This window comes from Myotis myotis, unplaced genomic scaffold (genome assembly GCF_014108235.1).
Source record: "Myotis myotis isolate mMyoMyo1 unplaced genomic scaffold, mMyoMyo1.p scaffold_m19_p_5, whole genome shotgun sequence".
Taxonomy (NCBI): domain Eukaryota; kingdom Metazoa; phylum Chordata; class Mammalia; order Chiroptera; family Vespertilionidae; genus Myotis; species Myotis myotis.
In genome coordinates, this window is record NW_023416357.1 from 12,961,464 (window position 1) to 13,105,642 (window position 144,179).

General features: G+C 43.8%; 2 protein-coding genes across 10 annotated transcripts; both read left to right on the top strand.

Moving 5' to 3' along the window:
• The first annotated feature begins 12,534 nt into the window (after positions 1–12,534).
• MARCHF6 (membrane associated ring-CH-type finger 6) lies at positions 12,535–81,818 on the top strand. 7 transcript variants are annotated; one of them, XM_036309143.1, is made up of 26 exons: positions 12,536–12,767; positions 27,883–27,979; positions 28,776–28,849; positions 32,855–32,998; positions 35,665–35,737; positions 37,030–37,198; positions 37,944–38,133; positions 40,051–40,112; positions 40,899–40,931; positions 42,762–42,813; positions 50,704–50,762; positions 52,292–52,372; positions 52,621–52,689; positions 52,769–52,843; positions 54,393–54,527; positions 56,283–56,402; positions 57,140–57,240; positions 58,733–58,870; positions 59,877–60,081; positions 62,193–62,262; positions 66,050–66,246; positions 68,372–68,506; positions 70,788–70,877; positions 74,443–74,575; positions 75,826–75,961; positions 78,081–81,818. In XM_036309143.1, exons 1-26 carry the CDS (start codon positions 12,749–12,751, stop codon positions 78,169–78,171), a joined length of 2,748 nt encoding a protein of 915 aa, XP_036165036.1. In that variant the 5' UTR covers positions 12,536–12,748; the 3' UTR covers positions 78,172–81,818. The 7 variants fall into 7 exon arrangements, with proteins under 7 accessions (XP_036165042.1, XP_036165040.1, XP_036165036.1 ...); XM_036309144.1 differs by having other exon boundaries at positions 12,537–12,767; positions 66,065–66,246; XM_036309150.1 differs by lacking the exon at positions 12,536–12,767 and adding an exon at positions 13,299–13,592.
• On the top strand, positions 78,562–102,886 carry ROPN1L (rhophilin associated tail protein 1 like). Of its 3 annotated transcripts, none has more exons than XM_036309151.1 (6): positions 78,562–78,695; positions 86,878–87,051; positions 90,596–90,719; positions 92,010–92,171; positions 98,008–98,183; positions 100,096–102,886. In XM_036309151.1, the coding sequence occupies exons 2-6, from the start codon at positions 86,921–86,923 to the stop codon at positions 100,157–100,159; spliced, it is 657 nt and encodes a 218-aa protein (XP_036165044.1). In that variant the 5' UTR covers positions 78,562–78,695; positions 86,878–86,920; the 3' UTR covers positions 100,160–102,886. The 3 variants fall into 3 exon arrangements, with proteins under 3 accessions (XP_036165044.1, XP_036165045.1, XP_036165046.1); XM_036309152.1 differs by lacking the exon at positions 100,096–102,886 and adding an exon at positions 95,470–95,596 and having other exon boundaries at positions 98,008–98,119; XM_036309153.1 differs by lacking the exons at positions 98,008–98,183; positions 100,096–102,886 and adding an exon at positions 95,470–96,750.
• Positions 102,887–144,179: the final 41,293 nt, after the last annotated feature.

Consider the following 144,179-nt stretch of genomic DNA (forward strand, 5'->3'; position numbering starts at 1 on the left):
GCTTGTGCCCTGACCAGGAATTGAACTGGTGACCTTTTGATTCATGGGACGATGTTCGACCAACAGAGCCACTCCCGCTGGGCTCACAGACGTTCTTGAACAACTCCACTTTCTTTATTTCAAAGGTGAAAACACTACCTTACTGTTCTGAAAAGTGTGAAAATACCTGTTTTTAGAGATGAGGTCAGTTTTTATAGTAAAAACTGTTACCATTTAGGATACCATTTGTATTTGTTATCTATTGTAGCATCAAAAATGACCCTAAAATTTAGTGGCTTAAAGCAACATCATATTGTTTCTCAAGTTTCTGTGGGTCTCCCCTGGCTCTGAGAGCTGGTGGGAATGCTGAGGCTGGAAGTCTTAGATGGCTTCATTCACTTGTCTGGAGCCTTGGTCTGGCTGTCCACTGGGCTTCTCTTCCACCTGGTCTCTGGGTGCTCCAGGAGATTAAAAATGGAATTCATAATACCACTTAAGGCCTCGTCTTGGAGGTTGCACAATGTCACTTCTGCTGCATTCCATTGGCCAAATCAAGCCCAGAGTCAGGAGTGGAGAAATAGCTGGACCTCTTGATTTAGGGAGGAGCAGCAAAGTCACCTTGCAAGGGAGTGAGGACTCGGGGACACCATTCGCTGGCGGGCCACAACTTCAACAATGCACCGCGCTATTATTAGTGATGTTTACTGCTCATATAAACATTAATTAAATTAGCGCTTGGCTCTGAAACTGCAAACAATAAAATGAGGCTAAAGATACATTTTGGTTCAGAAGCTCATAATCCTTCCAGCTTTGATATAATTAATCCTTGTTTTAAAACTATCGGAATCCACTTGTAGATGAATCAGAGCAATCTGACCCTGTGGACTTTATGGGGAGTTTAACCATCAGTGAAGAGAAAAGTAATATGGAATCCATTAGCTATTTTAAAATGCTCTATTGTTATCTAACTCTATGTCAACTCCCTCTGGTTTCCTGATGTCTAAACATTTCACAAGGTTGTACAATTATGAAAGGATCCAATTCCCAAGAAGATGTGGGCAAACCTGAACATAAATTTGAACTGGAGCTGGAAGCCTGGCAGGTCCCTGGAGCAGAAGGTACAAAGGCCAGGCTAACAACCCTTGTGCACACAGCTCAGACTTGGCCCTCTGCCACCGCAGGATGCCAAACCTGCCACACCGCGGCAGTGCAGAGGGCGCTCAGGCAATGCCGATGGGGACCAGGGCCATGCAGACATCTGACCATATCTGTCATCTGGGCTCATTCCAAGAACTCCCTGGGAAGAATGTAGCTACAGGTTCAATCCAAACTCCCTGGCATGGAAGCCAGGCCTCCGTTTACCCTCCTGGGCCCGTCTCCCTCACTCCCATCCCCCTCTTTTCACCGCAGCCATCCCCCTCAGTTCACCAAGCACTTTCCCAGGGCTGGGCTTTACCCCATGCTGTTCTCTGCTCCTTGCTGCAGAGTCTCTCAGATGTGGAGGTAAATATTATTTCAGCTGTAAAGCCGTGCTCCCCCGACACTCTCACCAGAGCCCCCACTCCCCAGCGGTGTTCCTGTGGACTTCTCTCTGTGTACAGCCTCTGGAATGGTGATAGCTGGGAGTTGGGATGTCCGTCTCCCTTCTCCCTGGGAGGAGAACGTCCTCCCTGGATCCAGCCCTCCCTGAGCCCTATCTACTCCTCTCAATACAGTGAGCAATTGCTCCCAGAAGTCTCCAGAGAATAGGCTGTCTGTAGAGAAGGTTCTTCGTCAACACCTGGGTTGCAGATCCATTCCATTGCTTTTTGAATGGCCCCACCCCTCTCTTTCCAAAATACCTAAAATTAGGTCTTTGATGGTTCCTTAAAATGTTAGGCTTAGCGTTACTATAAAACTTAGTGATTCCACTCCCAAGTATATAGCCAAGAGAATTGAAAACATATGTCCACACAAATATTTACACATGAATATTCATGGCTGCATTATTCAAAATATCCAAAAAAGTGGATACAACCCAAATGTCCATCAACTAACGAGTGGAGAAACAAAATGTGTTATATCCGAACAATGGAATATTATTAGTGATAAAAAAAGAAAGAAAGAAATGAAGTACTGATACATGCTACAGCATAGATAAACTGGGGAGGCATTTTTCGAAGTGAAAGAAGGCAGCCACAGAATATCACATTATGTGATTTCCTTTAGGGGTGGTGGGTGAGGAGGAAGTGGGCAATGGCTTGATTTTACAGAGAGGCAAACGGCCCAAAATTCCCTGTGGTGATGACTGCACAGCCTCGTGAATATACTAAACCATTGAATTACACACTAAGTGGACGAATGCTATGATATGCGAGTTACAGCTCAATAAAGCGGTTAAAAAATAAATGTCCTTTGAGCACTGTCAATGGGTATCTAGAGGCCCATACATTGTATATCATTTCTGTTCTAGGTGCAAGAAAAAAACGCCTAGGAAACCGCTTCCAGCGCTTGGCCTTGCCTTCTCTTCAAGCCTCCATTTCCCTCTCCTCTCCTTCCCCTTGCGAACCGGGTGGGTGGAGTTTTGGGGGTCACAGGAGGTGGTAGGGAGCCCCTGGCCCCACGTGCCAGGGAAGGCTGCCCTGAGATCGTGCCACCTGCGGTCAGGGCGAGTCCCCCGGCGACCCCGAGAGATGCACCCCAGAGGCCCCAGAAGATCCTGAAACCAACCCTAAGGGAACCCCCAGACCAGAGAGGGCTTTTCAGAGGCAGAGGGTGGCGGCCACCGGCCTGCTCAGCCACCGGGCACGCGGCACCTTGATCCCGTCCCTCCGGAATCGCTGGGGGGAGGGGGGAGGCGGGAGGGGACAGGGGGGAGGGGCCAAGACGGGGGTGTCCTTGAGTGGGCGCGATGCCCCTCAGGGGCCGCTGCGGTTGGGGGTGAAGGAGGGCGGGAAGGGAAACGGGGAGCGCCAACACGCGGTGCCGAGTCAGCGGAATCCGTCCGACTCTCCCGGCGAGGCCTGGCTCGGAACCAAAGGGGTGGCGGGGGGCAGGAGGCTTGAGAAACGGCAGTGTTGTTGTTTGGGAGAAAAGCAAATACGAGTGTCCGACCAGCAGGGGTTCGGGGGTCGCGGAGAAAGCAGAAACGGGGCGGCCAAGAGCTAGTGTGAGAGGCGGGGGCGCGGCGGGATCACGAGGGACCCCGCCCCACGGGGTGGGCGAGGTGGACAGGGCAGGCTGGGGGTGCACCGAGCAGCGGGTGGGTGCGAAGGGAGACAGCGGTGTAGATGTGTAGACGCTGCGTGCATGAGATGCTCCGAGAGTGGTTCAATACCAACAGCACCCAGTGCCTGCAATCCTTCTACTCGAATGGAAACCGTGCCCGGCGCCCCACGGTGTCCTGGTTTTGCCTCTAAAAATCGTGCCAGCTGCAGGAATCGCAGGGACAGGCAAATAGGGGACATCTTGCCCCTTCCCAGACCCGAGCCATTCTCTCCCCTGCCCCTCCCCCGTTCCCCGCCCCCCCCCCCCCCCACACACACACACCCTCACGACTTGCCTTTGGGGCTGTCTTGGGCCACCTGGTCACAAGTTGCTCCCTCTGCTGCCCTCCAGCCAAAGTGGCAGGGGTGCTCTCCAGAGCTGGTGGAGTTGCAGGGATGAGCAAGAGGGCAGCTGTTCTAGGCCGTCTTTCTTACCGCTTTTTAAAAGTTGATTTCAAAGAGGAAGGGAGAGAGATAGAAACATCCATGATGAGAAAACAATTGATCGCTGCCTCCTGCATGCCTCACACTGGGCACAACCAGGGCATGTGCCCGGACCAGGATTCCAACTGTGACCTCCTGGTTCATAGGTCGAGGCTCAGCCACTGAGCCACGCAGGGCAGGGCGTGTGATCACTTTTTTTATTGCCAGAATATTTTATGTTCATTATTTACAAAATACATTGTGAGAGAACTGATGGCACTCCAAAGATGTCCACTTATAGTCCCCAGAACTTATACATCTTACACGGCAAAAAAAAAAAAAAAAAAAAAAAAAAGTGCAGCGAGGCGTGCTGCGTGCGTAGCTGGAAAGAACAATGAGGGTATCTCCACGGCTGTGGTGGTGAGGGAAATAAATCAGACACAAAGGCCCTTACTGCCTGATTCTGTTCAGATGAGGTTCAAAAGCAGAACAAATTGAGGGCAACGGAAGACACAGTCATGCCTGCGGGGGTGGGTACTGAGCGGGGAGGACACAGTCATGCCTGCGGGGGTGGGTACTGAGCGGGGAGGACGGAGGGAAGTCGGTGCGGTCCTGAGTGCTGTTACAGTTTATAAAGAATTGCACGTAGGCTTTGTGCACTTCGACAGCATGTGTTAATCCTACATTTTAAAAGCTTTAGACCGCTCCCACCCCCAACCCCCGCCCCCACCTTGGCGCTGCAGCACTGCGATTGCGACCATGTTAACAAGCCTTTCACGCAGATTCAATGGAGATTCGATTTACGTTGGTTGTTATTTCGTTGCTAAGCAACACAGTCTAAGCTGCACAACCAAGTGACGCCAACCATTAGCAGTTAATGTGGGCGATGTGCTAAGCCAAGGATCCGAGAGCTACCTACGTGGATAGTCCCCAGCCCAAACCCCTTTACGCTCTGGAGGGGTGGGGGTAGAGGTGGGAAGAGGTGAGGGTAGAAGTGGGAGGAGGTGGGCGTGGGTGTTGAGCAGCAGGGACCAGCAGCAGGCCTGGCCTCTCCCTGACGTGGGCTGGCTGCAGTGAGCCACTCTCCCAGCCGCCTGCTGCATCTATCCCTATGGCAACTGCTCCCCAGTACTGGGGCTAAAATGAGTCTCTGTGGGTGTCACGGCAGTGATTGGAGATCTCACCTGCCGTGGAACACAGTGGTCTGATGAGGAAATTGATGAGTCACTGCAGGAAAAAGCTGATGCTTGTTGGGCAAAGTCATTCCTGTCCAAATAGGGCAGATTTGAGGAAGGGGAGCAGGCCCAGAGTGATGAAGGTTACCTGAAGGGCAGGGGTGGGCAGGGCACTATAGAAAGATCTAAGGACCAGTGAAAACTAAAACGAGGTTGAAATAAAGACCACCCAAATGAGACAAGCAAAGTCTGTTTACTCAGTGCTTGCTGTACAAAAGGAGTAAGCCACCCTCTCCTGTTTGGCAGAGGCTCAAAGGTAGGCAAAGGAGTGGGGAAAGCTTCACGGTGGAAAAAGGGGCGCCTTCAAATGTACTGCTTGGTGGCTGTTGGCCTGGGGAAGCTAAAGGCAGCTGACTAGAATGGGAGGGGCATCCTATGTGATTGGTTAGGGGAGCACATTTGTCTTTCTCCAGTTGGTCCTAAATTGGAAGCCAAGTCAAAAATAAAGGAAGCTGACAGTTAAGTGCTGGCCATCCTGGGCCAGTTGCTGCAGAGGTGGTGGTCTGGCTTTCTGGGCTGGTTACAGCAGGCTGTGGGTCAGAGTTCTGTTGTCATATGGTCTGGCCATTGTTCATTTGCATATATATATATATATATTTTAATATATTTTATTGATTTTTTACAGAGAGGAAGGGAGAGAGATAGAGAGTTAGAAATATCGATGAGAGAGAAACATCGATCAGCTGCCTCCTGCACATCTCCTACTGGGGATATGCCCGCAACCCAGGTACATGCCCTTGACCGGAATCGAACCTGGGACCTTTCAGTCCGCAGGCCGACGCTCTATCCACTGAGCCAAACCGGTTTCGGCGCATATATATTTTTAAAATATATTTTTACTTACTTCAGAGAGGAAGGGAGAGGGAGGGAGAGAGAAACATCAATGATGAGAGAGAATCATTGATTGGCTGCCTTCTGCACGCACCCTAATGGGGATCGAGCACACACCCAGGCATGTGCCCTTAACTGGAATCGAACCTGGGACCCCTTAGTCCACAGACTGATGCTCTATCCATTGAGCCAAACCAGCCAGGGCCATTTGCATATTCAGTCTCTCAATGACTAGCTTGAGGTTATATAGATTAAGGGAGTGGTCTCCATGGTTTTACTAACAAGGGCGTTAGGCACTGTGCAGGGTAGGAACACAATTGTGTCTCCCTACCCTCCAAGAAGTGGGACATGGGGCATCACACAGGGGGAAGTAAGGGGGAAAGTTTAAACACCCATCTAAACTCAGAAACACAGGGAGCAGGGGCACCTTTGATGGAAATTCAGAGTTTCTCCTGTGAGCCTTTTCCTCTTCAGCTGCTACTCATCTGAGTGCTGAGTGTTGAATGAGTTACTTCCTATCAAGTTCTTCAGATAGGGGAGGGCCAGTGGGGAGACTGGCAGCTCCTCTAGAACTCTGTGTTTGGGGTGAGTGAGGGAGGAGCAGTTCTCTAAAAAAGAGGCAGATAATGTTGCCAGGAGGAAGGGAGATGGAGGACTTCACAAATATAACACGTATGTGTATTCATGGATTTACCATTTGTTGTCCAGAAAACCTATAAAATCCAGAAGTTATAGTTAGACTTTGAAGTTCCATCTAAGCAGTTACAGTAGTAATAAGTATGTGGGTTCCCCAAGTGAGGTTGTTAAAAGGATCCTTTCCCAGTGGAATTAGGCAGAAGTCCCTAATTCATTACTAATGTTCTTTGGGGATAGGGATCAGGTCTTTCACTTGCTTGACCTGCATATCTTCTAGGTTTAAGATAGCATATTCAACAGAATAAGCCCTAAATAAATGTCTGATGATAATGAAGACATACAAGAGGATAACACAAGAAATTCAGCTTCAGAGCTTAATGGTTTTCATCAATACAGGAGTGAGAGGTGCCAGATAATCCCTGAAGGTTCCTTTGGGATCCATGCATCTAAGATAAAACCTCCAAGGAAGAGCTTCCTTTAGGGCAACTACACAATGTCAGGTTAGAAACCAAAATATCAGATGGAAATGTATATTTCAAGAGACTCAACAGTAAGCGAGACATGCCCTTGAGGCCCAGGAGCTGTCGAAAGTGTGGCCGAGGGGATTGAAACTGGAGATGCGGCCACAGCCTCGGGAGCCAGCAAGTCAATGTGGAAGTCTAAATTGGTGGTGAATGCAACTTCCCTGTGGCCGCTGTGACAAATTATCACAAACTTGGTGGCTTTACAAGGCAGTTTATTCTCTCACAGTTCTGGGGATGAGAAGTCTGAAGTCAAGGTGTGGGCAGGGCCCCATTGCCTACAAAAGCCCTAAGGAGAATCCTTTGCTTCCTCAGCTTTCGTTGGCTGCCATCTCTGCCCCTGTCTTCATGTGGCCTTCTCCTCTGTGTCTCAGTCTCCCTTTGCCTCTCTCTTATAAGGACAACTGTCATTGGATTTATGGTCTATCTGGCTAATGCAGGATGATTTCCTCATCACAAGATCATTAATCACATCAGCAAAGACCATTAAACATTTTTTTTTACAAAAATGTTTTTGAGCCAAATAGAGGATATACCTGGAAGCAAGATCTTGACAGACTTAAGATAAATTTTTTTAAATAATAATAACAAGGTAACATTTACAGGTTTTAGGAACTAGGGCAGGGGCATATCTTTTGGAAGGGGGCCACCATGTAGCCCCCTACACCGTATCTCAAAGGCAAGAACATTAAGAAATCCACTCCTAAAAATGCTTGTTTATGGCCTCAGAGTTCCCATGAGGTTCTGAGGCTGAGCCCATGAGCTCACATGGGTCAGCCCGGCTTCTACTCTCAGAGGATGGGATTCATTGCCAGCCTGTTGTGACCTTACTTTACCTGGGAAATCCAACATAGTTCAAGAAATTCCTAAGCTACTGGATCCTCTAGACCTGGAGGTTCCATGGCCAATTTAGATGCTTTTCTACTTCCAAGGGTGGACCTGTTGGTTCATTTATCCTTGGGGTCCATGGGGCTTGCATGGTTCAGCATTTTGTAGTGTGCATGTTTGGGGGACCCCAGCTAAGTGAGATGGCCTCTTAGAGAAACAGACACCAGTGGTGACCATATTCCCCTCTTATACTCAACACATTTTTATAGATTAAAGGCACCCAGAAATCTTATAGTAGAGAAACCTAGTATTTCCCAACTTGCCTGCAACCCTTTGCAGCTCATAAATCACACTTTGCTTGGAAAGGGAGACCTCTGAAAGGGAAATGTATGGCATATGTCTCATTGTTTTCTTTGGGTTGGCAGAATGAGGAAATGTCAGACTATGCCTCTTTCTGACCCAATTTGCAGCCCCAGGGCTGGTGCCAACTGCGAATTCTAATGGGGTCTGGTCCCTGGTAGGGACCTGCTCACTGGCTGATGTTCAGCAGCAGTTCTGTGAAACTGTTGAAAAGTCATGAGTTCCTATTAAAATATGGGCTCACAGTAAGAAGTTGAGAGTTTAATGGCAGTGTTAAGAGGGTAGCTGCTAATAGTGAGATTTATCAGTTGGAAGCCTAGAGTAGGACAGACCTGTTCTTTTAATTCTGATTCTTCCTCTACTTGTATGGCCAAGAGCTAGTTACTTATCAGCTGTGAGTCTCGAATTCCTCACCTGTGAAACTGGTATAATATTTATCTCACAGGATTGCCATTGATGTTCATTGGACATGATTATTGTTGTTCTTAGTTTGTTATTGTGATAGGTAGTGCTCAAAAAATTATACCCTCTTGTTCATTTTATTGCTATATGAAATCCAGCATTACTCTTGCTGGGTTTGCCTCATGACAAAGTAAACACACACACACACACACACACACACACACACACACACACACACACGAGGCTGGAACATGTGTATGCTATACCTTTAAGTTTCTCTTTTGAGCAAAGTAAAATTTTTTTCAGATTGAAATTCTGTACCAGTTCTAACATTGGTCTTATTGGATAAAATGTGGCAAATAAACATATTTCTATATGTAATATTGGTATTCTTGTTTGAAAACAATGAGAATTCTAACATAACTAGTGGCCCAGTGCACAGATTCGTGTAACATCGAAAGGAAAATAATTGGAAGAAATGTTCTAATATTGCTATTTGCCCTTTCTCTCGCAGCGCCTGGGAGCTGGGCAGTGGCCCCGCCCCCTGCTGCCACTGCTGGTCCCTGTCTGGGGGTTAACCACTTTGGCCTGGTGCTGCCTGCTCACCTGCTCCACCGTCCCTCCGTGGTCCCACTCTCATTGGGGCCCATTGGGCCGGCAGCACCTCCACTGCCACCTGCTGTCAGTGCCATGTCGCTGACGCCTGCCATGTTCCACACCACCCCCTGGTGGTCAACACACGTCATAGCGAGCGGCCAAACTGTTGCTCTCCCCATCGAACTCCCGGTTGAACGACCACCTGAGGGGACAATTTGCATATTAATTATATAGGATGGGCAACTATTGTTTTGTCCTCCCCTTTTCATGGGATATGTTTTTTCTCCACTTCCATAACGTAGTTCCGTGGCAGTGTCCATGCTCTTACAGATCCTAGTTCTTTGGCAAAATCATTTGATTCAGGGATGGGCACTTCACTGAACAAATTAAGTGTCCTTTTCTGGGAATTTTACTTTTTAAAACCTCATCGGAGGATATGTTTTTATTGATTTTAGAGAGAAAGAGAGAGAAACATCAATGTGAGAGAGAAACATCAATTGGTTGCCTCCTGTACACACCCTGATTTCAGATTGAACTGGAAACCTGGGTATGTGCCCTGACTGGGAATCCAACCCACAGCCTTTCATTGTACAGGACGACACTCCAACCAATTGAGCCACACCAGCCAGGGCTCCTGGGAATTTTTAAATGGGACAAGAGATTATCACTCTCAGCCTGTCTAACGGTGAGGCTGAAGATGTGACCTTGAGAGCTATCAGTGGCCTTTTCTCCAGCCACATGGAGGGAGCTAGTCTGGTAGCATGAAGCTAATGTGCAGAGAGAAGCAGAGTTTCAGAATGGGGAGAGAAAGAAGTCCTGTGGTCCAGTGGACCACTTCTTTTGGGACAGTTTATTCATTCCTCCCCTTTGTCTACCAGTTAGTTGGGCTCCTTTCAATGGCAACCAAGAGAGCTGTGACCGACTTATGAATCTCAAAGGGATGTGGTGAAGACCAGTTCTTGGCACACAGCAGGGACTCAACAAATGTTGGTTTAGTATTCTTGTATTTGACCACCAAATGAAGAAAAGATTGGGGCAATTTTCAATTCTAGAGGTAACTTTCCTTTGAGCATCACTAAGTTAGACACCTAAAGATTAAAGGAAGGAGCCCTCCACCGCCCACCACATACACACACAATCCTAACTGGGTTCTGCTCCTGGAGGTTCACATACCTGCCTTGAAATGCTAGTACTTCCTTCAGTAAATCCTACAGTCCATCTTTCCCTCAGAATCCTTTCTCCCATGCTGTCCAATATCTGAGACTTGGTCTGGTGGCCAACTGTGTGCCTTTGACCTGAGGTGAGAGAGAGGTGCTCTGCCACCGGCTTTACTGGGTTGTAAGCTCTCATGGGTGGGGCGGGAGTGGCGGGGGGGACTCAAGTTGGGGTTGGGTGTGGGGGATGAGGGTTGGAGACAGCCTCCTTCAATTTCAACACAAAAGGGTTAAATATGCTCATTTCTCAAGGTCAGTCATTGAAAACAGTGAGTCTTCATTATTGTGTCAAGAACTTGCTTTCCTGCCTTGGCTAACATTAGTCAAATCAGTGACATTAGACTTCGAGGGCTGCTCTCATTTTGGAGGACTCCATTTCATTACCTTTATTCTAAGTCTTGCTCTGATAGATGAGGCTTGGGAGAGGGGCCTTCCCAATTGCTTCGCTCACACAGGTGGGAAAAATGTTTGCTAGCATTCTTGGATCTATCTGCATATTGTTTAAGATATTTTTTTGTTGGGGTTAGAGACATCTTTGCTTCTACTCAGGCAATTCTATGGTGGTGGCCTTTCTAATCTGCATTTTCTTTTTTCCCAATCCTCACCTGAGGATATGTTTATTGACTTTAGAGAGGTGAAGGGGGAGAGAGAGAGAGAAACATTGATGTGAGGAAGATCGATCCCTCTTCCCATACACACCCCGAACCGAGATCAAATCCACAACCTAGGTATGTGCCCTGACCAGGAATCGAACCCACAACCTTTCTGTGTACAGGATGATACTCCAACCGAGCCACACCGGCCAGGGCTATAATCTGTATTTTCTAAATAGTTTTCCACTTAGAGAAAAAGCCAAGATCACGAGGAAAGGCAGTGTAATGATGGAGGCAGAGCTCAACCTTTCATCCGGCTGAAGCAATTTAGCTCTGGCCAGGTAAGCGTCCATAACTCAGTACGTATATCAAGCCCTGTCCACAGCTGAACCGATTTCTTTCAGGTTCACGTTTCAATCCCCAGCCTACGCGGTTTATAGGCGTAGTCCTTCCAACCCAAGCAGAAGCCTCCCTGGGGGGAATCTTGGTAAGGTTAGTGCTTGTCTTACTGTCAGCGATATTTTAGCACTTCCTCTTGCATTTCAGAGATATTTCAGTACAGGGAAATTCGGTGTACTGCAATAATTAAAAAAATTGATTTTAGAGAGAGGAGATAGAGAAACATCGATTTGCTGTTCTACTTATTTATGCTTTCATTGGTTGGTTCTTGTACGTGCCCTACCCAGGACTGAGTCTGCAACCTTGGTGTATGGGACCATGCTCCAACCAGCTGAGCTACCTGGCCAGGGACACAGTATTAAAAAAAAAAAAAAGCAATACCTGACAATTTAGTCAGGGGCATTGACTTCTTTCCCCCTTAGATTGTCAAATAAAAAAAAAATGACAACAGCCGTATGGTGTGAATGAATAAAAAATACACCTTTTTTTTTGGATCAGATTGGCAAAAAACCCATTTTTTGGTGTGCCGCGGAATTTTAGTCATCAGTTTACGTGTGCCATGAGATCAGAGAGGTTGAAAATCGCTTCCTCAGGTGACGGCCGGGTGGCGTGAACTCCACTGACCCCGGCTTAAACCTCTCTCGCTTTAGTGCTTCCTCAAAAGGAGCATCAGAACTGCCCAGGTTCGGAAAAAAAACAAGCACCTTCCTGGGCCCAGAATCTCCGAGGGGGTGGGGGCGCGGGGTGGCAGGAGGGTGCAGAATCCTTATTTTCACAAGCACCCAAGTAACTCTTTTTTTCTTTTCAAATATATTTTTATTGAATTCAGAGAGGAAGGGAAAGGGGGGGGGGGAGAGAGAAACATCACTGATGAGAGAGTATCACTGACCGGTCTCCCGCCCCCCCCCACGGGACCTCCTGGTTCAGAGGTGGAAACTCAACCAGCGAGCAACAGCAGCCGGGCCGAACCGGGGAATTCTCAGGCGCCCCAGGGCCGGCCCACGCCGCTCTCCCCCTTCGCGTTCTCTGTCGCCTCCCCAGGGGCCACCAGTTCAGTTCCCTCCTAGTTACAGCCCCACGGCCCCGCACCACCCTCCGGACAAGGGCTAGGCAGCCGCGACCCTGATCAGGAACTCTGGTCCGGCCAGTATCCACCCCCTTCGCCCCAGGGTCCCCGCCGGAAGTGACGGCCCCCGTCGTTGGGAGAGGCCCCGCCCCTTCCGGCCGTCGCCCCGCCCAGGCCTCGCCCCTCGGGCCTCCCAGCCCCTCCCCCTCCCGCTCTCGCCCGCTTTCTGTCAGCCTCTCCCTCTCCCTCTCCCCGACACTCCTTCCTCTCGCTTCCTCGCTCGCACCTGAGCACACGCACCTGCCCGGGCCGGCTCCGCTCTCTCCTCTCGCCTCCCCGCCCTCCCCGCCCCAGACGGAAGGCTCGGGCCTCCGCCGCGGGAGCCTCGCGGCTGCGTCACCGCCGCCCCGCCAGACAAGATGGACACCGCCGAGGAAGGTAAGTCGCGGCGTCCGCGCCCTTGCACCGGCGCCCGGGTTCCGCCGGCCCGCACCCGGTCCGCGGCGCTCGAGGAGTGCGGCGGGGCGCCTCCCCTCGGGCGGGGGCGCGCGGGGCCCGCGGCGGGGCCGGCGCCCGAGCCGTTGGCCCGCGGAGCAGTGGGCGCGAGGGGCGGTGGGCCGCGGCGGCGGGGGAAGGTGACCCCTCGGCGCCCCCCGCCGTTTCCCGCCCGCGCGCGGAGGTCCGGACGCTGCGGGGCCGGGGCGTCTGGGCTGCGGGACCGAGGCTGGTCCGCCTCCCCGCCCCCTGCCTCCCGCCAGGCCCCGGGCGGCGGGGACGCGGCGGCGGCGGCGGCTCCGAGTGTGGGGGCGTTTCCCACGCCCTCCCCTCACTCGGTTTTGTCTTTCTTTCCTGTCGCGGTGCCCATCGCTGTGCCGGCCCTGCCTCCCTCGCGACAAAACTTCTTTGTTGCCTCTGAAACTTGGCGAAAAACACCCCGCCAGGTGACGGCCGGGTGGCGTGAACTCCACTGACCCCGGTTTAAAACCCTTGCCCTCCGCCCGCTGGTCCCCGTCGATATGTTTACAAAAACGAGGACGAGGAAGGCCCCGCGAGCGAGGCCGTTCGGGGAGCCCGGCTCGTTAGGATGGTTTTGTTTTGCGGTGGCTTATCCGGTGTTTAGCCCCTGACAGCAGGGCCCGGGCTCGGCGTGCGCGTGTGTTTGGGATGTGACGGCCTCGGAACGAGCTGAGCTTTGTACACGGAATGCATAGGCAGGCACATCCGGTGATGGAAACGCGTTTGTTTACTCGGAGGCCGAATATGGTAGGTTCTTTTTTAGCAGTTTTGTCTTTTTTTTTTTTTTTTTTAAGAGTCCGTCAATTCAGAAAATGTCTAGAGGAAATGCCTCAATTACCCTGTTTCTTGATGTTTTGGTTGTGGGTGACGATACACTTGTTTTGGGCATACGTATGTGGGGACATGAGGAACAGCTTTCCACCTGATGAACTGCGATCTCGGTGGTTGTAGGTGAAGATCTGGGAGCGCTGTCACGGCATGGAATCGGGAGCGATACAAAGTTTGACATTGTCTAAGTATGTCACGAGTTGCTAGAACTCGACTCACCTTCCTTTAAAGAAGCCTTTCCTTTGATAATCAGCGAGGACCTCCTCTGTGGTAACATTGCATGTGGCAGCGCGGTTTACAGAGCACACTCGCAGGCACTCACACTTGATCTTCACAGGAGCTATGTGGGGGAGGTAGGCATTATCCTTTATAGACGGGGAAATCCGGGCTTGGGTATTTTAATAGGGTTTTCAAGTTGCACACCCAGGAAGAGACAGATTTGAAGCCTAGATATTCTGATTATAGAGTTTTCCTTTTATCAGGCCTTAGGTTTTTGATAGAACTTTATTTTGTATTTGCTTTATGGAACCGCCAGTCATTAAGTGAAAATGAATTTTAATACTTCTCTTGCCTACTTTTGTGAAATTATAAAATTGAAATTTTCAAAATGAATTTTAACTGAACTTGGAAAAAACACTGGAAGGAAAGAATGTCATGGTAAAAATGCTAGTCAAGGTGCAAAAGACTTGCAAACAACTGTTCTATTTGCTAAATAAAATACAGATGATTTCTTATATTAAGAAAATGGATTGGGTTCTTACCTGATTACAAAAGAAATCGTCGTTTAGTAGATTTGGAAAATGTGGCTAAACAAAGAAAATTTTAAAATATTTTAATCTGTCACCCCTTATTAAAACACTGATGATGATGTTTACTTTTCTATTTTTAATATGTTAATCTGAACAAAGAGAATAAGAATGCTACTAAAATATCAACCTTGCAAACAGTGTAACTCTTCTCTTTTAAAAATAGCATTTGCTTGCCTCTAGTGGCACCATATATGATGTTATAATGCTCAGAATGTTTTGTATTTATAGTAAGCAATACTGAATTCTGTTAGAAAATTGATTATTTGCCAAATGGATTTTGCCCTTTCATATTATTTACTAGATTTTAGAGATCTCAAAAGTGTTTAGTGTGTTAAATTTTATGTTTGTAAAATCAACAGGTTTATAACCTATTTTCATAATACAGAGGATGGGTGAGTCATTCTTATGTTTGTATGAGTGCAGATGTATTACATAAACTGTTATCCATCATCACATCTTTAAACTTTAGAGCTGGGGGAGACTAGATATGCAGCTTCCTCATTTTAGGATTAGGAGTCTGATCCTGCAGTGCAAGGTGGGGGTGGGGGGGAATTTCTTTCTTTCTTCCTTTTCTTCCCTCCCTCCCTCCCTCCCTCCCTCCCTCCCTCCCTCCCTCCCTCCCTCCCTTCCTTCCTTCCTTCCTTCTTTTTCTTATTTGTTTAAATTGGTTTCACAGAGGGAAAGGGAGAGGGAGAGAGATAGAAACATCAATGATGAGAGAGAATCATTGATCTGCTGTCTCTTGCATGCCCCTCACTGGGAATGGAGCCTGAAACCCCTGCATGTTCCCTGACAGGGAATGAAGAGAGACCACCTTGTTCATAGGTTGACCCTTAACTACTGAACCACACCTGCCGGGCAGGAAAAAGCACCACACTATTGGGATAGATGTTGCAAGCTAGTATTGATGTATGTAACTCTCATATGGTAGACTGCTCTCATTTCATCCCAGTGGTACATAGAACTGATTTTTTTTTTTTCATTTTGCTAAATTATTCCTTATGCTAGCAGAACATAAAAAACAATCTTATCAGTGTTTTTTTTTTTTTTTTTTTTTTTAACTGCCAAAGCAATTGTTCTTTTTTTAAACCCTCACCTGAGGATATTTTTCCATATTTTTTAGAGAGAATGAAGGGGAGGAAGGAGGGGGAGAGAGAGAGAAATATCGATGAGAGAAAGAAACATTGATTGGTTGCTTCTGTTTACACCCAGACAGTGGATTGAACTGAGGTAGTGCTTGACTGGGAATTGTACCTGGAACCCTTTGATTCTCTAACTACTGAGAAAAATCAGCCAGGGCCAAAGCAGTTGTTCTTAATGCGTTATGAAACAGTCATTGGGGAGGTATGAAGCTGAAGTGTATTGCAATTGGTCCTGTTCTGTATTTACTTTGGGAAAACTTGAGGTGACTTGGATGAGTTAAGTGGATAAGTTGTCAGAACCAGATAGCTAGTTATTGTCTCTCTAGAACAGGGGTCCTCAAACTTTTTAAACAGGGGGCCAGTTCACTGTCCCTCAGCCCGTTGGAGGGCCAGACTATAGTTTAAAAAAAAACTATGAACAAATTCCTATGCACACTGCACATATCTTATTTTGAAGTAAAAAAACAAAACGGGAACAAATACAGTATTTAAAATGAAGAACAAGTAAAGTTAAATCCACAAACTTACCAGTATTTCAATGGGACTATGGGCCTGCTTTTGGCTAATGAGATGATCAATGTCCGGTTTCATATTTGTCACTGCTAGTCGTAACAAGTGATGCAAGTATGCATCAGTTAGTCTAGATCTGGTTGGAGATTTCAGATGTTTCATTCTGGAAAAAGGCTCTCCTAACTTCAAAGAAAAAGGCTCTCCTAACTTCAAAAAAAAAAGCTCTCCTAACTTGAAAAAAAAAAGGCCCTACTAACTGCAAAATAAAAAAAAAAGATAGACCCCCCTAACTTCAAAAAATAAATAAATCCTAACTTGTTCTTACCTCAGTCCTCAGGCAGCAGCAGGCTCTGCACAGGCAAGCTCGTGACTCGTCTGATCACACCCGAGACTGAGAGGAGGAGTGGAGAGACAGAGAGAAGGAGGGGAGTCGGAGAGTGCGAGTGCAGCGCACATTCCATACACGCGCACTGTGGGCCGGGAGGAGTTGGCTGCTAAGCAACAGGCAGCAGCGGCAAAAACACCCAGCAGGCGGGAAAAATGTTTTCGGCGGTGCCCCGTGGGCCGTAGTTTGAGGACCCCTGGTCTTGAGTTTTAAAAGTCAAGGGCACGTACCTGGGTTGTAGGTTCCATTCCTGCCCTGGTTGGGGCATGTGTGGGAGGCAACCAATTGATGTGTCTCTCTCACATCCGATGTTTCCCTCCCTCCCTCCCCCCACCCCCCACCCCCCCACCCCCCACCCCCTGAAAAAAAAAAAAAGCAATAGAAAACGTATCCTCTGGTGAGGATTAACAAAAAGAAATTCATTGATTTCTAGTGTAGTTTCATCAGCTGTGAATAAGAAGACAGAAGTTCAGTTTCAGACATTGTATTAGTTTGCAAGTGTTGCCATAACAAAGTACCACAGACTGGGTGGGCTTAAGTAGCAGAAGTTAATTTTCTTACAGTTCTGGAGGCTAGAAGTTTGAGATTAAGGAATAAGCAGGAGACCCAGTGATTTCACTTCTGGGAATATATCCTAAAAAATCTGAAACACTAATTCAAAAGTATATATGCCACTGCTATGTTCATTGCTGCGTTATTTACAACAGAGGCCCAGTGTGTGAAATTCGTGCTCCTGGGAGGGGGGGGGGCAGTGTCTCTCAGCCTGGCCTGCACCCTCTCCAATCTGTAACCCCTCAGGGGATGTCTGACTGCTGGTTTAGGCCCGATTCCTTTGGGTTCAGGCCTAAACCTGCAGTCGGATATCCCTCTCACAGTCTGGGACTGCTGGCTCCTAACCGCTCGCCTGCCTGCCTGCCTGATTGCCCCTAACTGCTTCCCTGCCAGCCTGATTGATGTCTAACTGCTCCCCTGTCAGCCTGATCACAACTGCCCTCCCCTGCCTCGGGGACCAGCCTCCTCCATGCCGTGGGGAGCCACGGGACCCCCAGGCCTCACAGTGCGGAGCGGCCACTGGGCCCTGCCTCTGCTGTGTGTGCAGCCATCTTGTGATGGCTATCTTGTGATGACATTAGGGCGTGATGGGTGAGGGCGTGACGCCACCTAGGCTATTATTAGTATAGATAGCCAAAATTTGGAAGCAGTCTAAGAGCTCATCAGTAACTAAATGAATAAAAGCTGTGGCACATTTATACAATGGAAAATGTTATTTAAAAATTAATTGGCTTAAATTTAAAAAGAAGGAAATTTTACCTTTAGGGACAGCATGGGTGGACCTGGAGAGTGAAATAAGCCAGAGAAAGGCAATACCATATGGTTTCATGTATGTATGCAATCTAGTGAACAAAATAAACTAGCAAACAGATTCTTAGATACAGAAAACAGAATGACAGTTGTCTGAAGGAGAGGATGGTTGGGAGGCTGGGTGAAAAAGGTGAAGGGATTAAGTAAAAAAACAAAGCCCCACATAGACACAGAATAGTATGGTGATTTTCAGAGGGGAAGGGGGGTGGGGGGAATGTAGAAGAGGATAAGGGGGAATAAATGGTGATGGAAGGAGGCTTGACTTGGGTGTGAACACACAATACAGTATATAGAAGATGTATTATAGAATTGTACACCTGAAGCCTATATAATTTTATTAACCAATGTCACCCCAATAAATTCAATAAAAAATAAATAAAAAACAGAAAATGGTATAGCAGGATTGGGTTCTTCTGAACTTTTCTTGGCTTGCAGACTTTTTGTGTTTTCCCTGTCTTCACATGGTTTTCCTTCTGTGTGTGTCTGTGTCCTAATCTCCTCTTTTAATAAAGGCACCAATCATATTGGGTCAGGACCCATCCTAATGACCTCATTTTAAAACTTAATTACCTCTCTTAAAGACCTTGTTTTCAAATACACAGTCATTCTGAGGTATCAGGGGGTCAGGATTTCAACATAATGAATTTTTGTAGTGGTGGGAGAAACAACACAGTTCAGTCTAGACCTGGCAGCCACTGATCTGTTTGTATAGTTTTTCCTCTTCCAGAATGTCATAAGTGGAACCGTACAGTATGTAGCTTTTTTAGACTGGTTTCTTTTACTTAACAAAATGCTTTTGAGATTTATTCACATTGTTGCATGTATCAGTAGTTCATTCCTTTTTATTGCTTAGTGTTTTCTTATAGGGATGTGCCACAGTTTGTTTACCCATTCCCTAGGTGTAGAATGTTTGGGCCCTTTGTTTCCAGAATACACTATATTCATACAGATTTTTGTGTTAACATACATTTTCATTTTACTAGGCTAAATACCTAGGAATAGGATTGCTGGTTCCTATGCTAAGAGTATGTTGTGTTGCCGAAACCGGTTTGGCTCAGTGGATGGAGCGTCGGCCTGCGGACTGAGGGGTCCCGGTTCGATTCCGGTCAAGGGCATGTACCTGGGTTGCGGGCACATCCCCAGTGGGGGGTGTGCAGGAGGCAGCTGATCGATGTTTCTCTCTCATCGATGTTTCTAACTCTCTATCTCTCTCCCTTCCTCTCTGTAAGAAAATCAATAAAATATATTAAAAAAAAAAAAGAGTATGTTGTGTTTTTTTTTGTCATTATAATAGGTATATAGTGTTACTTACTATGATTAAAAGATTTTTATTGTAGTAAAATATACATAAGATTTACTATTTGAACCATTTTAAGTGTATAATTCAATGACATTAAATACAGTCACGTTGTGCAGCCATCGCCATTTTATTGTGATTTAATTTGCATTTCTTTAATGACTAAAGCAATTTTTCATTTCTGTACCTTTTGGTAAAGTATCTATTCAAATGTTTTTCTGATTTTTTTGGGGGGGGGGTGGGGAAGGACTTTTCTTCTTAAGACCTCAATTAGTAAGGTGGACAAAAGACTTTAAAAGATAATTCACAAAGAGAGAATTTAGTAAAATGCGAAACTGTCCAGCTTCATTAGTGATAAAACTGCTTTTTTTAAAAAAAATCCTCACCCTAGCCAGGCAGGTGTGGCTCAGCTGTTGAGCATCGACCCAGTAACCAATAGGTTGCAAGTTTGATTCCAGTTCCTGTCAGGGCGGTTTGTGAACTCAATCCGCAATAGGGGCCATGCAAGAGGCAGCCGATCCATGATTCTCTCTCATCATTTATGTTTCTATCTCTCCCTCTCCCTCTCAAAATAAAATTAAAATAAAAACATAAAAAATCCTCACCTGAAGGGAGATATATATATATATATATATATATGTGTGTGTGTGTGTGTGTGTGTGTGTGTGTGTGTGTGTGTGTATATTTTAATTGATTTAGGAGAAACAGGAAGCGGGGAGAGAAACATCTTTGTGAGAGTGAAACATCAATTGGTTGCCTCCTGTACCTGCCTCGACCAGGATTGAACCTTTTGGTGTATGGAAATATCAACTAACTGAACCATCCAACAAGGGTGAAAAAAACTGCTTTTTAATTAGCTGCTGTATTACCTAGTTATTTTTATTCTTATTTCAATAGTGCAATGTTTTTGGGGAAATAAAATAAAGTTGGAGTAGATAGTAAAAATATAAAGAATATTGACACTAAATTGTGGGGAAAAAATTCAAGTAAACTCGATCACACAACCAGGGTGGTTGTGGAGGAAGTAAATAAAGTGGAAAGGAGCACTCTTTGGATTGGGGGTTAGGTTTAAATCCTCATTCACTCATTAACGTGATTGATAATTTAGTTGGGTCTCAGTAATTGAAATAGAGTTAACTAATCTAAGTCTACTCTTAACTCAATCTTGGCTGATAGAGGTGATGTTAGGACCACATTTTTTCTTCTTTTTTGGTGGTGTTTGGATGGGGTACAGCAGCAGTTATTGTCTGAAGATTTTCTGTTAGGTGGCCCCTTTCCTGGTCCTTTGGCTAGAGAGAGCAGGCTTTTTTGGCGGGGATATTTTCTGTCTGCTCTCATCGATGTTTCTAGAATAGAAACACTAGCTTTTTCCACCTCCACCATCAGTCCAGGATATATGAAGCAAAACACAAACACAGAGAACTAATTGGCACTGGGTTCCCAGCTCCCTTGCTGGTCTGCCTTCTCTTTACCTTTTTGAGTCTTCTTATGTTTGTTTTATTTATAACTATAGGCTTGGTGCATGGAATTTGTGCATGGGTAGGGAAACCTAGGCCTGGCTGGCAATCAGGGCCAATCTGTGGGACGAACGGCGGGGTGATCTGGGGGGCCCCTGCTGACACCTGCCTTGGCTGGTCTGGCGCCGCCCGTTCGCCGGCCCTGCCCCCCACTGCTGGCACCAGTTGCCTCCCTCTCTGGAGTGATGGGTGGGGCAATCGGCGGGGCGATTGGGGGGGGGGGACTCCCCCTGCTGGCACTTACCTTGGCTGGCCTGGGGCCTGTGGGCTGGGGGCAGCTCCTATGTTGAGCGTCTGTCCCCTGGTGGTCAGTGCACATCATAAATGACCAGTTGTTCCACCACTGTTTAGTCGATTTGCATATTAGGCTTTTATTATATAGGATATCCTGGGTTTTTAGCTGTACCTGGCAGGGAGAATAGGAAGAAGTACGTCTTCATTTTGTTCTGGAGCCTTCAGTGCTCTCTCTTGTAGTCTTTACTGCCTCCTTCCCCTAGAGGTAACCACTATTCTGACTTCTAATGATATATGTTAGTCTTTCCTGTTTTTGAACTTTTTAAATGTGGATTTGTATAGTAGTTATTCTTTGTATGATAAATCCAAATTGTTGTTTGTTGTTTTAGTTGGTTTATTCTCATGCCATATAGTATTGTGTGAATGGTAGTTTCCACTTCGGAGGTATTGTGAATAGTGCTGCTATGAACAATCTCGTACATGTTTTTGAACATAACTATATAGGAAACTATTGATTTTAAAAGTAAAATAGTAAAATAATACACAATATATACTATAGATATTATACATGTAAAATAAGGAAAGGACTTCTTTTTCCCAACCCTGACCCACCAAAGGTAGCAATAGTTTTTATGTATCTTCCAAAATAGATGTTTAGTTCTGCATATTTATGCCTTGTTTCAGATTTTTCTTCTGGAACTTGGAATGGCAGGAAGAGCTTCCCTTCCTTCTAGACTACACACAGATTAGCGAAAGAAATTCAGCTCGGGGTATAGAGCAAAAGCAGGTGCAGCCTCTTTTCAGCAGCCTTTCCTAGCTTCCAGTTCCCTAATAAGGTGTGGAAATGCCCATGACACAGTCTAAGCAGGGCTCAGGGCCTGCTAAACAGCCACATGTTTGCCTTACAAGTATTATAGCTAGGGCTTAGCACTATTCTATTTGATTTACACCAACAATCTTTGTCTTTCCATTTAGGGGAATATTTATATATAAAGTGCTCTTGAACAAAACTCAGTCACAACATGTGGGGAAAAAACAGTCGATACTGCCAAAGAGATTTGTGATATTGTTCTTTAGAACAAATTCCATATTCGAGACACTTAGATTAAATGATTTTAAATTAGAATTGGGTTGTTGGTTGTGCAGAAATAGTCTTTTAGGAATGTTGAGACAGGTATTATTTAAACCTGATTCTGCTTTCTTCCCTGATGAAGATATAGCCAGTGAAAATTTTTATTACATTTTAAAAAACATGACCAGTGAAATAAGAAAATTCCTAACATGAATTTTCAAAATTGTGTGTGTTATATAAATCAAATGCTCAGCCCTCTTGCTAAAGAACTTCATTGATAAAATTGGACTTGGTAATGTTAGTAAAATAAGAGTTCAGCTGTGATATTTGCAGATTGCATACTTAACCTTTGCTTATTTTAAAAAAAGGTTTTATGTAAAATTTCTTAAACTTACAAAATAGACTAATTTAATAAACCTTCATATAACCAGCATGTAGATTCAACAGAGTCAAGCATATGTCTGATAATTCTTTCATCTCACCGTTCTCTCCCTCCTCCCCTCCGACTGGATTATTTTAAAGCAAATCTCAGATACGCTATCTTTTCATCTGTAAATACATATATATTCTAAGAAATAACTTCTTAAACATGTAATCACAATACCACTATTATACTGCTTATTGTCTTTATCCTCCAAGTTTTAAAATGACTCAGTGTTGTTATTAGTTGATGATTACTGAATTCTGCTAGCAGTTCCTTCTAGCTTAGGATATAGATATAGCCTACTAGGGATGTATGATTGGTCAGATTACTGTTTTAAAGTCTCTAGAATAATTCCCTTCTGTGGTTAAGCTTGATATGCATAGTTTGTTTTTACTTAGGGGTTGCCTATTTTCCATTTTGATATAATTTTGTTTTATAATTATGTAAAAGACTAGAGGCCTGGTGCACGAAAATTGTGTACTCGGGGTGGGGGTGCGGGGAGGGTCCCTCAGCCCAGCCTGCGCCCTCTCGCAGTCCGGGAGTCCTTGGGGGACATCCTTAGCGCTGCCATGGAGGTGGGAGAGGCTTCTTCACTGACCACCGGGGGCAGCTCCTGCGTTGAGCGTCTGCCCCCTCGTGGTCAGTGCACGTCATAGCGACTGGTTGTTCTGCCATTTGGTCATTTGCATGTTAGCCTTTTATTATATAGGATTTCCGTGGTTCTAAAGCAAGGTGATTTAGATGTCTAATGTTCTCTTATTTTTCCTTTTATAGGCTCAGTGGAGGTTTATGAAGTCCCTGACAAAATAATGAAAAATTTGTGTATGTGTGTATTTTGAGAGAATCATAGTTATTCTCTCATTTTTTCCCAAAGGTTTCAAGGGCAAAAAAATATTGGAACCACTGCTATAGAGCGGTGGTTCTTGAACTTTTTTGGTTTCAGGATTTCTTTATATTCTTAAAAACATTAAGACTAAGAACGTTTCTTTTCCATATAAGAAAATAAAACAAAAAATTGGAAATGTTTATTAATTTATTTAACATATCATGTGTTAATATAAACTTTTTTTCATGAAAATAACTATTCTAAACCCAACATATTGGTGAGAAGAGTGGGTTTGTTTTATACTTGTAAATCTATTAAATGTCTGGTTTAATGGGAGGCAGGTGAATTTTTTTTCATCTATGACTTCATTCAGTCAGTTGTCTCATGTAGCATCTGGAATACTCCACTGTACATTGGCAAGACAATGACAGTAAAAGACAGACTGTTAAAATATCTTACTGTTAAAATGAAAATAGTTTTGACCTTGCAGAGGCTGGGTGAGTCCCAGTGCTCTACGCTGGACTCAAGCAGTGTCTGGGGGCTTGATTTAGATTTATTGTGTTTGCTTATTCAGAAGGATTGAGTCTTCTGAAAAATCGATGTCTCCTCTTATTCAAGTGTGTTCCTCAGTCCCCTTAAGTGGAGATTCAGAGTTTCCACCCTCTTCCCTCCAAGCTGGCCATTGATGGTCCTTGCCACAATTCTTCCAACCTCCTGGGCCTGGATTGCCCTCATGGGGGCTAGTCCACATTAGAGGAGGAGTCCACCAGAATATGGTTCACACCCATGTGGATATTGCTCTTAGTATAGTCCTTGCATCCTGCTGGCTGTAGTGTGCCAACAAGGATAATCCCTGCTCTGTCCCAATCCATTGATGCATTTGTGGTCATTTACCGTGTTTATGGAGGGCTATGTGGCGACTCAAATTCCAGTGACCACAGTGTCCTGCTGGCTTCCTTTGCACTGTGCTCTGCCTACAGGACACCCCTTGCTACACTGTCACTGCAGTGCTCTACTTCCTACATCCACAGTTGCCTGAGAGCTGGCTGGAGAAACAGGACAAGGGAACCGCTTGGCCCCATGTTTGACTGGCTCACCCACATTTGCACCCACCCCACCCTACATTGCCAATCTTGTAGTAGTAGCCTGGGCCTATCGCTGAAGTTAACCCCTGGGCATCCAAGTACTGTGGCTGGTTGGGTCATATTGAGAATGGCTTTGAGTGCATGTTCTGCTTCCATCTGGATAACTGATAATTCCAGACCTAATCCAAGCCCACAGGCACCAGCAGCTCTGGTGATGGAGCGTCCCATGGTCCTATCAGCTACTTCAGATGGAAGTTTGTAGTGCCTTATGGTGATCGGGAATTCAGTTTCGGTTCCATAGAGGGAGCCTAATAATCAACTATCCCAATCAAGGAGGGTCAGCAGATGTGCAAATTACAATGGTGGAAAACAATACTGGACTCCTTTGATATCCTGTAATTGGAATGAGTCCATTTTAAATCTTTGTTTAAAAAATATATTTTTATTGATTTCAGAGAGGGAGGGAGAGGAAGAGAGAGATAGGAACATCAGTGATAAGAGAGTCATTGATTGGCTGCCTCCTGCACGCCCCACACTGGGGATCGAGCCCACAACCCGGGCATATGCCCTGATTGGGACTCGAACTGTGACCTTTTGGTTCATAGGTCTAAGCTCAACCACTGAGCCACACCGGCCAGGCCACTTGAAATCTTTTAAGGAGGAACAGCAAATCTGGTGCTGGCAGCTGGGGTAATTCTGGCTTCAGTGCAGGGTATTGAATTTGGTGCAGTTAAATTGCCAAGCTTGGGTTGCTGGCACGGGTCCGTGGCTGAGGAGCCTTGGTCTCCATCCACACCCCCTGCCTCTGCTCTCCTGGCTCTTAGCAGTTTCCCGGTGTTGAAGTGTGTTCTTGGAGAAAATTAGAGTGCTCAAAGCAGGGCGCGAGCTGCCTGGACGCTGCCGCTAGGTATCCTGGAATGGGAGCATGGTTCTGTTTTTGGTTTTTTTAAAATATACTTTATTGATTTTTTACAGAGAGGAAGGGAGAGGAATAGAGAGTTAGAAACATCCATCAGCTGCCTCCTGCACACCCCGTACTGGGGATGTGCCCGCAACCAAAGTACATGCCCTTGACCAGAATCGAACCTGGGACTCCACAGTCCACAGGCCAACGCTCTAGTCACTGAGCCAAACTGGTCAGGGCCATGGTTCTGTTTTTTGTGTCGGAACTTTGCAGAGGCTGATTAGATGGAATGCCTAGGGTGTTTGTTCCTATTGCACCACTGAAGTTCAAAGTCTTACTGCAGGACAGACCAGCGTGAAAGCTTTTTGCCAAGAATACTTTAAATAACAAGGATGCAGGTGAAAGAAAGTAGGAGGTTTGAAGAGGTACAGATCTTGGGTAGTTCTGACTATAAACGATGCAAACTGCCAGCATTATTCCTGTGATCGCTGGCAGCTTCCAAGAAACCAAAGCCCATCAGGTGTTGGTAGCTAGAGGTCTGGTTCCAAAAGTGAACTGAAAGGCACCGCAATGGAGTCTGCTATTTGACTTAGTCTAGACAACCCTACTGACTCCGGCAGGGACAGGATTACCATGGGTGGCAATGCGTGGCATTTCACTTGCAGAGTGATTTGGCTGGCATATTGATAACCGAAGGAACTTGTGTGCTAACTATTTAGGTTATGTCGAGTGCTCAGTATCCCTCAACTTTGACAAGTGGTGTTCCAGCCAATGCCAGCGGCCCTTTAAATCCATTAGTGATGTGCTTGGATTGCAGTTATTCTGCATTAAGGAGTTCCCTGTGCGAGTAGATCAAAAGGTTGTGTTAAATTCCTGTCCCTTGTACATGCTGCCTGTTGCCCCTCAGATTGCCCACTTGGGGTTGGCACTTGACCCCAGCAGATCCTAGAGAAGATGATTGTTGCAACCAGGTTTTGGTTGGTGATCCTGCAGGAGGAGCATTGAGGAGTGAGTGAGAGCTTGATGGATCTGTTGTGATTCCTTCTGTGTGATTACTTCTCCCTATGTACACTGGGGCCTTGACTTACGAGTGTCCCGACGAGTTTTTTGAGATACCAGCTGTCTGTCGCCGATTTTTTGCATTGAGTTGATAGAGTAATTTGAGTTAATGAGCTCCTTAACGAGCTCGGTCTCGGAACGAATTAAACTAGCCCCACTGTATCAGGTAACGGAGAAGAAGAGATGTCTCCTTGCCAGGGTGGTCCAATGTTCCCAAGAGCTACTTGGGGTGATGGTTGGGAGGGTGAGGGATGACCTGCTGCTCTGTAACTGCGGCCAGTAGCCCTGTGTCCCTGTGGCTGCTTACGGTGGCCTCTGGCTCGCTTCTCCCTGGCCTGCCATCTTGGTCTTGGGGTATTCCTCCCTTACCCCCAACCGCATGTGCTCACCGGTGTCTTTCTCTCTCCACCTCTGGTAGAGTGGGGTAAAGCTAAAGGGAAGTCCCTGCTGCTACTGTTATTACTATGTTAAGTCCTTAGATATAGTGTGTAAACTGTTGATTTTATTTTGACTTTTAGTTTTATGGTGTTAGATCCTTTTTATATTCTTTTTTGTTGTTGTCGATGACACTATTACAGATGTCCCCCATCCTCCCCCACCTCCTTTGCCTACCTCCATCCAGCCCCCACCACCCCTCCCCTGACTTTCACCACTCTGTTGTCTATGTGCATGGCCTATGTGTTTATGTTCTTTAGCTACTCTCTTCACCTTCTTTTATCCAGTCCACTCCAAACTCCCTCCCCTTTGATCTCTGTGGACTTAACTTTCAATTGTTAGGACATTGATGGTGACTAGATATTGCATATTTCTACTTAGCATTTATTAAAAATTAGCAGTTTTAAATAAAAACTGTTACTTTTAAGTTTGATATACTCACAGAGCGAAGGAACAATTGACCTTATATGTTAGGGAATTTTTAAGATTTTATATATATCTATACTATATCTTTATATCTATCTATCTATCTATCTATCTATCTATCTATATATATATATATATTTTTTTCTAATCACACTTTTTTGGTTTTCCATGCTGTTGATTAATGTTTTACCAAGTGATAGGTTCTTGATTTAGCATGCAGTATTTTATTGTATTTTTAAATATATATTTTATTGATTTTTTTACAGAGAGGAAGGGAGAGGGATAGAGAGATAGAAACATCAATGAGAGAGAAACATTGATCAGCTGCCTCCTGCACACCTCCTACTGGGGATGTGCCCGCAACCAAGGTACATGCCCTTGACCAGAATCGAACCTGGGACCCTTCAGTCCGCAGGCCGACACTCTATCCACTGAGCCAAACCGGTTAGGGCAGCATGCAGTATTTTAATTTTTGGTGGTCTATTTAAAAAATATGGCTTTATTGATTTCAGATAGAGGAAGGGAGAGGGATAGAGGGATAGAAACATCAGTGATGAGAGAGAATCATCGATCTGCTAACTCGGGCATGTGTGCTGACCAGGAATTGAATCGTGATATCCTGGTTCATAGATTGACGCTCAACCGCTGAGCCATACCTGCCGGGCATACTACTTTTTAAAATTATAACTAAAGATAACTCAAGTTTTCCTTTTTATTAACAGACATATGTAGAGTGTGTCGGTCAGAAGGAACACCTGAGAAACCTCTTTATCATCCTTGTGTATGTACTGGCAGTATTAAGTTTATCCATCAAGAATGGTGAGTAATCCTTGTAGAAAATCTTGTCTGAGCTTTAGTTTTGTCATCATATATAAGGGGGATTGTTTGAATGAACTTTCCTATAATTAGTTATTTAAAATTTTTTTTGTTGTGAAAATTTGGAAATTACCCATATTCCTTATTGCTATGCTATGTAATTTGGAATATTTCTTTCCAGGTATATGTGAGACCTGTTTATTTCTACCATGGAGGGCTTATTTTGTTCATTGGAAGTATTAAGGTTTTCTAGTTTTGTCTGGCATGGTAATAGCTTACTTTATGAAATACTTTGTGCCAGGTAGTGCTCAGTGCTTTTCTCATTTAAGCCTTACAACAAAACCATGAGGTGGAGTTATTGTTATTATGCAGATGAAGAAATGGAAGCATAGAAAGGTTAACTAGCTAGTTCTATGTCACATAGCCAGGAAGTTAGTGACAGACCAGGATTCAGACCTAGCCCTCAGGATGACAGTATTATGTATGATACCAGTATTAAAACTGGTGTTGATGTTTGGAGATTTTCTTATAATCAGTTAGCTTTGAGGATATTACAATTTAAATTAATCTAACCATTTTAATAGTAGGTATACATATTGGTTTATCTTTACTGTTACTGTTCTCTACCGTAGAAGGCATCTGTTATTAAAAGTTTGGAATATTTTAAATTTGAAATTGTCAAAATTGTAAAAGCTTCATGAAATGTAGCATTTTAATAAAACAGAACATTAGTTTTTAATGAAACATTAAAGTCTCCTTGTTATAAATACTATACTTATGAGTGTATTTGTAATTGCAGCTTAGTTCAGTGGCTGAAACACAGTCGAAAAGAATACTGTGAATTATGCAAGCACAGATTTGCTTTCACACCAAGTAAGTTCTTTTAGAAGTTTTCACTGCATTTTTGGGTAGTAACTGGCCACATGAAAGTGTTTAATGATTATTTTCAATTAGTTTTTCTTTGATAGTAATGGAAAGTATTGCTATAGTATTTTAGAAAATACTTTAAAAAATACATGGCTGCTTTTAACACATGGGAGATAATTGATTTAATTTGTGTTGTATTTCTTTTTTATTGTTTTTATTTTTTTTTTAAATTATGGACAAGTTCAAATGTTTGCAAAGGTGTAATGAGTCCACGTGTACCCATCAATCAGTTTGACCCATTTTCAAGTCATGGTCTTTACATGGCATTAATTGTGTTAAAGCAAATGCCATTATTTATAATTTCACCAGTACACATTTTAGTATCTCTAAAAAGTAAGGATTCCTTTAAAAAAAAAACATAAATTATAATAACAGTCACTCAGCAGAATTAATAATGACGCCTTGATTTTATCAAATATCATATCACTGCTCAAATTTGTGATATCTTTTGAGTTAAAAGTATGTAGGTTGGAATAATAATGATAATAAAAACAAAGTTTTAACTTGCTTTTTAAAATGTGTTCTTAAGCTCAGTATTTTCTAAGCCTGTAGTAAATATTTTGCAAGTCTTTAAAATTTCAATTACATTTTATAATTCTGTACCAGTTGATTGATATTTAATATTGTTCATTGTAAACAATTAGAGCAGCGGTCACCAACCTTTCAGACCTCACGGACCACTGGCTGGCGACTGCTGAATTTTGGACTATACTGGCAAATTATCAAGGATATAAAGCATGATTTTTATTCTGGGATCCTAGTGCATTGCCCTCTTCCCCCAAAGTTTTTTTTGTGTTTTAAGTTTTTTGTTTTTAAGTATCTTGAGCTGCTGAGTATAAATGCTGTGAATTAGTATTAGTTTTAATTCATTGGTTGATTCTTGTGTGTGCCCTGATCAGGGATTGAATCTGAATGCTGGGGTCCAACCCCAGCAGGTCCAGGGGTCCCCAAAGGTGTAGACGGAGTCGGTGAAGAAGGAATGACACTGAGACAGCGTTCAGTTGATCAGCAGCCTAGCCAGGATCTCTAGCCAAGTTCTGGTCTGGATCTCCAGAGAGGTTCTGGTCTGGATCTCCAGCCAGGTTCTGTGTCCATGTTCTCTTGCTAGGTTCTCCAGGTTCTCCAGCCAGGTTCTGTAGCCATGTTCCCTCGCTAGGTTCTCCAGCCAGGTTCTGTCCAGGTTCTCCAGCCAGGTTCAGTCACCAGGTTCTAGTCAGGTTCTCTTGCCATGTTCTGTAGTCAGGTTCAGTCCAGGATCTTTTGCCATGTTCTCTCCAGCGAAGTTCTTCTGTCTCTAGAGAACGTTCTTTGTAGGTTCTGTCTCTCTTGGTTCTGTCTTCTTACATCTGTATTTATACCAGTTGATTCCAATCCTATCAATCTCTATTTCAAAGGTTAGGGCGTTTCTTATCTCCATTCCAGGGAGTAAAGATTATGTAGCTTAAGCATGATTGTTCGTAGTTAAAGTGATTAATTACCCACCTGGCACTTAGTTAAGAGGTTTTATTCCCTCCCTAACTTCAGGGGAAAATCCCTACCTGGGGAAACAACCTTTCTCAGAGACCTTGGTTAAAACACATAGTGCCAAGAAGGTGAGCAAACATATTAAGAACAGTATGCCATATATGCCAGGTCCCTTGAAACAGCAAGCATGGACCGGCTCCCGGCATCTGAAACCTTGGCATATTGGTTGGATGCTCTAACCCAGTGGTCGGCAAACCACGGCTCACGAGCCACATGCGGCTCTTTGGCCCCTTGAGTGTGGCTCTTCCACAAAATACCACGTGCGGGTGCGCACATACAGTGCGATTGAAACTTTGTGGCCCATGTGCAGAAGTCGGTTTTTGGCCTGGGCGAGTCTATTTTGAAGAAGTGGCGTTAGAAGAAGTGGGGGTACGTTCGCTGAGGTCGACCCCTCAGATTGAGGACGTTTTTTGCAAAGGCCAGCTTAGGAGTACCCAAATTAAGTTAATAACAATTTACCTACCTATATAGTTTAAGTTTAAAAAATTTGGCTCTCAAAAGAAATTTCAGTCGTTGTACTGCTGATAATTGGCTCTGTAGACTAATAAGTTTGCCCACCACTGCTCTAACCAACTGAGCTATCCAGCCAGGGCCAGAGTACAATTTATTAAAGTCATTACAGTTTCACTTTTGGAGCTTTATATTCATTACCATCAAAATGTTAATTCTGTTGTTTCATAATCTTTAAGTTTTTGTAGGGCATAAAAATTCAACAGCTTAGCTATAGTAAACTGTAAGACTAAATAATTAAATATCTTTATAAAGTTTGATTAGAAATACTTGTGAGCTTTTTTACTTTGAGGCACATAAATTTTAATTTTCATTTGACAGATGCTGTATTCTTTATCTTTCTCAAAAACTCTTTTTACTGGTTTAATGACTTGTTATGTATCAAATATCAAATATCTTAAAGTAAGGATCTTTGTGGGTGTGTTGTAAAAAGTTGCTATTTGTTAATTATTTCTTAATGTTTGTAGATGGGAACAGTTTTGTTATAGTTCTCTCATAAATTGTAGATATTTTAAAAAAACTTTATATATATCATAATTCTTGTTTTGGCCTCACTGGAGAAAGAGGCAATCTACTTCTGTGTTCTTTTGAAGATACCTGTGGTAGAGCAGTGGTTTACATTGGAAATCTTTCTAAAGCATGGCACAACCTCTTCCTCTCAGTGTATTGAACAACATGTTACAGAAAGTTGGGAAGACTTTAATTTACCATTTGCAGTGTTAACTAACTATTGTGCTAAAATTGAGAAATGGTTGGCTAACAAATGCCAGTTGCCTGTTTGCTTTACACAAAATGGACCTGCAGATTGTTATGCCTTTTTTTGAATGTTTTTATTGATTTTTTTAGAGAGAGAGGAAGAGAGAGGGAGATAGAAACATAGCTCTGCTGCCTCTTGCACTTCCCCTATTGGGGATTGAGCTTGCAACCTGAGCATATACCCTGACTGGGAATCGAATTAGTGACCTCTTGGTGCATGGGATGACGCTCAATTCACTGAGCCACACTGCCAGGGGCCAGGTTGTTGTGCCTTTTTAGTACTATTTCTAAGGCTTGTGTTTGGAAGGAGGGTTTATTCTTTTTTTTTTTTTAATATATTTTTATTGATTTTAGAGAGGAAGGGAGAGGGATAGAGAGATAGAAACAAACATCAATGATGAGAGAGAATAATTGATCGACTGCCTTCTGCACACCCCCTACTGGGGATCAAGCCTGCAGCCCAGGCATGTGCCCTTGGCCGGAATCAAACCTGGGACCCTTCAGTCCGCAGGATGACTCTCTATCCACTCAGCCAAACTGGCTCGGGCAGGAGGGTTTATTCTTTTTTTTTTTTTTTTAAAATATATTTTATTGATTTTTTACAGAGAGGAAGGGAGAGAGATAGAGAGTTAGAAACATCGATGAGAGAGAAACATCGATCAGCTGCCTCCTGCACATCTCCCACTGGGGATGTGCCCGCAACCCAGGTACATGCCCTTGACCGGAATCGAACCTGGGACCCTTCAGTCCGCAGGCCGAGGCTCTATCCACTGAGCCAAACCGGTTTCGGCAGGAGGGTTTATTCTTGATGAAGTCACTAGTTTCACCTTTTTCTCCTGTTTGCTTTATCTGATCTTTTATAATCTGGGAAGCCAGATAATCATATTGTTTGAATGATGTGTAAATTAGCTTTTCATGAAGTTCATGGCTGTGAATGAGAGATGAAGACTTCTCTTGAATCTTTTTTTCTGCTCAGAGGTCTTTTTGTTGGCTTCTTAAATGTGCTATTATTATAAGTATTTGATTCATTTTTTATAGGAAAAATATTTGTATAATACAAATGTTGAAAGTTAAGATAACTTTACATGCCTATTTTATATTTATGAATCAGTCTGTTTTTCAGTGTTCATGAAATTATATATAATTTTTTTCTGTAAATAGTTTATTCCCCAGATATGCCTTCACGGCTTCCAATCCAAGACATATTTGCTGGACTGGTTACAAGTATTGGCACTGCAATACGATATTGGTTTCATTATACACTTGTGGCCTTTGCATGGTTGGGAGTTGTTCCTCTCACAGCATGTGAGTATTCATTCCTCTGTGGTTGGAGTTAATTAAACACTGCATAACTATTTAATATTATAGAGTAATATTAGATTATATTTTTGTTCGAATGATATGTAATTATTTGATATTATTATTTCATATATTAGTAAAGCCTCAGGAAACAGTTCACTTGAATTAAGAAGTATTTTTAACCACATCAGTTTCTTGAATGAATGTGGGAAAGAAAAATACAGCATACAGCGTCTAATTAATAATGAGAATTCATGAGAGAATTGAAAAAGCAAAGTCAATCCATAGTTGGAAGAAACTTGAATTTTATTTCTGGGAGTTAGTTAGAGCCTTCAAAGATTGTAAAAGATGGGTTCTCTTGAGATTCCCGTCCCCCCTCCTTCTTTTAAAAGTCACTCACATATCAAATGATCCTGAATAATTAGGAGGCTTTCTTTCAAATACAGGAGGCTTTCAGTGAGGTTGGTATACTAACTCTTTTTTTTTTTTTTTAATATATTTTATTGATTTTTTACAGAGAGGAAGGGAGAGAGAGATAGAGAGTTAGAAACATCGATGGGAGAGAAACATCGATCAGCTGCCTCCTGCACATCTCCTACTGGGGATGTGCCCGCAACCCAGGTACATGCCCTTGACCGGAATCGAACCTGGGACCTTTCAGTCCGCAGGCCGACGCTCTATCCACTGAGCCAAACCGGTTTCGGCTAACTCTTAATTGATACTTTTTGAGTTCTTCATTGTTCTTAAAGACATGGAGGGGGGTATATGGTGCCAGATTATATAAATACAATTTTTTTGCAATCTTGAATGCAAACAAGATTTTTGAATAAATATAATTCGTATTCTCATGTCTTATTAAAATAAGATAAACTTACTCATTTATGAAAATGAATATCTTGGGAGATATACCACATAGCAGAGTAAGTACTGTAGAAGTGTGAATGAATTAGTGAACTAGAAGATTGAGCAAGGAGTTCTATAGGATGTAACTCAAAAAGACAAGATGTTGAAAGTATGAGAAAAGTGAGAGATGGAGGCTACATCAAGTTTTTTAGTACCTGTCTAATAAGTAGTTCCAGAAGGTAAAAAGATGATGGAAGAGGAAATGATAGACATCTTGTAGATTGAAAGAGAGAGAGCTGACCATGATAGAAGGAGACTCAAAAACCTAAATATATTCTAAAGTTTTCCAATTCTGAGCAGGGTGTTGTATAGATGTAACGCTTGCAGGTTATCCTACAAAGTAATGAAAATCAGACTAACGTCACACTTAAAATCAGCAAATATTTTGCTGAAGCTAGAAGACAGCAGCAACTTGAAATTGAATGCTAGAAGGCAAATTTCAAAATTTGACAACATTTTTGAACCTAAAACCTACCCATAAATTATCAGATGGAAGGGCAATATACAGACATTTCAATAGATGCAAGGACTGAGAAAGTTTATTGCCTCAGACTATTTATGGAAAATGTGTTTGCGACTATTCCTGCATAAAATGAGCAAGGAATCAAAGAGAAAGTTGTGAGCTATAGAGAAAAGAAGCAAGTAGGTCTTACAGCTAAATCGTAATTGTTAATCTACAGTAATTTTTAGGTAACAGCCTAGACCTAAAATTCTGGATGATCTTAACAGGGAAGAAATTGTGAGGGGAGGATAGAAATGGGCGCTTTTTAAGTTGTTTGTTATATTTGTGGGAGATTATAGATGTGCTACATGTAGATAGGAAAATATAGTGTAACTATACACTAAAATATAGGGTAACCAAATAGAGTGTAGGACTAGATTGTTACCTGATTAACAGCAGAGGAGCCACTGCTGTTCATGGCATTGGAGCATGTACTCCATTGAAAACTTCTAATTTCAAAAATGTGTACTCCCCAAACTGATACCCTTTAATTTCATGAGCAGACTCAATGAATTTTAGAATTCTAGGTTAAAAAAATTCTCCATTATGTAATTTTGGAGATATCTTTACTTTAGATTCTTTTCCTCTTTCAGACATCTAAGCTCATTCAATAAAAACAAGCAAGTGTGAATCTAGAATCTAAACTTTAAACATTTTTGAGTAACTTTTACTCTTCATTATCACTATTTTTATGCTTGACTATTAAAAATTTTAAAAAGTTGATTGATTTTTAGAGGGAGAGAGAAAAAAAATCGATCTGTTTTCCCACCCTTTTATGCATTCATTGGTTGATTCCTGTATGTGCCCTGACCTGGGATTGAACCCAGAGCCTTGACTCATTGGGATGATGCTACCCAGCCAGGGCCTTGACCATTTTAAAACGGTTTAATATATATATTTTTTAAATATATTTTACTGATTTTTTACAGAGAGGAAGGGAGAGAGACAGAGAGTTAGAAACATCGATGAGAGAGAAACATCGATCAGCTGCCTCCTGCACACCTCCTACTGGGGATGCGCCCGCAACCAAGGTACATGCCCTTGACCGGAATCGAACCTGGGACCCTTCACTCCGCAGGCCGACGCTCTATCCACTGAGCCAAACCGGCTACGGCAACAGTTTAATATTTTGAGACTCATCCTTGCAAAGACTAAATGTGTATTTTAGTGGCATTCATGGTATTCCACTTTACCTCTGTTTAATTGAACAGCTGTGAGATTGATGATGAGAATTGTAACTATGTGCCCTTGTGTCCTCTTTCGGTAGGCCGCATCTACAAGTGCTTGTTTACTGGCTCCGTGAGCTCACTACTGACACTGCCACTGGACATGCTGTCCACGTGAGTATGAACCTTGTGACAGTGGAAGGCTGCATAATGGTGTTAGTTTTTCCCCACAAGTTTTTATTTTTTTTTAATCCTTAATCAAGGACATGTTCTTTGATTTTTAGAGAGAGAGGCAGGGAGAGAGAGAGAGAAAGAGAAAGAGAGATTGATGTGAGAGGGAAACATTGATTGGTTGCCTCCTACATGTGGTTCAAGATCAAACCTGCAACCTAGGTATATGCCCTGACCGGGAATCGAACCCTTGACCTTTTATTTATTTATTTAATTTAATTTTTTTTTTGAACCCTTGACCTTTTAGCGTATGGGATGATGTTCCAGCTGAACCACACTGGCCAGGGCTGCTCCACATATTTATTTTTATTACAATTTGAGTTTTTCAGTTTCAAGGACAAATAATAATTTTAACAGTTATAGCTACAGTAGAAGCAGCTGACATGTATATATACATATGTGCTGTTTTAAAACGTACCTGTCTTAAAAAGAACTGTTTTGTAATGGTGGGACAGCTTGTTAATAGGCTGTTGTGCATTGTGCGATATATATGATTATGTTCGCATGCTGAAAGTTCATTTAAATGTTTTTTGCAATATAGACATTTGAATTCAAATTTATTTTTAAAATGTTTCTTGTGATTATTAGTGTCTGAACGCTAAAAAACATCTTCACTATAGTTGTTTTACTGTATCTTAATTTGATATTAACACATTGTTTGCGGGTAGTTTTTATCGTGCGCTAACAGGTGGCGCGGGCCATTTTTGCTAATTTTTTGCGCAAATGGCAACGTTCAGTAAAATTACGATAACTTTAGTTTACGTATTTATACGTTACCCGCATTCTACCGCTAGTCTATAAAAAACGTATTAATACGTGTCCCGCGCTCTACTAAACTGGTAGAATGTATAAATACGTAAAACGTGTAAACACGTTTCCCACATACAATGTGTTAAGCATTGTAATTGAATTTTCTTGGGAAAGACATATTAGATGTGTTTTACTTATTACTGATGTCAGAATTAGAAATGTTATATATTATTAACTATATCAAAATCATTAGAGTATTAAGCCTGCAAAAAATTATACTTATATGTGCTAAATCTTCTTTTGTGCCAAGCTGCCCTTAGTAATTATTTTTGAGGAGCTGATTTTCACCCAGAAAATTATGAGTTTTCTGGCTGTTTTTTCCTGAGATTTTAGTATAAGACGAACTGTTGTTATCTTGAGTTTCTTTGGTTTCCTTAGGTGTTCTTCGGAGTAATTCCATATAATTTTTTTTTTTTTTTAACTAGGGACAACTTATTGGCGGATTGTTTACAGGGTTGTTTTGTGGTGACGTGCACATTGTGTGCGTTCATCAGCCTGGTGTGGTTGCGAGAGCAGATTGTCCACGGGGGAGCACCGATTTGGCTGGATCATGCTGTTCCACCCTTCAATGCTGCTGGACACCACCAAAATGAGGTAACTCCCCACTTCCTCCAATTCTTTTTATTGGGACAGGACATGAGAGTTGTCATCACCCTCTAAGACCCAACCCCATTGACTCCCATGTCCCTCACTGCAAAGCAGAGTAGTGAAAAGGAGTGGGAGAAGATTAAGGGAGATGTGAAAAAAATCAAAAGAATGCTGCTGTGACTTGGCCTCAATTTTCTAGCAAGATTGGGAGCAATATTGGGGGCATACTAAAGTGCTCTTTCATTGCTTTTGCTTGGGTCCCCTGCATAATGCTGGAAGTTAAGGTACAGACTTCTTGCACATGCTTCTGACATGCTGGGTAACATTAAGGAAGTGACTTACCCTCTTTGCTCATCAGTTTCTTTGTATGCAAAATGCCTCCTCTTTGCTGCTGCTAGCAGGAACGTTACCAAAAGTAGAAACGTTGGACCACTATAACAATGGTGTGCCATTTTACTTTTTGTTTATCAGAGAATACATGCTTAGATGCAAGAGCATTTGCTAGAATTATTAAGAAGAGAGGACATAAATTATTTTTAGTATTTTGCCTGCTGAGAAATTATGGGGCTGAAAATGTAAAAAATATTAGCTACTTACATATGAAAACAATTCACACTTCATAAAATTTTGTTATGAAAAATTTGAGCCTCTTGGTTATTTATTTATTTATTTTAGAAGAAAGAGCTTGATTTGGAAATAGAGCAAAACTGAGGTAAATTAGCTAAATGTCTGCGCTCTTCTGTCATTTTAGGCTCCAGCGGGAGGAAATGGGGCTGAAAATGTTGCTCCTGACCAGCCTGCCAACCCACCAGCTGAGAACGCAGTGGTGGGGGAAAACCCGGATGCCCAGGATGATCAGGCGGAAGAAGAGGAGGAGGAGAACGAGGAGGAAGATGAGGCAGGCGGAGAAGATGCAGCGGATGCCAACAATGGGGCCCAGGGTAATGGCTGCTCATTTGTCCTTATCACCTCTTCTCCACCATGAGTCCATTCCCAACTTGCCTTGGGGGAGGACTAGTGTTTTCAAAATTTAGTGGGTTTAAAATTATATTTTTAACCTGTTTTTACTTTATTTTGGCAAACTTGCATGTATGGATATACATATGCATACATTTTTTTTCTGTGAAACGGCACATTTTGTGTTTTAAAATCCTACTTTACGCAGGACTTTAGTAGGATGGATAGGAAGAAATTATTTGTAAGTTGGTGTAGATCCTAGTTTTTTTTTTTAAAGGAATTTGATAAAGATTTATCTTTTTTTTTTTTTTTGGCCATTCTTTTGAACCAGTACTTTTAATATCAAAGAAAAATTCTTGCAGTGTGCACTGTAGACCAGATGCAATCCAGAGAAACCAGTTTTTGTTTTTTAAAAATTTTTATTTATTGATTTTAGAGAGAGGGAGAGCAAAGAAGGGAGATAGAGGGAGAGGAGGGAGGGAGGAGGGAGGGAGGGAGGGAGGGAAGGGGAGAGAGAGAGAGAGAGAGAAAACATCGATTTGTTCTACTTATTTATGCATTTGTTGATTGCTTCTTGTATTTGCCCTGACTGGGAATCAAACCCACAACCTTGGTTTATCGGGACAATGATCTAACCCAGGGGTCCTCAAACTTTTTAAACAGGGGGCCAGTTCACTGTCCCTCAGACCGTTGGAGGGCCAGACTATAGTTTAAAAAAAACTATGAACAAATTCCTATGCACACTGCACATATCTTATTTTGAAGTAAAAAAACAAAACGGGAACAAATACAATATTTGTACTTGCATGTAGCCTGCGGGCCGTAGTTTGAGGATCCCTGATCTAACCAACTTGAGCTACTCAGCCAGGGCTCAATTTCTCCTTTTCTAGCATGTAACTTTGCAGTGTAAAAGAAGAGCCGAGACTGAGCCTTCCAAGTCAGCTGTCAGTAGCTCAGCGCCTCCCTTTCTTTCTTCCCACCCAGAGTTTTCTTGTCAGGTGCTACACTGCCTCTGGGTCCATTTGACATCGTTAATATTTGAGTGTCTCCTGTGTGCCAGGCACTCAAAACATCAGGGCTCTGCCTTCATGGAGTTTCTGGTCTAGTGAAGAATACCCAAGAGAGCAAATTTATTACACATTGTGATAAACATTGTGTAGGTTGTTCTGAGGATGCTTTTGGAGAGAGACTTATTTAAACAAGATGCCCCCGTAGCTCAGAGTAAGGGCTATTTGAGCTACTACCTGAAGGATGAGAAGCGAGTTGTATAATGGGGCCTTTGCCAGGGAGAGGCGAGTATCTATTCAAAGACTCTGAGGATGCAGTCTACTGCTTCTCTAGTGCTGGCCACCATTTCTGTCTCAGTCTAATGCAATAGCTCCTAACTGGTCTTCCTTCTTGTTCCATTCTTGCTCCACGTAGTATTTGGGTTGCTCTCCGGCCTTTAAAAATCTTTCAGTGGTTTTTCCATGATACTGAAGAACAAAATAAAATCTAGGCTTCACATTTCTTTTGTATGATCTGATTCCTCTCTGCCTTTCATACTGTATCTTCTACTGCTTCCTCATCCAGAGAATTATAGTCGTCTGGCTTTCTTACTCTCCTCACTTCCACTGGAGTTATTCCTGCTTCAGAACTGTTGAATTCCTTTCTATCACATAACCCTTTTTCTTTCCGTTCTAGTACTTTCCACATACTGGCACCACCTTATTTATTTTATGTTGTATTTATGTATATGGGTTCTTATTTATTGCCTAATAAGTAAATACTCATATGGAAGCATTTTAAATGTGGTTTAGCTTCTCAACAATAGTTTACAAAACACCAAATTAAAAGGGCGCATTTTATTATTTATAGTTCAAGTTACGTCAGTAATCTTTGAACTGCAATTTTATTTCTAGATGACATGAACTGGAATGCTTTAGAATGGGACAGAGCTGCAGAAGAGCTTACATGGGAAAGAGTGAGTAAGACTTCTATCAAACATTAGTGTTTTAATTCTGTAGTTATGTTTGATTTAAAACTTTAATAGATCTTTAATTTCTAGAGAAAATTAAGTGATGTTTTGTTTGTACTGAAAATGATAACTTTTTCTGTCTTATGGTTTTTAAAACAAACCTTGCTCTACTTAGGGAATGTTTAGTCTGAAATTGTGGACTTTCAAAAAATGAAGTAACAATTTAAAATTTAAGTATTATTCTGATGCTTCAGTTGACAATATAGTTGTATCATGAAGTCTTGACTGACTCCATAGCTAATGTAAGGATGAACCCAAGATGGATTTTTTTTTTACTTCAAAACCATGATTTGGAATAAAAGGAAACCCAAAATACAAAACTCCCATACACAGGAGTTTTTTATTCTCTGAAAATGATACGCTATATCGGAAAGTAGTGGGTATAGATTATGTTTAAAGATATTGAAAGGGCCCTAGCTGGTTTGGTTCAGTGGATAGAGTGTTGGCCTGTGGACTGAAGGGTCCCGGGTTCGATTTCAGTCAAGGGCACATGCCTGGGTTGTGGGCTTGATCTCCAGTAGGGGACATGTGGGAGGCAGTCAATCAATGACTCTATCTCATCATTGATGTTTCTAGCTCTCTTCCCCTCTCCATTCCTCTCTAAAATCAGTAAAAAAAAAAAAATGTTTAAAAAAAAAATAAAGATATTGAAAGGAAAATGAGCCTTTTTAATAAATAGAATTAAAAAAACCTTTTTTATCTTGAATTAATGCCTATTATTATTCATTTTAGATGCTAGGACTTGATGGATCACTAGTTTTTCTAGTAAGTAAAGCTAACATTTTTTTTTCAAACAAAATTATCTTTATTCATAACTCTAACATTTTTTAAATAATAGAATTGTGACTTAATTATTTGTCTCAGTGATTCAGTTGAGGTAGTAATACTGAGGGATGCACCTGGTGGTAATTCACAGATTAGAGAGAATATGATGTTACCAAGCTTCTATTCAGAGTTTGATCCAATCAATATAGAACAGCGGTCTCAACCTGTGGGTCGCGACCCCTTTGGAGGTCAAACGACCCTTTCACAGGAGTCGCCTAAGACCATCGGAAAACACATATATAATTACATACTGTTTTTGTGATTAATCACTATGCTTTAATTATGTTCAATTTGTAACAATGAAAATACATCCTGCATTCAGATATTTACATTATGATTCATAATAGTAGCAAAATTACAGTTATGAAGTAGCAACGAAAATAATTTTATGGTTGGGGGTCACCACAACATGAGGAACTGTATTAAAGGGTCACGGCATTAGGAAGGTTGAGAACCACTGGTATTGAAGGTATTATTTGACTACATACTCATTTACCTCTCTTACCTCATCAGTCCCTCACAGATGAGTCCCAGAAGTTAGGCAGTGTTGTTGACAAAAGTGCATTCTAATTATTGGAAAAAATAATTTATAGGATGACTTCATTCATGGAAAGATATTTTTAGTATCTACCATGTGCCATCCATTGTAATAGTTACTGTGAGGTTCAGAGATGAATGAAATAGGACCCCTCTTCTCAAAGATGTTTTATAGTTAGTAGAAATTAACACGTGAATAAGAAACTTTAGAGGTACTACACGGTTAAGACTCAGTTACAGAAGGTGTTTATCAGAGGTACAGAAGAGGCCTTGGTTAGGTGTTTCTTACTGGAGTTTGTCAGCAGGGAATTTTTAAATAAGATAATTTAGAGGTTGAGGCACAGAAGATATAGGGAATAAGGACAGTTTGGGAGCCCTAAAAGCAGAAAAGCTGAAAAAATTCAAGTGATATAAGCTGACATGGTGAATAGGAATGTAGCAGTCATCTCTTAGACAAATTAATCACCCTTTATGCCCCTTGGATTGTAGCAGATTGGGATATTCTTTCCTGATGGGAATGTCTTTCTAAGAAAAAAATTTGAAAGTGTATGCCCTGTTTGGAAGGATCATTTAACTTGATGGGGGAGGAGGTGGTGGGCCTAGACAAATGAGCTTGGTCTTTCTAGTGTCAGCAAGGAGTGTAACGAAAGTAGAGGTGTCTGTCTGGAGATGATAGCAGTCATCTTGGAGGTGATAATACATAACTGTGGAAGTAGATCATTGGCCAAGTGAGAATGAGTATATTGAGGCATGAGCAAAGAAAGACAGGACACCATAGGGAGAAAAGGGACCAGAGAAGATAAAGTGACCTTACAGAAGCCTTGAGAACAAAATGGATAGTGAAAGAAGCACTGTATTTTTCCATTAATATGTTGTTGGGAATTAATGTGGTTTTCTAATTTTTCCCCATTTGGAATTTTTCAGTGTCATTTGATTTAATGCAGCCTGGAAGTTATTTATGAGAATCTGTGTATTTTGTAGTGAATTATTAATTTTTGAAGGGGAAATGTTTATAGAGTAACTTCTTTGATTTTTTTCCTACATGTAATATAATGAACTTGAGTTTTATTAGATTTATGAGCTATCTAATGAAAAACTTAAAGTTGTACATAATTTTTAGAATGAACTCTCAACTATAGAGGGAACATTTCAGTCTTATAATTGAATAAGTGGAGTAGTCTTTATATGTCAAGTAGGAATTGAATATGTTTTATTAATGTTCTTTTCCTTTAGGAACATGTCTTCTGGGTGGTGTCTTTAAACACACTGTTCATTCTTGTTTTTGGTAAGTGGTGTTTATGCTTTTGTTTATTGTATTATGGTAGTTTAGTTTTCTAGGAGCCTTCTTATTTAGGTTTTTGTTTTATTTTTAAACAGGAATATATAAAATAGTTTTATTTTTATTTTTATTTATTTATTTTTTTAAATCTTTATTGTTCAGATTATTACATTTGTTCCTCTTTTTTCCCCCCATAACTCCCGTCCTCCCAATTCCCACCCCACCCTCCGCCCTCACTCCCCACCCACTGTCCTCATCCATAGGTGCACGATTTTTGTCCAGTCTCTTCCCACATCCCCCACACTCCCTTCCCCCCCAAGAATAGTCAGTCCATTCCCTTTCTATGTCCCTGATTCTATTATAATCACCAGTTCATTCTGTTCATCAGATTATTTATTCACTTGATTCTTAGATTCACTTGTTGATAGATGTGTATTGTTTGTTCATAATTTGTATCTTTACCTTTTTCTTCTTCTTCCTCTTCTTAAAGGATACCTATCAGCATTTCATATAATACTGGTTTGGTGGTGATGAACTCCTTTAGCTTTTCCTTATCTGTGAAGGTCTTTATCTGACCTTCAATTCTGAATGATAGCTTTACTGGATAAAGTAATCTTGGTTGTAGGTTCTTGGTATTCATCACTTTGAATATTTATTGCCACTCCCTTCTGGCCTGCAAAGTTTCTGTTGAGAAATCAGCTGACAGTCGTATGGGTACTCCCTTGTAGGTAACTGAGTTTCTTTCTCTTGCTGCTTTTAAGATTCTCTCTTTGTCTTTTGCTCTTGGCATTTTAATTATGATGTGTCTTGGTGTGGTCCTCTTTGGATTCCTTTTGTTTGGGGTTCTCTGCACTTCCTGGACTTGTAAGTCTATTTCATTCACCAGGTAGGGGAAGTTTTCTGTCATTATTTCTTCAAATAGGTTTTCAATATCTTGCTCTCTCTCATCTTCTGGCACCCCTATAATTCGGATGTTGGTAGGCTTGAAGCTGTCCCAGAGGCTCCTTACACTATCTTCGTATTTTTGGGTTCTTTTTTCATTTTGCTTTTCCGGTTGGGTGTTTTTTGCTTCTTCGCATTTCAGATCTTTGACTTGATTCTTGTGCTCCTCTGGTCTGCTGTTGGGAGTCTGTATAATATTCTTTATTTCAGTCAGTGTATGCTTAATTTCTAGTTGGTCCTTTATCACAACATTGAGGGCCTCATTAGATTTCTTGAGGATCTCACCATATTTATCGGCGGTCTCACCAGTCTTTTCGAGGACCTTACTAAATTTATCGGCTTCTAGACAGTTCTTGAGAGACCTTAAAAGTGTGGTTTTGAACTCTATATCCGCATTTTGCTTTCCTCCATTTCTGTCATTTGTGTCCTGTTTCTTTGTCTCCGCATTTTTTATGCTTTCTTGGTGCACCCCCTAGTGGTCTTTGTGTGCAGTCTTGTAGTTAAGCCTTGATTGTTGTAGGTAACACTGGGGGAGATTTGACCTCCAGGCCAACTGACTGTGAGAATCAGCTGTGTCTGCAGTGGGAGAACTTCTGTCCTCTAGGGAGGTGCTAATCTAGCCTTTGCCTGAGGCTATCCAGCAAATGCCTCAAGGCTTGGGCAGGGCGGGTCCCAGGGGATCAACAGGGTGGGCGGAGCGAGCAGTTATGGCTGCTCTCAGTCCTGTCCCCAGAGGCTCTGCCTCTCAGTGCCCCAGCAACCGCTGCAAGTAAGAGAAAGCTGCCCTCGAGTTCCGACCGATGCCAGACAGTCCCGCTTCTCCTGTTTGAGTCTGGGTCCCCAGAGACTCGCCCGGAACTGGAGTCTGAGACTCCCTCCTGATTGAAACAGACAGCTGCGCCCTCAGCCGCCAGCCTGCTCCGCACGCACCTCCGCACCTTTGTATTTTACTTCCGCACCGCACCTCCTCTGAGTCTTGGTATGCTTTTCTCTTTCCTTCTAGTTGTAGAATTTCCCCTCAGCCAGCCTTCCTGTGGTTCTGGGTGATGTCCGTTCTGTCTCTTAGTTGTATTTTTGAAGTGGTTGTGCGAGGCAGCAATCTCTGGTGTTTACCTGTGCCGCCATCTTGGTTTCTCCAGGAATATATAAAATAGTTTTAGATAGTAATCTGTATAGGAATCCTGTGAAGATACCTTCTTTCCTAAGCAATAGTGACTTCAATAACCTGTAGTTGCCTACTATCTCTGCTTCAGTTGGGCATTTCTGTCTCTTTGTAGAAGTTAATTTTACTAGTAGACTGACTTGAGAATATACAATATTCTACCTCTGGAATTAACTTTTTGCTAATTATCTGCGTGCGCTTCCCTATGGCAGAAGATCTTTTTGCCATCTGTCAAGGCTTTATCAGAGACCCTGCTTGGGAGTTGTCACCGGAGATGGATGTAGGCTTGAGGGAAGACAGTGACCCTTCCCCAAATGTGAATTCCCCTTAGAACCATATTCTGGTAAATGCAAAATCACTTTCAAGACACTATCACAACTATAGCTGTGAGGGTTCTGTGGCAACACAAACGAATCCCTCCCATTGGGTGTAATTAGAGAAAGGAAGGCAGGGCTGAGGAAGTGCAGTTGACAGATTTTTCTGCTTTGGGAAAGATAAGGTAAATTGAATCAAGTAAACCAAGACCTTAGAATTCAATTCCTGCATATCTCAAGGGAGAGAAAGTAGAGTTTGATAAAATCAGGTTATTGCTGGGCTGGGCTATGATTTGTGTCTTGTAGAGAGACCTTAGAGCAGCGGTTGCCAACTGGTGGTCTTTGGACCACTGGTGGTCCGTGAGGTCTGAAAGGTTGGCAACTGCTGCCTTAGAGTACAGATCTCTCCATAGGGGTGATCTTTGAGAAATTCTTTCCTTTAATGCATGTGAGTTACCCTTTAGTTCTACTGAGGAGGGAGGGTTACATTGAATTCCAAGTTATTTCCTTTGTGTTGTGGACCACTTTGTGACCTAGAAAGCAGTTCTCTTCAATAGGAAAGAAGCCATGTGGTCAAAAAGACACTGAACATGGCCCTGGCCAATGTGGCTCAGTTGGTTGGATGTCATCTTGTACATTAAAAGGTCACCGGTTTGATTCCTGGTCAGGGCACATGCCCAGGTTGTGGGCCTGATCCCCAGTAGGGGGCGTGCAGGAGGCAGCTGATCAATGATTGATGTTTGGCTCTCACATTGATGTTTCTCTCCCTCTATTTTTTTCTCTTTAAAAAAATCAATAAAAAAGACACTGAATATGTAAATTGAGGATGAGACAAAATTAATTTCTGAGTATTATCAAAAAGAAATAAAATTATTGGTAACTTTTTGAAACAAATATCTTGATTAAAAAGATGGCACAAATTAACAGGAAGCTCATTTTTTGTTGTTTCCCCTTGCATATGAGGGTAAAAAATATGTCTGCAGATTATTCTGCATTATTTTTTTTTATATGTAAAATTATATTCTCTTTTTGAGTATAATGAACTCATGGATTTGTATATATTCAGTGTGCTTCCACCAGAATGTGAAACTGTTTTGATCTTGACCAAGTTCTTTTTTTAAAAAAAACTTTTTTAATTTTCTTTATAGATTAAGGTATTACATATGTGTCCTTATCCCCCCCTTGCCCCACCCCACCTCTGCTCATGCCCTCACTCCCCTGTTGTCTGTGTCCATTGGTTATGCTTATATGCATGCATACAAGTCCTTTGGTTGGTTTCCCCCCCTTACCCCCACCCTCCCCTACCTTCCCTCTTGAGGTTTGATGGTCTGATCGATGCTTCTCTGTCTCTGAATCTGTTTTTGTTCATCAATTTATGTTGTCCATTATATTCCACAGATGAGTGAGATCATGTGATATTTATCTTTCTCTGATTGGCTTACTTCACTTAGCATAATGCTCTCCAAGTCCATCATGCTGTTGCAAATGGTAGGAGTTCCTTCCTTTTTATAGCAGTGTGGTATTCCATTGTGTACCACAGTTTTTTAATCCACTCATCTGCTGATGGTCACTTAGGCTGTTTCCAAATCTTAGCTATTGTAAATTGTGCTGCTATGAACATAGGAGTGCATATATCCTTTCTGATTGGTGTTTTTAGTTTCTTGGGATATCAAGTTTTATTTGAGAGAAAATGATCTCTAGAATTTAGTCTTTGCTCTTGTAAGAAAAACTTAATGCTAAGTTAATGTTTGAAGAAACAAGTCATCTTTAAACCTGAATTAGAGAAATAAGAAATCTTATTTATATAAAGGAAATAGCATCTAAGTAAATATTTTTCTAATCCAATCTCCTAAGCTTATATAAGTTTATATGAAAAAAATTTGTCTTAGTACACTTACATAACATACTTAGGATCTCTTGAAATGAAGTAAATTTTCTTCTTTTTAGGAATACACTTTTCCTTTTAGGTGAACACAGTTGTCATTGGGATTAAGCACACATGTTTTTTTTCCTACTGCAATTTTCCTCTGGCATTTTTTGACTCTTGTCATCATGTAATTTGCAGAAATACAACCTTACAGCACTGCTGTCTTTAGTAGAGTGGAGTGATCCTGAGAAACTGACCTTAATTTCAGGATACCTATCTAGTAGTTGCTTCAGAATAGGATAGAAATTGATTATTACAATTAATGCTCAGGCTAGTATTTACATATACAAATAGAGTTGAAACCTGAAAGTTTGCCTTTGTCAGGGACCTTCTTGAGTCAGAGTTGGGTGTGAGAACAAATTAGAACAAATTCTGCATATGTATTTTTTCTTATCATTTAACAATTTCGTGTGCTTTATAACATAATATTAGTAAAATAATGCACATGTCTACTTTGCAAATAAATTCTAAATAGATCTTATACCAGTAAATACATTTCTACCCATAGAATACTTGATCAAAACTGTTTGGTGGCCAGATTCCTATAGATTCACTCTAACTTTTGTGTTAATGATTGAGCTCCCTTCCCCCCTTCTCTAATCTATGCTGTTCATTTTTTTAGCATAAGTAAAAGATAATTACATTTTATTATTAAGAACAAATTAAAATTTTATTAATATGGCAAGAAAAGCTTGAAGAAAAGGGACTGTACGAATTGTCACTCTGGCCCTAGCTGGTTTGGCTCAGGGAACAGAATGTCAGCTTGCGGACTAAAAAGTCCCGGGTTCATTTCCGCTCAAGGGCACATGCCTGGGTTGCAGGCTCACTCCCCAGTAGGGGGTGTGCAGTTGATGATTCTCTCTCATCATTGATGTTTCTCTCTCCCCCTCTCCCGTCCTGTCTGAAATTAATAAAAATATGTGCATGAGGAGGCAGCCAATCGATGTTGAGTTTTCTTTCTCACCAATGTTTCTATTTCTCCCTCTCCCTTCTCTCTCTAAAAATGAATAAAAACATTTTAAAATTCTTAATATGAAATACTTAAGGATATTTTCTTATTTAACTATAATGTCATTATCATACCTTAGAGCAGTGATGGCGAGCCTTTTGAGCGTGGCATGTCAGCATTTTGAAAAACCCTAACTTAATTCTGGTGCCGTGTCACATGTAGAAATTTTTTGATATTTGCAACCATAGTAAAACAAAGACATATTTTTGATATTTATTTTATATATTTAAATGCCATTTAACAAAGAAAAATCAACAAAAAAATGAGTTTGCGTGTCACCTCTGACACGCGTGTCGTAGGTTCACCATCACTGCCTTAGAGAATCACCAGTACTTAATATTTCTTAGTAATCCAATATATTAAAAGTTTCTAGATTGTTAGTCCTTAAATGCCATTTTATAGTTGGCTTGTTTGAATGAGGATTCAGATAAGGTCTAGACCAGCCGTGGGCAAACTACGGCCCGTTTGAAATGAATAAAACTAAAAAAAAAAAAAAAAAGACCGTACCCTTTTATGTAATAATGTTTACTTTGAATTTATATTAGTTCACACAAACACTCCATCCATGCTTTTGTTCCGGCCCTCCGGTCTAGTTTAAGAACCCATTGTGGCCCTTGAGTCAAAAAGTTTGCCCACCCCTGGTCTAGACATTACTTTTGGTTATTAATCCTTTTGATCTAGAATATTGTTCCGCTCAGTCCCTTTTTTTGCCATTGATTTGTTGAAGAGACTTGGATCAGCTGTCCTATGAGTGCCTCATGCTCCCTGATAATGTCTGCTACTTTGTTTCTTTGTCTCCAAAGGCCTGATTAGATTCAGGTTCAGTGTGTTTGGGACAAATCCTTCACTGGTTGTGTTTTGCCTAGTAATCCTATATAATAAAACGATAATATGCAAATTGACCATCACTCCAACACACAAGATGGCTGTCCCCATGTGGACACAAGATGGCCAGCAGGGGAGGGCAGTTGTGGGCAATCAGGCCAGCAGGGGAGGACAGATGGAGGGACCAGGCCAGCAGGGGAGGGCAGTTGTGGGGGACCAGGCCAGCAGGGGAGGGCAGTTGTGGGCGATCAGGCCAGCAGGGGAGGACAGAGGGGAGGGACCAGGCCAGCAGGGGAGGGCAGTTGGGGGGGACCAGGCCAGCAGGGGAGGGCAGTTGGGGGGGGGATCAGGCCAGCAGGTTAGGGTAGTTAAGGGCAATTGGGCTGGCAGGGGAGCAGTTAGGTGTCGATCAGGCTGGCAGGGGAGTGGTTAGGGAGTGATCAGGCTGGCAGGCAGAAGTGGTTAGGGGCAATCAGGCCAGGCAGGCAGGTGAGCAGTTGGGAGCCAGCAGTCCTGGATTATGAGAGGGATGTCCGACTGCCCAGTGGGATCGGGCCTAAATGGGGCAGTCAGACATTTCTCAAGGTTTCCCAGATTGGAGAGGGTGCAGGCTGGGCTGAGGGACAACCCCCCCCCCCCCCCCCGCATGAATTTCATGCACCAGGCTTCTAGTACAACATATCTGAAAATGGTTCAGATGATAGCATCTTGAGGGGGTGGTATTTTAGTATCATACAAATATCTAGCATTTCATCAGCATTTCACCTAATGATTTCATTATCCCTTGATGATACTTGCCTGAAATAATTTGTCATTACAAAATGATTCTTTTCAAATTGTCATTTTTTACATTTATTGACTGGATTTTCTATAAAGAAGAACTTATCAGCGAGAGCTATTTAGTTAACCTGAACTTGTTTGTTCAGAAGCGGCAGGACAGATGTGCAGGTCTTTTCCTTTATTGGTTTTTGGGGTAAGGAATTGATGAGCCCACTATTTCCATTGGTGATAAAAGTGTTTTCTGTGATGTTGCTTTTTTTCCTTTTGTTTTTGATTTTGGCCTACCACTTTTTGAGTATAATGAACTCATGGATTTGTATATATTCAGCGTGTTTCCACCAGTTTGGGTCATTATTCTTTTTGATGCTCATATCTTCCCTTTTATTAGAAATTTAATCTGTACAGTTTTGGAGGTCAAAATTTATTATTAATTTATTTTTAATCATCACTCAAGGATATTTTCCCGTTGATTTTAGAGAGAGTGGGAGAGAGAGGGAAAGACAGAAATATAGATGTGAGAGAAACACATCAGTTGGTTGCCTCCTGCACGCAGCCCCTGGGCCTGGGCCTGGGCCAGGGAGGAGCCTGCAACCGAGGTACGTGCCCTTGCCTGGAATCAAACCCGGGACTTTTAGGTCCGCAGGCTGACGCTCTATGCACTGAGTCAGACCTGCCAAGGTGGTACTCATATCTTTTCATTGGCCCATGAGACCCTCTTCACAATGGTTCTCAGGTCCTTTTGCCATTAGTCTATTAGACCTTGATTACTTTGTTGTTGTCTGGTTACAGAGAATGTCCCAAGAAATACATTTTTGGCCTCAGTTCTGGTATGTTCCAATACTTTAAAAATCCCTGGTTCCTTTCATTGGGAGATGGTACTAGGAGTGCTCATTGTTTTAATTTTGACGTTTTCATTGAGTTTTTTCTTCCCTTTTAGCATTTTGCCCTTACCACATTGGTCATTTCTCCCTTGTTGGTTTGGGATTTGAAGAACATGTGAGTATAATACTTTTGCAAACTTAGTTTTATTGATCTCCTCCCCAAATTTGATATTTGTTGAGTAATTAATAATGTTGTAGAGTTACTTCATTTCTCAATCTGCCTTGTAAAAAATAATAGTTATCCAACACCAGCTTGTTCTTTTCTTTAAAAACTGATAGTGAGTAGTGTAAGACACAGTAGGTTATCTTGCCAGCTAAGAAGTTATGCTCTGAAATCCCATGATGCACTGTGTTCCCTCCTGTTGGGTGGGCCAGTGGCATACTATGGGAAAATGTTTTTGCAGGCTGATTTATGATTCGTTTTAATGAACCTTGTACTCTTTTCTTCCTTTTCACCAGATGCCCCCTGGTGCATTTAGAAAAGTAACAATATGTCAATCGATTAAAAAATGGTTAGTCGATCTTAGAATGGTGTGCTGTAGAGTTTTTTAAAGAATTTGCTTTAATTTTGACATTTTATCATTGTCGGAGGACAGATACATTTGGATGGACAGCTACTACTGTTTTGGGGGGCAGAAAGATTTAGTTTTTTAAGGAAGAGCTGACAGATCTGGATACTCTGTTCAGTTTGTGTATGTGAATCCTGAGAGAGCACATTTTGAAGGGTTTTGAAAGGCCAAAGAGATGTGTTTGCTTGTTTGTTTTTTTTAAGTTTATTTTTATTGTTGAAAGTATTACAGATGTCCCTTCCCCTTCCCCCCTTAACCCTTTCCATTCCTCCCCCATGGTTTACCCCCCTTCCTCTAGGCCTTCACCTCACTATTGTCTATGTCCATGGGTTATGCATATATACATATAAGTTCTTTGGTTAATCTCCCCGCCTCCATCCCCCCCACCACCACCCGCCTTCCCTCTGAGATTTGTCAGTCTGTGCCATGCTTCTATATCTCTGGATCTATTTTGTTCATCAGTAGAGATGTATTTCAATATTTGATACAGCTCTCCAAATTTTCAATAGTTGAATGCAAGAACTTGAAAAGTTAGGATAAATTCTTTGATAAATTTTGACTTTCCAAACTATCACCGCTTGCTATCTGGAACTCAGCAATAAAAATAATGGGCAATATTTGTCATTATTTAAAACTCTTGTTCTATATGTTGAGAATGAGACAGATTTGGAGAGCAGTCACTTCTAGTGGTAGGAAATGAGGTGGCTGGGATGCACTGGACGGGTGGACAGCTTGAGCTCAGCATTTAGCAAGTCCACTTCAGAATGGAGTAGAGTGCAGACTATTGCATTACAACTTTTTCCTTATTTTTGTAAAATTTAATTCACTCTATTTTATTTTGTCTGCTGGAATAAAGTTACTCTAATTTTTTTTCCTCATCCTTTCATAGTATATAACATTCAGTGGGAGAATCTGGTTTAAAAATGTCATCCAAAGGGGATTTTATGGTTGTCTAGTTGTAAATTGCCTATTTCCAGTTCACTTACAGTCTATTTCAATTGTTTAATACATTGTTAAACTGGGGTGGAGGCCATGTGGTACAATTAAAGTTTATTTATTTTTTTCTTATTTCTAGGTCCAAGCATCTCATTTTGAAGGCCTAATCACAACTATAGTTGGGTATATACTTTTAGCAATAACACTGATAGTTTGTCATGTATCCTTTAATGAACCAACTTGGGTGTTTAATATATTCATACCAAAGAGATGTATGTTCCTGTTACTGACAGAGCTATTTCTCTCCCCTTGTCCTCTTAGTAAAAGTTACAGGCATTTGTATTGAGGATAAGGGCAGACAAAATGTGAAATAAGTTCATCTGCCAAATAATATTAAGTGTTGCCTAAATTATTATGAGTTTTATTGCACCTTGAAATGCTCAGTTTTTCCTTGACTAGATGCTATAGGGCTTGGCAACTCTTGTTAAATTTCATAGGTCTCGTCGTTTGCTGGGAGTCTGCTATATTGTTGTTAAGGTAATTCTTCTTATAAGTTAAAAGTGGAAATGATTTCTCCCCGTTTGGGTGATATTGATGACATTTATTTTTGCTTAAGGTCTCTTTGCTAGTGGTGGTAGAAATTGGAGTATTCCCTCTCATTTGTGGCTGGTGGCTGGATATCTGTTCCCTGGTAAGTTTATTATTCATTATCATACAACCTACTAATTTAAAGGCTTCAGAAAAGACATCTTTAGAATAGGTTTCTTTTAAGGGAAAGTCAGTATTTGATGATAATTTGCTTTTTTTCTGAGAATATATCAGTGTGGAGTCTTAATGTTGCTAATTTTTCCTGATTTTTTTGTTGAGACTTCATGCAGATTTCTGATGTCAGAGTATTTTGATTGGAACCTTTCTAATCAGTGAAGAATTTTCTTTTTTTTTTTTAAATGTATTTTATTGATTTTTTACAGGGAGGAAGGGAGAGGGATAGAGAGTTAGAATCGATGAGAGAGAAACATTGATCAGCTGCCTCCTGCTCACCTCCTACTGGGGATGTGCCCACAACCAAGGTACATGCCCTTGACCGGAATCGAACCTGGGACCTTTCAGTCCGCAGGCTGACGCTCTATCCACTGAGCCAAACTGGTTAGGGCAAGAATTTTCTTAGTGGCTTTACTCTTCTAAATTTTATGATAATGCCAAGACATTATGTGCATAAAAAAAGCAATCTGAGAAGATGGTCTTTGTTACTACCATTTCATAAGTTCAACCCTAACCATTTGTTTTAACTAAGATGCTCATTTTTTTTTTTTTAAATATATTTTATTGATTTTTTACAGAGAGGAAGGGAGAGAGGGAGAGGGAGAGAGGGAGAGAGATAGAGAGTTAGAAACATCGATGAGAGAGAAACATCGATCAGCTGCCTCCTGCACACCTCCCACTGGGGGTGTGCCCGCAACCCAGGTACATGCCCTTGACCGGAATCGAACCTGGGACCCCTCAGTCCGCAAGCCGACGCTCTATCCACTGAGCCAAACCGGTTTCGGCGAGATGCTCATTTTTTATTATTATAATCTCTTCTTAAAATATTTATATTTTTTAATTTTTAGAGAGAGGAAGGGAGAGGGATAGAAAGATCGAAACATCGATGAGTGAGGAACATCATTGATTGGCTGCCTCCTGCACACTGCCTACTGGGGATTGAGCTTGCAACTTGGGCGCATGCCCTGACCACTGGGAATCGAACCATGACCTCCTGGTTCATGGGTCAACTACTGAGCCATACCAGCCGGGTGTTTATTACAATCTTTAATGGCTGTCGGTGATAATCAGTTTTTTCCTTTTCAAAAATATTTTATATTATATGTGGAAAAGCTACCTTTGATTCTGAGATAACATTTTCTCTCATACTTTTCTATTAAAATTTGTCATGAATGCAGATCTATAACCAAGAAAAGGTTTTATGTTAACCTAAAATGGTTCTTTTTACTTACTAATTGATTTATTAGTCTTGCTGATTATATTTAAAAATTTACAGTGTCATACATCTTTGAAATAGTATTTAACCTTATATCATTTATATTTCTATGACACCATGAAATGGTATTAAGAGAACTATAGTCCTGGAACATCATAACCTATATGCATAGTGATTTTTATTTACTTCCTAGAAGATGGAGATACTAATTTGGCAAATGTAGGTGCTACAACTCTTACTTACCTGTTCTCTTTTGATTTAGGAAATGTTTGATGCTACTCTGAAAGATAGAGAACTGAGCTTTCAATCAGCTCCAGGCACTACCATGTTTCTGCACTGGCTAGTGGGAATGGTATACGTGTTCTACTTTGCTTCCTTCATTCTTTTACTGAGAGAGGTAAGGTCTACAGGGAGGTGCTGATGCTATATATCCATGAAAAGGACTTTTGTTTAGCCACAGTTGTGCCTCAAAGGTTATTATGATTTCCTAACTAAATAATTTTCTCTATTTTAATATAAAAGGAAGAAAGTGAAAGTAATTGCTTTAGACTGTTTTCAGTCATTTGCTTTAAAAATTGACGTTTTAGTATTTCTGTCTATTAATTAGTTTTGAGTTTGAACGGTAAGTAGACTGAGGGGAAAAAAATTAAATAAGAGCACTTATTTTACATGTAGCCATCCTCTAATACAAATCCTTGGACTTTTATATGATCTGTGCCTATCTTGGACTTCATTCAAGGAAATGTAATGCTGGAAATACCTAAAGGTTATGGTCTTGCAGGATTAAATATGTAAAATGGTCTTGAAGTAGGCACCTTAAGTGTAGAATTAGAGTGAGGGTCCTTTATTATTCCAGTTCACTTGCCAAATGGGTACCTTACTAATCCTATTTTTGGAATACAGTCTTTACAATTTGAAGACAATAGCTGTGGGGTCAGTATTTGATTAGTATACATCTCATGCTCCATCATTCTGGTGCAATAGGAAGTATAAAACTGATACATGTACTTGCCACTGCATCCTTTCCCTCAGTATTACTGCATAGTCACTCTGTGTTAGTTTGCTATTTGCTGGTGTATTAATAAGTGAGAAACAAAGACATGATCCCCATTCTCCTTGATTTTGCATCCTGGGAAGGAATACAATCATTGAACAAGTCAGCTTAGTCCGGTGATGGAGATGTGCACCACTGAAGGACCAGGCCAACTAATTCAGTGTTAATGGAATCCAAAAGCACGAAGGCTTAATGCTGTTCTTGTACTTTGCTGTTTGAGTGTTTTGAGGAGTTAGGGAGAGGATTGGAGGCCAACATGTTCTCCTGAGTCATATAGTGTTAAGTTCAATAAATTCTTCTCAGGAAGGGTAAGACTGAAATTAGATGTTCTACTTAGGACATTTATAAATTACAACCTAATTCTTTCTTTTTTTTAAAAAAAATATTTTATTGAAATTTTACAAAGAGGAAGGGAGAGGGATAGAGAGTTAGAAACATCAATGAGAGAGAAACATTGATCAGCTGCCTCCTGCACACTCCCTACTGGGGACGTGCCCGCAACCAAGGTACATGCCCTTGACCGGAATCGAACCTGGGACCCTTCTGTCCGCAGGCTGACGCTCTATCCACTGAGCCAAACCGGTTAGGGCACAACCTAATTCTTTCACCAGATCATACAATATAGTGACAATTTTCATTTTTTTAAAGATTTGATTTGAGAGAGAGGGATAGAGAGAAACATCAATTTATTGTTCCACTTATTTATGCATTCATTGGTTGATTCTTGTATGTGCCCTGACCGGGGATTGAACCTGAAACTTGGTGTATTGGGGAGATGTTCTAACCAACTGAGCTACTTACTTAACCAGGGCCAACAATTTTCAAAACAATATTTCTCATTTAAGAGATCTAGATATGACAAACTGTCCATTAATACATTTATTTATCATTAATTGATTAAAAGCATTAAAGGATATCAGTCACAGGATAGTTTTCATAAAGATTCTGATTTAGGAACTTATTTTCCCAGGAAAGCCATATATGAATTTTCTGGGGCCCATTTTTTTCACAAACTTATTTTTTTGTTAATGTTTTAGCTCATATGCAGAGCCCTGAAGACATTAGTAAGTATTTATAGCATTTAAAATATATTTGTAGGTACTTCGACCTGGTGTCTTGTGGTTTCTAAGGAATTTGAATGATCCAGATTTTAATCCAGTACAAGAAATGATCCATTTGCCCATTTATAGGCATCTCCGAAGATTTATTTTGTCAGTGGTAAGTATACCTTTATATTGTTTTTGAAGTAAATTGTACTACCCTTTAGATTTTTGGTCAGGGGTACAAGTATACTAGATTGAGTAACTTACGTTTAAGCCTGTGGAACTTAGTTGTTAAGTAGGAGTTTTATTGGTTACTTTGACAAAGTAAATAACATGTCTACTAAAACAAATGCCTTCTATTACTTTAGCAGTATAGTTGAATGCCAAATTATGAGTTTCTAAATTACAGTTAATTTACATTAAATCAATGGAGACTTGTTTTTAGCTTCTAAATTAAACTCAGCAGAGGATAGGATCTCATAGTTTCTTCCCCACCTAGAAGAGAAAATTACCTAGTTAAATCTAAATTTTTCTAAAATAAAATTCTAATAGTAATAATGTGCTCTTTGGAAACTTTTGTAGCCATTAATATGGGTCATGTCTTATAATGATTACAGGTGATTTATTATTCCAATCCTTCATTGTTAGGTTCCAGCTCTCCTTACATACCATGCAGTGATTATCCTTTGTGGCTCCTGTTTGAGCCCTTGTGTCCTAGAGAGAGAAGAGGAATAGCCATCTCAGGAATGCATTCTTTATACACAATGATCTAAGTATAGTGCGTTGAGTGAGAACACTTTGGGCCCTGGGTGGTATAGACTTTGGCTGCATATTGGTTGAATATGTTCAGAAGTCAGTCTGTGTCTCACGGGAGTGGTTTTAAATGGTGTCATGCTCTTTTTCTTACTGCAGATTGTCTTTGGCTCCATTGTCCTTCTGATGCTTTGGCTTCCTATACGTATAATTAAGAGTCTGCTGCCTAATTTTCTGCCATACAATGTCATGCTCTACAGGTAAGTTTTTGAAATTCAGAAGCTTTTCTAATTTAGCTCTGTTGGGGATTTGATATTAAGAGTGCATACATTTAAAACATATATTTCTTACCGGAGCATTACTAAGGTAATTACAAAGAGCCATTTTTCTGCACATGGAGTTTGCTTTTGTTCAGCATTTAAATGTTTGCTATATTTAAGGAGAGTGGGTTAGTAGCATTATCTTTGTATGAAAAGCACTTAAGGAATGTAGCCATAGTTGCACATTTAATTATGGATTAAAAATAGGATGTAAAGCTTATAGATGGAAAATCTTCAATTTATAAACTGAAGTCACCTGGAACCTAGTCTCTCATTCCTCCTACATTATTTACATTACCCCTTCAGTCACCTAAAGCAGAAATCTGCCTGGCAAATTATTTCTCTCTCAGTTTTGCTTTTAATTACCCTTTAAATCTTGTCATTTCTAATTCTTTAAGATCTTATCTATTCCAACTCCATGTACCACTTACTACTTTAGTTTAGACCTTCCTCCTGTTCTCCATTTATAATCTACTAGAGGCCCGGTGCATGAATTCATGACCATTGAAAGGAAATTAATTAGAGGAAATATTTTAGAGACTGTGGAGGGACCGCGGGAGATTGGCTCCAGCGCATGTCTGGCCTGTCTCCCCAGTCCCGATTGGGCCAATCGGGGGGACTGAGGGAGGGCTCCAGGGTGTGTCTGCCCCAGTCCCGATCAGCCAGACCCCACTGGCAAGCTAACCTACCGGTTAGAGCGTCTACCTCTGGTGGTCAGTGTGTGTTATAGTGACTGGTTGAACAGTCGAATGAATGGTTGGACAAAGCATATTAGGCTTTTATTAATAGGATTGTTAACACCCCTCCTCCCTTCCTCTATAATCTACATGACAATATCCTGGTCGGGATGATGTAGGGGGGAGCCAAGGCATTCAAGAAGGTGTGTTCAGCCCTGGCTGGTATGGCTCAGTTGGTTGAGCTAGTCCTATGCACCCATTCAGTACTAAGGTCAGGGCATGTGATACTGAAGTCAGGGCTTATGCCTGGGATGCATACTCAATCCCCAGTAGGGGGCATGCAGGAGGCAGCTGATCAATGTTTCTCTCTCACATCAATGTTTTTCTCTCTTCCTCTCCCTTCCCCTCTCTCTCTCTCAAAAAAAAATCAATAAAAACATATTGTAAAAAATGTTGTGTTGAGTAATGAGTGATCAGTCATATAATCTGCAACTAATATAGCATGTGAGGTAAGGACTAAGACCTCACCATCAGATTTAACCACACGAAGGTCATTGGTAGCATTTGTAAGGAAGTTTTGTGGAGTTTGAGGGGAAGCCTTGCTGGCCTCGAGAAAGAATGGAGGAGAGGCAATAAAGACTAGAGTAGGTTCATTCAACTCTTTAAGGAGTCATCTCTTTAAATGTTTAATATGATATAGTTATAATGGAAAATAGAGCTCACATTATGATTATGGCTCTTTGTAATTACCTTAGTGATGCTCCGGTGAGTGAACTGTCCCTTGAGCTGCTTCTGCTTCAGGTTGTCTTGCCAGCGTTACTTGAACAGGGACACACACGGCAGTGGCTGAAGGGGCTTGTGCGAGCATGGACCGTTACTGCTGGATACTTGCTGTAAGTACAGGCAGATGACTCGTAGGCATATTATATATCGATTAATGACCTTTCTTAAAAAGTACGTTTCATGTCTCACTCAGGAAAAGTTAGTTTTAAAAAGAGATAATTTAGTGATATCTGCAGGTATATATAATACTTCTAAAATTTTTTAATGACAAAATTTAAATCATTGTGCATTATTTTATGGAGCATGTATGCATATTCTTATTCTCTTATAGAAGTTTGCTGCTGGCCCAGGTTCATTTAATACACAGGGTAAAAAAAATTTTTTTTAGTGCATTAAAAACAAATCAACATACCCTTATTTTAAAAGTCTTAACCTGATATGAGCTCTTCTCAGATTTAGGTTTTTGGTCATTTATTTAGTCAGCATTGTTGCATTTATTTTGTTAAAGCTTTATATGTTATGTACTTATTTAAAAGTTGAATCTTGGTGATTGAAACCATTTTTTTTTTTTTCCAGAAAATATATGGCATTCTGTTGATACCTTAATGTGGCATATGTATTTGGCTATATGTGATCATTTATCTTTTTCTAACTGCCCTGTGCTTTGCCTTGAGCCGCCTCCTCCTAACTCATTTTTGCCTTAAATAATCTGGATTGGAGGTTTTAGTTGAGAATACATGTCATGACATAGACAGTAGCCATCTATAGAGAGGAAAAGAAGTTGTTCTTTTCCTTAAGATGTTCACATAGAGTATCTTGTGTATTGTACTTTTATTTTTTTTCCAGTTACTGATTTCTTCTCAGATGCTGGCTGAAGAAAACAAAATAAATTTAATTTATGGGATATTCTGTATACTAATTAACATGAAATTTGGAAAGGTTTAATTTAAAGTGGGCACCAACATTTAGACCAAATTGAGGTGATAGTACTGTGTACAGATTCTGCTTGTACATTTTCTACCCTAGATAATAATTAGTATTAAGAAAGTAAATCTCGTGTCTGCTATTTACTCTGATCCTGAAGTGAGAATTGTTACTGATGTAATTTTTCCATAGGGATCTTCATTCCTATTTATTGGGAGACCAGGAAGAAAATGAGAACAGTGCAAACCAACAAGTTAACAATAACCAGCATGCTCGAAATAACAACGCTATTCCTGTGGTGGGTGAAGGCCTGCATGCAGCCCACCAAGCCATACTCCAGCAGGGAGGGCCTGTTGGCTTTCAGCCTTATCGCCGGCCTTTAAATTTTCCACTCAGGGTAGGTACTGTACAGATTTAACCAAAAGTCAAGGTTTTTTCAAATTTCTATTGAGAAATTTTGGTGCTGTTATTGTTGATATTAGCATGTAGTTATCTGTGTAAACATGTCTTACAGTGTCCTGATAAGAACTCATGCTTTAGTCCATTCATTATGTAACATGTTAATGTCAGGTAAGTTTATCAAATTTTAGAGATGGGTATAGAATTGGGATTCCATGTGCTCTTGCTTCATGCTGTTTGAAAGTAATTAAGTAAAAGACTCTAGAGCAAATAAGAAATTAACATTATTGATACATTTCAACTATGTATCAGGAACTAAAATGGATAGTTTAATATTTTTCTCCCATTTAATTCTAGCCCATATACTTAAAGGCCTGAGTTTACATTTGATGAAACTGAAGACCAGATTAGTTAAGGAAGAGACATTTGGTCTGAGTGAGATATTTCCCCAAAATCACCAAAAGTGTCCTTGACAAGGGTTACCAGTGTTGTTAAATCCTATGATCAGGGTCTTGGTCCTAATCTCACTTGCTATATTAGTAGCATGTTACATCATTGGTCACTCCTTGTTGGAGTGACCAGGAATAAAAGTACTTTCACAAAGAACTTTTTGGGAAGGTGTTCAGGAATCTTTGTTGAAGTGATGCCTGAACTAAGTCTTCAAAGCTAGGAGGCCAGGCACAGTGAAAGATGGAAAGGAGGAAGGGCATTCTGGGCAGGTGTCAGGACAAGAGGCAGGTGAGACTTGATAGGTTTGAAACTCCAGGAAATTATATGTATCGAGAAGATGGGGTGTATGTAGGCAAGTGATGAGAGATGAGCGGAAGCCCAGAGAGATGAAGGGAAGCCTGGAGAGATTGAGGGGATGAAGCTGGGAGAGATGAGGCTCTTGGAATGACAAAAAGTACTTTCTGGCCTAGATCAGAGAGATATATTAATGGGTTTCTCAAGCAGTGAAAGCTGACTAAGCCTCACAGTGTCCTCTTGGGAGTGTTCTTACCTGTGTGTTTCAGTCTTCCCACCCGAGCTCTGCCAGCTGGGCTGGGGAAGGCTTGTGCCCAGTCTGGTAGAAGGCAAGCAGCAGTCATTACCTTTCTGCCCAGGGAGACATGTGCCATCTTTATCATCTCAGTACAGGAGCCAGTAGCTGCACATAGCTATTTACATTTAAATTTAATTAAAAGTGAATACAGTTTGTAAAAATGTGGGATGATAGTTTTGTTAATTATCTCAATGATGGAAATTCCCTCACAATGTAATGTATCAAATCATATGGTACACTTTAAATATATTATAATTTCTTAATAAAACATGTTTTTATTGATTTCAGAGATGTGGGGGGAGGGGGGGAAGAGAGAGACATCAATAATGAGAGAGAATCATTGATTGGCTGCCTCCTGCACACCCCACACTGGGGATGGAGGCTGCGATTTGGCATGTGCCCTGACCGGGAATTGAACTGGGACCTCCTGGTTCATAGGTCAGTGCTCAACCATTGAGCAGTGCTGGCTGGGGAATATATTACAATTTTATTTGTCCATTATACCATCATAAAGCTGAAAAAAAGAAAAAAAAATACTTTTTTTTTGTAGGCAACACACACACACACAGTAAATATAATTTAAAATTCCATTACTCGTGCAAATTGACCCCATGTTAGGTGCTCAGTGGCTACAGGTGCCAGTGGCTCCTTTGTTGGGCAGCACAGTACTGTTAGAAGCTTTCCCTTCATAAATAGTTGTTTTTGAGAATTTGATTTTTAAAAAGTGAATATTTTTCCTTTTAATTAATTGTGAGGGAAAATTTAAATTGATTATATTTTTTATGCTCTCCAATAAAAAAATATATTTACCTGTTACTTGCTGATATAGCTGATTATGTGAAAATGGACATTTATTTTCCTTTTGGCTGAAATTATAGGTAATTTTATTTAAAATTAAAATTTTCTTTGTGTTAAACGGGAAGAACCCTGGAAATACCAATTCAGACCACTTCTTTTTATTGGAGGAATTGTGTTGATTCTTTGAAGGGTGTCATAAAATGCACCCTTCAAAGGTGCATTCATAGCTCATATGAACCATTTATGCACTCTCATGTTTTGCCTTGCAGATATTTTTGTTGATTGTCTTCATGTGCATAACCTTACTGATTGCCAGCCTCATCTGCCTTACTCTTCCAGGTATGAACTTATCCTAGCTCTCTACTAATTTTATTTGTCCACTTGAAAAGGTGCTGTGTTTTAAAAGGGTATATCTTGCTGAGATGTGACCATCAGATATAAAATTGAAATAGTTTTCCCTTCATTTCTGATTGAATATGGGATATTGATCTATTTAGGGTTCTCCATCTTATCAGACTCCTTTGTATTGGAGCACAGTGGTACAAAGTCAGGATATAATTTGTGATTCATTTTTGGAGGTCAAGTACGTGTATCCACTCGGTTTTCATGGACTTGTCTTATTACTGTGGGTTTTCAAAAAGTCAGCTGTGTGACTTAAGTCATTTTTTTCAAGCCTTTTGCTGTTAATTACGTTTACTCTCATTATGTAGTTATCTTTTCAGTCCACTGCATGCTCTTGATAGAGACCTTTATGAAGCCAGACTGTTAACTTTTTTATCGTCTGGTATTCACAAATACTCAACTTTAAATTTCAGTTAAAAAAAATTTCTTAATCTTATAAGAAGCTGTGGATGCATATAAATAGTTTGTCATCTTCTCTGGAAGTCAAGGGTAAATGGGGTGGGGCCCCAAATCTAGTGACAGAAAGTGGCAGGAACACTTGCTGCCCCCACCCTCCCAATTTTATAGAGAACCAGAAAATTCCAGATTGTACTGATATTGTGTTAGCCACTTAAATAATCATTAAGTGGAAGATAATGTTGAGCTCTTGTAAAGCATATACATGTGTACTGAGTTAGTATCTTTTTTTTAAAATATATTTTATTGATTTTTTTACAGAGAGGAAAGGAGAGGAATAGAGAGTTAGAAACATCGATGAGAGAGAAACATCGATCAGCTGCCTCCTGCACACTCCCCACTGGGGATGTGCCCGCAACCAAGGTACATGCCCTTGACTGGAATCGAACCTGGGACCCTTGAGTCCGAGGGCCGACGCTCCATCGACTAAGCCAAACCGGTTAGGGCCTGAGTTAGTATCTTGATTATAACACTAACTCAGTATAATTTTGTAAATCAAATTTGTGTTAGTAAGTACTTGAGTTTTCCCATGAGTGCTAAGGCCATGAAGGAGCAACTAGAAAATTTTACTTGCACACACACACACACACACACACACACACACACACTCTCTCTCTCTCTCTCTCTCTCTCTCTCTCTCTCTCACATCTGTAGGAATTGTGATTTACCTTAAACTGGTAAAAATAAAGATTTTTCCTTTTCTTTTTTTAAAAAATTATACTTTATTGACTTTTTACAGAGAGGAAGGGAGAGTAATAGAGAGTTAGAAACCTCGATGAGAGAGAAACATCGATCAGCTGCCTCCTGCACACCCCCTACTGGGGATGTGCCCGCAACCAAGGTACATGCCCTTGACTGGAATTGAACCTGGGACCTTTCAGTCCGCAGGCTGATGCTCTATCCACTGAGCCAAACCGGTTAGGGCCGTTTTCTTTTTATGTATTTATTTTTTAATCCTCACCCAAGGATATTTTCCACTGATTTTTAGAGAGAGATGAGAGAGGGAAAGACAGAAATATTGATGTGAGAGAAACACATAATTGATTGCCTCTTGCATGAGCCCGACTAGGGCCCTGGCCAGGGAGGAGCCTGCAACCTATGTACCTGCTCTTGACTGGAATAAAACCCACAGGCCGACGCTCTGTCCACTGAGCCAAACTGTCTAGGGCGAGATTTTTCTTTTTTTACTGTTTCTGCATAATAATTTTCCACCTTTAGAACTTTGCTCTTTAAGCTCACTACTCATCACAGCTGTTAAAATGACAAAGTTTAACTAATTATTGGGTGTAATGTAAACATAATGCTGAGAAAACTTAGTTTTTGAACTTTGAACGATTTACATTTATCATTTTTATGCTTCATTTTCACATTTTTTATCAGAGATATTAAGAAAAAGTTAGCAAGAGGGAAACCTAGTTTTAGTACTTGAATTTGGCAATAAAAGTACTTTTAATTTCATTAAAGATTGTTAACAAAATATTTCCCTGTTAATCCAGTCCCGTCATCTAGTGGAAAAAATGCAGTTTTGTTTAATCGTAGAAATGCTTAGTGTCATAGTACACATTTAAGGTGGTGAGGATGCCATTTCTCCCATAGATTACTTTTCTGTAGCTGCAATTTAATTGATGGTAACTACAACCTAAAACCTAACCCTGTCCTTTCAAAAACACTTGCTTAGGAGTTTATGAAGCATGGAATAGAAAGTGGCCTTTATATTTTTAAAAATCAAAATGAAAAAAACCCTGTAGTAGAAATATATATATAGACATTTTTATAGAATTATCAATGATTATTATATCTTTAAGTTAACATGCAAATGTGTTCATGTTATGTAACATTTACAGGTATTTGTCTTTAAAAATGAAATTATCTTTCACCCAAGCCATTTGTAAGGCTGCAAAGAAGTGTGTTTATCAGCATTATGTCCTGTAAGACTTGACAGTTGAGCTGGTTTAGTTTGATTGGAAACTGCGGTTTCAGTGGTCAAGAGATGTAGACATGAGTTCAAATTCAGCCTCTACCCTTATGTGAGCTTGATTGGGCAAGCTTCTATTGCTGAGCCTAGATCCTTAGTCTTCAAAATGGAAGTAGTAGCTATGTTGAGGGATTGTAAGAAGGATTAATGATAGTACATGGAAATTGCTCAGGACAACCACTAGCTCCTTTTAGAATTCAAAAATAACAGATAGCCAAAACCGGTTTGGCTCAGTGGATAGAGCATCGGCCTGCGGACTGAAGGGTCCCGGGTTCGGTTCCGGTCAGGGGCATGTGCCTGGGTTGCGGGCATATCCCCAGTGGGGGGTGTGCGGGAGGCAGCTGATCAATGTTTCTCTCTCATCGATGTTTCTGACTCTCTATCTCTCTCCCTTCCTCTCTGTAAAAAATCAATAAAATATATTTTAAAAAAAAAGAAAAAAAATAACAGTTTTACATTAAGGAGAAATCAGTTTATAGAAAAATGCATTGTAAATTTGGGTCTTGCTGTTCTCTCTAGCCTTATTAAGAAGTAACAATGTAAAGAACATTACTAAATAAATGATCTTGCTTGAGAGTTAGGTTTATTTTGTGAGTACATTGTAGAATTTATTTATGATAACTGTATCTGAGGCTATTCCTTAGACCAGCGGTCCCCAACCGGTGGTCCGTGAAGTCTGAAAGGTTGGCGACCGGTGCCTAATACAACTTTCAAATCTGTTTCCTAAGTTCCCAGTATATTTAGATCCTAATTTTTCCCAAGAAAATTAAGATGACATTCTTTGGTTATTATGTTTCAAATGTTATTGTGCCGACTTATTAAAATAAACTTAGTTTTCTGTCTAGACAGTCATTTGAAATAAAATTGTTCTAAATTATTTGTAATGCTTCTAAATATTAAAAGTATTGACAGCACAAGTAATAGAAAATAAATTCTCTAACTTTTGTCTTATGTGCATAATGATTTCATTTTGTGATAAAAACAGTGAAAACAACAACCCCCTTAAGCTTTTTCAGTCCCGAAAGCACAAGTAATTGGCATGGCAAGTCAGAATGCATGTCACAGGAGAGGTCGTCTCCGTGATTAGCTGTGTCTTGGTTGTGTTTTAATCAGATCATTGTGTTCTTCAGATGTGAGGTTTTTTGTTTTGTTTGTTTGCTTTTAATGAGGACAGTAATATAACAAAACGTATTATCTTTTGACTAATTACTTAAAATGATTGAAAATACCAATAAAATACCATTAACATTAAGATGGTAGTTCTCTTTTTGTAGCCAATGTCTTATTTATCAGCCTTTCTATTTTCAGTATTTGCCGGCCGCTGGTTAATGTCGTTTTGGACAGGGTCTGCCAAAATCCATGAGCTTTACACAGCTGCTTGTGGTCTCTATGTTTGCTGGCTGACCATAAGGGCAGTGACCGTGCTGGTGGCCTGGATGCCCCAAGGACGAAGAGTGATCTTCCAGAAGGTTAAAGAGTGGTCCCTTATGGTAGGTTTTTCTAATAAAGACTGATCTAATAGGAATAATGGATATTTTTCAGTTATTTTAAAAATTTCTTTTCACCTTTGTTTCTTCATTATCCTGATAGCATCAAGAGAGTTATTTTTTGAATTAAAAGGGATAGTCCGTTTAAGATAGTAGCTTTCTAGTTCATTCTAAGAACCACAGCCAAATGTATTTGAGAGGTAAAAGAAAATCATGTTATTAAGTGATCCAGTAAGGCTCTTGAGTAAATAATAGAATTAGAAAGTTTAATTTGGAGATTGATTATTTTTTAAGGAAAAAGGTATTCTGTAGAATTTGAAATAAATCTAAGTAGAAATTTTCTTTAATCGTATTTTTTTCTAAAATTTGATTTTTTTGATCTATTTGAATATGTAAAGTCTTGACTTCAGGATTGAGTCAGTTTTTCAGATAAATTCATTTCCTTTACACAATATATGGCTAATTCAAGAATGTCTTGGCCAATGTGAAAATGTAGTAAATAATGGAAATTTTTCCTCTCAATAAAGAACTTAATTGCCACAAAGATGGGGGAAAATGTCACTGTAAGATAATGGTCCAAGTATGGCAATTTATTGATTGTAATGTTGGCCATGCCTGGTATAATATGTTTAGGTAACTGCTTATGCCTTTTCATTTGTATAACCAACTCTTGTTTTGATCTGATTTATATTTTGGTTTCAGTGAAAGTTTAATACCCATTGAATATTAATGTTGAAAGAAAAGAATAAGAGATTCATTATATATTATGAGTGAAGGGATTTAATTGCTATTTAATCCATAAGATAATGAGACACTTAACTATATTTACTAGTAAAATGTAAAAACCACCTAATTCTAGTTTTCATTTGATATTCTTTTAAATCATTAATTTGCCATTTAAAGGAGCAAGTACTGCGTCTTCAAGCACACCATATTACCACTGTACTCACAGAGGCTGTCTTAAGAAAAGGGAGGTCATCAGACATCAATGCCACTTTTTAAAGACTGATTCCTTTGTCAGGATTTCATAGTGGCTCTTTCATCCTATCTCTTCTTTTCTCTTTGTGTATACTTTTTTTTTTTCATTTTACCACTTTGTCCAAATTCTAGAGCTGCGTTGTCTAATATAGTAGCCATGTGGCTAATGACTACCGTACTGGACAATACAGATGTAGGACATTTCTATTATAGTAAGTTCTGTTGGACCACACTGTTCCAGATGGAGCCACTTTGATCTGCTTGATTAGTTACTTTAATTAGGACTATGCCGAGCCCTTTTCCTATACCAATCCACCTCGGGAGTCATAGGTCAGCTTGTGGGTGGGTTACCATTGGATCAGAGTCCTGGAGCAATCAGTAGTTTTTCTTAGACAAACAAAAGCCTACTACTAAGAATGAGATGGAGGAAAAACAGCACAGCCACCTAGTTAATATCCTCCTATATAATAAAAGCCTAATATATTAAGTGTCCGGTCGTCTGTTCAACCAAAGCGTAACATGCTAATGATATGCTAAGGCCGCTCAGCTGCTCGCTATGGTGTGCACTGACCACCAGGGGGCAGACAGTCGACCAATCAACCAGTTTCTATGACATGCACTGACAACCAGGGGGCAGATGCTCCGACAGGTAGGTTAGCTTGCTGCTGGGGCCTGGCTAATCAGGACTGAGTGAGATGAGCTGGATACGCCCTGGAGCCCTCCCGCAGTCCCTACCCGGCCCAGATCGTGCACTGGTAGGGTCCTTTGGCCTGGCTTGCACCCTCTTGTAATCTGGGACCCCTCAGGGGATGCTGGAGAGCTGGTTTTGGCCCGATTCCGCAGGCCAGGCCGAAGGAACCCACTGGTGCACAAATTTGTGCACCAGGCCTCTAGTATGTGATAAAAATGAAATTTCTATAATTTTGTAGTAACAAAGCATAGTAATATAATGTTTTCATTATAGCTTGAGCTTTTATAGTTATACAAATCTCATTTAAATATGTAGCATACAGTATGTGTAAGTTTAAGGCAATGTATTCATTCTGTTAGACATAAGGGCAAAGAAGAAAAACTTTTAGATGGAATGAAGAGCTTGGCTAAAAGTCAGAAAGACTTTCATTAATGACATGGCCTTTTGCTTTCCTAATAGATAATGAAGACTTTGATAGTTGCGGTGCTGCTGGCTGGAGTTGTCCCACTCCTTCTAGGACTCCTGTTTGAGCTGGTTATTGTTGCCCCCCTGAGGGTTCCCTTGGATCAGACTCCCCTTTTTTACCCATGGCAGGTAAGTGTGTGTCTTTTGTACATGATATTTCTATACAGATTTGTCATGAGACAAATCCTTAATTTTTAAGTGATTTTAAGCATTTGTTTAGAAAGACTCCTTAACAGATAGTATGTGCCTCCTAGTGTTAAACAAGATGCAGCATTGAAAATAATAAGGCAGGTCAATATCCAGGAGCTGGCCTGGCATTATGAGCTAGGACTTGGTGTTCTGTTAGGCATCAACAATTTACAGAATGTCAGCATTACATAAGGTCACTCTGACCATGATGGATCAAGACAAAACAAGACCCTGCTGTAATCATGTCTGAACACAGGTAAAACATGAATATTGTCCAAACCACAAAAATAACCAATATCCCCAGTCCCAGCAAACATCATTGACTGCCTGCTGCTTCATTACCAATACAGTTTTATCCTCAGCCTGTTCCTCAGTCTGATTTATTAAGATACCCAATTATAGATCCTCTGCTTTCTAATAACATCTGCCACAGAGCAAGGCCCTGCTTCCTTAAATCCTTCCACATCAACTCATATAAGCTGAAATCCTGTATCAGGCCCTTCCTAACACGCTGTTATTAAGCATTTCCAGTTCCCCATTCTGTGTTCTCCCTCACCTCAGTGAGTAGTAAATGCAACTTGTTCAGTTACATGTGTGTTCTCGTGATCTTGATAGTACCCAACATCGTTGCCTTGGAGAATTATTTGAAAGTATCCAATTTTAAGAATGATTATATATTGTGACCCAGCAGTTTCCCTCTTCAGAATCTGCTGCAAAGAAACATTTACACATGTGAGTGTAGAAGGAGGCAAGAACAAGGCTTTTTCTGCTATTATATAATGTCAAAAAAAAAAAAAAAATAGAAGCAACCCAGATGTCCATTAATAGAGTGACTAAATAAAATGTAGTAAATTTTTACTTTGGAATTCATTGTAGCAGTTAAAAGAGTGAAGTAGAGCCGGCTGGCGTGGCTCAGTGGTTGAGCGTCATCCTATGAACCAGGAGGTCACGGGTTTGATTCCCAGTCAGGGCACATGCCTGGGTTTCAGGCTCCATCCCCAGTGTAGGATGTGCCAGAGGCAGCTAGTCAATGATTCTCATCACTGATGTCCCATCTCTCTCTCTCTCTCCCTTCCTTTCTGAAATCATTAAAAATATTTTTTTAAAAAAGAAGAAGCAGACCCGTCTGTTTTGATATAGGTATCTCACAGATGTCTTTTGAAAAATTTTAATTTTTTTTTTTTATTATGTATTGAGTTTAGAAAGAGGGGCAGGGAGGGAGGAAGGGGGAGAGGGAGAGGGAGAGGGAGAAAGAGAGAGAGAGAGAGAGAGAGAGAGAGAGAGAGAGAGAGAGAGAGAGAGAGAGAGAGAGAGATTGATTTATGTATTAATTGGTTGATTTGTATTTGTGCCCTGACTGGGTCAAACCTACAACCTTGATGTGTCAGGATGATGCTCTAACCAACTGAGCTATCCGGCAGGGCTCAGATACGTTTTTGAATAAGGGAAAAACCCAAGTTGTACACAGACATGTGCAGCATGTTGTCCTTAATATTAAAACCCTGAACTTTGAAAACAGAACAACTTGCTTTTTTTTCATTCTTGATTGTAAGCTCCTTGCCTTTCCTGCATCAAGTGGCTGCTGATTGGTGGGAGACTGAGGAATGCAGCAGAGGAACTAGTGTGGTGTATTCTGCTGTGGGAAAACACTGAAAAGCAGTGGGTCTTGAAAGAGCTTGAACCTCAGTGAACTGTGGACCTCCTCAATGAGGCATTTCCCACGGGGAGAGGAGCCTGGGGTGGCAGCGGAGGTTCTAGTAACACTTCAGTAGAGCTGTGAAGGCACCAAGCTAGAAGCTGTCTGGGAGCCTTTGGGGGTTTCTCTAGGCCAAACATGGCTCTACATGTTGACATAATCAGCTCAGTTAAAGCCAATAAAACAGCCTAAGAATGGTTTGATGAAATAAAATCATGGCACTATTTTATTTATTTGCTCCTTGAAATCTCCATTAATGTTATACCTTCCCTACTTCTCTTGGGAAAATAAAGTAGATTTCTGAAAGATACAAGAATGATTTTAATAGGAATGTTATACTTGAGTCATTGAGGAAAAGAATTCCTATATTTTCCAGCATATGTTAGTCTTCTGTAAAACTCTTACTCATCCTGCAGGACTTCTGTTTTGAAATGAAATAATTAAGAAAATTACATAGCCTCTGTGTTAGGTTTACTGCTAATAAGAACAGCAAAAATATGTTAAATATTTTTTTTATTAACCTAGGACTGGGCACTTGGAGTCCTGCATGCCAAAATTATTGCAGCTATAACATTGATGGGTCCCCAGTGGTGGTTGAAAACTGTGATTGAGCAGGTAAGCAAACTCATTTTTCAGCTGCCTCCTGCACATCTCCCACTGGGGGATGTGCCCACAACCCAGGTACATGCCCTTGACCGGAATCGAACCTGGGACCTTTCAGTCCGCAAGCCGACACTCTATCCACTGAGCCAAACCGGTTTCGGCAGCAAACTCATTTTTCAGAAAAAGATTGGGAGTAATCATGATTATGTGTAGTGAATGGGACTCCTTTTTCTTTTTTCACCTTTTCTGAGTTTTCTACATTTTCTTTAATGAGCATATAACTCTTTTTTTAAAAAGAAGTCATTTGCTCTTTCATCATCATGAATTTTCATCATCCACTGTTAAGACTTCTCTTATCTAAAGGTTAACCAGGCTTAAAGTACCTAGAACCTTATCCAGAGTAAAGCCAAAATTTAGCACATGTGCTTTTTTTCAGGGCCGGAGTTCTGATGGAGGCTTGTTCAGTTTTCTAAGCCTGTAGTAGGGAAAAAGCTATTGTGCAAGGCAACAAATAAAAGGCAGAAAAAATAATAAATTACAAAATTAGAGCTGTTTGGGAATATTCTAGCTATGTAGCCCCTAAGAGTTTATGGAACCATCAGATAATAAGGTGATTGTGGTGATAAAACCTTGAAAAAGAGATTGTGCTTCTGTATTCTGATAAGACTAGGAAATATGCAATTCATTTTAGGAAGATTTCTATTCAAAATAGCCAACATAACAGATTTGATGCTTATTTAAATTTTAGTTATCTAGAAAATGTTCTTGTGGACAAAACTCTTATCCAGTGCTCAATAAATAAGGTGTTAACAATTCTGTAGCAATAAAGGTGCACCTACTTTATATATATAGGAAATAAAGGGCAGTCGTTTCCAGCTCAGTCTGCACAAGAAAATGGTAAAAAAAAAAATCCCTATACCTGGAGATTTGTGGGGGTGAGGAGAGCCAGGGAATTACTGTGTGTTTGCATGTATCACTTAAGTGTGGGCTTACTCTGTAAGTGCCCTAAAGTGAGCTGGATTGTGTACTGCATGGCAGCATACCCATTTATGGTAGGAGTGCGGGCCACTCTACTCTGGTGTCTCCAGGTAAGACTTCTTTGCCCTTGCAAAGGAGTATGGAGAATAAGGGTTTAATCACCGCTGGAGGCTATGAAGCACTGTTGATCTTTGTAATATTTTCTCTCTGATGCTTTCTTTTCTCATACATATGTGTAAGTTTAAAATGGTTGAGAAACACTAGGATGCCTTACAACATGAGTGTAAATGCATTTGGGTTAACCAGGTTTCTTTGGGATTAGAAGCTACCTCTAGGGGGTTAATCCAGTTTGCCATTCTTTCTGGCCCTCTCCTGAGGGATGGAGTGTGACTGTGGGCAAGGTGAGGTTGAAGTGCTAGGGAAAAACAGAAACATCACTCTAGCCATTTTGTCCTCTGCATGCCATCTTTGTTTCCCATTATTTCCAAGGTTTTCCCTCTTTCATCCATTCTTTCCTCTGCAGTACTATTCAGTAGAACTTTCTGGGTAAGATTATGGAAATGCTCTAGAAATTTTTGAATTAAAAAATATTTACTGCCAAAACCGGTTTGGCTCAGTGGATAGAGCGTCGGCCTGCGGACTGAAAGGTCCCAGGTTCGATTCCGGTCAAGGGCATGTACCTGGGTTGCGGGCATATCCCCAGCGGGGGATGTGCAGGAGGCAGCTGATCGATGTTTCTCTCTCATCGATGTTTCTAACTCTCTATCTCTCTCCCTTCCTCTCTGTAAAAAATCAATAAAATATATTTAAAAAAAAAAAATATTTACTGTAGAATAATTTTATATTACATTTTTACATAAAGTATCTTTGGTTTGTTAAAATTTGATTTATACAAGCTTTTCAGAAACATGTTCTTTATCATGGTTTTTATATATATACTAGAGGCCCAGTGCACAAAAATTTGTGCACTCGGTGGGGGGGATCCCTCAGCCCAGCCTGTGCCCTCTTGCAGTCTGGGACTCCTCGGGGGATGACCACTTGCTGGCTTAGGCCTGCTCCCCGGGGGATTGGGCCTAAGATAGCAATCAGACATCCCTCTGGCAGTCCGGCAGCCCTTGGGGGATGTCCACTTGCCAGCGGGTAGCAGACCTAAGCTGCAGTCAGACATCCTTAGTGCTGCTGAGGAGGCAGGAGAGGCTCCCACCACCACTGCTGTACTGGCAGCCATCAGCCTGGCTTGTGGCTGAGCAGAGCTCTCCCATGTGGGTGCGACTGACCACCAGAGGGGCAGCTCCTGCATTGAGCGTCTGCCCCCTGTGGTCAGTGTGTGTCATAGTGTCCAGTCATTCCCAGTCTCTCTGATGTTAGGGTCAGTTTGCATATTACCCTTTTACTATATAGGATAGAAGCCTGGTGTATGGGTGGGGACTGGCTGGTTTGCCTTGAAGGGTGTCCCGGATCAGGGTGGGGGTCCCGCTTGGGTGCCTGGCCAGCCTGGGTGAGGGGCTGAGGGCCGTTTTCAGGCTGGTGGGCGACTGAAGCTCCCAGCCTCTCCTTTTATTCTTTTTCTTTTTATTCTGGGATTTATTTACCTTCTATAATTGAAACTCTGTTGCTGTCACTGGCGCTCCCAGCTCTGAGGCCGCGGCCCGCTGAAAGCAGGTATCTGAGGTTTGTTTAGCTTCTATAATTGAAACATTGTTGCTTCCGTAGCTCAGAGCTGGGCCGCAACAGGCGGGGAACCTTGGCTTCCTCCATCACTGGGGCAAGCAAGCCTCCTGTTCGCTTCAGCTGCGTGGCTGCCGGCCGCCATCTTTGTTGGCAGTTAATTTGCATATTGCCCTGATTAGCCAATGGGAAGCGTAGCGGAGGTACGGTTAATTACCCTTTTTGTCTTTTATTAGATAGGAGATATATATATATCTATCTATATATATATATATAAATATATATCTATATATAAATATTTATATATAAATAAATAAATAAAAGCCTAAGCGACCATTATGACTGGTCAGGCAAACAACCAGCCACTATGATGTGCACTGACCACCAGGGGCCAGAAGCTCAATGCAGGAGCTGCCCCCTGGTGGTCAGGGTGCTCCCAAAGCCACCTCCCATGGCCGGCCAATCTCCCCCTTCCCCTCCCAGTCGGGCCAGGCTGAGGGACCCCACGCATGCATGAATTCGTGCACCAGGCCTCTAGTATTCAGATAAAATAAATGCAATCTTAAATGGTAACAAATGACTTATGGAGTTACTTGAAGTTAATATGGTCTTAAACTAATATTATTGGTTGCCATCTGGTATTGTCTAGATCAAAGCTAGCGTAGTTATGATTCTAGATTAGTGTCTTATTATTTCGTATCTTAGAGTTAATTGCAAAGTATAAGGAGGTAAATGCATTTCTTTAAAAACTTGTGGGTACCACACTTATGTTTGTGTCCCAGAATTTGCCTTGACTTTGGAAAAATAATCAGTTTGAATCCTTTGGGGCTCGTAGATTCAACTCCCTGCAGCATGGATTCAGTAGAGATTACTCTGTAAATTTGGAGGAATTGTTTTGCCTTCTCGTTCTCATATTTCCCCCCATTTTCAGGTTTATGCAAATGGCATCCGAAACATTGATCTTCACTATATCATTCGTAAACTGGCAGCGCCTGTGATTTCTGTGCTCTTGCTGTCCCTGTGTGTACCTTATGTCATTGCATCTGGCGTTGTTCCTTTACTAGGTGAGTAATGCTGGCTGGGGAACTTGAGAGCACCTTTATTTTATTTTATTTTAAATATATTTTTATTGATTTCAGAGTGGAAGGGAGAGGGAGAGAGAGTAGAAACATCAATGATGAGAGAGAATCATTGATTGGCTGCCTCCTGCATGCCCCCTACTAGGGATTGAGCCCGAGACATGGGAATATGGCCCCGACCAGAAATTTGAACACTTGACCACTGAGTCACGTGGGCTCGGTGAGAGAACACCTTTATTGACATTGTTACATTATTGTCACATGGTATCATAGGTTGGCTGGCTCCAAATGCTTTATTTGTAAATATAAACCCAGCTAAAACAATGATTTCAAGAAACTATTGTTCTTAATTTGACTACTCAGAGCAAGATTAAGAGGATCATAAAGCCTTTGGTACAGTTTTGTTTTTCGCTAGGCAGGTGAGAAAGTATTGATATTTACACTCTTCCCAAAATAGGCAGGAACAGATTTCCTTCAAGTTGTCTTCTAACTAGAAGTGCTGTGATCACAGACTTATAAAATTAAGGACATGTTGTAATTAATTTTAAAAAAGTTCTTTAGCATAAAAGGAAAACCCAAGAGGAGATGCTAATTTATTACAATTCATCAACTAGAAATGATCAATTTTGTACTGAAGAACCCCGCAGGACCTTAAACCCAGCATATGCTCAAAATTATAAGCACAAAGTTTCCCTCTCAAAATCTTTTCTTATGAATTTACTCATACTGACTAGTGTCATCATCCATCAAGTTGCATGATTCAGAAACCTTGAAGGGCATTCACGTTACCTGAGGCTCTCTGCTCTCCATACTCAAATGGTCTTCAAGTCCCACTGACCCAACATCTGAAACCCATTCTCTCCTTTCTGGCACTCTTACCCATGGCTCCTTGAGCTGCACATCATCTCTCACCTTAACATCAACAGCCTTCTGTCTAGTTTCCCTGCTTTGACAACTAATTCATTGTCTATACTGCGGCCACAGTGACTTTCAAAAGAATGAATCTCATTGTTTCTCTTTAATGAACATCCTTTCTTTGGCCCCTCTGTGGCCTTTAGAACATAATCCAGCTCCTAGGCTTACTTCAAAGGCTCCTCCTGGTGCTCCAGTTTGATCTCACTTGTTGACTCACTTCATTTTATATGTGACCAGTCCCCTCTTCTTTGTGAAAGGACATATTTCTATTTCACTGCCATTCCATATACACTTAGAGTTCTCCTTTTTTGGTTTTACAGGTGTTACTGCGGAAATGCAAAACTTGGTCCACCGGCGGATTTATCCATTCTTACTGATGGTCGTGGTATTGATGGGGATCTTGTCATTCCAGGTCCGCCAGTTTAAGCGCCTTTATGAACATATTAAAAATGACAAGTAAGTCTAGACTTCCAGACATTTAGCCACTCATATTAAGATTTATCACTTGTTAATGTTTGTGCCTAATGTGATGAATCAAAAAGGGAAAATTGCTCAGATTCTGGATATATTTTGAGGTAGAATTAATAGAATTTGGTAACAGATTGGATGAGGGTGTGAAATAGCATTATCAAAAACTGTTGTACTGAGCAACTGGCAATTTGGAGTTGTCATTTATGTAGATCAGTGATTTTTCAACTGGTGTACTGCAGGAATTTTTAAAACATATAATTCTATTTATTCAGGGGCACTGACCTCTTTTTTCTTAGATTGTCAAATAAAAAAATGACAACAACCAACACAATAATAACTGTTTGGTGTGAATGAATAAAAATTTAACCTATTATTCTGTCAAATCGGCAAAAGTTATATATTTTTTTGGTGTGCCACAGAATTTTAGTAATTTATGTGTGCTATGAGATGAAAAAGGTTGAAAATTGCTGATGTACATGAAGAATAAAAAGACTGGGAGAAAATGGTTTGAGGAAGATTATTTTTTTAATACTCATTTCACAGAGTTTTCAGTTGCTTTGATTTGACAAGATACAAAAGAGTTTGAGAGAAGAAGAAATCTACGTTAAGAACTTGCAGTACCCGCCTAAGCCTTTCTTGCAATCAAGGGCCATTAGGTTACTCTGACCACTGCTGAGAGAGGCTGCAAGGTTACTGCAAATGTGTCGAGCCCTCTGTTTCGAGAAAACTCTGTGACCTTACCTCACTGAGAGATTGATAACAGCCAAGGTTAGCAAGCCATTTGACCTTCCATGTCCTCACGGAGGGCTGAGTCTTGCTCTGCTTCAGTGTTGTCTAGCAAAAAACATGAGTTTATAGCTTTCCGTCCTGGTTTGCCTGGGAGAGTCCCAGTTTACACATGCTGCTTTCGTGTCATCGTTAATAGAACCCTTGGTTTGGACAGCAAATTATATGCTCACCTTATTTATTACTCTGAGGACTCCTAAGAGTATTATTTTAAAAATTTAGAGTGTTCAAGGCTTCTCCAAAGCCTTTATGACAGTAGAAAACACAAGTGCATTTTTAGGTGGTCAGAGTACAACGTCTTTCAAACATGAAGGAAAGGGGAGGAGGTTTCAGTGATGAGAGTCTGCTTTCTCACTTCACTTGTTTTGGCAAGGTCTTACTGGCACTCCTTGATCTGCCATCAATGCTTCCAAATGGCATGGTACTTGTACCCCACCCCTCTAGCTTGTTTACTTCCAGTTTTGTCACTCACTGGCTTCCAGGGGTCAAGCTCACAGTCATTCCCTCATGTTTAGTGAGGCACATCACTGCTGCTTTTTAGCAACCCCTGCTGATGTTATGGCATGCAGTGTTCTGGTGGAGGACCTCCAGCCTTGTCATTTTAATCACAGTTACTTCTGTCTCTGCCGTCCTGCGCTCTTGGCCATAACCTCCCTGTCAACATGTCATATGAGTTATGAGTTAGCAGAACTTCATATTCTGCCCTTGGACCATACCCCCCTACCTTCTGTCACTCACATACACTCACTTTTCTATCATCTCCCATTTGATATCATTGAAATCATTGTCCTTTGATATCTCCTGTTCTCCAGAACTAGAGCTGTTCAGGTTCTACTAAAAAGGTTAGGGTAAGTCCTCCCTACCCAGCTTTCTGACTATTGTATTTCCAGTCCGTTTCTTCAGATCTGCCCACTAAGCTGCTTCATAAAATACGATCCATACAGATAAACCCTCTGCATGAGTTTCCTCAGCCTTACCCTCCTCGGGCCTCTGAGTGTATGAGTTCACGAGAAGCCCTAACCTACGGACTGGGGCACGTGCCCCGTTGTCCACACTAAGGACTCTGACCTGTGCCGCTCAGGTCTTTGCTCTAGGAAGACCTATGGGGAGTTCTTCCGCCCCTCGCTATAAAGTGCCTGCCTTTGTGCCTTTGGCAGGTGTTCATTCTAGACTTCCCTTCTACCTACCTAACCATGAAAGTAGGAGTGAAGTGATCTGATTTTGCATTTTTAGAAATGAATCACTGACTGCTTTTTGGAAGTGTGTTTCAATATGTGAGATCATATAAGAGAGTAACTACCCTGTTTTTACATCCTAGGTACCTTGTGGGCCAACGCCTTGTGAACTATGAACGGAAATCTGGCAAACAAGGCACATCTTCGCCACCTCCACAGTCGTCCCAAGAATAAAGTGGTTGTCTCAACTACCTTGACCTTCCCCTTGCCTTTACGTGTCCTTTTCTGTGGACTTCTCTCTTTGGAGATTTTCTCCAGTGATCTCTCAGCATTTTTTTTTAAGTTAAATGTATTTGACTTGTGTTCTCAGCATTTGGAGAGAGCAGCAGGTTAAGTTGCTGCCTTCCTGCATCTTCTGACATCACTGCTGTCTGAGATCTGTACATGTGTAAATAGAAGTTCCTGGATACCCTAAAACCTTGGATTAAACAGAATGTGCATTGTACATCTTTAAACAAATGTATATTAATTTATTAAATCTAGTTGTCACTTTATTTTGGACCTGCTGTGATCTTGACAGGAAACGTGCCACAGAGCCACAGTGCAGAAGTGAGACTTACTAATGACGTCTCTGGAGCACAATGTCATGGTGTTCCTAGCAGTTTTTATGAAGTGAACTGTACATTCTGTCTGTCATGGCTGTTGAAACCTTACCAAGAACGTAAAAGGAAACAGAAATCAGCAGTGGAGTTTCTGTGGTAAGAAAATATGAACTTTGTGCTTCACTGTCAATCGTTTTTGGAAGTTATTTTGTATAACACCAAAGCTGTTGTACATTTTCTACTGCCTGATTTTTTTTTCATGTGTCTGTGTTTGTAATATTGTATAGTATCTTGTGCTAGTTGAGGAAATTATTTTTAATTTTGATAATTTAATATTCCTAGTGATTAGCATTGGGAGTTGGGTTTTTGTGCTTGTTAGGGGCATGCCTATACTTAGAGGGGGGAAAAGTCCAAAAGAAGATTTTCATTAGTCTCCTCATCCTCCTTTTCCCACAGAGCTATCTCTTTTTCTGTTTTGGCAGCAGTAGCCAAAAGTCATGCAAGATCATAAGTCTTACAGTATATCGTCACCAATGACACTGCATCTTACTGGAGTGGGGACAGACTGAGGTGTTCCTTAAATGTAGACATGGTTTGTGGTCTGAGATTGACAGCATTAGGAAAGACCGGTTAGAACATAGTCCTGCTGGTTAGTACATCATTGGGTGAGGATTAGGGAGTACATTTCTCCTTGTTTTTCATGAATAAAAATCCCAAGGTTTCTAAAATTTTTTATTTACAGAATAAAACTACAAACAAAATCAAATTGATTTTATTTGTCCAGAAGGAACCTGGCTGAGTTGGCAGTTTAATGGAGTGTAGAATGTATCTCATTGGAAATGTGCTGTAAAATCTCAGAGAACTGAACACATAAACTTGGTTTTTTCCCTTATAGCCAAAGCTGCAAGTAGAAGTTTAGAGAAACAAAAGTTAGGCACATGATCAAAGTATTTAATGGTCATGGTTTAATGTAAGGGTAGTGTTTGTTTTTCAATGATAACCTAAAAGTTCTCAGAGAAAATGAACAGCATAGGTCTTCAGAAACCATACAAGAATTTCCATATAGTATTAAAGCTCATAACTCATATCTGAAGATTTTTTAAATATGAAAGTCAGCCAAACATAAGCTACCAAAATAAAAAGCAAATGTTCTGGTTTTATAATTCAACAATTTTTCCCAAAGTGGTAAGCAACTACTTAACTCTACATTTTAAAACATCAGTATATATATTTAAAAAAGCTTGCCTTAGGATTCAGTGTTATACTTTTTAGCACTTTGCAGTAGGCCTTTCTCTTGTATTTAAAATAAGGTCTTTGTGAGCCCTGCCTTCACTTAGAAATTTAGTTCTACTTTAAAAATGAGCATTTTAAATCATATTGCCACCTGTCATGGTATATGTCCATACAAATAGAGAAACTATCAAATTTGGCATATAACTTGATTATATTAATTTAGGTTTCTTTTGAAATTTTCAGAGACTTTGTAGATATTGACATAAAGTCATTGGAACATATTTACCTGTTTTACCAGGAAGATATAGGCGGATACCACAAAAGATTAAAAATCGTTATTCTACAACATTTTTAAATGAATCTTATCAGATACTTTATAAAATATATATATATATGAATGGCCAAAAAGTTGCCCTCCATTTCACTTGCAATAACTTTATCTTGTCTTATGTAATGATTTCCCCCAATTTTCCAGTTGTGCTTTGTCCTGTTTTCAAAAAGATGAATACTTTCCTAAGGAAAGCATCTGCTGATTACTATTTACATGGGTAGCATCAAGATTTTATTAGCCAGTCGTCTTAGAAATATTTAAAATAACTAGTTCAGAAAGTGCTAGTATTGCTGCCCTTCTTCATGTAGAATTTATTTTTAATAATAGTGTAGTTTTACTTCATTTTACATTGGGTTTAAATAGTCTTTAAGGAAGTTAATTAGGAGAGAAAACTTTTTTGCTTTACTTTTACTATTTATAAATTGAAGACAAATCAACATTTAGGGTTAGTTTTACATGACCGGTTACCAAATGGCCATTAGTATCAGGTGTGCAGTTGTTCATTATTAGCAAATTATGTTTGATTTTTAAACTTAATACTAAGTACTAAAAGTTGAGATGCAAACAGAAAAAAAAAAGCCAATGTGAAGTTTGTGTATGGCAAGCTTTAAAACTAAATGTTTTTAGGTGATCTTTTCCTGTTAGTTTTTTGGAGAAACAGTAGAGATTAGACATCTCAATTCCAGATGTAAACAAAAGTAGTTTTTATTTCAACATTTAATATAACTGTTATTACTGTGGATTCTTGACTTGGTGTTTTTTTTCCTTTCCCTTATTCAAGTAATAGAAAGTAAGTTTTTCTCAAATGATTTGATCTTAGATATGTAATATCTGTATTGGCAAAATGCTATCATTAAAGTCTAATTCTTGAATTTAGGATGAATTGATGACTTTTTAAAACAATGCAAAGCAGCACTGGACATTTCTACATTGTATTGTGTTTACACACACACACACACACACACACACACACACACACACACACACACTGGATATTTCTACATTGTATTGCGTTTACACACTCAGAAACACACACACACTCTATAGAACACTGGCACAAACATCACAAGTTAGCTTCTTATTCTCATGTTCAGGATTATTTTAAGCTTTCTATTTACTGTGATAAGTTTTTTACATTATAAAATTAAATGATTGTGTTTAAAATACTTCTTTAGAATGGTATCTAATGAGTCACAATTAAAAAAAGACAAAAATGAAATGCCTTACCACTAAAGTATTATTAAAAAGCCTCATTTGTGGAGATTTTCTGACTTGCTGGAGCTGTCTTGGATCTTTTTACTTAATTTGCTCCCTCAAGCAGATGTTTTCCCTTCACCCCATTTACTGCCCTATATCTTTTTTTTTAACAGCCAGGATGAGCAAGGGCTACTTTCAGATAAAACCATTAATACAGCATGAAGATAGACAGTATATATCTTTTCATTTCTTTCTGTCTTATGAGTGCCTCATTTTTAGTCATGGAAGTAATATAGTACCTTCAATGAATACGTAGTGACCATAAAGCCTGGGCATGAGTACTATAGAAGCTAAGTAGAATACTGTTATTTGGGATACCAATTTTCTATTAAAGCAAACATCTTAGATACCCAGACCAATTTTATGTATATATTCTGAAATGTTCCCCTTTTTTATGTGGTCATTTGTTGTCTTCTGAGTTGAGAGAACAAGATTGAATAAAGTGAACGTTAGTTGTAGTCGAGTTTTTTTTTTTTCCTTGTTGGTTTTTGCTTTATTGCAAGATTGCTTGAGAGTTACAGAAATGTGTATTATTAGCATAAGTTGATAATCCAGATACATTTAACATAATTATGAAAGTAAAATAATTCAAGTTACATGTGATGATAGCCCCTCTGTTCTAAGCATAAATTTAAAATGATAGTGGCAGAGGACACATCCCTCCTCTCCTCTCTCCCTCACTGTAATAGACTATCTTCATTGGGAAGAGTAGAGGAAGGCCCTCATCTGTGCCACCCACCTCTTTGCCTCAACTATAAGGTCTGAACATCAGAGCTTCACCAGGTTGCCTATTTTAGGTAGCTACTTGGATAGAGTAAAGCCAATCAAACCCATTTTATGTAATTGACTGTAAGTCTCAGAGAAAAAGGAAAGGATTCCATGAGTTTTTTTTTCCTCCTAACTGTGCTGTATGAAGAGATCTTTTTGTTTCTAATTTTTCTTTGTTTCTAGGTTGGGTTTTGTTCCATGATTTTTTTTCCTTTTTATTAAATTTATTGGGAGTGACACTGGCTAACAAAATTATACAGGTTTCAGGTGCACAATTCTATATAGCACATAATCTGTACACTATTGTGTGTTCACCCCAAGTTAAGTCTCCGTCTACCACCATTTACCCCCCTATGATTTTTTTAATCAAGTGCATTTTTATTTTAAATGTAGTGGTGTGGGTGAAGTGCAGTTTGAACCATAGAGCATCTTTAATCTGTGAAGTTGAATTTTTACAGCAAAGGCAATTGCATGGTGAATCTCAGAAGTGGCTATTAAACAGCCCCCCCCCCCCCCCCCCCCCATCCTGCAGTTTGCAGCCCTTCTTGTTGCAAACATAGAACCAATACCACAAGTAGATTAAGGATCTGGGAAGGTAACCTCCCCTTCTAGCCCCAGCCCCCACATACGCATGTATTTCTGGTGTCTGTTTTGTTTCCTTGCACTGTACTCAGTATTATAGTTGAATGAGGCATGGGGTCTGCCTTCAAGAAGTCCAGTTAGAGTGGGAAAGAACAGAAAAATGAGCAAAACATTCTATTAGAGATATGCATAAGATTGTCACAAGGAACAGATACAGGATCTCCCTGGGCAGAGTCTGTGATGACCTAGGTATGTCCTTAGTTACTATTTGGTCTATATAGGCACCCTTCCCCCACACCCTCACAATTCCTGTCAACCTCCTGCAGTTTACTTCCACTCAGTCCCACACTTCACTAAAACCATCCATATGTCAAGAGCCAGTAAACTGGCGGAGGTCCCTTTTGGCAATCCTTACATTATCTAATCATCTTCCTGAAATTTTATTTTGCACAGGTAACAGTGTTGTGTCTTTCTGCTGCTTGCTTGCTTAGTAGCTTCTGTAGGACAAAAAGGCTTATGCCAAGAAGCCCATTCATTTGTTTTTTTGCCCAAATGGATGAACCCCTTCTGCTGGCTGCACGAATCCATTGGTCTGATGGAGCAGAATAGTCAGTCAGTCTAGAAATAAACCCACATGTATATGGACAGCTGATTTTTGTCAAAGGTACAAAAGTTGAACAAATAGTGCTGGAATAATTGGACATCCAGATGAAAAATTAAAAATTGATCTATATCTCAACATACGTAAAAGTTAACTCAAAATAAATTATAGCCCTAAGTATAAAACTCCATTCTATAACTTCTAGAAGAAAGCAAAGGAAAAATGTTTAGCCTGCGGTTAATCACAGATTTGGATACAACCCCAAAAGCACAACCAATAGAAGAAAAATTTGATGACTTGGACTTGATCAAAATGGAAAACACCTGCCCTTTGAAGTATACTGTTTAGAGAACGAAAAGACAAGCCATGGAGTGGCAGAAAAAGTTTGCCAAACGTTTCTGATAAAGTACATGCATTCAGCCCTAGCTGGTTTGGCTCAGTGGACAGAGTGTCGGCCTGTGTACTGAATGGTCCCAGGTTCGATTCTGGTCAAGGGCACATGCCTGGGTTTCAGGCTCGATCCCCAGTTGGGGGCATGCAGGAGGCAGCTGATGAATGATTCTCATCATTGATGTTTCTCTCTCCCTCTCCTTGTCTGAAACCAATGAAAATATATTTAAAAAAAGGTTTAAATAAAATACATGCATTCACATAAGTCTCAAAATACTGTAGTAAGAAAACCTACTTGTTGATTTAAAAATGGGCAAATATTTAAAAAGACTAAAGGTGGTATACAGACGGCAAATAAACACATGCAAACCTGTTCAACATCATTAGTCATTTGGAAAATGCACAGTAAAACCACAATGTGATCCCACCACATATCTATTAGAAAGGCTAAAATTAAAAATACTGATGGTATCATGGGTTGGTGAGGATGTAGAGAAACTGGGACTCCCATACTCTGCTGGAGGGAAAGTAAAATGGTGCAACTACTGGGGAAAAGAGTTGGGCATTTCTTAATAGATTAAAATATGTACTCATCACTCCTAATTATTTGCCGAGAAAAAAATGTGTAAATCCATATGAAGAATTGCACATGAGTGTTTATAGTACTTTTATTTGTAATAGCCCGAAGCTGGAAACAATCCATATGCCCATCAGCAAGTGAATGGGTAAATTATCAATACAATGAAAAGCAATTAACTATTGATATACACAACATGTACAAATCTCAAAATATGCTAAGTGAAAGTAGACCAAAAATGTATGCTTTTGTTTATATAAAAGTCCAGAAAATCCAAAGAAACCTATCTATAGGAAGGCAGATCAGTGGGTGGCGAGGAGGGACTTGGATTTTAAAGGGGGCATGAAGAAACCAGGGTGATGAATGTGTTCACTGTCTTGAAGGGGTTCTGGTCTGACATGTCTACATGTGTCAAAATGTATCAAATTGCACACTTCAAATCTGTGCAATTTATTTCAAAAAGTAGTACTATGTTAATATTGGCTCTCTAGTGGACCATTTCATACCTTTTTTCCTTTAAATGGAAAAAAGGTATTTTCTCATTTTTGGCTGCTGACTTGTATTCTTATTTCACTGAAAAGATAGAATCAACCAGAACAGAACTTTTCACAAGTCCACACCCTCCCTGACCCATCACACCCTGTGTTTACTGCCCCAGCCTTTTTTTCTAGAACAGGCCTAACCCCAGGGCCTTTGCACTTCTGTTTGCCGTACTTTACTGTTCTTTGTCCAGGCGCTCCCTATCCTCATTTCTTTAGTGAGGCTTATCTAAAATTGCAGCTACTGGGGCATTCCTGTCTCTTTTGTATTTTTTCTCTTTCATATTTATTAACCTATCAAGTTTACCTATCGTTGATGTTTTCCCTTACGTGGATGTAAGCTCCAGAGATTTTGAAAAATAACTATTAGGGGATTACTACTGTGTTCCACAACAGTCCTTGGGACATAGTTAGCATTCAGTATTGTTGAGGAAGTAAATAAGTCAGAATCAAAATAATGTATATATGGTTAAAATGAAACCTGAAAGCCCTGTGCCCTTCTCCAGAGGTAACCACGTCAGCGTAGGCCAGACGCCTCCATCACAGTGCAGGTGACATGCGCCCCAGCCTGCTCTACAGGGTGCTGCTTCCTTTCACTTTGTTTCACAAACACCTTTCTATGTCAGCCACCCCGTTTAAAAATTCTGGCTGTATTGTGTTCTATCCTGTGGGTAAGACTACGATTTAACTTTTCTGAACTAGTTACCCCATTTTATTATATGCTGTAGTAAACATTTTTGTCCATATTACCTTACATACTTAGGCTAGAATATCTGTAGGATAAATTTCTCTAAGATTGCTAAGTCATCAACATTTTAAAGTGCCAAATTGCCCCCAAAACATACTAATTAACACTCCTCTTTCATCAGTGTATGCGATTTCTTGATTTCCCAGGTCGTCATCAGCATTCGTGACTATTTTCAGTTTTTGCTAATGCTGTTCATTTGAAAACGTGTGTGTAGAGGAGTCAAGGTTGGGGCTTTACATCTTCAGGGCGGGAAGGAGGACCTGCCCCTGACCCCACCTGGACATAGCTCATTCTAGTTCTCCATAGTCCTCTCTAGAGGTGAGCCTTCCTGTGTGGAGGGGGGTCTCAGGGCTCTTTCATTCAGCATGGGTGCTAGGGGCCGCTGCAGCCACCAGCCAGGATACCCCTAAACCAGGGCTCACCCCTCGAATGCTGCCCTGGCCAGCACCCACCAGAATGGACGTTTCCTTTACTCGTCCACCCAAAGCTACTGTGTCAGAAGTGGCTTATTTTCTCTTTCACTCAGATTGGCTCAACTACCCTAACTTAAGAAACCAGTTAAACTGAAACTTCCCCCGTCTAAACTCTAAGTAGCTTTTAAACTGGGATCTGAAGAATGAGTTCACTAAGGGGAACCGCTTGGATGCACGAGGAAATTGATGGAGACGGGGGCACGTGTGCCAGCACCGACGGATCAGCCTTCGCGACTTGAACCGTTTCCAACGTGGGAGGACCCCAGTCACCCCTGCCCTAAGCTTCACGTGGCCAGAGCAAGGAGAAGGGGTGGCGGCCTTTGTGAATTCTCCTTTCACAGTCGGCAGTGGGAAAGCGATCAAAAGCCCCTTTTCTAAGTGAAACGGTCAGCTCTCTCTAAACTAGGTTAGTGGGAAAGGTTAGGAGACCAGGGAGCCAAAGTCAGACTGCGCACGCGCATTGCCCTTGGGACAACCCACCCTCGGCTCGAGGCGTGTGCGCGTGCGCGGCGCTAGGGGGCGGGGTCCGTCCCCGCGCGCGTGCCGGTTGCCTGGATACCGTTGCGAAACAATAGCACCGGTTAGCGCTTCTGAGCAGCTGTGCTTGGGCCGCTAGAGGGGACGGTTGGTCCTCAATTTCCGAGGAGGCCGAAGACGAGCGGGTAAGAGCTCCCGCAGGCAGCCCGAACCCCCGGGAAAACCAGCTCTTGGCCGGATCCCAAACCCAGGACCCGGCCCAGACCCGGCTGCTGGACCTCGGTCCCGCCCGCCGGCCCTGTCCCAAACCTGGGGGAGGGCGGGCGGCCCCAGGCTGACTCTCCGCCCTTACTTCCCCGCAGCACACCCGGATCGTCCCAGCCAGGTCCTGGTCTTGGGAGAGCGATGCCGCTTCCCGACACCTTATTCTGCGCGCAGCAGATCCACATCCCACCGGAACTGCCGGATATCCTGAAGCAGTTCACCAAGGCAGCGATCCGCACCCAGCCCGCCGACGTGCTGCAGTGGGCCGCGGGGTAAGCGCCCGGGCGTGCTGGTGAATCCTCGGTCCTGGAGCGGTGGTCCAACGCCCAGGACACTCAGAGTGTCAGCAAGACTTCACTTTAGCATCAGTGGTATCTACACCTAAGTATCCATCGAGGAAGCACCGTGGTTTATTGACCATGGGACCAGAAGTTACTGCAAAACACTCACTTGTTACAGAATAGCAACAATTCCATTGTTGGAGAGTGGTATTTTTTTTAATTTTTATTTTTTATTAAGGTATTACATATGTGCCCTTATCCCAATATAATGGAGAGTGGTATTTAAGCAGATAGACCAAAACTTAGAAAGCAAGTGCTTTGGGTATAAAGTTTCTGCATTGCATTATAAAACTATAACCACAGTCCCTTTATTTTATTTGCAAGGTGGTTTTTACAAGGAGAAATCGTATGGCTGTGTTGTTCCTCCTCAGGGAATCCCCCCAGGGTTAGGGACTGGCTGACCCAGAACCGCGGAAGTCATGTTGGGGTACTCAGCCCAAGGCTGGGAAGGCTAAACTCTGCCCAGCGTGGTTCACAGCAAATGAGCCTTCACAGTTGCTTGTGGCAAACGTCCTATTTCCAGGAACAGACATTCCTAATTTTAAAGTTACAAGTCAACAGACCTTAGAACCATTAAAAGAAACCCTTTTGATTTTACAGGAAAGCTCTTTGCCCTTTTCCAGTAAACAGGCATAGAAGCTTAATTTTATGACCACAAGAATCAGTATAAATGTTTCTAAAATGTTTTAGCAAATGGCGTATCGAATTTTGCTGCCCTCTAAACTATATAACCAGTGAATTAGTTTCCTATGAACTGCTGTACAAAATCCCATAAAATTTGATGGATTTATACAACATTTATTCTCTTACAGTTCTGGTGGCCAAAAGTCCAACATCAGTGTCGCCAGGCTGAAGTCAAGATGTTGGCCAGGCTTTACTCTGTCTGGAGGTGCAAGGGGGAATCGATCTGTTCGCTTGGTTTTTCCAGCTTCTAGAGCTGCATTCCTTATATTCGTTGGCTCATGGCCCCTTCCTCCATCTTTAAAGCCAGAAGTATGACAGCTTCAGGTCTCCCTCTACCTCCCTAGTCTGAGGACACTTGTGATTGCATTTAGGACCCATCTAGATAATACAGAATAATTTCCCCATCTCATCATAGGCAAAGTCCCTATTACCATGCAAAATACGACACACAGTTCCAGGACGAGGGCCTAGATATCTTACCGAACCTCTCATATGAGGCTACTGACTACTTGCTAATTGGCACTTTGCCTCTGACACTTTGGTCAGTTGCTTCCGAAGTTACCTTTCAAGGTTCTTAAAAATAAATTACGGCCTCTGGTTTTAACCATTATTCAAGCCTAAATAAAAGATAGTAAAATAAAAGATAGTCAGGACTTGTAAGATTTATTTGTGACTTAATCATTTTTATTTGGACCATTAAATTATATTTGTAACACTTTAGAGGCAACTATTTTAGGCTTCACTTTAATTTAAAAGGCTAAGTTGAAAACTTTCTGAATCTTCTATGCAACTCATTTCAAGAACAATTTCGGAGTTTAGGAGAAAAATCAAGCATTATTCATTAAGCAGTGTGTGTGTGATGGACTCGGATGTGTTCTGGCTGTCCCAGAATACACTCTGTTAGGACGTTGTTCAGAAGAAGGTGACTTGGCCTTGGAGAGATTTCGTAGGCAGAGATTGGGGTTAGGACAAGGTGGAGGGTATTCAGGAGGAGGACACAGCATATGAATAAAGGGGCTGTGCCGGGAGGAAGAAAATGCAAAAACAGAGCAGAAAACCAGGGTGCATATGGAAGTAACTCTGCTGTGGCAGACGCAAGTTGACTTTCAGGTTAGCATTCTTTTCAAACGAGGCGTTCCAGTGGCAAAGGTGGGACAGCCTTGCCCCCCAGCCTGTGTACTCTGCTGTGATGTCACAGCTAATCAGCTGTGCCTTATGATGTCACCGAGCAATTGTGCATCACTCAGTATGATGGAGGACAGAATGGGTTTAGTACTAGAAGGCTGCTTTTGCTCACAGGTGCCTCCAGGGAACTAGCAGAGTCTAACACAAGCTGGTCTTGCCACTTATGTGGGCTTCCCCAGCCTCGGCTCATTTGACACTTTGGAGGGGACAACTTTTGGGTGGTGTATGAGGAGGATGAGGTGTAGGATCCTTAGCCGAATCCTGTTCTGCACCCACTAGATGGCAGGAACACCATCTCCCTCCTGTGGTGACAACCAGAATTTCTCTGGAAATTGCCAGTGCCTTCTTGGGATGGGGAAGGACCCACATTGCCCCTGTTGAGAACCACTGTTCTACAGGCCCTATCAGGCTTGGGGATGGTTTGATAGGTTATGAAGAATAAAGTCCATGAAGTGGAAACTGCAATTAGGAACAATATGGCAAATCTAAGCACCCACCCTCAGCCTGGCACTTGGCTCTTAAGGTCCACATTGGTCTAACTGCTGCCTTAATCTTGACTCTCCCTCTAACCTTTAAACAAGATGTGTCTGGAGATGTCTTAAAAGCATGAAAGCAAAGTTGAATTTGAGGGCTGAAGAAACGGGATGAGTTATAAAATTTGTTTTAGTCCATCAGATATCTTGCTACATGCTGTTACTTATTCAGAGTTGTTTCCAGTGACTCATATCTTTTAACTTAAAACCCGTGGCCCTGGTGGATGGCCGAGAGCTCTTTCCCTGGATGTGTTGTTTCTTTTCGTGGTGTTAGTCGTTAGAGCTGCATGTGACAGGGCTCAGCAGCTGCCCCGAGGGGAGTGGGTTTTGCAGAAGAAACTGCCTGGTACCCCTCCCACCGCCAGAGGCTGGGTGTGTGCCCCTCTTGACTTGTTGCCCCAAAACATTTCTGTGCCCCTATCTTCCCCCAACAGAAGCAGCAATATCGGGAGCCCAGAAAGGAACAATTAAGGGGAAAAATACTAAAAAATACAACAAAAAAACAAACAAAACCAGGCAGGAACAGTGAAGTGTGAGGGAGGGTGGTCTCTGACATGGCAGAGTGGCACAGCCCATCCTCCGTGGAGCCAACAGAACATCGCTGATCTGGGTGCCTGAGAGGTGAATAGGCAGAGAGGGATGCTCTCAACCCCCAGAAAAACAGCAGGCCCCAGAAAAGGGAAGACCACACCTCAGCTGTTACAGTGGAACACTGGACCGTGACCTTGCCCTTGGGTGCCGTGGCCTGCATCTTCCAGTGCCTCTGGCCACATTTCAGGGCCCCCCATGGTGTTTGCTGGATAAGAACAGCACGTGTGGTGTCCGCTCAGTACTCCCTGGAGCCCTGAGACAGACCGTCCTTGTCCCCGCTTCACGGACAGAGACACGGAGGCGGCAGAGAGGGCAAGGAGGAGAGCGCGTGGAGGAACCGGGACAGACTGCCCTTCGGACTCGAGAGCTCTCCTCTTTGATCACTGCTGGGCTTTGGGCTCCTTTAAGAAAGCGCAGTCATTAGTATTAATTTGCCTTTTGTGTATTGATGAGTCTTCAGAGATATCTGTTGTTGTTGTTAGGTATTTCTCAGCATTGTCAAGAGGAGATCCACTTCCTGTAAAGGACAGAATTGAAATGCCCGTGGCCACTCAGAAAACAGATACTGGCCTGACTCAAGGAATGCTCAAAGTGCTGCACAAGCAGGTATAAGGGCTATGCCACCAGTCGGCTTAACCCGCGAGAAAGCCAGTGCCCCTGAGGCCTGACACAAACCACCACCATCATCTCGCATGTCGCTTCCCCTGCAATAAACCTTTGAATTTCATTCAAAAAGGAATTTGTTGTATTCAGTGCCTTTCTTTAATTGAAAGAACCCACAATAGCTATTCATGATTAGATTGTAGAAAAGTGAAATATAATTTCTTTTAAATATCAAATTAAGATGCTTAGGTGTTGGACTAAAAAAAGGCTGAAGATATAAAAGCATGACATTTTAGACAGGGGGATGGCAAAGCCCTTTTGAAGGGTGTTGATGAAGCTGTGTGCATGCCGAAGTGGTCATCTGAAGGACGGTTGCCCTGGGAGGCTGGTTTCCAACCCGCCAGACAGCCTGGGCCTGGTCCTGCCAGACAGCCCTCGGTGAGTCTTCTCCACCCACTGGCTCGCTTTTAGAAAAACGAGTTAGTAGGAAGCACATCACCCAGCCTTGAGGCTCGGCATTCAGATGAGTGGGTCATATTACTAAAAATGATTTTGATTTTTAAAGTGACAGGTCCCCATTATACATGAAGAAAAAACCCCAATTTTTTACTTTTCAATTACAGTTGACATACACTATAATGTTAGTTTCAGGTATACAACATAGAGCCCTTTATACATTTTGAAGTACTGGGCTTCTGGACCGGATGCACTGACTTTGAAACCAGATTTTCCATGGCTCTCTATTAAAAGGGGACACGAATAACCATGGAAAGAGGGTAGCTTGGGGAAGGACATGCTAGTGTTGCTGAAAGCCCTTCACACAGATTAGTACTAGCAGGTCGCAGAAGTTACCCATTTTCACTGCTTGTTTTGAAATAGAAGGAAGAAATATAGTTTAAAGATTACTCCCATGTAATTATTCGCATGTTTATGGGGTGGGATTTTAAAAGTTTTGATTGCCAAGGATTACAGTCAGATAACAGAGGACGCCATCCCCAGCACCGGCAGGCCCTGCTTATTAAGTTACAGCACTATGCCACATTTGCTTCACGGCCCTTATTTAAGAAGTAAACTGCTGTGAACATTGTTGCCAAGCTTAGTGTCCCCACTCCCTGCACGTTGCCCCTCCCACTGCACACGTCCCCCTCCCTCCGCAGGGCTAACAGGGCCATGAAGTCAGGCCACCTGTCCCTGCATGGAGTACGCGGTGTATGTGCAAATGCTCACAGCATTAGAGGATTCTGTGGGGTTTTAAACTTATGTCAATTGTATTATATTGTGTTTTCTAAACAGTGTAGCCACAAGCAATACGTGGAATTAGCCGACCTTGAACAGAAATGGAGAAGTTTGTGCCTGCCAATGGAAAAATTCAGAGCTCTCTTACAATTGGATCCTTGTGAATACAGAATCGAGTGGATAAAATTTTTAGCACTTGGATGTAGCATGCTTGGTGGGGTACGTACCTAGAAATGGCATGTTGATAATTACGTGTAATCATAGGCCTGGCTGGAAAATAACTTAGGGGTTTCTGTCACTGAAGGGAACACATTATTTTAGTAACTTTGTCTCAGAAAAGCAATATTTTTTCAGATACCTATTGTATTTTCAGGCTTATAGTTATTCTAATGTACAGAAATTAAATACTTGTGAATACCTCAAATTAAAAGATGTTAACAGTAGATAAAACATATGGATACCGTTAAAAATGTATGTAGGTTTTATTAAACCACATATCATTTGGTAAATGGATAATACCTGTTTTCCTAATCTGTGGAGAGAGGCACAGAATTATTTTATACTTTAGTTAAAATCTATTGTTAGTAACAGATACAGTACAGCTTTGCTGATGGTAAAATATAACCCAAGCGCTTAGGGGTGAAGACAAGATGACCCTGCCGTTTCAGAGCCCAGGAGAGGGGTGCCATGGGGGCGGAGCCAGCTCCCGTGTTTGAGTCACGCTGAGACGCTGAGACGTGTGGGTCTAGTGAAGGGAGAGCTACCACTTTTAAGCTCTTAGAGGAGGTTGAGAAGGGAGAACTCGCTTTACTTCAGGGATGAGCAAACTCCCCAGTCTTTGGACCCCAGAGGCCCTAACTGGGTAATTCATACCCCTCACTTCAAGGCACCCGCTTGCCGTGGGTCCATGCGTGGGCCTCTTTGATTCGATTTTAATTTTTAACAAGGACTTTCTGTAATACTGCCCCACACGATCACGAACACTGACAAAACTGACCCGCCTGCAGCCAGGCTCTGTCGAAGCTCACACTTCCCTTTTATCACATGCAGACCCTGGGAAATGCCTGATTTCACTGTAGTTGATTTTATCTTTTTGAAGAGATAATTATGTTGTTGATAATCTTCTGGAACCTTTTTTCATTCCCAATTAGATCTCTACATTTATTCATCTGTATCATGACATAACACCTCTGTCGCATAACCCCCGGGTGGGAACACTCTGCAACTTACTGCCTATTAAGGGCCCAGGGAGAACCTGCAAACCCAGGGAGCCCAGGGGTGGGGCTGCTGGCTGCCTGCAACTTTCGTTGTGTGACTGCCCCAACGCTAATGGTGCCAGGGCTGGCCACTGGCTGACCACGTAGGAAAGACAGGCCGGGTGTCTCCAGGGAGGCATCTCAGAGGGGTGCTATAGGGAAGGACGAAGACAAGTTAGTTACTAGGGAAAACTTCATGTGGTGGTGTTCCTGTAGGTCTTAGTGATACAACATTAATAGAGAATATTTGAACCAATGTTTGAATTAATGTTCGTGCCTCTAAACTTAGGTGGAATTTATATCTTAATAATGATGAGAAAGCAGAATGTCTCATATTTTGGGCTCCATCTTTGTCATTTCTATCTCCCTAATTGTGGAGACGAAGCCCCAGATGGAAAAGCACAGGGAATCTGTTTGGCGAGGCGGCCTGGTCCATGTGTAGTGTGTGACGCTGGAGGGCGCCGTCGTCCAGGAGCGCGTCCTGGGGAAGGTGACGCGGGTCCGGCTGTGCCCGCGCCTTCCCTCTCGCCGAGCCCCTTCCGGCTGTGCGATGAGGTTCGCGTGTGAAAGCCTCAGGGTGCGGTGAGGGGTGGGGGTGAGGGGGTGCAGAGCGAGTTCCCACCGCGTCATCGGCAGGGGCTGAGGGCTGAGGCCTGTGAGCTTGGCCTTTGGGACGCCCCTGGACCCCACGTGGGCGGGGAGCTTGGAGCTGCGACTTCCCCAGACGATTCTTGGAGTAGTTTGGCATCTGAGCATTTATCTTTATGCTTAAAAAAGAAGAGGAAGTGAAAACGTGAAGGGGGACGAACGAGGAGTAATTCAGAACGGATTACTGCCTCGTTTCCACGGCGGGTTTGGGCAGAATTGGACAGTCTCTGCTTCCCACGTGGGCGCGTCCCTGGCGGCTGCCGGGCTCCGGCTGACACAGTCTCCGCCCGCGTTTCTCTTAAAAGTCAGAGCGGAAGGTTTCCACAAAGACTAGCCCATCCCTCCCTCCCTCCCTCCTCCCGATGTGTGTGCGGCACCGCCTGGTGCTGGCCCTGCTCTGGGTGCTGAGCGGCAGCGCCCCGCGCCGGGTGCCCCGCGTCCCATCCCGGGAGCCGCCCTGCTCTCATCCCGGAAGCCTGAGCTCTGCCTGTGTTGAAAGCTGCAGGGGAGGTGGGGTGGGGGGTGGGGTCAAGGGCCTCGTGGCTGCCCGGCTGTGGTGGTGGTTCCTGTCCCCTTCCCCAGGGCCGTGTGCTTACCTGGTGACATGATCGCCGGTGCATGTCGCTACCCGTGTCTTTATATTTCCGCAGCGCCCTCAGTGGCCTGTGACGCCATCATGGACTTTCCCAGTCCGTGTGTAGGGAATGGGGGACTTGGTTCACAACTTTCTAATGCTCAGAAAATGACCCCCATGCTTAAAGAAAAACAAAACAAACAATTTGATCCACCACTTTAGTGCTGAGGATCATGGATGGTGTCCCCCGTGCCAGTGGTGGGGACGCGCCTGGCTCCTGTCCCCAGTGCCTCCCATCCAGGTTTCCCCGTTGGCCTCACAGCCTACTCCGGGATGGCCAAGAGGAGCCCTTCCCCCAGCCAGCGACAAGATCCAGCCCAGAGGCTTAGCCACTGCGCCCAGAGGGGCAGCTCTGGGTTCCTGGCTCACCTGCCCCCAGCACCACTTACCTCACTACAGGTCTGCGCGTCTCCCTGGGGTGAAGAGGACAGGTGGGGCACTTTCCACTGCGGCTGTCACCGTCGCACCCAGGCCACACACGTGGTGGCTGCTGGGCATGGTGGCCTCTCTGACCCTTTCCTGGACAATGCCAAGGGCAGCATCAGTCCTCAGTAGGTGGCTTCACTCTGGGACCTGGTCCCAGCTTGGTCCCATCTTCCTGGAGAATGTGGGCCTCCCACCCTCACCTGCCACAAGCCCCAGAACCGCATTTTAAATGAGAAGTGTACCGAGATGGGGGTTAGCACCTCTGGCTGACGTTAAACTGTATGCCTCCTGAGCACAGCCAGGCCTCTCAGGGAGCAAGAGCTGCTCTGTCCTGATTCCGTCAGAAGGGGTGGGTCAAGACTTCCCTCACTTTTACCTCCATGCTCGCCGAAAGGGCCACTTGGGGTGCATGGGAGGTGGTTCGGTGTGTCCTCACCATAGCAGCTAAGATTCTGAAATTGAAAAAGTCCACAGAACTGGCACCTGGAAGACGCTCAGGAAATATAGGTGCCTCCACATCTGTTTCTCTCACACGTCTGCACTTGAATTTCAGATGACGGCTCGGGCTGGAGCACTTGGCTACACACAAAGTGAGGGTGCCAGTCCCCGTCCCCCGGAAGGCTTAGGTACCTGGAGGGAACCACAACGGCAGGCGGTTGGAGGGGGCGCCTGCCAACATGGTGAGCGGGAAGCCTGACTACCTCCCCTCTTATAAGTTGAGAAACCTGTTTGTAAGGAAATGCTCAGTGCAAAACCATGCAAGTTGCTTTATGAATCCTTTCCTGCAGCTCTTACTGTCAGAAATGTTAACAGCAGTATTGTCATCACACCTGTGCAGAAGGCAGCGATGCTGGAGTGTTTCGATGTATTTTTTTTCCTTAAATACCTCCCGTCACAGAGACCTCATCTGCCTGCTCCCCGCTGGGCTCCCGCACTTGGCGGTGGAACCTCCTTCCACTTGTGTCGGGTGTAAAAGAAAAGTCCAGTGTAGCACCATGTCTTCACAGAGTTTCAAGCTAAACACACAGCTTCGGTTTCCCAGGTCCTCTCAGGAGGGCAGGGAAAAGTGACCCTTCCGATGCTGCATCGTGACACCGCCCTACACCAGCGCTTCATCGCCGGCCAGTGTGGGAGCTGGCTTCCCAGAAACCCCGAGCCCCAGCTGCCAGCCCCGGGGAGCCCGCATGCTCAGGCCTCCAGCCCAGAGCCTGGAATCCCGGGCGTGTGGCAGGCGTCTGCTCCTGCCTGAGCCAGCCCGGCTGCAGGCGCGGTGGAATGTGCTGGTCAGCATGCCTGCAGCTGGGCCCAGCTGCTCACCTGGGGCAGGTGACAGCCTCTGGGCCCCGCTGTCCTCATCTCACCCGTGAGGGCGAGGAGGAAAGGAGATGCCCATCAGGCTCTCAGATGGTGCGTTCTGTTCTGCGCAGGGAGCTCACTGCTGTCCCGCGGCCTCCCTCTCCCCCTGCCAGAAGCACTGGTGATTTTTCTCGTATGTTCACTGCGAGGACCGGGTCGAGCTCCTGGAGCCGTGGAGAAAGAAGCTGCCATGGGTGAGAGGGCCAGTGTCCAGGCCCTGCAGGCGGCCGGCCAGAGAGGGAGGCCGTCAGTCTCACAGCAGTAAGGAGATGAGTCTGCCAGCAGCATGGAGCCTGTCACAGAGGAGCAGCTAAGCTCTGCACCTCCTAACACACAGAAACTGCCAGATAATGTGGGTTGTTAAAAAAAACCACACCTTGCCCTGACCAGTTTGGCTCAGTGGATAAAACATCGGCCTGCGGACTGAAGGGTCCCAGGTTCAATTCCGGTCAAGGGCATGTACCTTGGTTGCGGGCACATCCCCAGTGGGGGGTGTGCAGGAGGCAACTGATCGATGTTTCTCTCTCATCGATGTTTCTGGCTCTCTATCCCTCTCCCTTCCTCTCTGTAAAAAATCAATAAAATATATATATATATATATATAAAAAATAACAAACCACACCAAACAAACAAAAAACCCCTGGTTCTGCCCTCTTCATGCCCCGAGGACATCAGAGTGCTATCCCCACAGTGTCACTGTTGAGGTCAAGCAGGCCTGTGGCTCCCCCGGGACTGCCCCCTGTGCCACCTTTTCTCCTGAGGGCAGCCCAGGTTCTTCCCGCAGGAGCTTCCTGAGAGGAAGGCCCTGATTGGCAGTATTTGCCCCTGACTGTGTAACTGCTCCCACCACGGCTGATTTCAGCCTACCAACACGATCAGCTGTCTCACAAATTCCTGGGAGGGTAGCAGCCAGGTCAGGAGCCGCTCCGTACCCCGTTGCACGCAGGCCTTGGGCCCTGCGGCCTCCAAGGTGCTCTTGTGGAGTCACCAGGGGGCCGACAGTTTCTAGCGAGAAACCAGCCCTAGTCTTTGACACAGGCGATGGCTCCCCCACCCTGAATGCATCTCCTCCTGCCCTCATGGCTTGAAGGGGAGAGTGGGATGAGTCACAGCTCTGGCAGCTTAGTGGTGTGGGGGAAGGCTTCCCAGAAGATGGGCATTTGGGCTGAAAGTTGAGGATGTCGGCCAGGATGGGATGAGGGTGACTGACACAGGCAGAGGGAGGGAGCATGAGCGGGAGGAAGGCAGGTGCTTTCCAGAACTGAGACAAGTCCCAGAGCAAGGACAGGCCCTGCACGGAGCCCAGGGGCAGGTGGGCATCAGCAGGACCCTGCCCGCCCCTCCACAGGTGGCACCTCCAGTTGGTAACAGTTTGCTTTGTCCCTAGGTATGTCCAGGGGCCAGAAGGGCTGGAGGGTTCTGCGTTGGCTTAGGGGGTGTGTCTTTTAGGAGACTGATACTTCCTCGTCTTCAAAAGTCTTTCGAATTTTAATATAAAATCTGTAGATTAAAACTTTTTTCCAGACCAGTTGCATCCTGATGAGACCTTTCCTTTTTATTTCTTTATGTCACATATACATTCACCTAGTTCTTAATTTAGATAAGAACATAGTGTACTTTCAGGAGAATTTCTGTAAAATGTAATTGAGTGTCTATTCCAGTTTTAGCAAATGCAGTAATTGTCCCTCCCTCCCTGCACCCCTCCCCCCCCCCCCCCCATCTGTGCCATTCCTAGTCCTTGAACACCGCGATGAAGAACCTGTGTGAGATCCTGACCCAGGACCCGGAGGGGGGGCCTGCGCGCATTCCCTTCAAGACTTTCTCCTACGTCTACCGCTACCTGTCCAGCCTGGACTCGGATATTGCTACTTCGGAAACAGAAGCCTATCTCGCCTCGCTGAAGGATAACATGTGAGTACGAGCAGTCCCTGCCCTGGGCATAGGGATCCTTAGAGATCTTCCTCCCGTCACCGCTTATCTCGGATTCCTGGTCCCCACTTATCCTGCGGTGACGGAGAGGCCACCCGAGCCTCTCCAGGGCCTGCTGAGGAGGCGGTGGCAGGAGGCCGCTGGCTTCCGTGGGACTCGGGGCAGGCGGGGTTCAGTTCTCAGACATCAGAGGAGAAAATGTATTCCATCTCTACAAAAAGTTTATCCACACTTGCCTTGATTCTGAAGGACAGTATGTCAAGTGGTTTAAAATCATAGCATGTTGAACAGTAAGAAAGAATTCACTCTCAACAGTGAGACGCAGAAGCGGGGCTACTGCAGGTGGAGGTGTGACCAGGCTATGGACACAGCTTCATCCCCGGCTCCTTGCACATCTCTCGGGAGATGTGTGCCCCATACTGTGCAGAGGACAAGCAGCCTGGGGGCAGGTGGGGTGGTGGCAGCCCCCCCCCCCAGGGGCTGTGGCCCCACAGAGGGGGCTCCCTGAGGGTGGTGACAATGCCCCTCATGAGCTTAAGCCCAGGAAGCCTGGCAATTCCAGGGGAAGGGGCTCTAGGTGAGGCAGGATGGAGCCCAGCTCCCACAAGGTTCAGGAGAGAGAGAGAGAGAGAGGGAGAGAGAGACAGACAGACAGACTGATCCAAGGCCTTCCAGCACCTCCTGGCCACCCCCCTCCCCCCCCCCCAAGTGCCTGTGAGGGTGTCTCCAAGCCTCACACTGCCATCTGGTGCTTTGCCCCAGCACATGTTCATGAGGTGCCTACTCTGCCAGGGATGCAGTTTATGGACCAGAAGTTGCAGTCCTGGGTGCTCCACACTCACAGATACCCGGACAGCGGGCAGGCTTGAGGGGACGAAAGAGCTAGGGGATGGGGCCTGACTAGGAGGATACATCCCTCCAGCACTGAGAAGCCCTACCCGGCAGCCCCTCATCACTGCCCAGACGCTCCTCCTTCCCACCTTCCCAAACCTTCCACAGCTGGGACCCAACTACCTCACTTCCTGCTGACAGACCCTGGCTGCCCCCACAGCGCTCACTCCTGTCCCCTTCAAGCCGTTCTCTCTGCTCCCTTTTCAAAATCGCAGCCCCTCTGAGGCCCTTGCCACCTGACTCTGCCTCCAGACTCCACAGTCCACTGACTTTCCTCTAGTCCAGTGGTTCTCGACCTTCCTAATGCAACGACCCTTTAATCCTCATGTTGTGGTTACCCCCAACCATAAAATTATTTTCATTGCTACTTCATAACTGTAATTTTGCTACTGTTATGAATCGTAATGTAAACATCTGATATGCAGGATGTATTTTCATTGTTACAAATTGAACATAATTAAAGCATAGTGATTAATCACAAAAACAATATGTAATTATATATGTGTTTTCCTATGGTCTTGGACGACCCCTGTGAAAGGGTCGTTTGACCCCCAAAGGGGTGGCGACCCACAGGTTGAGAACCACTGTCACCCACCATCTTTGTGGCCCTCCCTGTTGCTCCCCGGTTACTCTGTCCCTCTCCACAGCACTCCCCACACCGCCAGGCCCTTGGTGGCCCCACACTACCCTTTTTAAATAGAAGGGACCTTTGTTAACTAGTGACTAAAACTTGTGTTGTCAATAAAGAAAATTCATTAAATATAGTATTGATTTTTTCACCTAGAAATAAATGCCCATTTTTGTACAAAAAAATAGAATGCTTTAATTTTCCAGGTAGAAATTACTGATTATTGACCATAAGTAATTTTTAAGGTAAAACTGTTAGATTATATTGCATTTTAATTACCTTTTAATTAAATTATACTAAATCATTGTTTTATAAAATTTATATTGTGTGTTGTGAGAAATTACTAATAAGTGTGTTTCTCTGTTTCCATTTTAGAGACAATAGAAAGAATGGCATGATAGGACTTATGGATTTCTTCATCATAACGAGGAAAATGTAAAAAATCTCAAATAGAAAACTCAGAAGACATGCCATTAATACAGAGAAAAACACATTTTAATGTCGGAAGAGTGTGTTTTAAAACCTTGGCACCAATTACAACTTGTCATTAACCACATGCAGACGTTGCGTGAGTTTTTCTGGTGATGGAAGTTGAGTGTGACCAGTGAGTCCGGGAGGGGGGCCTATTTAATGATTGCTCTTCACTGTGTCCTTGTAAGAACCTTCAAGGTGAATCACTCCTAGTAGTAAAATGATCTGTTTGACTGAAACAATCTGTTCGGAAGCTGCGGAGCGGGGAGGAGGATGGGCAGCTTAAACCCGGCCATCCTGGTTTTCCGTGGGAAACTCTTTATGCCCTGGCAGCTGTGCCCAAGACAGGCCGGGGGAGCACCCTGGCCAAAGCTGGGTCTTCTCTGGGAGAGGCAGGCCTGGGAGCTTGCGCTCACCGAAGGGCATCTACGACTGCGAAGCAAACTGGACAAGCAGTGGGGACCAGCACTTGGTCCACTGAACAGGAATACTGTGCAAGCAACAACACGCCCGGCAGTTTTCCCGAGAGCTGGGGGATGGCTTGGCTCGTTGGTCTGTGCCACTGGCCACCTTGCTAATCAATGTTAGCATAGTGAAAAGCCAGAGCTAGGAGAAAGGAGAAAGGTTTTGCTGTTATCTAAAAGTGTGTAGGTTTTTTTTTCTTTCTGCACTTAGGTGTGTAAAGTATATTTTTCATCGGGACACTAAACTCCCTTATTTGAGATGATCATTTGCCTGGACTTTTGGTCACCATCCCAGTAAATAGACAACATATAGAGATTACTGAGAAATTTACAAGTAACTTTTGGAGTTTCTAAAAGCTTTTACAATTTTTTAAGTTGCTTTAAACCTTCTAAAATCTTGACTGCCCCCCCAAATTTAAATATTTCCCCCAGCTGTAATGCCTCAATACATGGGGCTCAGAAAAAAAGAAATCTTAGGTTTTGCGTAGCGCAGTTGTAAGTCACGGCGCGGATAAACATGTGGAGGGGAGCAGGCTGCAGGAAAGGCTGTGCGATAGAACCCAGAACGGTGTTGTGCTTGAGACAGAAAGTTGGCCACCCCAGGAGCGCACACAGGACGTTTGCATTTTATGAAGATGCTCCGGCCTATCAGGAGACAGAAAAGGAGAGTTTAATAGAAGTAACAGCTTCCCCTCAGGTGGGACAGCGAGGGAACCGAGGACTTAGGAGAGCATCCCGACCCCCAGGCTGGCCCTGGACTGCACAGTCAGAGAGGTCCTGGAGCCCTCGAGGTCTGCGGGGCTCCCCAGGTGAACCAAAAAGGAAGCCAGAAGCCGAAAGGGACGTGTGCTGTGCCTCTTCCCCTCCCCCCACCTTCTTGCGTGTCCCTCCAGTGCTAGATGAACATGGACCTAGCTGGCAAGGAGCTGTGAGTATAGAGGCCACAGAGAAGCTTGTTTGAACATGCAAGTCCTCAGGGAACCCTTCCTTCCTGGGGAGTCTGCTGGAGGAAGAGAGCCAGGCAACCAGAAAGGCTGGAGAGGGCACCATGAGACCGTGGGAGCACTGGGTATTGTTTACCTGTGCAGCTAAGACCAGGTGAGGAATCTAAGGAAGGGATATGCTATCGTAAGTAATGGATGTATGCGCTGACTGTATAGGTACATATCATCTGTCAGAAATTTTGAGGCTAGAAAGTCTATATGAATGTTAAAATGATGTTCACATCAGATGTAGGGGAAATTTCATCACTGATCATAGTAGAGAACCAGCATTCAGTAACCAAAAAAGAAAAGACTAAGGATATTATGTAAAAGTACATGTGGTAATCGTTACAGCAAAAGTGCAAACCTTCCTAAATACCTAAATGTAAGCAGGGAGGTAGGGCAGCGGAGGCTGAACCAGGAAATAATGGTACCGTGCGGGAGGAGGGAGGCATGGACGAACGAGGCGGAGCTTGATGCTGGCCTTCTCTGAACCTACCTTTGTGCTGATTTGATTGTGGAATCCTGTAAATATTATACGTAATTATAAAACATATTCACACTTAAGAGAAAGCACTGAAAATTGGCAGTAAAACGAAACCAGTGACCTTAACTGTGTATCCAGTTGGTGGCGTCACCGCAGAAACTATCCCATGCGACTTTAAAGCCCAGCAATTTGAATATTCTTAGTGAATTCAAGAAGAATGTTACAGAAAAGGTTTTTAGTAATCAGTATTGGTACTAGAATACATGAGTAACAATTTTGGTGTCATTACCCTGGATTTTGGCATGGAAGAATGAAGATACAAAGTAAATTAGATAAGGTTAAGTCACAATCCTGTGGTCCTGATTTATAACTGAGTATCTGTATGAAATCATAGTCTCTGTCCACTGAAAAGGGCCAGAAACAGCCACCCGTCCACCACGTGGGGCCACATCTACTGGCCAGACTGTGGGCTCTAACGACCCTTCTCCGGCGAGAGGAGCCAGGACTCCCTGATGCAGGACTGACTCAGGGTCTTGGGAAGGGAACGGAGCAGATGAGGCCATTGTGTCACACGGAAGTCAAGGTCCATGTCAGGAAGACTTGGGAGTCAAGTTGAATGAACTTCTACTGGTCATAGGAAGTTCGGCTTTCAATTGAGTTGCTACCTGCCTTTGGAGAGCTCACGTAAATGCTTTAATAACTACACACTTTATTGTATCATTAACGAATCCATGCGCTGGATAAATAAACCATTCAAGTGACTGGAGGGTTTGAACAAAGGAGCTGGAGAGGGAGACCAGCAGAAACTCCTTGGCTGCAGGGAGACTGGGGTGGGGTCCAAGGGCCTGACGGGACTGCTAGGGGCTTGGGGATGAGGGACCAGGCTCTGTACACACGCTGCATGTGAGCGGGGCAGGTGGCCCACAGGGATTCAGCACCTCAAGAGACAAGATTTTTCTAATTAAAGTGACAATGACGGAAACTGAGCATTAAAAAAAAAAAATCCCTGGCATTTGTGAGATGTGGGCTTGGGAAATACCTGCTTTCCCTTGATTCAGAGGAGTGAGTTGGGGCAAGGGGGCGGGCGGGGGTGGGGTGGTGGAGACTGGAAAAGCCATAAGATGCAAGTCAGCCGATGTGACTTTGACCTTAGGACTTCAGAAATTGTCTGTCCCATTGAAGTGCATGTCCTTGTCCTTGTCCCTGCAGCGGCAACCAGCGAATTATTTGGTTTTCAATCCAGCTCTTATTTGTCAGCTTCTGTATTTTCCACCTTTAAAGAAAGGGGCTTCTGTTTTGTTTTGCTTGGTGTTCATGATCTGTAGGAAGAGAAAAGGTGGAAGTAGAGGTGACTCTGGAAACATGACCGCCTGGCATGATGGGGTTCTCGGGGCTGGGCAGGGCCAATGATTTTGTCCATAAAATGGTTTAGCTATAAGTCGTTCATTTCATTTGCACTTAGCTGTTACTTCTTGGCAATCACTGGCATACCTGTGAATTCCTGTAATGTGAGAAGATGGAGCTTTACAAATGGTTTACAAATGTAGTGGGATTTTTATGTATAGTCAATTTGACTACTAGTGAAGAATGAGTATATAAATTAATCATTGGGTTTGACTTCGCTGTTTCCCAATTTGCAGCCTATGATGTTTTTTCAACCCTTATACATTTCAACCCTTATACAACCCATTGAAACACTGGGCAGGCCTCAGGCTCTGAGCCTTAGCATTTAAAAAAATGAAAGGCATTCAGGCTCTCCCTAAGGAAAATCCCAACTCCACTGTGTTGCTTTGCAGAATTCATTTTCCTTGGTTTTCGAAGTGGACTCTCACCAGAGGCCCAGGAGGTGGCCGCAGAAGTAGAATTAATCCGCTTGTCTAGGGGACTGACCCAGAACTGAGAGTCCAAGAGCAGCCTCCTGGGCCCGGTGCTGCCCCAGAGCTCGGGCCACCCACCTGACTGGCTCCCCGTGAGGTCAGAAGACCCAAACGGGGAAGTAGACTGAGTGGGTGTTGATGCGTTAATGTGCAGTCTTCCCTGGAATGGTTGGGTTTTTCCAGAAGCCTCGTGGACACTTGGTATGTGACCCCACCCAGGTGGAGCAGGGGTCCCCTACATCCCCGCGCTGAGATGGAGCCAGCTGACCTGGGATAGAGGGCGGCTCCCTTCTGGGCACACGCTCCACCCAGTTCACCACCCCACACCCCAGCTCCGTGCTCGAACCTAACCAGAGAGGAGTTACCAGGGACAGGACCAAGATGGCCAGACAGCGGCACAAGGTGCCCTGGCTACACAGTTCAGTGGGGCCTCGGGGCCTCTGAGGTGGGGATGACATTCTGGCTTAGATAAGAATGCCTTTACCCAGTGCCTACTCAGCCCGGGCCTGTGGCGAGGGCTTCCCAGCTCACTCAGTTCTCACACCAACCTCACTCAGGCTACTACCGTTACCTGCCTTTTACTGGTGCAGGCGCAGCACCTTGCCCAAGGTCACTCAGGTAGAAGGTGGTGGGGCTGAGACTGGGCCCTGGCAGCCTGACTCCAGAGCCTGGGGAGCGTCTACTGTAATAAAAGGTAAAGAGGAATGTGGCCCTTGGGGACAGGACAGTGATGAGAGGGAGAACTCAGTTTTTGGTTTTCAAGTGGAAATTGTATAGAGTGGGCCACCTGTGTGGGACACTTGTACAGTGTTTGAGAGGAAGGTTTTGTAAAAGAGTCTTCACCCAAGTGTGAGAGGGCTAAGGGGAACCCAGGAGAGAGGGTGCAGGGCTCTGGGCCAGCCGTGGGGGGGCTTTATGACCGTAGGCCTGAAAGGGTAGGGGGAGCAGTCACTGGGGTTCAGAGAGACGGCTGGAGCTGGGAGAGGGCCCCTGGCAGGAGCTGGGGATTTGGTAGAGAGGTAGACACTCCCCGCCCCCCCCCCCCCCCCCCGCCGGGACCCCACAGGGAGGCAGCTGGGGGAAGAAATCAGACCCCTCTCATTTGCCTCCCACCCTCTGAGCTTCTGCCAGGGCCTCCTGTTGGCCAAGCACAGCCCGAAGCCTCTGGATGCAGAGGTCAGCTGCCTCAGCCTGGGGCAGGGTGGAGCAAGGAGAGGAATGCTTCGGGCAAAGAAGTGGAAAATATTCAGCACACAATCATCTGTGTGAAAGCAGGTGGGGAGATCCGTATCTGTATCTCTACATATTCATACGCTTGCTTATAGATGGGCAAGTTATTTCTGGAATGATATGCACACAAAAACTGGTAGAAACTTCTGAGAAGTGTCCTACTTTCCATTGTGTAACTTTATCTACTGTTTGATCTTTACCGCCTGCACTTATTACATATACAATCCATCCATCCAATAGGGACTTGCATGTGATCTAAGCTAGACAATCATGAAGCCCCCCCCTTCCTGGCCACAGTGATTTATCCAAGGGTTGGCACGTGACCCACACTCAGCCAATCAGAGCCTTGCCTGAGCTTGTCAGCCTGGAGCTGGGAGGAAGAGAGGTCCTTTCCTGTGGTTGAGGATCCAGGATGTGGGTCTAGAGATGTACCTGATAACAGTAGCTAACAATTGTACGATACTTACATTCCATTGAAACACGTAAGTTAGTGACAGTCTCCGTTTTTCATCCCCCAAAGGAAATTTCATCTAGTTCAACCTATACAGGGCAGACTCGCAAGGGGAGGGGTTTGTTCAGGGCATGTTCACCGGCAGGCTGGGAATTTGGGGGCTGTCTTGGAATTCTGCCTACTTTATAGCAACCCCATAAAGCAGGTGGTATTGTTATTAACCCCAGACTATAAATGTGACAACTGAGGAAGAGGGAAGTTAAATAACTTGTCCAATATTGCACAGTGGGCGTCAGAGGCCCCCAGTGTGCACCTGAGTTCCCCTCTGCCGTGTGCCCTGGTATGGAGGAGCCTCACTACACTGGGGGTGGAGGGCATGCAGAGGAGAAGCGGAGAAGCAGGGACCTGAAGGTTAGTGGTCCTAAAGGCAGTACCACCGCAGCTAGGCTCTCTAGTTATAATTAGCAGCCAAGGCCTCTGCCATGCTTTTGCAAGGTCAAGGAGAATGTCGGGTCTTTGCCCTGATGTAGCTGGATTTCTACATCAATTCTTTCCCATGTGTAATTAATTGAATAGTGGTCTTCAGTACCATCCATGCTGTTGCAAATGGTAAGAATAGTGGCCCTTCAAAAGGTATGGCCAAGTCTTCACCTTGAACCTAGGAATGTGGCTTTGTTTGGGAAAAAAGCCCTTTGCATATGTAATTAAGAATCTTGAGATGGAATCATCTTGGATTCAGGGTGGGCCCTAAATCCAATGGCTGGTATCCTTGCAAGAGAAAGACAAAGGGAAATTTGAGATGTAGACATAAACACAGGGGAGAAGGCCATGTGAAGATGGAGGTGGAGTGTGGAGTGATGCTGCCACAAGCCAAGGAACCTGGGCAGCCACTAGGAACTGGAAGAGGCAAGGACAGATCCTCCACTAGATCCTAATACCAGAATTGTGAGAGAGTAAATAGCTGTTTTAAGTCACCCAGTTTGTGGTAATTTGTTATAGCATCTCTCAGAGTCTAATACACCCCCTTTCCTCTTTTCTTGCAAACTGAGTACAAAGGGGCATAAAAAATGGAGTAGAGCTCTGGTTTGATCCAAAACAAGATTTAGATTTGGTTTTCTGTTGATCCCAAAGATGAAAACCCTTTCAGGATTCCAGAGGTGAGGTAGGAGGGTTTGAGGCTGTTGGAAGTTGAGGGACAACAAGGGAATCTTGACTCATTTAGAAGATGAGAGAGATTTCTAGAATGGGAAGAAGATAGACTGGCTCTCAATACATTTTCTAATTCCCACAGACTTTCTGAGTTTCTATGGCAGGCAGAATTCTGAGACGGCTTCCAAGAGTCTGCCCCTGCTATAGACACCCTGTAGAATCTCCTGTCCTCAAGTGTGGGTAGACCTGTGAATATGATGGGATTGTTACACCTGTGACTGTGTACATTATGTAAGTTCCAGCAGTGGCAGACTAGAGAGAGACTTTTCTGCTGGCTTTGAAGGACCCAGCTGTCATCGTGAGAGGCCAGGTGTCAGGACCTGTGGGTGGCCTCTGCGAGTTGAGAGCCACCTCCAGCTCACAGCCAGCAAAGAAATAGGAACCTCAGCACTATGACTGCGAGGAACTGAATCCTGCCAACAACCTGGCTGATTTGGAAGTGAACCCTGAGTGTCAGACAAGCCCGCAGCCTCAGCCCACACCTGATGTGGTGTCTGCCACGTGGGCAGAGGACTCAGCTTGGCCTCCTGACCACAGAAACATTTGAGATAATGAACGTTTTCATCCACCAAGTTTGTGGTAACGTGGTATGTGACAGTTGCTGACCAAAGTTCTCCCATATTGTAAATGAACAGAGACCACTGAGCTTGAGCCTTGATTTTATGTTTTTATGACCCAATAATAAAAATGTATAATTCTGAGTTGTATTTTTAGATGAATCACACATTAATTCAAAAAATCTTTTGAAAGTCTCTAAAGAAAATAGAGAAGCCTGGCTGGAGTGGCTCAGTGGTTGAGTGTCAACCTATGAACCAGGAGGTCGAGGTTTGATTCTCGGTCAGGGCACATGCCTGGAGTTGCAGGCTCAATCCCAGGTAGGGGGGTGTGCAGGAGGCAGCCAATCAATGATCCTCTCTCATCATTGATGTTTCTATCTCTCTCTCTATTCCTCTCTGAAATAAATGTATTTTTTTTAAAAAAAAGAAAATAGAGAAAAGATGAGCAAAAGTTAATCATTGTGCATAGATAAATGTGTCCTAAATGTCCTTGGTAATTGCCTGCTCATTGTTCTTTGTGTGGCAGCAGCTTTCCCCATAAACCCTCTGTGGTTGCACAGAGTGCCTCCAGTGTGATGTCTCTCCACAAACAGCTTTTCCTGCCACCCCACGGGCAGATTCCCAGCAAGCCCTGCTGGCACGGCACCACAGCCACACAGCCACTCCTCTGCCATCCCATTGACCACAGTCACTGCCCCCCCGCCCCCCGAGATCTGGATCTCAGCTCTGGGACGCACCATCCCAGTCCTTGGGAGTCATGGCCGCTCCTTTTGTACCTATCAGATGTTCTTTAGAGTTCTCTTTACTTCTTACCAGCCCATTCCTCGCTCCCCAGTCCTGTTAGTTACTGATTCCCACTTTAAACTTTCCCTGTGTGCTGTCCTGTGTGGTTCCTCTCTCTGACCGGACCCAGACCGAGGCACTGTTCCCAGCAGCATGGGGGCACCAAGTGCTGAGCACTGAGTGGGTCACTGCAGAGACCTGAGGTGACACAGCCTATCTCCAAAGGGAGACATGGTGGCCGCGTGCAGTGGACAGAGCACAGGGCTCTGAGGTGAGAGGCTGTTTCCAGACCTGGTTCTGCAGATGACTGTGGGATTGGGGGGATCGCCCAGCAACTCAGTGTCCTCATCTGTGACGTGAAGATAATGGACTCTATGGCCTTGTGTTCGTTAGGGTCCAAGCTAAGCTTCTGTGACAAAGTGACTTAAATAACATAGCTGTTTAATCTTTCTCAAGTGTCTTTTCATGAGGGGTCCAAGGTGACAGGCTGCTCTGTTCCACATGGTCATTCAGGGACCCAGGTCTGTCCATCTTGTTGCTTAGCTATCGCTTAGGGTATCTCCCTCATCCACGTGGTTGCAGTTCAGGGGAAGATGGAGGCGTGGAAGAGCGTGAGCTCAATGCTTTAAGGCTCAGACTGAGAAGGGGTGCCTGCCGCCTGCATTTGCATTCCAGCAGGTGCACTTAGTCACAGGACCATGTCACACTGCACAGGAGGTTGGGATATGGAGTCATGCCCAGCACAATCGATGACATGGAAGAAGTGAGAGGATGGAGGGGGATAATGATCAATGCCAACTGTGCCTGCGCCAGCTCTACCAGACGCCTCCACACATCACCCCAGCCACCGGCAGTTAAAGGAGGAAAATATCCTTGTCCACATGGAAAATCCTGGCCGCATTGTTCTGCTTTTGCTTTTAGAGTCAAGATTCTTAGCACTTGCAGAAATGTCTTTAATGCTGAAAAGTGAAGAAGGAGGTGGCAGGTGTGACTAACAACACAGTCCTCGTGCATCTGCTAGGGAATACATTTTTTTCCCCTCCAACGTAACAAATTAGAACCCATCTGGGATTTGAGAAGTCTGAGCTAAGGTTTCCTGGATCTGTTTGCCTATGAAGCAATAATGAAAAGTGAAGGAGATGAAGAAAATGATGAGTTTAAAGAACCCTTGTGTGACAAGTGGAACAAAGACTTGTGAATTTTTATACATTTTTTCTGGCATAAGACGGTGCTGTTTAAGGATTTGGGGAGACTGAGGATTAAAATAAAGACCTGAAAATAATTGGACTCATTGATAGAGCTTCCATGTGCCAGACACTATTCTAAAACATTAAAAATGATAATTCCTCTAATCCCCACAAAAATATTTTGAAATAAAGACTATAATACCCATTTTAGAGATGTGGAAATGGAGGTAGAAGGAGGAAAAATAACTTACCCCAAATCTCACAGCTAGTGGATCTAGGATTTGAAGTCAGGTAATTTGGCTCCAGAGCCTGTGTCAGGGCCACCAACCTTTTTCAATAAATCATCAGCCAGTAAGTCTTGTAGGCTCTGTGGGTAGTGCTGTCTCTGTCACAGCTGGTCAGCCTGCTGTTGGGTGAATTCAGGCAGCTGTGGACGATGCGGAAACGAATGGGCTGCCAGCAGTTTCCTTGGCTTGTGGCTGTATCACTTCCATCTTGGTCCCTCTTCACATGGCCTTTTCTCTCCTCTGTGTGTATTGGTGTGTCCTCTCCTCTTCTTACAAGGACACCAGTCATTGGGTTTGGGGCCCAACCTACTCCAGGATGACCTCACCTTAACTAATTATATCTTCGAAGACCCTATTTCCAAATAAGGTCACATCCAGCAGTTTTGGATAACTGTGCCTTTGGGGTGATGGGACACTATTCAACTCACTATATCTCTCAACTCAAATATTACTAGGTTTTCTTGCCTTAAAAAGTATTAATTGTCTCCCTGGCTAGCGTGACTTAGTTGCACTGAGAGGTCTCCAGTAGGAGGCAGTTGATGATGGTTCTCTATCATCAATGTTTCTATCTCTCTCTCTCCCTCTCCCTTTTTCTCTCTCTCAAATCAATAAAAGCATATATTTTTTTTTAAAGTTATTGATTGGGAAAAATAAGAGCAGTTTTTCTACTTATTTCATGAGCGAGAAAAATGCTAAAATGACATTTACAATTTTGTAAAGACAACACAGTTTATATTAAAAATACGTGATGATATTTATATTTACAATAATATTAGCCACTCCCTGTCCTCACATAGGCATTAAGAAGATTAATGCCTTGGAAATCTTATATATTTTAGTAGGCCATTATTATTGTCATTATTATGCTTATCCCGGTGTTTCTATTTTGAGGTGGCTGCTATAATTATAGTAACTTGTATGGATATATTAGATTTCCCAGATGATTAAGCTATAAATTACTCAGAGTGTGCAAAGGCTTTTCAAGTCCCAGGAGTGTGTGTGTGTGTGTGTGTGTGTGTGTGTGCGCGTGAGTGTGTGTGTGTGTGTGTGTGTGTTACACTTATGATTCCCATGTTCGTGGAGAAATGGAGACCTAGAGAATTGCCCATGTTCCTCCAGTGAGCCGGGGCTAGGAAAGTCTGGAGCCCAGAACCCCAGTTGTGCGGGCATTCCTATTTCAACTATTTTTTCCCCCCAATTCAACAAGTATACACAGTAGTTTTATCCCCAGTTTCACTTTTGTGGTTTCAGTTACCCGCAGTCAACTGTGGTACAAAAATATTAAATGGAAAATTACAGAAACAAACAACTTATAAATTACAGAATAAACAACTTGTAAGTTTTAAATTGGGTCTCATTCTGAGTAGTGTGATGAAATCTCACACTGTTTCTCGCTATCCTCTCCTCTTTGGGATGTGAATCAGCTCTTTGTCCATGCTGAACATACAGTACATTAGAATGTTTTGAGAGAGAAACCACATTTGCACAACTTTTATTACAGTATCTGTATATATAAAAGCCTAAGCAACCATTATGACCGAATGACCAGAACGGCCAGTCGACCCGTCAGCAGATGATGGATTAAAAAACAGGAGGACAGTGAGGGTTCGTGCTCAGCTGACATGCCCCACATTTTCAGTGAGTGACCTACTGATGAGCACCTGGTCAGGTTCACTTGGCCGAGGTGCAAAGGCAGGGAGGAGACCAGAGCCAACACCCACACGTTCCTCTCTGGAAGTAGAAAGAGCACAGGGTCTGCGGAGGTGGGGCCCTTCCTCCCTGGCTCCCCAGGGAGAGCAGCAGACTACAAAGGCCAGAAGCACTGGGCCTTGCGGGGAGGCTGCTAGGGGACGGCCTTGCTGACTCAGGGCCGCTCTGTCCCCATTTCTCCTTATGGATATTTCCTGGGGGTGGCAGGAGGGAAGGCCTCTCCCCTGAGCCGCTGCCTGCACGGTCTCCTCCCATTGAATGCATGAAGTGATATGATTTGATTTTGCAGTTTAAAGGTGGAAAATGTCAATTACTTTTTAACTTGAAAAGTATTTAAAAATTTGCTTATTGACTTTATTGGGGTGACATTGGTTAATAAAATTACATAGGTTTCAGGTGTACAATTCTATAATACACCATCGGAATATTGTGTGTTCACTACCCCAAGGCAAGTCTCCTTCCATCACCATCTATCCCCCCTTTACTCCCTTTTACCTCCCCTACTCCCTTTCCCTCTGGTAAAATGGCTGAAATGGTAAATTTTATGTTATGTGTATTTTACCACAATTAAAACTAAAAACAAAACAAAACAAAACAAAACACATCTGTAAAAGACAGACTTTTTCTAATGCTTGTTATTCTCATCTGTTATCTGGTAATCACCATACTGTTGTCTGTGTCTAGGAGTTTTTTCTTTGCTTAATCCCCCCTCCCTCTTTTTTTCAGCCATTCCCCCAACCCCCCTCCTCTCTAACAGCTGTCAGTCTGTTCTCTGGATTTACGAGTCTGTTTCTATTTTGTTTGCTAGTTTATTTTGTTCACTAGATTCCACATATAAGTGAAATCATATGGTACTTGTCTTTCTGTGACTGGCTTATTTCACTTAGCATAATATTCCCCAGATCCATTCATGTTCTTGCAAAAGGTAAAGTTCCTTTTTTTTTTTTTTTTTACAGCTGAGTAATATTCCATTGCATAAATGTAAATGTCAACTTTTGAAGAGAACTTGAAGGAAAAAAAGAATCCATACTTGAGTATGGGAGATGCCCAAACAGGAACTTCTTAGCTTCCAGAAGAGCAGATAAATGCAGAAATAGACCAGAAACATATGTGGCTATTCTGCTGGGAGTTTTCTTTCAATTGTCCCTGGGAGCTACAAAATCCACAGATACAGATAGATTTTTTATTCATTCAAAAAACATTTCTTAGGCCCCATCTGCATGCAAGGGGGTGGTGCAGCAGCCAGATTTCGGAGAGGCTGGAGGCCGCTTGCATCACGCTCCTGGGAATGGAGACAAGGCCACTGGAGAGCCCTACCTTCAGTTCTGGGAAATTCCTGAGGTTCCCTGGGACTCACAGCCTCCAGCGGCCCGTTTTGGTTGCTGAATTGATCTACGCTTTGGAACTCCTGGCCTCCAGTCTGTAAATGAATAAATTCCTGCTGCCTGAAGCCCCCTAGTCTGTGGTGATGTGCTAGGGCAGCCCTGGGAGACTCATACAGGCAAGCAGACAAAAGTGTGGATCGTGGGCCAGGATTCAGGGAGACAGGAAGGTGTGAAGAAGGGGGGGGAGGTAGTAAGAGCCTCTGTTGCAGGGTCAGGAATCCTGGCCTAGCCGGTTGTTCAAAACTGGGAATTTGTTGGCTTCTGTACCTGATCTGGCCAGTGGGTGACAGCTTCAGAAGCGGCTGGAGCTTGCCATTTTGGAAAAGTCATCTAGAACCTTCTTTTCTCCATCTCTTAGCTCAACTGGCGGGTCTGGTGAGATCAGGAGCCTCTTTGTAGCCTGGCTTTGGGGACCTGCCTTCCAGGGTCATCATAGCAGGTGGGAGGTGGGAGGCGGGGCCTTCTGAGTGGCCAGACGTGGGTCCTACTCACACCCTTGGATGGACACAGGGACAGAGGCCTCCCCAAGGGAAGTTAGGATGCTGTTACTCAGAGAAGCATATAGGGATAAGGGCAGGCAAAAATGCCACAAGCATGTGACCAGGAGGTTCACATCTCTGCCGCCTGCCCCTTCCGATGGCAGCCCCTTGCCTCCCCGAATGACAGCACTAAGTGTCGTTTTCAGTGCTCAGGGTGGTGACATTCAGCAGAATGGCCCAGCTGTGTAAAGCAACATTCTAGGTGTGCTGTCTGCTGCTGACCTCGGGGTCCACCGGGAGGGACCCCGCCCCGCCCAGTGCCCTGACTCAAGGGTCCCGGGGTGACAATTCAGTGACACACCTGGCCTTTTCGAGAGCAAATCCAGATGGTAGCAGTGACTACTCACATGGAAATGCTTACTAAGTGGATCTGTCTGGGGGGTACAGTCATCAGAGCAAAAGGATATTGTGCAGAAGAAAACACATCTTTTCACTTTTCCAGGGAAGATCTTACGCAGGGGCCAGGAGGGCAGCCTGAGCTGATTCCCATGGACACCGCAGCTGCTGAGCTTCTGCTACAGAGTCTTAGCCTGGCTGTCGTGGGGATAGACCAGGATTATGTCTAGAGGATCAGGGCATCAGCGCCCCAGGCCACCTGGCTGGAAATAGGCTCTAAATAGGGATCACGGGGCAGGGATGGACTGAAGCATGCAGAATGGACAAATAGAGTGTGGGGGTGCTTTTTTCTACTTGGGGGGAATCTCAGCAGATCTCAGCTGCCAAACAGGCAGCCCCCAGCATTTCCTGCAGCAGAGACAGGTGCCCATGGTGTCTAGTAACCTCCTCTGCTGAGAGGGAACAGGCGTGAAGAAATAACAGGAGAGGTGAGAAAAAGGGAGAGGAATTGTGGGGAAGAGAGAAAATGTAAATAATCAAGATAGTCCCGAGAGGCTTACAATGGATGCCAGACACCATCCTGAGGCTTCATGAGCACATGCTGACGACCCAATGATGTGGAGCTGGGAACTCCCCTGTTTATAGATGTGGAGACTGAGGCACAGAGGCATTTAGAGCCTGAGAGTATTCATGAATGTTCACTGAAACACAGTGTGTTCACAGACATGGAGTTCTAAAGCCACACACGGGCCCTAACTGGTTTGGCTCAGTGGATAGAGCATCAGCCTGCGGACTGAAAGGTTTCAGGTTCGATTCCGGTCAAGGGCATGTACCTTGGTTGCCAGCACATCCCCAGTAGGAGGTGTGTAAGAGGCAGCTGATCGATGTTTCTCTCTCATCGATGTTCCTATCTCTCTATCCCTCTCCCTTCCTCTCTGTAAAAAATCAATAAAATATATTTAAAACAAAAGCCACACACGGAGTTCAGATGTTCCATCCACAGTATTTGCTAAGCATGTTCTGTGATTCCAAAGTACATTGGCTCCCAGGGGTACAAGGCCCAGTGTCCCTCTGGGATGCTCACAGCCTAGGGAGGGGAAGCACAGGTGCAAATTACTGCGATGCTGCTGTCCAGGTGCAGACACTGCAATACTGGGAGTGCCGGGGTCCAACCCCAGCAGGTCCAGGGGTCCCCAAAGTTGTGGACGGAGTCGGCGAAGCAGGAATGACACAGAGACAGCGTTCAGTTGATCAGCAGCCTAGCCAGGATCTCTAGCCAAGTTCTGGTCTGGATCTCCAGAGAGGTTCTGCTGTGGATCTCCAACGAAGTTCTGGTTAGGATCTCCAGCCAGGTTCTGTGTCCATGTTGTCTCGCTAGGTTCTCCAGCCAGGTTCTCCAGGTTCTCCAGCCAGGTTCTGTAGCCATGTTCCCTCGCTAGGTTCTGTCTCTAGGTTCTGAGGCCAGTTTCTGTCCAGGAACTTTTGCCATGTTCTCTCCAGCGAAGTTCTTCTGTCTCTAGAGAACGTTCTGTGTAGGTTCTGTGCCTAGGTTCCATCTCTCTTAGTTCTGTGTTCTAAGCTCTGTATTCTAAGTTCTGTGTTCTAAGTTCTGTCCCTTGCTGTCTAGTTACATCTGTATTTATACCAGTTGATTCAATCCTATCAATCTCTATTACAAAGGTTAGGGCGTTTCTTATCTCCATTCCAGGGAGTAAAGATTATGTAGCTTAAGCACGATTGTTCGTAGTTCAAGTGATTAATTACCCGCCTGGCACTTAGTTAAGAGGTTTTATTCCCTCCCTAACTTCAGGGGAAAATCCCTACCTGGGGAAACAACCTTTCTCAGAGAGGAGACCTTGGTTAAAACACATAGTGCCAAGAAGGTGAGCAAACATATTAAGAACAATATGCCCTATATGCCAGGTCCCTTGAAACAGCAAGGATGGACCGGCTCCCGGAATGGGAGGAACAGAGGGCCTGCAATTTCCCTTCAGATGCCTGAGTTCCACGTGCAGGAGCTTAGCTTCCATGGGAGGAAATGATGGCATGGAGGTAGATGGGAGGGTCTCTGAATGCCAACATGTGGGCTGTGATGGGAATGTGTTAGGTCTCTTTCAGTTGCAAAGTACAGAACCCAATTCAAACCAGTTTAGACAGAAAAACAAATGTGGTAGAAGGACTCTGGGGCCCTCAGGACTAGAAGGGGGCTTTGGATGGAGCCAGGAATCCCTCTTCTGTTCTGACTCAGACCCAGACTCCTCTGTGCCTGCTGCACTGCAGGTGGGCATTTCCCATGTGGCAGGGACCCCCTGTGGGGCAGGGTACCATGGCAGGCAGACCCATGTGGCTAGGTGCCAGGGGACAGGTACCTTCCCATGGCAGGCTGCCATCAAGGAGCACCTCAGTGTGGCAGTACTGACCAACATCATTCCGGTGTAAAGACCCCTGAAGAGCAGAGAGAAACTCTTCCCCAGCTTCAGTATGAAAAGCCCAGGGAAGGACTTTGATTGGCCTAGTTTTTGTCACATGACCAATGCTGGACCAATCACTCTGGCCAGGGTTACAGGGTACTTTACATAAGCAGGCCTGACTACCATGTGACCAGGGTCATGTGATGGGTGGAAGGAGGGAGGTGGGCATACTGTAACTGGCAGCGCCCTCCCATAGTGGGATATCTTTTCTAGAGAAAAGAGATACTTGTGGATAAACAACAGATGTTTGCAGCAGGGAGGGCTGGAACCAGATTGGTTTCAGAGACGACTGGGCAGGTGGGAGGCTGAGTCTGCTGTTCCCAGGGCCTGCATGCACTCAGTCAGGAGAAACTTCTCTCAAGTTGGTTAAACACAGGCACACCTGCCTCACCCCTCCATAAGAATAACCACCCAAGCAAATTATTTGAAATTCAGTGTCAGGAAGACAAACCAAGTGAGCACTGCTTTGCTTCCAAACCCCACACCCCTTCCCTAGGGAGCCAGCAGTCCACACACTCCCACTGCGAGAGAGAAGACCTGGAACTTGTGAGAAGGGGACGATGCCAGGGTTTACACCAGTGCGTCTCTCACTGAAACTTGCTCAGGAATCCCCTGGGAATCCTGTTAAATCGCAGGTTCTGCTTCAGGCTGTCTGGGTCAGGCCTGAGATTCTGCTTTTCCAACCAGCTCCCAGGCAATGGGCCCACCCCTCACTGTGAGCCACAGGACTTAGAGTGTAGAATCATGGGCCAGAATGAGAGTTGGATGAAGCTTCGAGCTGTCTGTCCTGGAAGCCACTGAGATGGCCAGCTCGTGGTTCACCTGATGGGGGGAGATGAAAGTGCTGGAGCCAGGCAGATGGCGGACTTTCTCTGAGCCTGTGCCAGTCTGAGCTTGCTGGGCCTCTCAGACCCCCTCCTGGACGCATGGAGAACTTCTGGAGAGCTGGCTGGGAAGGAAGGTGATCTGCTCTCACCCTTGGATTAATTAGAGTCTCAGTGGCTCCCCCCAGCCACCTTGGGTGCCTGTTGGGATGAAAGGAGGGGCAGAGCAGCCTGAGCTGCTACCTGTCAGCTCTTCCTGGCATCAAGGATGGGTGCCCCAATCCCACTGTGGGAGGGTGAATAATGACCCCAAGAGATATCAGGTTTTAGTCCTTGGAACATGTATAAATGTGACTGTACATGGCAAAGACTTTGTAGATGCAATTACATTAAGGATCTTTTTTTTTTTTTTAAATCTTTATTGTTCAGATTATTACATTTGTTCCTCTTTTCCCCCCCATAACTCCCCTCCTCCCAGTTCCCGCCCCACCCTCCGCCCTCACTCCCCACCCACTGTCCTCATCCATAGGTGCACAATTTTTGTCCAGTCTCTTCCCGCATCTCCCACACCCCTTTCCCCCCCAGGAATAGTCAGTCCATTCCCTTTCTATGTCCCTGATTCTATTATAATCAACAGTTCATTCTGTTCATCAGATTATTTATGCACTTGATTCTTAGATTCACTTGTTGATAGATGCATGTTTGTTGTTCATAATTTCTATCTTTACCTTTTTCTTCCTCTTCCTCTTCTTAAAGGATACCTTTCAGCATTTCATATAATCCTGGTTTGGTGGTGATGAACTCCTTTAGCTTTTCCTTATCTGTGAAGCTCTTTATCTGACCTTCAATTCTGAATGATAGCTTTGCTGGATAAAGTAATCTTGGTTGTAGGTTCTTGGTATTCATCACTTTGAATATTTCTTGCCACTCCCTTCTGGCCTGCAAAGTTTCTGTTGAGAAATCAGCTGACAGTCGTATGGGTATTCCCTTGTAGGTAACTGAGTTTCTTTCTCTTGCTGTTTTTAAGATTCTCTCTTTATCTTTTGCTCTTGGCATTTTAATTATGATGTGTCTTGGTGTGGTCCTCTTTGGATTCCTTTTGTTTGGGGTTCTCCGCGCTTCTTGGACCTGTAAGTCCATTTCTTTCACCAGGTGGGGGAAGTTTTCTGTCATTATTTCTTCAAATAGGTTTTCAATATCTTGCTCTCTCTCATCTTCTGGCACCCCTATAATTCTGATGTTGGTACGCTTGAAGCTGTCCCAGAGGCTCCTTACACTATCCTCGCATTTTTGGATTTTTTTTTCATTTTGCTTTTCCGGTTGGGTGTTTTTTGCTTCCTCGCATTTCAAATCATTGACTTGATTCTTGCGCTCCTCTGGTCTGCTGTCGGGAGTCTGTATAATATTCGTTATTTCAGTCCGTGTATGCTTAATTTCTAGTTGGTTCCCCAATATAAGATCGAGGGTCTCATTAGTTTTCTTGTAGATCTCATTAAGTTTATCGGCGGCTTCTAAACAGTTCTTGAGAGACCTTAAAAGTGTGGTTCTGAACTCTATATCTTCCATTGACAATTTTGTCCTGTTTCTTTGTCTCCGCATTTTGTTATGCTTCCTTGGTGCACCCCCTAGTGGTCTTTGTTCTCAGTCTTATAATTAAACCTTGATTGTTGTAGCTAATACCAGGGAGGGTTTGACCTCCAGGCCAAGTGGCTATGAGAATCAGCTGTGTCAGCAATGAGAGAACTTCTGTCCTCTAGGGAGGTGCTAATCTAGCCTTTGCCTGAGGCTATCCGGCAAATGCCTCTGTGCAGGGCTTGGGCGGAGCGGGTCGCACAGGATCAACAGGGCGGGCCGGAGAGAGCAGTTATGGCGGCTCTCAGTCCCGTCCCCAGGGGCTCTGCCTCTCTGAGTCCCAGCACCCACTGCAAAGCTCGGAGAGAAAGCTGCACTCGCTCTGACCGAAGCCAGACAGTCCCGCTTCTCCCGTTTGAGTCTGGGTCCCTAAAGACTCGCCCGTATCTGGAGCTCAGAGTCTGCGACTCCCTCCCGATTGAAAATGCCAACCGCGCCCTCTGCCGCCAGCCCGCTCTGCGCACTCCGCACCTCAGAATTTGACTTCAGCACTGCGCCTCCTCTGAGTGTCCGTATGCGTTTCTCTTTCCTCCTAGTTGTAGGACTTCCACTCAGCCAGCGTTCCTGTGGTTCTGGGTGATGTCCCTTCCGTTTTTTGGTTTCACTTTTGAAGTAGTTGTTCAAAGCAGCAAACTCCGGCGTTAACCTATGCCGCCATCTTGGTTCTCCCATTAAGGATCTTGAGATGGGGAGATTATTCTGGATTATCCACGTGGGCCCTGCCATCACGTGTATTCTTATAAGAGGAAAGCAGAGGGACATATGCACCCCCATGTTCACAGCAGCACAATTACAGCAGCTAAGACCTGGAAACAGCCCAAGTGCCCATCAGCAGATGAGTGGATTAAATAACTGTGGTACATTTACACAATGGAATACTACGCTGCTATAAAAAAGAAGGACCTTTTACCATTTGCAACAGCATGGATGGAACTGGAGAGCATTATGCTAAGCGAAATAAGCCAGTTGGAGAAAAAGATAAATATCACATGAGCTCACTCATTTGTGGAATGTAATGAACAACATAAACGGATGAACAAAAATAGACCCAGAGACAGGGAAACACCAAACAGATCATCAAACCTCAGAGGGAAGGCAAGGGAGGGTGTGTGTGGGTAAGAGATCAACCAAAGGACTTGTATGCATGCATATTACCATAACCAATGGACATGGACACTGGGCGGTGGGGGCTTGTCTTGTGGGGGGAGTGGCTGGGGAGGGGTTGATGGAGGGAAAAGGAGACATATGTAATACTTTAAATAATAAAAAAATAAAAAGAGGAAAGCAGAGAAAGATTTGATACAGAGGAAGCAGAGATCAGGGTGATGTGGCCACAAGCCAAGGGACACAGGCAGCCACTCAAAGCTGGAGGAGGCAAGGAACAAGTTAGGTTCTCCCCTCGAGCCTCTGACACATTTCAGATTTCTGGCCTCCAGAATGATGAGAGACTATGTATCTGTTGTTTTAAGCCCCTCAATCTGTGGTACTTTGTTCTGGCAGCCACAGAAAACCAATGCGGGTGGTGTCAGCCCCTTCGTTGCCAGCCCTCCACCACTGGCCATAGCCAGCGCCCCAGGGGTGACCCTCTCTTCCTCCTTTGCACCCACAACAGCCCCCTGTGCTGTGGCTGACAATGAGTGATCACCATTAGCGGATCGAGGTGAGGGTGGGTGTTAGATAAAGGAAATAGGATAATTAGGGACCTGCTTTTTGACAGAAACACTGTGCCCTTCGAAAGAGACACCTGAGAAGCTCCAGCTTTTCTCAGTGCTGCTGCCCCTGCTCAGACCCACACTAGACTTTCATAAGGAGCCGCCTTTAGAGCCGGGTGACAGCCCGTGAGGAAACCAGGAATCCACACTGGGGCCGCGTTTTGGATTTGTCTCCTAAGGTGACACTGAGTTTGGTTACCCACCTCAGTCACCTGATTTGACTCTGAGTAACTTTTGACCACTCCTAGGCTGCAAAGGTGAAGGGCTGCCCTTTCACAGACATGAAAAAAGTGATCACAGTTTTCTGGTGGCTCCCACTGGGGCCACCGCCTCTGACTAGTCAGCCTCAGCTCTGTCCTGCTCCTCTTCGTGGTCTTAAAAAGAGAGGAAATGGGCATTTCCATTTGGTTAACACCTTTCTCATGGCCAGGCTGACACTAGCCCATCCCCAGGGAGGCAGAAGCAGCCCGTGTCTTTTTTCCTGGGCTCGGCTAACTTCCTGATCGCGCTTCCAACAGGAATGACCCGAAACTTCCCACCGAGCTTCCCCGCGTCTGTGTTTCTTGCCTCGCCATACCTGCAGGCCTCCAGGTAATGGAGCTTTGTAATCGGAGACAGGTGAAAAGCACACCTCGCTTCCTCCTGTTTCTATGTCTTCCCCATCCTGTTTTTGCTCTGTGCTTCCTACATTTTTGGGTTTCGTTTGGTTTTGTGCCTGAATGAAGTGCAATAGGAGAGGGAAATTGTATACATTGCCCGAAATCATAGTGGTCAGAGAAGTCAGCACTCCTCATGAGATCACCGCATGCTGGGATGGCAAGCGAGCATGAGTCCCTAGAACAGTGGTTCTCAACCTTCCGGCCCTTTAAATACAGTTCCTCATGTTGTGACCCAACCATAAAATTATTTTCGTTGCTACTTCATAACTGTAATGTTGCTACTGTTATGAATCGTCATGTAAATATCTGATATGCAGGATGGTCTTAGGCGACCCCTGTGAAAGGGTCATTCGACCGCCAAAGGGGTCGCGACCCACAGGTTGAGAACCGTTGCCCTAGAACATTTTTGCATGAAGTAGCTGTGGGGAGTGGGCCCCACCCTCATCCTCTCTTCCCCAAAGATAAGCGTTGGGTTGGAGCAGACTGTCTCAGACTTGAGCGTGCACTCGACTCACCTGCGCCAGGTTAAGCAGATTTGGATTCGTAGGGAGGTCCTGAGCAAGGCCTGAGACTCTGCAGGTTTAACCAGCTCACAGGTGATAACCATCCAAGCATTTCACTCCGCTCCAAGCTCGGGAGCTTGTCCAACATGAGGCCCATCCCAACCTCCTGACTCAACTTGCATTTTCACCAGGTCCCTGGGCCATCTGAATGCACATTAGAACATGGGGCTCAGTGCTAGACCACAGAGGAAGGAGATCCCTGCACGGTGACATCCCTGGAGAATTGGAAAGCTCTGATGCCTGGGTCCCACCACTGGGGTCCTAATTTAATCCGTGAGGAGTGGCGTGGGCGTCAGGAATTGTCCCAGCTCCCAGGTGACTGAGTGGGCAGCAAAGTTTGAGGACCACTGGGTTGGGAGGTCCTTAGGCTTCAGCCCATGATGCCTCACTTTACTGAGGCGATTCTGCCACCCAAAACGGGCCAGGAGGCACCTGAGCAAAAGAGAAGTGTCTGTGGAATGCTGCTTCTGAAGTCCCCACTCCCGCAAAATGGGACTGGGTTACAGCAAATAAAGGGCCAGCCATGAAATACACATGTACTCTCCCCAGTTCCCTCTGTCTGTGGTTCCCTTCAACCTTCAGGGGTCCAATGGTCCCTGCTCTGTGCTCTAGGCTGACCTCAGGAGACCCTCTAGCAGGAGAGAGTCTCATGTCATCCGTTTACACGATAGTGAAAATCGAAGTCAGTGAGTTATTCTACTGGTGTGTGTGTGTGTGTGTGTGTGTGTCCACATTTTATTGTCTCTCATTGTAGAATTAAAGAGGGCAGAGTGGAAATCAAGGGGCTCTGAAACCTGCCACCATTTGGATATTAATAACATCATTTGGGGGCCATACAGGTCTGGAGATGGCTCCACATCCTTCTCCATGCAGGAGTTCGCCCTTCTTTGTGAAGGCAGGTTGGCACAGATTCTTATTCTTCATTGACATCCAATCTTGGAGACACACCCACTGGAGGGTTGCCGGATAGAATGCAGGACATCCAGTTACATTTGCATTCCAGATAATGAATTATGTCCCAGATGAATCATGAATTTTTAGTGTAAGTAAATCCCAACCATTGTATGGGACATGCTAAAAAAATGATTCATTGTTGATCTGAAATTCACATTTCACAGGTGTCCTGCATTTCCAGCTGCTAAACTTTTGCCCACTGGGTGTTCCCCCTTCCACAGGCCCAGGGCGCGTGCGTGCACACACACACACACACACACACACACACGGGCAGAGGGAAGACACTGTGCCTGGAGGAGAAGCTGGTGTCTGGGGAAGTCTCTGGGGCCCTGGCATTGTGGCTGTCAGGTCAGCTCACAGAAGTCACTGGGGCGGGGTGGCCTGTGACTTGGTGGGAACAGCAGGGTCTGTTTAGTTGAATCCTGAGAGGACTTCCTATTTCCTTGCCAATTTTCAAGTCCCTGTAGAGTTGGAAACTCTGCCCAGTACAAAAAGGTGCCTGGAGCTCGAGCAAATGATCTGATTTCTAACTGCAGAAGAACCCATTACGTCATTCACATCATGATGATGACAGTATAGGGTCTAATCCCTTACCCATGGTTCTGAAATCCAAAACACTCTGAAAAAACATTTTGGTGAGGTTGGCGATGAAACCCATCTACATGCGGCCTGGGCTGACGAATGGGCATCCACCCACTGGGTCGGGTTCTAGGAGCAGCCACAGTGAGGAAAAGCAGATGAGTGTGTCTGGCCTTTCATGAAGTTCATCTACCAGGCCATCTCCCCCTCTCACCCACCCCACCGACCACTGTAGAGGGCAGCCGAGCTATCTTCAAGGGCAATCAGACCTTGCTGGTAGCCTACAGACCCATGTTTTTCCTTGGCGGAGAGCTTGTCTGCCCTGAAGTCTCCTGGCAACCCACCCCAAGGGATTTCTCTGGAAGGGTGAGAGGAGGAGGGGTCTGTGTGCACATCCTCCAGCTGGAAGCATAAGCTCAGAATGATGGCTTCCTAAGAGAACATGGTTCAGAACTGGGCTAAAAATAGTACAATTTCTTGAAATTGCATGATGCTTTGATTACAGAGTCTATTAGTTTACTGTGGCTGCCGTAACACAGTGCCACAAGCTGCGGGGTTGGAGTTGGGGGGCGGGCGCTAAAACAACAGAGATTTATTCTGGCACAGCTCTGGAGGCAGACGTTCCCAGTGAAGGTGTTAGCGGAGCCACACTCCCTCCGAGGGGGTCTCAGAAAGACCTTCCCTTCCCTCTTTTAATCCTGATGGCCTTGGTAGTGCTTGGTGTTCTTTGGTTTAATCTGCATCAACCAATCACTGTCTCTGTCCACCCATGGCCTTGTCTTCTGAGCATCTGTGTCTCTGTGTCCACATTTCTCTCTTTTTATAAGGACACCAGTCATGTTAGAGTCAGGGCCCGCCCTCATCCAGGAGGAGCTCATCTTAACTTGATTACATTGCAAAGAATCGATTGCCATATAAGGTCTTATTCTGAGGTTCCAGGTGGGCATGAACTTTGGGGAGACACTGTTCAACTCCATACACAGAGTATCCCCTGTTTTGAAGTAATTTTTTCTCAATTAAATTTGCCACATTTTAGAATCTTCTGCTCCACTGTCTTGAACTTGGATGGTTTAGAAATTCAGGGAACATGTATGCATTAGTTGGGGTAATCTCTGTATCCTACTTACACATGTGAAGTTCAAAATGAGTGATCCTAAGCAGCAGGTGGTAGCCACTTGAGCAGTGATTTGGGGGACTCAAGGCCCCTGCATCTCCCACATGGGGTTCCAAGGTCCCCAAGCTCATATGTATCAATCCACAGAGGGGAGGAACATGGAGACCATATGGGCAGTTCTACTGGCCAGGCCTGGAAGCCTTGCCCATCATGTCCACAAACATCCTCCAGGCCAGAACGTGGGGTCAGGCCACACCAAATAGCAAGGGAAGCTGAATGTGTCGGGTGGCTGTGGGCCTGGAGGAAGAGGAGAGGGCAGGGAGGAACATGGCTGGGACTGGCAGTTTAAGATGATGCCCGAGGGAGATTCATCCCAGAAGGGATTTTTCTTTAGCTTCTTCTTCCCTTTGTTCTTCTCTCCATCTTGCTAAGCGCCAGCCATTCTCTAGCCAGACATTTGAGTATTAATCTCCTCCACGCCAAGATGCAGACAGAAAGGAGCATCTCCATTGTAAGGAGACTCTGAATGGATAAAACCCTGAAGGAACATGTCCTTGGACACAGCCTGAGGGAATCTGGATGACCCAGACTGGCCAGTGCACATGGGGGTCCCAGAGATGGGCTTTATGAGCTTCCTGCTACTGCCTGTGGTCCCCACCTGGAGCCCCATGACTCTGCACCTCAGGACTGGGATCTTGGGGGAGAAGCTGGGGCTGGGGGAGGTGACGCCCAGGTAAGGTGTCCAGGTAACCCAGAGGGAACACTGAGGACCACGTCTGGGCAGGGCTGCTCAGAAAGTGACACGCACTCTCTCACTTGCCTGGCCAGTGGTTTTCGACCTGCCACACCAGGCCACATTGAAACCAGCTGTTAAAAAATAACAAAATAAAACCGAATAGAAAAACACCAGGGGGCATAGAACATAGTAAGAGAAAGTCTTATTTCAGGAAATTTTGACTTCATTTTTGTACAAAGCTGTTCTAGGTTGTGAAGTAAAATATTTCTAAGCAAGGTTTGCAATAAATGACATTTGAAAGCCAGTCTTTGTGGAAGACTTGAAAGTAGATGATGAAAACACACCGGGGAGGTAATAAGACGGTCTGAACTTCAGAAAGGCTTTGTGCGGGCGAGATGGTGTGATGAGGAGGAGCCTGGCCTGGCTTGAATGGTGGCCAAACCATGCTCCCCCAGGAGGTGCCTGGCAGGGTTACTTCATTTCCGCGAGCCTCCATTTTCTTGTCTGTGAAATGGGCTAAATAACTACCTTGTGGAGGAAGAGAAAGAGGATAAAATAGCTGCTCACATTTATTGAGTGCTTCCCATCCCAGGCCTTGTTCTGAGCGTCTGTGTGTCTTACCTCAGTGCTTCTTTACAAGATCCCTCTGATTACGGATTAGTGTCATTGGGTTTATTTGTACAGATAGGAAACTGAGGCACAGAGAGGCCAAGTAACTTGCCCAAGTGAACTGCTGTATATGAGAATGCCTGATACAGTGCTTGGCACATAGTCCTGAACACATTTTAATTCCCTTACCATGAACTTGTTTCAAATGCTAAAGGATCCTTAACCATGGGCAGATGGACAGGCTGGTGGAGGACAGTGTGAGACGCTGGCTAGCGAACTGGCAGAAAGCAGCTATGAGTGGGTCCTGGAGGTGTGAGTTAGATCTCCCTGGGAGAGATTAGAACAATGTCTGCTCACAGCAGGAGGGCAGAGGGTCCCTGCTGCCGGTGGGAGAAGCCTGGTTTTCAGCATCAGAGGAAACCTGTGGGCAACTGGGAGGAGGGACCCTCCCCTCTGGCCCTTAGTGGAAGAGTCAGCAGTGGCTACCAGAGGAAAGACATGGCGGGCATGGCTGTCAACAAACCGGTTTATTTCAGGGTTGTAAGATTGGAGACCCAGTCCTACTCTATGCCCTCAGCCCCTGAAATCAACACTTCCTCTAAGAAATCAACACCTCCTCGAGAAATCAACACCGCCTCTAAGCAAAAGCTTGCATACAAGGCAGCTTCAGAGGGTCCTTGCTCTCCTCTCCGCCCAGTGGCCACCCCAGCTTCTCCTGGGGAGACAGTAGGCCTCCAGGGGACATCAGAGTCAGCCTCCCTCTGGGGGCATCCGTGAATAATTAGACCAAACTGCAAGAGGCAATTACGGCTTTGTTCCTCAGTAATTATAAACAGAGAGCAAAGAGAGTTTGCATCCCAGTGTCCCAGGGACCCTGGGACATTTGCTCTGAAAGCAGCAGCTGGGTGGTATTTAAATCCAGGCAGGACCGGGAATGGCTCATCAACAGCCACTGGTGCTGTTCAGAAGGAACCTCTGAGTGAGAGGCTTCCACGCAAGCCTCCTTGCCCGTCCCAACACTGGCTTCTTCCAGATGGTCTTTCTATGTCATTTGAATTATAGAAGGCAGTTTCTGCCATATTTTCATACAATTGTTGTTTAATATATAAGTCGTGACTTGGTTTGGCTTCATCAGCAAAACTCAATACTTCACCTTGCTCAGTGCCTAACACATATTGGGCATGAAATGAATGTGGAATAAAAAGTGATGATAACTATAATAACATACATAATTACATAATAATAATAACAATAATAGTATCAAAGCTAACTAGTTGGAGCACATTCTCTGCCTCCTGTCTTGCCCGTGGGAGCACCCACTGCGAATGCCTGTCTTGAGGGGGCTGCCTCCCCAGTTAACCCAGAAGGAGTATCATTGCAAATAGCACAGTCTGGACACTAGGGCAGGTGGAAGTGGAGGCTGGGTAAGGAAGGAAGTTTAAGGCGCCTCCTGTGCACCCTCAGTCTGTATCTCAGGGAAGAGAGGAGCAGGGGTGCTGGGCCCAAGGCCCATGCCCCCCAAACCCAATGGAGAAGAGCTTTGCTCCCTGGGCCCCCAGGGCCCAGGTGCACGCTAGCTGCAGCAAGACCACAGGCTCCAGAGACTGGAGCCCAGGGTCCCTAGATATGGAATGCAATGGACACACTCATCGCTGAGGGAATTGGGCAGGCTCCTTGGGGCAGGACAAAGGGACCCAGGCCTGGCTGAGGTCACAGGAAAATAAGCTGTCTCTCTCTGCTTACCAGGGTTACTGTCCATCCTGGCTGTGACTGTCCCCTCAGCCGCATCTACCCTCAGATGGGAGTTTATATATCCTTACCACTTCATGTACTAGTAATATAGTTATCGATTTACATAACTATAATCCAATGCTCAAACTCAGGAAATCAACCTTGGTCCAAGGCTATTAACTACGCTACAGATTTTTTTGAATTTTACCTGTTTTTATGCCTGTGTAGTAGAGGGTTAACTCGGCACGCTTGAATGTGGTCAAGTCCTGTATTTTCCAGAGAAAGGACTGGCCCTTGATCAGGATAAAAGGGTCTTTCATCCTCCACCCCACCCCTCTCACACACACCAAATCTTCCTATAAACTAGAATCCCTCACTTCCCTGAGACCCTCTTGGAAGCCAGTGCCTCATCTTTATCTTCACTACTCAGCTGGGCTGTTAAATCCCAGATGAAACCTTCCTTGTAGCCACATGGTAAAGACAAGTGCCCACACTTCTTGTGCGTGGCCTGTCACTCCTCACATTGCTAATCCAGCGCCCTCCCAAGGTAGGCAGGGAGGTTGCTGGAGCAGGGCTGGGTTGCCGTCAGCTCTTTTTCTACTGGGGATAATATGCACCTTCCGCGAAACGTGCCTTCTTTTTACCATAACCAAGAGGTACCAGTGGGAGTCATCACAATCTTAACAGACTCCACCACATGACTATCACTGATTGGTCAAAATTGGACACCTGACCCCAGCTGGGCCAATCAGAATCCTTCCCTGGGACCATCTGTTGGCGAGCACCCAGCATCCTGGTTGGTAGAAGAGCCTGGCCTGTGGTAGGAGAGTGATCTTATAGGCTGAGATAAACCCTGGAGAGAGTCTCAGCTTAGTTTTAGATGCCTGGGAGGCCTAGCTACATCCCTATATCCTTCCTGGGTGATGATATGAGCCTTCCCTTGGGTTTCTTTTTTCTTTTTCTTTTTTAAAAAAAATATATTTTATTGATTTTTTACAGAGAGGAAGGGAGAGAGATAGAGAGTTAGAAACATCGATGAGAGAGAAACATCGATTAGCTGCTTCCTGCACATCTCCTACTGGGGATGTGCCCGCAACCCAGGTACATGCCCTTGACCAGAATCGAACCTGGGACCTTTCAGTCCGCAGGCCGATGCTCCATCCACTGAGCCAAACTGGTTTCGGCCCCTTGGGTTTCTTTTATATTAAAGACCATATTTTATCCTCTCCACATCTCCAACTGGTGACAAAAGGCCTGGCACACATTACATTCCAGATGATTATCAAATGATTGAAATAGAAGTTCTAAGAGATACATTGGCAACATCACAGTTTTTCGCAGGCCCATTCCTGCCTTTATATTCCCATATATGGAACTTGGTAGACCAGAACCCAATCACACTTTCTTGCTTATAAGTCATTTCAAACACGTTGAGTGACATTCATTTGAACAGGCCCCTTCAAGAGACTGTTTAGGTGATTTGCAAAAACAGTCTGCTGGCCTAATGAAATCAGAACAGCCGTGTTTTCCATCCTGAACTCGGGGATTAGCGAGGAAAAGCCAGTGTAAGCAGGGCACTGGGTTCGCACAGCTGTGGAGACGTGCAGCAAGCAGATTGTAGAGCTCAGCACAGCCCGGGTTCAGGCAAGTCAGCTAGGGCACAACCTCAAACGGAAAAACAGAAAACATATGAAGTCCAGATTTTATTTCCCAAACTCATCTTAATTTTATTTTTCAGCTTATCTTAAAAACGATAAAAAATTCAAGACAGAATAAATTGGTTGGACAACAACGTTATTCCTACTCTATGGCTATGGCCACACCAGGGGTAGAAATAGGCAACTGGTGTATATTTTGGCAAAATAAGAATCTATTGTTTGTTCATTTAAAATAAATTTGTGTGTGTGTGATTATAAAACATAGAAGTGCATTTATGGAAAATTTACAAAATATGGAAAAATACAGTGTCCAGTACTGGGGCATGTGAGGAGGGTTAAGGCAGGAAGTGCATGGGTGGGTGGCTAGAAACAGCTCACACCCACCTGTGTGAGGGCTGTGTGCATGGGGCCTGGTAGGGTGGTCAGAGGGGGTGATAGGTGGGGGTTCCCGGGGAAGAGAGCCTTGCACAAAAGCCTGGTCCTTAACTTCCCTCTCGTTGGAGCAGTGAAGAGGCCTCTGTGAGCCTGTAGAGCAGAGGGCAGCAAGGCGCCCATCATGAGAAGGGGATTCCAGCTCAGGTGGTGGAGAGTGGTCCTATGGGACCTTACCAAGGGATCAGGGCAGCACCCATGTGGCAGTCCCTCAGAGGAGAGACCTGGGGGCTATTGTTTTAGATTATCACCCAGCTTTGGCACGTTAAGGCTCTGGCCCCAGTTCTAGCAGCCACAGGGCTTGGGGTCCCAGGCTCTGGTGGCCGTAGAAGGCAGTGTCTGTCCCCAGAGTGGTTCTGTGGGGGCACCAGAGGCAGCGGTTTTGGGGGGGGGGGTAGCGTTGCTGAGTACACAGCCCTCCATTAGGAGTCTCACAGCACCTGTATCTCCCCCTCACAGCACTGATGACAATTCAAACGAGTGATTAACTGTAAAGTTCATTGTTTAGTATCTGTCTCAGTAATAGGGTGACCGACTGTGACTAATCTGTCTAGTTTGTCTAGGACTTTCACAATTTTAGCACTGAATACGTCATCCCAGGAACCCTCAGTCCCAGGCAAAACCGGAAAGACATTTGGTGACTCTACTTAGCAGACAGATGGAAATCTCTATGGCAGGAACCGGTATCTCACACACAGTGCCTTGCACAGATATGCGTCCAACAAATATTTGCTGAACATTATTTCTTATTATTACTGGGAATATTCAGTAAATATTTGCTGAATAAATGACCCCCTGCCAATAGGCGGATGGTTTTTAATATCATAATGTATTACCAATAAACGGGACAAACTGGATTTACAGACCATTCCAAAAAGCACGAAAGGTTTTTGTGCTAAGTTTAGCAGAGAGAAATCCTCTAAGAAAGGTCAGCAAATGGCCTTGAGGGGTTTGGTGCTGATTCTTGAATCAGTCAAGTGGGGATTGATTTCCAGATCCTCTCAGATATGAGAGGCCAGCAGAAGAGACAGATGGACAAATGTGACGATTAGTAAGAGTAAGAACTTACACGGCATGTCACTTAACAGTCATCTCACAAACATTCCCTTGGTTGGGACGCATAAGACTGTAGGCTTGGAGAGGTGACATACTTTTCTTAAGGACACATACATAGTGACAATTTGAAACCTTGCCATCTACGTTCTGTTTTGGTGTTTTTCTCCCATTTTATATGGGCCAATGGCCAGTAAATGTTTCCCGAGGCTCTCCAAGCCATCTAGGTGCACCTGAAGCTGTAGGTTGATGACCACGCAGACAATGTTAAATGTCTGGTTGCTTGCTCCTTACATGTCTCCAAGGAAACCAGGAGGCATGACCGACCCCTGGCTAACCCCTGGGAATGTGGCTCAAGGAAGGTTTGTTACGTCAGAGATTGATGATTTTGTTGTGTACACCTGGGTAATGGGCCATGCCCTACTAGCTTGCCAGGATGGCTCAGCACAAGTGGCAAGACTGATAATGTGCACCGGTTCCATTGTTGGGGTCTTGAGTTGTGGTTGCCGTGGTTGATTGATAGCGGTATGTGTCTATATGACCAACTCCCCATAAATACCTGGGACTCTGAGACTCATGTGAGTTTCCCTGGACAGAGGCCTTCCACCCATGACCCTGTAGTTCTCTGTCAGGGAAAAAGCACGGCAGCGGAGCCTGGGCTGGGCTGCTCTGCATGGCACCCATGCATACCTTTTCCTGCTGCTTTTGCTCTGCATCCTTTGCTGTTATAAATCTTAGCCCTGAGTATAACTCACAATGGCGTCTTGTCAATCATTCTAGCAAGTCACCAAAACTTATACAGAAAAGGAGATGATGAAACCTAGTTCTTCTTGAATCCTGCTGGCTGCTGTCCAACCCCAAGATCCAGACCATCCAAACTCCTGCCAGGTTTGAATGACAGCTGGGAGAAACAAGTGTTAGAATAGCTACAGGAGAGCCAGGCACTCCAATTATAATCTCATGGAGGGGATATGTCGCAGGGAAGCAAGATGTGTGGACAGAAAGGGGCAGGGAGGGTGAAGGTTCCTGGAGGGCAGAATTCAGGGTTGATTGCCTTTTGGAATCTCTGGGATTTGTGCACTCAGTTTAATTGACATAACTGGAGTCAAAGCCATGAGGGCCTCTAAGCCTCTGTTACTTATTACTGACTCAACCAGGCAAGCAGTTTGGGTCCAAGTATCCTCCAGCCCTGTAAAGCCCTCTGTGTATGCACATCTCTGTGACACAGTCCAGAAGCACGTTATATGTCTTCTATCTATCTATCTATCTATCTATCTATCTATCTATCTATCTATCATCTATCTATCCATCCATCTATCTAAACTGATGAGTACAATCATAGACACAAACACCAATTAAATAATTAAAAAGTAAAATAACTGAACAATTACACATACACTTGTTATTCAAAGAAAGTTTGTTTTGCATCAAAAATGAATGGTAATCCAGGATAGCCAAAACAACCTTTAAAAAGATCAAAATAGGAGGACTCACACGTTCGTATTTCAAAACATACTGTAAAGAACGGTGATCAAGGCACTGTGATTCTTGCACAGGATGAACACAGAGACCAATAGAATAGAATTGAGAGTCTAGAAATAAACCTATGTGTCTATGTCAACTGATTTTCAAGAGCATTCAATGGGAGAAAGAATGTCTTTTCAACAAATAGTGTTGAAACAAATGAATAGTCACATGTAAAGGAATACATTTTGATCCTTACCTACACAAAACTTAACTTAGGATGGATCAAAGCTCTAACCCTGTAAAACTCTTAAGAGAAAACATATGGGAAGACTTTCATGATATTGAGTTTGGCAATGTTTCCTTAAATATGACACCAAAAGCACAAGCAACCAAGGGGAAAAAATAGATACATTGCACTTTATCATAATGAAAAAGGACATCACTAAGAAAGTGAAATAACCCACAGAATGGGAGAAAATATTTGCAAATCATATATCTGAGATGAGTCCAATATCGAGACTATATAAATTTAAAAATGAGCAAAGGACTTGCCTTGACATTATCCCAGAGATAACATACAAATAGCCAACAAGCACATGAAAAGATGTGACAAACTTAAGTCAACATTATAATAAATGGGGCAAAATTGACATAATGTGCCACCAGATGGGGGTACTGAGACTGCCACATAGGTATATATTCTTATCCAAAATGCATAACCTGAACCTAGTGAGGAGGAAACCTCAGATAAACCCAAACTTCAGGGAATTTGGGTGAAGGGTATATGAGGGTTTTTATATTATTCTCTTATAACTCTTTGGTAGCAACTTATGTGTCCCTTTCAAAAATATCAGTCACTCAAGACAAACAAACAAACAAACAAAAGTGAGTAAAAGATGTCAGATTGAAGGAGACCAAAGACAACTGGCAGATAAATAGGATGTGTGCTCTAGGTTTGGATCTTGGACTGGGAGAAAATGCTATAGAGCAGTGGCGGTCGAATGACCCTTTCACAGGGGTCGCCTAAGACCATCCTGCGTATCAGATATTTCCATTATGATTCATAACAGTAGCAACATTACAGTTATGAAGTAGCAACGAAAATAATTTTATGGTTGGGTCACAACATGAGGAACTGTATTTAAAGGGCCAGAAGGTTGAGAACCACTGCTACAGAGTCATCATTGGGGCATTTGGTAATTAGTAATCAGCGATACATTTTGGCTCAGATAACTGCACTGTGGTTACGTGAGAGAATGTTCATGTTCTTAAGAGATACATGTGGGAATATTTAGAGGTAAAGGGGCCTGATGTGAGCAACCTACTCTTAAGTGGGCCAGGCAAAAAGTGATATGTATATTTATCTAGAGAAAGAAAAGTATGTGGCAAAATAGGGCAAAATGTTAACAATGAGTATATGAGAATTTTAAAAACACAATTTTTGCAATTCTTCTGTAAGTTTGCCATTATTTAAAAATAAAAATTTGCCGAAACCGGTTTGGCTCAGTGGATAGAGCGTCGGCCTGCGGACTGAAAGGTCCCAGGTTCGATTCCGGTCAAGGGCATGTACCTGGGTTGTGGGCACATCCCCAGTAGGAGATGTGCAGGAGGCAGCTGATTGATGTTTCTCTCTCATCGATGTTTCTGGCTCTCTATCCCTCTCCCTTCCTCTCTGTAAAAAATCAATAAAATATATTTAAAAAAAAATAAAAAGTTAAAACAAATTAATATAGCCCTGGCTAGTGTTGCTCAGTTGGCTGAGCATCGTCCCATGCACCAAAAGGTTGCTGGATTGATTCCTAGTCAGGGCACATGCCTGGGTTATGGGCTCTATCCCTAGGGGGTGTGTGTGTGTGTGTGTGTGTGTGTGTGTGTGTGTGCAGGAGGCAGCAGATCAATATTCAGCTCTTGTATAGATGTTTCTCTCTCCCTTTCCCTTCCTCTCTCTCTAAAAATAAAAGATAAAAAATAAAACAAGTTAATATGTGATCATACAAAAGTAAATTTAAATCTTTTTATAAAAATAAAATGACAGAAAAACAAAAGAACTTCTAGGTGATGTGGGGTGGAGGAAAGGTGAAATGGGTAAGGGTTGACTGTATGGTGATGGATGGAAACTAGACTCTTGGTGGTGGGCGCAGTAGTAGTATATACAGATGTCAAATTATAATGCTGCACACATGAAACGTATACAATATTAAAAACCAATGTTACCTCAATTTAAAAAACAAAACCACGAAACTTTAGGGGCAAAATCAGCCTCTAGGAGGTAGCGCAGCTCCCAGCTGTCACTCAATTCTGCCAGGTGGGCTGTGAATGGAGCAAACAGACACTTGGCATCAAGTGACAGTCCCTGAGGCCTAGAGTCTATCCAGGAGAGTAGAGCATCACTTACTGGAAGAAGATGAGGAGGAGCAGAAATCACTTCTGGGAATCCAAGATGCCAGAGGCTCCGCAGGTGTCCTCAGTGTTAGCAGGCCAGCTATGACCTTTCCTGCCTCCAGGTCAGCCAGGCCACCCAGAACACTCCTTCCTGCCTAAGTGACCAGAGCCACAATATCCCAAGCCAAAAAAGGCATGGATTAAGCATCCACTGTGTGTAAGAGCCTGTGGAGTGAGGAGCCCACCAGTGGAGGCACATGTGTGTGTGTGCGCTAAAGGTGGGTGTGAGAAGCTGCCAGAGCTTTGCAGCAATGCTGTGGGTTATTACTCAGTTGATGGTGACATACAACCTCATTCACCTGAAGAACCCATGTAATGGTCATTTCCATTGCAAAACATGGGAGGGTGGTTAATTTCACCCACGGTAACTCTTAACCCTCACAAGAATCCAGGGATAAGTATCCCCATGGTCTCCTATTTTATAGATAAGAGGTTGCATAACTTGCCCAAGGCGACACCGCCAGTGACAGCTGCAACCAAGATCTGAGGCTCTTGGTCAAAGCTGGGGTGGCCTGCCTAGCACTTGAACACACAACTCTTTCTGATCTTCTGGAACATAAGTGGAGTTACTCATAGGCAGCTGCTCTCAGGAAACAATGAGGGTGCTCTTATCAGGCTGGGCGGCAAGCCAACAGTTTTGCAACAAAGTGGTGTGTTCGTACACAAGTTATGGCCCCATCCTTTCTTGTGCAGTGGTCTTCTCTTGTCATGGCTTATTGCTCAGTTATGAATAAAGTGCTTCAACTTGGCATTTGTGAGCTTCACACAAAATTGGAAAAAAAGACTGGTTCAGCCAGTTGGCGTTTTAGGAATATCTAAAATATTTAAATGTACTAGTTCAAGCTTTTGTGCGTTCTCATTAAAAAAAAAAAAAAAAAAGGTGTTGCCTAACATAGTTTGAGCACCATTTGTGAGGACAAATTGTCCTGCCCATACTTGCCTAGGGGCAGGGAAAAGAAGTCAGAGGGGATTTCCTCCTGGAGCATTATCTGAAGGCAAGTAGTCCTTTGGGAAATGCTCTGACCCCATTTCTTGAGTTATTATAAAGAGTCATAGCCACATCATGAGTCTGCATCTTGGCCCATCTCCTACTGGCCACCATAAAGGAACATAACACCTTAACAAGGTAAGTGCACATCCCCCCCCCCCCCCCCAGCACAAATAGCTACTTGTCCTTGGTCGATGTGTGAGTGATAACCTGGATGCCCAGATTCTTTAGAAAGAGCATGTTGCAACCAGGAGCCAGTGAAAGCATGACTCACCTGTTTGGCTTCTGGAGATGGAAGGTAGTCTAGCCCAGTGGTCACAAAGGTCTTCATCGAATGCAGGTGTCCTCAGACTCAGATGCACAATACCTGGGGACCCCGTGAAAAATACCAATGCTGCCCAACCTCAGACCAATCCAGCTGAACTTTGTGGGCAGGATCCTGAAACCCGTGTTCTCAACAAGCCTCCCAAGCAATGGCAGTTGGAGAATGGATTTGGATCAGAAATGCAGTGTTTGTGAAAGGCAGTGGCATTGATGTCTCCCATCACCCAACTACTAGGAAAGACGCCAGGACAATGCAAGAAAGAAGCCACTGCCAGGAGCAGTTGAACCCTTTGATTAGGACCCACTTTTGTTCCCAGTAGATAGTCCACCAGAAAGTGCTCATATGTGACCCATCAGTGGTGGTTTCCCATCACAGGGACAATGAGATCCTAGAAGTGAGAAGTTAATACCTTGGGAGCTGAAGGTGAACTATAATTAGACTAGGTGGGTGTGTGACAGACTGTGTTTTCCAAAGACGGCCACAATGTTCCCTCCCAATCCGTACGCTCTCCTGCAATGTGATCTTGTCGCTCCCCTTGTCAAGAAGTGAAGTCTCTTTCTCCATCCCCTGGAACCTGGGCTGCCTATGACTCACCTGTGATTTAATAGGATGTGGCAGAATTGAGGTCACATGGCTTCTGAGACTAGGTCAGAAGAGGTCTGGAGCTTCTGATCAGTTCTCTTGGAATGTTTCCTTTCAAGACGCTCCTGCTCAGATCCCAGCTTTCATGCTGGGAGAAGCCCAAGCCACATGCAGGTGCTCCCTATACAAATGGCTTTCAAGTCATCCTCACCCAGGCATTGAGAGTGGAGAAGCCTGCAGATGACCCCAGCCCCAAGCCATTCATGTCTTCCCTACTGAGGCTTCAAACAATCTCCACTTTGCCATGCCCAAATTCCTGACTCATAAGTATGATAAAATGGTTCTTTTTTGATGCCGTTAAGGTGGGGATCTTTGTTACCCAGCATAGATAACTAGAACAGCAAGGCATATCCAGTGTCGTGATGTTTATTGGGTGATGGAGGCCTTGGAATGGGGACTCTTGGTAAGGCAAGGCCCTCCAGGGGCCTTTGCCATCAACTCTGTAACCTCAGGAAAGTTACTTAACCTCTCTGTGCTACTCAGTTCTTCATCTTTGCAGTGGAGATAGTAGTATCCAGTTGAGTGAGTTGTTATGAAAATTAAATGAGCTAATATATGAACAGCACTTGGCTCACTGGAGTACTCTGTAAGGTTTTATGATCATTTCTGATTTGCTCAGGTCTCTGACCAAATTTGATCACGGAGGATTTTGTTCTGGTCTAGATGGCACTAATACTTGGAAAACAGTCCTTTGGCACCGTGCCTCAGGGGTGAAGAAAGACAGGTTATTGTCTCCCATTGTCTATGTGTTAGGGACTTGGGGGCATAAAGAAAGGTGCTGTATTTGACCAGAAGGAGGTGGAGGATTCCTAGGAAAAAGCATGCTGGAAAATGTGAGAATAAAGTCAAGCAGTACAGAAGCAGGTGAGGAAGCTGGAGGGGAAGAGAGCCTGGCCTTGGCCGGTGGTTGGTGTTTTTAGTGGTGTGTGTGTGTGTATGTGTGTGTGTGTGTGTGTGTGTGTGTGTGTGTAGGAGGGATACCCCAGGACCAGGTGGGAGATTCCCCTGAGGAGGTGAGCAGGCTTAGGCAATGAAGGGCCGTGTAGTGCATGCTAGGTGTGAGGGGTGCCCCTGAAGTTTATCAGTAAGGGATTTGGAGCGAGGGTGTGGCAGGAATTGCGGTCAAAAGCCCATCTAGAAAGGGTCTCGGGCAGTGGGGTGGAGGAGGCAGGGGAAAGGCCCAGAACAAAGCAGAGGCAGGACAACCAAGATGGTTCCCAAGAGCACGGTGGCCTCCAGGTCCTCCACTCATGCTAGGAGGACCCTCCCCATGTCTTACAAGATGGGAGGACCGAATCCCGTTCTCTGTACATGGATATACATGAACACGTGGCTCAGTTTCCAGCTTAATTTTTCTCTTGGCCTCTCTCTTCTGGGTGAGTGAGCCAGCTTCACTTTCCTAGTTACCAAATCACAACAGTCCCCGTATCCAGTGCCTCTTTTATCATCTGCTCATGGCTGACTGCACTGGGCACCAGGCAAGCCTTATTCAGGCATGCGAGCTGCTGAACCAGGGGCTGTTGCAATCGTTTTAAAGACCTCAAAATTCCTTGGATGCAAGTGCTACTTATGATAAACTCATTATCGGGCTGCAAATCTGTATGTATCATCTGCCTTTGTTAAAGGCGGGGGTTCGATGGGGTTCCCATAAAGGTCCCCAGCTGCACTCTGTGGCTCAGCCCAAAAAGAGATTTATGTTACAATCACTTTGGATCCCAAATGGGTAAGCATCACTGTGCTAGTGGTTGGCACATAGTGAGGACTTAATAAATGTTTGTGAGATGAGAGCGAATAAATAACTGAATAAGAGGCACTGGCAGTTATGAAGACTAATTAAAATCTTTCTAATTTGGATCTCTCAGCCTGGAGCAGCTGTGACTTCCAACGCACCCATGCAAGGCGCATGCTTGCTCAGGACCCAGATTTTACAAAAAGGAGGAAAAAGACCAGAACAAGGAACAGAGGAATGCCGGCCACCTCCCTTTCCCTTAACCAAACCTGCCTGTCCTGGCCAGCAACTGCCATCCTCACCGTTATTATTGGCAGGTTCCTTTGTGTGGGCCAGGGACTCTGATGGTCTCAGAACGTGACTATGGGATAACAGAGAAAACTCAGGCACCTGAGACAGCACGAGAGTGGCAGACGTGGCCTCTTGGGGGTGCTACCATGGTTGACCTTACCAAGTCATTGGCCCCATGTGCTGGCAGCTCCTGACACCAGGTGGGCCGTGTTGTCCAGCACCACTGTTTGTGCCGTGAAGCAGTTTAGTCATCATTTTCCACCTTGGCGCCAGTCAGCACACAGCCTGCTGACAAGGGTGCTCACTTCTTTCAGGTTTCATTTGGGAATACTTTTGAGCCGCCAGGCACCGATTCACCCTCTGACGGCTTCTCCCGAGAGAGTGTGCGCCTCCTCTGCAGGACTGGCCTTGGGCAGCCTCCTCCTCCAGACCGAAGGAGAAATCCTAGTTATGCAAGGATTCCTCACTGCCTCCAGGCCTTCGGGGCCCCAAAGGCGTCACCTTGTGAGGCAAGATGCATGGTTCAGTGTCTTTAATACTTGAACTGCTTTCAAACCTTGTGGCAGGTTGTTTGGAATATATTCCCATTAAAAATATAATAAAAAAACCCCTCCAAACTCTGAGGGTTGATTTGAATGCTAGAAAAGGCTGTGTCATTCAGGCTGGGTCTGGAGAGGAGTGGTCAAATTTAGATAAATAAGGCATTTTTAGGTGAAAAATCACGGCTGTCTTTAAAGCAATGAAACTTATTTTCATATATGAATATTGACCTGAATTTTGTGAGCACCACATACATATCTTGGGCAAAGGCAGCTGGGTTATTGTAAAGTATTTTTCCCTAAGGTAGCCATGATGACCTTCATTTAATTGGACAAATCTGGGCATTTTTAAAAAAACACCCAGTTGAATTCATTTATTTTAACAACAAATACTGTTTAAAACGCAAACATGAACACACCAGAATGACCAAGGTAACATCCCCCTAAGTACATCAGACTATTTTGTGAAGATGTCTTTGTTTTAGAGAGTAATAGATTTTTTTTTTAATGTGTATGATGACTATAAGGACAGGAAAAGGACCTTTCTTTTTCTTTGCTGTGGTCTTCCACAATTTATAAGAAGCATCTGGTAATTAAACCCCAAGATTGTTAGCTCCTCTGATTCAAACTGCTTGGGGGTAGGGTGGGGTGGGTGAGTGAGGGACAAAATCAGCTACTCTCAAGGCTACATTCTTGCATCCCCCTCCTTCCTGCTGTTTTCACAATTCAGGGATAATTCTCACCAAGGAGTCTCTAGTTAGTAGAAAGTTCCCTTTCACCATCCCCTTCAAACAAACCTCTTTTGAACTCTTCATGATTTTTGCTCTAAGCATGTTTTAAAGGTTTGGGAAAAAATACTGATAAGACACCTCCTTAGGACATCTGCCAGACTGTCTCCTGGAAAGCAGACAAACCGTGACTTTTCAAGACCACCCCAGATATCTACTCAACCTCAGCAGAATTCCTCCACTCTTTCTTAGCAACAGCCTCTGCTTATTATTGCCTGCCCTGTATTGACTAGCATACAGCCCCTTCCTGTCTTGGAAAGTAAAATAAACTTCCTCTCTCTGCATCTCTTCTTGTAGTTGTGAATTCTTTCACTGCCTGAGTCACCAGCCAAACCCTAACAATGACTATTTCCCACTTTCACAGGCACCAAATTAGACTATTTACGACCTCTCTCTTAAATGGCTGTACTCTGAGTTTCTATGGCAGACTCATTAGCAACCCACCTAACATCCACCTCTCCCCTCTGCCCTATTAGCAGAGACCCACCATTCAACCCAGTTAAATAATATTCCTTGCAGTTGGAGGGCTGGCTACAGCAAAATTTTTAGCTTTTCTGATAAAAGGCACAGATGTGGCCATGACCTTCTTTTCTCACCCTTCTTGTCGTCTTGAAGGTAAACATGATGTCTGGAGCTGCAGCAGCCCCTTTGAAACCCAGAGGAAACAAGTCTGAGCATGAAGAGCCAACCTGACAAGGAGAGGGATGATCCTGGGTCCCTGGGGGCATTGTCCAGCAGTGGAAGCAGGCCAGAAACCTCAGACTTCTGGGCTTCTTAGCACAGGGGAACCACAAGACCATTTGCTAGGGCAGTCAGGCTCTCTGCGCTAAGCAGCAGACACAACCTGACCCCACACACAGGCCCTTCCTTTATTCCACAAACACATGGCAAGCACAGCTGTGCGGCAGGCAGTCAGGGTAGGAAGAACCATGGATGGAACCTTGAGGCAGATGAGTCTTGTCTTGAGAAAATTCTGGAATCAATAGTTGTAACAATTTTTAGTTTCTTATGTAAAATGCATTAAAGCAATTATATATGAATAGTTTAAAATTTTCAAATAACTCATGTGCTTGGGAGGCCGCAGTCTTCTCATGGGTGGCTGGGCAGTGAAAGGACCCTGGTGTTTAGCGTTTGCCAGCTCTGTGCCCGTGCTGTACAAGAGACTCCACCTACATCACCTCATTTAATCCCCGCATCCACCTGGATAAGGGGATCTTATTCTCTCTCTTTTATATATTCTGAATATGAGTCTCAGAGAGGTTGAGTAATTTGCTCAAAGCCACACAGCAGCTAGAGTACAGTAGATCTCTCCAACGGCCTCAACCCCATGCCTCTTGCATGACTAGACTTGAGCCATAATTTCTTGATTGAAACCTATCAGAGAAGAGCCCCCTTCCAACCTTAGAAGCATTTTTGGAGAACAAGAGGCAAAATCCATAACTTTAGAGGTTTCTGAGTTTCTCCTGGCTGTATTAGCTTACAGAAATGGCTGTGTTGCTCTCTAGAATATGTAGGGAGACTGTGAATTAGGAATGGTTGAAAGAGACATTAATAGATGTGAAAATTTCATCATGATTACACTAATGCCGTGTTCATGAGAAACAGACCGAAGGGCCCATCTGTTTAATCCCCCTCTCTTCTTGAGAGGCTGTAGCAAAATTATGGTTAAGTCACACTAGGACAGTTCCCCCACAGTTTTTCTTGTGGTAAATGTATGGAAAGATAGCTGAAAGTCAGAGCCTCAGCTATTGCATATAAATACCCGTGACCCTGTCTTTTAAATTAGCTTCATTTCTGACACACACACACACACACACACACACACCCTGCAAGCTGTAATGTGGCCAAGTGAATGGACTTGGAGTGTGTCTGTAAGACAGTTGTCGAACAGATAAGAGCTAAATTAGACTAAACTGGCATCTTCTTAAGTTGTTATCTCAAATGATATGCCTCAGCAGCAGCAGGAGAAATGAGACTAGATTGTTCCGTGTTATGGGTTGAATTGTGTCTCCCCCAAATTTATATGTTGAAGTCCTGACCCCCAGCACTGAACCCCCAGAACATGGCCTTGTTTGGAAACAGGATCTTTGCAGGTGTAATGAATTCAGATGAGGTTCTACTGGAGCAGCGTTGGCCCCTTAGCCGGTAAGACTGGTGTCCTTACAAAAAAGGGTCATTTGGACACAGACATACACACATACACACAGGGAGACTGTCATGTGAAGATGAAGATGGAGTTTGGGGTGGAGTGTCCACATGCCGGGGAACAGCAAAGATGGCCAGCGAACCCCCAGAAACTAGGGGAGAGTGTGGCCAGGGATGACACTGATGTGAAATCCTAGCCCAGCAGTCTAGTAGTCACAGCCCTGGAAGGAAGGAGCCAGCCCTGCTGAGAATTTGCAAGGAAAACGAATCCTTTTAAATCGATGTGGCAAGCCACCCCGATCCCAGGTGATCCCCTCAACTCACTGCACGAAAGAGGAAGAGGAGAAAGAAAAGAACCTAATGTGAGGAGCAAGATGCTAACTCAGCAGGCCTTTCCGTGGGCCAGAGGGAGGATGGCTGAGCTGGCGCTGCCCACCGGCCTGTCTGAGGTCAACCTCCGTCTCCCTAAGTTCTTCCCCTCCCTCCCCCAGCTAGCCAGGGGTGATCCGGACACTGACGTGAAGTCCTAGCCCAGCAGCTTAGTAGTCAGTTCAGAACTAGACCAGCGTGAGATTAAGGGTTGCTAATTTGGAACCAGGGACTGATGTTCTATAAAAAGCAGAGGCTTTGAGATCTGTTTAGCTTTTTAAGAGTAAGCCATTTTAGAAACTCTTCCTACACAAAAATGATGAAGTCAGTGGAATCGTTTGCTTTGCTCACCGTTTCTTCTTTTGTGAATCCTCTTTTCCAGCTTCCTCCCCCACCCCTTCCCCAGATGCCCCTGCCTGGAGCTCAGGGTGCAGCAGGGACAGCCAAGACACTTCCAGGCAGCTCCCAGTGCTCTCAATGGGTCAATGTCCTTAAAGAGATGCGCTCAGTCCTTCTAGGAGTCTAGGGACCAACGAAAGAAAGATGGGCGGAGGAGTGGGGCCAGGGCTCCTGCACTGACAGAAGGTGAGTAGCCCAAGGGCCTCTGTGAGACATGGCTTCCCTGCCAGGAGTGTCTGTATTTCAGAAATGGCTGAGGAGAACCTGGGCATCAACCGCTCACGTTGGAAGCTGAGCCCAGCGTGTGGAGAACCTGTGGTCGGGAGCCTTCCTGGGACCCCTCGGGAAATCGCCTGAGAAACCACAGAGGCCTGGAGAAATCACCCTCCATTCTAGGCCTTTCCAGGGTGAGGAGGCCTGGGCGGCACCTCAAACCCTCCCTGACTTCGCTTGCAACTGAAATCTGAAGAGGAGGCAGCTCCATGTTGCAAAAATCCAGAATGTGGGAGCTGGTTAGGAAAAGCAACTTTACTGACTTTCTTATCCGTAGCCACTAGAGAGCACGTCAGAAGCAAGGCAACTTTGGAAAGCAGCTGCATTGGTGCGTGCACACACCCCTAAGGGAAAATGTGTGGTTTCCTCAGCCCCAAAGTGAGCAGGTGATGTAGAATCCGGAGCCCCGAGCGAGCCAATTTCAGCTCCTCTCTGCTGGCAGAAGCCATGGAAAGTCTTTTTCCTTCTTGTGTTCGGAGTCACAGGGAACTTGTTTGTCCGCCCCATCATGAGACAATTCCCGCATAAGCCGAGCCACTCCCCCTGTGAGGCTCAGCCACGGCGAGGAGGCCTTCGTTTTCCCTGTGATAAATCCCAGGAAGTTTTTGGTGGGCAGACCTTCTGCTGTGTAGCTCCTGAGAGAAAATATGAAATTATGAAAAGCCCTCAAGGCAGGAGGAAGCAAAGATGAGTGAGGAGGGAAGCGGAGGTACAGAATTCCAACAGATCCTTCGAGGGTTACTCCAGGGTAGTCGTCATCATCATCATCATCATCATCGTAACTAAGAGCAGGGACTTGGGGCCGGGGCCTCTGTGCTCCCAGACCTCATTGTGGTGGAAGCGCAGCCGCGGGATCGCCCTGCCCTTGGCCAGCCCGAGACTCGAGGCTGTGCCTTTCTCTCTGACACAGGCCCGGAAAGGTCCCATCACGGAGGGACCTGAAGGGCACAGGAGGCCACAGAACCAGGACAGGAGCCCAGCACAGTGTTTGACGCTCAGAAAAGGTGCCGCACTATGCGGGCCCACCTTCAGCTTCTCATGTCTGAATTTAAAATTTTTTTTAAACGTATTTGTATTGATGTTAGAGAGGAAGGAAGAGGGAAAGAGATAGAAACATCAATGATGAGATCATCACTGATTGGCTGCCTCCTGCGCACCCCCTCCTGGGGATCAAGCCTGAAACCTGGGCATTTGCCCTGACTAGGAATCAAACTGTGACCTCCTGGTTCATAGGTCGATGCTCAACCACTGAGCCACACCAGTTGGGCCTGATGTCTGAATTTTCTATCAGTTCATTGAGTTCAATCTGGTTATTCTTTATGTGATATAATGGAATTTATAGAATCAGAATAGTATTCTCTAGTGTTGTGCATGGTATA

Bases quoted from the DNA above. Each gene is read 5' to 3' on its own strand.
- ROPN1L (XM_036309151.1), top strand. From the start codon at position 86,921: ATGCCGCTTCCCGACACCTTATTCTGCGCGCAGCAGATCCACATCCCA. The intron at 87,052-90,595 runs GTAAGCGCCCGG...TGTTGTTGTTAG, and splicing joins GTGCTGCAGTGGGCCGCGGG to GTATTTCTCAGCATTGTCAA. The intron at 92,172-98,007 runs GTACGTACCTAG...TGCCATTCCTAG, and splicing joins GATGTAGCATGCTTGGTGGG to TCCTTGAACACCGCGATGAA.
- MARCHF6 (XM_036309143.1), top strand. The intron at 27,980-28,775 runs GTGAGTAATCCT...TTGTAATTGCAG, and splicing joins AAGTTTATCCATCAAGAATG to CTTAGTTCAGTGGCTGAAAC. The intron at 56,403-57,139 runs GTAAGTATACCT...TTCTTACTGCAG, and splicing joins GAAGATTTATTTTGTCAGTG to ATTGTCTTTGGCTCCATTGT.